The sequence below is a fragment of the Stegostoma tigrinum genome, unplaced genomic scaffold (assembly GCF_030684315.1).
Source record: "Stegostoma tigrinum isolate sSteTig4 unplaced genomic scaffold, sSteTig4.hap1 scaffold_96, whole genome shotgun sequence".
Lineage (NCBI taxonomy): Eukaryota > Metazoa > Chordata > Chondrichthyes > Orectolobiformes > Stegostomatidae > Stegostoma > Stegostoma tigrinum.
In genome coordinates, this window is record NW_026728820.1 from 232103 (window position 1) to 376281 (window position 144179).

Genomic DNA, 144179 nt, shown 5'->3' on the forward strand with positions numbered 1-144179 from the left:
TGAGTAAAATGAGAAGCATTGAATGCACTGTCTGTGAGATACGGGAAACAGTGACTGATGGAAATGGGATGCCGTGACTATGGTGAATGGGATGCAGCGACTGAGTGAAATGGGATGCAGTGACTGCGTGAAATGGGATGCAGTGACAGAGTGAAAGGGGATGCAGTGACTGAGTGAAATGGGATGCAGTGACGGATGCAAATGGGATGCAGTGACTGAGTGAAATGGGATGCAGTGACTGACGGAAATGTGATGCAGTGACTGACGGAAATGTGATGCAGTGACTGACGGAAATGTGATGCAGTGACTGACGGAAATGTGATGCAGTCACTGAACGAAATGGGATGCACTGATTGTGTGAAATGGGATGCAGTGACTGAGGGAAAATGGGTTGCAATGACTGATGGAAATGGGATATAGTGACTGATGGAAATGGGATACAGTGACTGTGGGAAATGCGATGCAGTGACTGAGTGAATTGGAATGCAGTGACACACGGAAATGGGATGCCTTGACTGACGGGAATGGGATGCAGTGATTGACGGAAATGTGATGCAGTGACTGATGGAAATGGGACGCAGTGACTGAGAGAAATGGGATGCAGTGACTGAAGGAAATGAGATGCAGTGTCTGAGTGAAATGGGATGCAGTGATTGTGTGAAATGGGATGCAGTGACTGATGCAAATGGGATACATTGACTGAGGGAAATGGGTTGCAGTGACTGAGGGAAATGGGATGCAGTGACTGATAGAAATGGCATGCAGTGTCTGACGGAAATGGGATGCAGTGTCTGTTTGAAATTGGATCCTGCGACTGAAGTTAATGGGATGCAGTGACTGAGGGTAATGGGATGCAGTGACTGAGTGAAATGGGATGCAGTGACTGAGTGAAATGGGATGTAGTGACTGAGGGAAATGGGATGCAGTGACTGAGGGAAATGGGATGCAGTGACTGAGTGAAATGAGATGCAGTGACTGATGGAAATGGTATGCAGTGACTGAAGGAAATGGGATGCAGTGACTGATGGAAAGGAGATGCAGTGACTCTGTGAAATGGGATGCAGTGACTGAGTGAAATGGGATTGCCGTGACTGTGGAAAGGGGATGCAGTGACTGAGGGAAATGAGATGCCGAGACTGAGTGAACTGGGATGCAGTGACTGATGGAAATGGTATGCAGTGACTGACGGAAATGGGATGCAGTGTCTGTTTGAAATGGGATCCTGCGACTGAAGTTAATGGGATACAGTGACTGAGGGTAATGGGATGCAGTGACTGAGTGAAATGGAATGCAGTGACTGAGTGAAATGGAATGCAGTGACTGAGTGAAATGGAATGCAGTGACTGAGTGAAATGGAATGCAGTGACTGAGTGAAATGGGATGCAGTGACTGAGGGTAATGGGATGCAGTTACTGAGTGAAATAGGATGCAGTGACTGATGGAAATGGGACGCAGTGACTGAGTGAAATGGGACGCAGTGACTGATGGAAAGGAGATGCAGTGACTCTGTGAAATGGGATGCAGTGACTGAGTGAAATGGGATTGCCGTGACTGTGGAAAGGAGATGCAGTGACTGAGGAAATGGGACGCAGTGACTGATGGAAAGGGATGCCTTGACTGTGTGTAAAGTGAAGCATTGAGTGAAATGGGATGCAGTGGCTGTGTGAAATGGGATGCAGTGGCTGTGTGAAATGGGATGCACTGGCTGTGTGAAATGGGATGCACTGGCTGTGTGAAATGGGATGCAGTCACTGTGTGAAATGGGATGCAGTGGCTGTGTGAACTGGGATTCTGAGACTCAAGTGAATGGGATGCCGTGTCTGTGGGGAATGGGATGCTGTGACTGTGGTGAAGGAGATGCAGTGATTGTGTGAAATGGGATGCAGTGACTGAGTGAAATGGGATGCAGTGACTGAGGGACATGGGATGCAGTGACTGAGGGACATGGGATGCAGTGACTGAGGGACATGGGATGAAGTGACTGAGTTAAATGAGATGCAGTGACTTAGGGAAATTGGATGCAGTGACAGAGTGACATGAGCTGCAGTGTCTGATGGAAATGTGATGCAGTACCAGAGGGAAATGGGATGCGGTGACTGAGGTACAGGGAAGGAGTGACTGAGTTCATGGGGATGCAGTGCCCAAGCGGACTTTGGGTGCAGTGAGTGAGGGAAATGGGATACAGTGCCTGAGTGAAATGTGACGCGCTGACTGAGTGAAATCGGATGCAGTGACTGAGTGGAATGGGATGCAGTGACTGAGTGAAATGGGATGCTGTGACTGAGTGAAATGGGAACACAGTGACTGAGTGAAATTGAATTGCCGTGACTGTGCAAAGGAGATGCAGTGACTGAGGAAATGTGATGCAGTGACTGAGGGAAATGTGACGCAGTGACTGAGGGAAATGGGATGCAGTGACTGAGTGGAATGGGATGCAGTGACTGAGTGAAATCGGATGCAGTGACTGAGTGGAATGGGATGCTGTGACTGAGTGAAATGCGATGCAGTGACTGCGTGAAATGAGATCCAGTGGTTAATAAAATGTGATGCAGTGACTGAGGGAAATGTGATGCAGTGACTGAGGGAAATGTGATGCAGTGACTGAGTGAAATGGGATGCAGTGACTGAGTGGAATGGGATGCAGTGACTGAGTGAAATGGAAGCAGTGACTGAGTGGAATGGGATGCAGTGACTGAGTGGAATGGGATGCAGTGACTGAGTGGAATGGGATGCAGTGACTGAGTGGAATGGGATGCAGTGACTGAGTGAAATGGGATGCAGTGACTGAGTGAAATGGGATGCAGTGACTGAGTGAAATGGGATGCAGTGACTGAGTGAAATGGGATGCAGTGAATGAGTGAAATGAGATGCAGTGACTGAGTGAAATGCGCGCAGTGACTGATAGAAATCGGATACAGTGACTGATGGAACTGGGATGCAGTGACTGACGGAACTGGGATGCGGTGACTTTGTGAACTGGGATGTGGTGACTGTGTGAAGTGGGATGCGGTGACTATGTGAACTGGGATGCAGTGGCTGAGTGAAATGGGATGCAGTGGCTGAGTGAAATGGGATGCAGTGGGGAGTGAAATGTGATGCAGTGACTGGTGGAAATGAGATGCAGTGACTCAGGGAAAGGAAATGCAGTGTCTGTTTGAAATGGGATGCTGCGACTGAGGGTAATGGGATGCAGTGACTGAGGGTAATGGGATGCAGTGACTGATGGAAATGGATGCAGTGACTGAGTGAAATGGGATGCAGTGACTGAGTGAAATGCGATGCAGTGTCTTAAGGAAAGGAAATGCAATGTCTGAGCGGTATAGGATGCTGCGACTGAGGGAAATGGGATGGCGTGACTGACGGAAATGGGATGCAGTGTCTGAGCGAATTGGGATGCAGTGACTGAGGGAAATGGGATGCAGTGACTGAGGGAAATGGGATGCAGTGACTGAGGACAATGGGATGCAGTGACTGACGGCAATGGGATGCTGTGACTGATGGAAATTGGACGCAGTGACTGAGTGAAATGGGACGCAGTGACTGAGTGAAATATAATTGCCGTGACTGTGGAAAGGAGATGCAGTGACTGAGGAAATGGCATGCAGTGACTGAGGGAAATGGGATGCAGTGACTGAGGGAAATGGGATGCAGTGACTGGGAAATGGGATGCAGTGACAGTGGGAAATGGGATGCAGTGACAGTGGGAAATGGGATGCAGTGACTGATGGAAATGGGATGCAGTGACTGAGGGAAATGGGATGCAGTGACTGGGAAATGGGACGCAGTGACTGATGGAAATGGGATGCAGTGACTGAGGGAAATGGGACGCAGTGACTGATGGAAATGGGACACAGTGACTGAGTGAAATGGAATTGCCGTGACTGTGGAAAGGAGATGCAGTGACTGAGGAAATGGGATGCAGTGACTGAGTGAAATTGGATGCAGTGACTGCATGAAATGCGATGCAGTGACTGAGTGAAATGTGATTCAGTCACTGAGTGAATTGGGATGCAGTCACTGAGTGAAATGGGATGCATCACTGAGTGAAATGGGATGCAGTGACTGATGGAAATTGGATGCAGTGACAGAGTGACATGAGGTGCAGTGACTGAGTGAAATGAGATGCAGCGTCTGATTGAAATGTGATGCAGTGACTGAGGTACTGGGAAGTAGTGACTGAGTGAAATGCGATGCAGTGACTGAGTGAAATGCGATGCACTGACTGAGTGAAATGAGATGCACTGACTGATGGAAATTGGATGCAGCGACAGAGCGACATGAGGTGCAGAGACTGAGTAAAATGAGAAGCATTGAATGCACTGTCTGTGAGATACGGGAAACAGTGACTGATGGAAATGGGATGCAGTGACAGAGTGAAAGGGGATGCAGTGACAGAGTGAAATGGGATGCAGTGACTGAGTGAAATGGGATGCAGTGACTGAGTGAAATGGGATGCAGTGACTGAGTGAAATGGGATGCAGTGACGGATGCAAATGGGATGCAGTGACTGAGTGAAATGTGATGCAGTGACTGACGGAAATGTGATGCAGTGACTGAGGGAAATGCGATGCAGTGACTGAGTGAAATGTGATGCAGTCACTGAATGAAATGGGATGCACTGATTGTGTGAAATGGGATGCAGTGACTGAGGGAAATGGGATGCAGTGATTGAGTGAAATGGGATGCAGTGATTGAGTGAAATGGGAGGCAGTGACTGCGTGAAATGGGATGCAGTGACTGAGTGAAATGAGATGCACTGTATGATGGAAATGGGATGCAGTGACAGAGTGACATGAGCTGCAGTGACAGAGGTACTGGGAAGGAGTGACTGAGTTAATAGGGAATCAGTGCCCGAGCGGGCTTGGGGCACAGTGACTGAGGGAAATGGGATACATTGCCTGACCGAAAAGGGACGCACTGACTGAATGAAATGGGATGCAGTGACTGAGGGACATGGGATGCAGTGACTGAGGGACATGAGATGCAGTGACTGAGGGACATGAGATGCAGTGACTGAGGGACATGAGATGCAGTGACTGAGAGACATGGGATGCAGTGACACACGGACATGGGATGCAGTGACACACGGACGTAGGATGCAGTGACTGAGGGAAATGGGATGCACTGACTGAGTGAAATGTGATGCACTGACTGAGTGAAATGTGATGCAGTGACTGAGTGAAATGCGATGCAGTGACTGAGGGAAATGGGATGCAGTATTTGTAGGAAGGAGGATGCAATCACTGAATGAAATGCGATGCAGAGTCTGAGGGAAAAGAGATGCTCTGACTATGGGAAAAGGGATGCAGTGAGTGTGGGAAATGGAATGCATCGTCTGTGAGATACGGGAAACAGTGACTGATGGGAATGTGATGCAGTGACTGTGGTGAAGGAGATGCAGTGATTGAGTGAAATGGGATGCAGTGACAGAGTGAAATGTGATGCAGTGACTGCTTGAAATGGGATGCAGTGACTGAGGGAAATGTGATGCAGTGACTGAGTGAAATCGGATGCAGTGACTGACGGAAATGTGATTTCGTCACTGAGTGAAATTGGATGCAGTCGCTCAGTGAAACGGGATGCATCACTGAGTGAAATGGGATGCAGTGTCTGAGTACAATGGGATGCAGTGACTGGGTGAAATGGGATGCAGTGACTGAGTGAAATCGGATGCAGTGACTGAGGGAAATGGGATGCACTGACCGAGTGAAATGAGATGCAGTGACTGACGGAAATGGGATGCAGTGACTGAGGGAAATGGGGTGCATTATTTGTGGGAAGAAGGATGCAATCACTGAGTGAAATGAGATGATGAGACTGAGGGCAAGGAGATGCTGTGACTATGGGAAATGGGATGCACTGAGTGTGGGAAATTGAATGCAGCGCCTGTGAGATACGGGAAACAGTGACTGATGGAAATGGGATGCAGTAACTGTGTTGAAGGAGATGCAGTGACTGAGTGAAATTGGATGCAGTGACTGCGTGAAATGCGATGCAGTGACTGAGTGAAATGTGATGCAGTCACTGAGTGAATTGGGATGCAGTCACTGAGTGAAATGGGATGCATCACTGAGTGAAATGGGATGCAGTGACTGATGGAAATTGGATGCAGTGACAGAGTGACATGAGGTGCAGTGACTGAGTGAAATGAGATGCAGTGTCTGATTGAAATGTGATGCAGTGACTGAGGGAAATGGGATGCAGTGACTGAGGTACTGGGAAGTAGTGACTGAGTGAAATGCGATGCAGTGACTGAGTGAAATGCGATGCAGTGACGGAGTGAAATGCGATGCACTGACTGAGTGAAATGAGATGCACTGACTGATGGAAATTGGATGCAGTGACAGAGCAACATGAGGTGCAGAGACTGAGTGAAATGAGAAGCATTGAATGCACTGTCTGTGAGATACGGGAAACAGTGACTGATGGAAATGGGATGCAGTGACTATGGTGAAGGGGATGCAGCGACTGAGTGAAATGGGATGCAGTGACTGCGTGAAATGGGATGCAGTGACAGAGTGAAAGGGGATGCAGTGACTGAGTGAAATGGGATGCAGTGACGGATGCAAATGGGATGCAGTGACTGAGTGAAATGGGATGCAGTGACTGACGGAAATGTGATGCAGTGACTGACGGAAATGTGATGCAGTCACTGAATGAAATGGGATGCACTGATTGTGTGAAATGGGATGCAGTGACTGAGGGAAAATGGGTTGCAATGACTGATGGAAATGGGATAGAGTGACTGATGGAAATGGGATACAGTGACTGTGGGAAATGCGATGCAGTGACTGAGTGAATTGGAATGCAGTGACACACGGAAATGGGATGCCTTGACTGACGGGAATGTGATGCAGTGATTGACGGAAATGTGATGCAGTGACTGATGGAAATGGGACGCAGTGACTGAGAGAAATGGGATGCAGTGACTGAAGGAAATGAGATGCAGTGTCTGAGTGAAATGGGATGCAGTGATTGTGTGAAATGGGATGCAGTGACTGATGCAAATGGGATACATTGACTGAGGGAAATGGGTTGCAGTGACTGATGGAAATGGGATGCAGTGACTGATGGAAATGGCATGCAGTGTCTGACGGAAATGGGATGCAGTGTCTGTTTGAAATTGGATCCTGCGACTGAAGTTAATGGGATGCAGTGACTGAGGGTAATGGGATGCAGTGACTGAGTGAAATGGGATGTCGTGACTGAGGGAAATGGGATGCAGTGTCTGAGTGAAATGAGATGCAGTGACTGATGTAAATGGCATGCAGTGAATGAGGGAAATGGGATGCAGTGACTGACGGAAATGTGATGCAGTGTCTGTTTGAAATTGGATCCTGCGACTGAAGTTAATGGGATGCAGTGACTGAGGGTAATGGGATGCAGTGACTGAGTGAAATGGGATGCAGTGACTGAGGGCAATGGTATGCAGTGACTGAGGGAAATCGGATGCAGTGACTGGGAAATGGGATGCAGTGACAGTGGGAAATGGGATGCAGTGACTGAGTGAAATGGGATGCAGTGACTGATGGAAAGGAGATGCAGTGACTCTGTGAAATGGGATGCAGTGATTGAGTGAAACGGGATGCAGTGACTGAGTGAAATGGGATTGCCGTGACTGTGGAAAGGAGTTGCAGTGACTGAGGAAATGGGACGCAGTGACTGAGTGAAATGGGACGCAGTGACTGATGGAAAGGAGATGCAGTGACTCTGTGAAATGGGATGCAGTGACTGAGTGAAATGGGATTGCCGTGACTGTGGAAAGGGGATGCAGTGACTGAGGGAAATGAGATGCCGAGACTGAGTGAACTGGGATGCAGTGACTGATGGAAATGGTATGCAGTGACTGACGGAAATGGGATGCAGTGTCTGTTTGAAATGGGATCCTGCGACTGAAGTTAATGGGATACAGTGACTGAGGGTAATGGGATGCAGTGACTGAGTGAAATGGAATGCAGTGACTGAGTGAAATGGAATGCAGTGACTGAGTGAAATGGAATGCAGTGACTGAGTGAAATGGGATGCAGTGACTGAGGGTAATGGGATGCAGTTACTGAGTGAAATAGGATGCAGTGACTGATGGAAATGGGACGCAGTGACTGAGTGAAATGGGACGCAGTGACTGATGGAAAGGAGATGCAGTGACTCTGTGAAATGGGATGCAGTGACTGAGTGAAATGGGATTGCCGTGACTGTGGAAAGGAGATGCAGTGACTGAGGAAATGGGACGCAGTGACTGATGGAAAGGGATGCCTTGACTGTGTGTAAAGTGAAGCATTGAGTGAAATGGGATGCAGTGGCTGTGTGAAATGGGATGCAGTGGCTGTGTGAAATGGGATGCACTGGCTGTGTGAAATGGGATGCAGTCACTGTGTGAAATGGGATGCAGTGGCTGTGTGAACTGGGATTCTGAGACTCAAGTGAATGGGATGCCGTGTCTGTGGGGAATGGGATGCAGTGACTGTGGTGAAGGAGATGCAGTGATTGTGTGAAATGGGATGCAGTGACTGAGTGAAATGGGATGCAGTGACTGAGGGACATGGGATGCAGTGACTGAGGGACATGGGATGCAGTGACTGAGGGACATGGGATGCAGTGACTGAGGGACATGGGATGAAGTGACTGAGTTAAATGAGATGCAGTGACTTAGGGAAATTGGATGCAGTGACAGAGTGACATGAGCTGCAGTGTCTGATGGAAATGTGATGCAGTACCAGAGGGAAATGGGATGCGGTGACTGAGGTACAGGGAAGGAGTGACTGAGTTCATGGGGATGCAGTGCCCAAGCGGACTTGGGGTGCAGTGAGTGAGGGAAATGGGATACAGTGCCTGAGTGAAATGTGACGCGCTGACTGAGTGAAATCGGATGCAGTGACTGAGTGGAATGGGATGCAGTGACTGAGTGAAATGGGATGCTGTGACTGAGTGAAATGGGATGCTGTGACTGATGGAAATTGGATGCAGTGACAGAGTGACATGAGCTGCAGTCACTGAGTGAAATGAGAAGCATTGATTGCACTGTCTGTGAGATACGGGAAACAGTGACTGATGGAAATGGGATGCAGTGACTGTGGTGAAGGGGATGCAGCGACTGAGTGAAATGGGATGCAGTGAATGAGTGAAATGAGATGAACTGACTGATGGAAATTGGATGCAGTGACAGAGTGACATGAGCTGCAGTCACTGAGTGAAATGAGATGCATTGTTTGATGGAAATGGTCTGCAGTAACTGACGGAAATGAGATGCAGTGACTGAGGGAAATTGGATGCAGTGACTGAGGGAAATGGGATGCAGTGACCGAGTGAAATGAGATGCAGTGACTGAGCAAAATGGGATGCACTATTTTTGGGAAGTAGGATGCAATCACTGATTGAAATGAGATGCAGAGACTGTGGGAAAGGAGATGCTGTGTCTATGGGAAATGGGATACATTGAGTGTCGGAAATTGAATGCAGCGTCTGTGAGATACGGGAACCAGTGACTGATGGAAATGGGATGCTGTGACTGTGGTGAAGGAGATGCAGTGATGGAGTGAATTGGGATGCAGTGACTGAGTGAAATGTGATGCAGTGACTGCGTGAATTGCGATGCAGTGACTGCATGAACTGCGATGAAGTGACTGCGTGAAATGGGATGCAGTGACTGCGTGAAATGGGACACAGTGACTCAGTGAAATGTGATTCAGTCACTGAGTGAAATGTGATTCCATCACTGAGTGAAATATGATGCACTCACTGAGTGTACTGTGATTCAGTCACTGAGAAAACTGTGATGCAGTCACCGAGTGAAATGGGATGCAGTGGCTGAGTGAAATGGAATGCAGTGACTGACGGAAATGGGATGCAGTGACTGAGGGAAATGGGATGCAATCACTGAGTGAATTGCAATGCAAAGACTGAGGGAAAGGTGATGCTGTGACGATGGGAAATGGGATGCAGTGAGGGTGTGAAATTGAATGCAGCGTCTGTGAGATACGGGAAACAGTGACTGATGGAAATTGGACGCAGTGACTGTGGTGAAGGAGACGCAGTGATTGAGTGAAATGGGATGCAGTGACTGAGTAAAATACGATGCAGTGACTGAGTGAAATGTGATGCAGTGACTGCGTGAAATGGGATGCAGTGACTGTGGTGAAGGACATGCAGTGACTGAGGGAAATGGGATGCAGTGACAGAGTGACATGAGCTGTAGTGTCTGATGGAAATGTGATGCAGTACCTGATGGAAATGGGATGCAGTGACTGAGGTACTGGGAAGGAGTGACTGAGTTCATGGGGATGCAGTGCCCAAGCGGACTTGGGGTCCAGTGAGTGAGGGAAATGGGATACAGTGCCTGAGTGAAATGAGATGCAGTGACTGAGGGAAATGGGATGCAGTGACTGAGTGAAATGAGATGCAGTGACAGAGAGAAATGGGATGCAGTGACTGTGGGACATGGGAAGCATTGACTGAGTGAAATGCGATGCAGAGACTGAGGGAAAGGAGATACTGTGACTATGGGAAATGGGATGCAGTGAGTGTGGGAAATTGAATGCAGCGCGTGTGGGAAATTGAATGCAGCGCCTGTGAGATACGGGAAACAGTGACTGATGGAAATGGAATGCAGTGACTATGGTGAAGGAGATGCAGTGACTGAGTGAAATGGGATGCAGTGACTATGGGAAATGGGATGCCTTGACTGACGGAAATGGGATGCAGTGATTGACGGAAATTGAATGCAGCCTCAGTGAGAAACGGGATACAGTGACTGATGGAATTGGGGTGCAGTGACCACATCAGTACTGGGTGATGATCCTGGCCAGGTGTTAGATTTCAAAGTCGTTGATCACCTTGGTGATAGCGATCACAATTCTGTTATGTTTACTTCAGTGATGGAAAGGGATAGGTGTACACCACTGTGCAAGAGTTATAGCTGGCGGAAAGGCAATTACGAAGAGATTATGCAAGATTTAGGGAGCATAGGATGGGGAAGGAAACTGCAGTGGATGGGCACAATAGAAATGTGGAGCTTATTCAAGGAAAAGCTCCTGTGTGTCCCAGGTAAGTATGTACCTGTCAGGCAGGGAGGAAGCTGTAGGGTGCGGGAGCCGTGGTTTACGAAGGAAGTGGAATCTCTGGTCAAGAGGAAGAAGAATGCTTCTGTTACTTTCAGATGTGAAGGCTCAGTTAGGGTGATTGAGGGTTACAAGGTAGCCAGGAAAGACCGAAAGAGAGAGCTCAGAAGATCCAGGAGGAGACATGAGAAGTTGTTGGCGGATAGGATCAGGGTAAACCCTCAGGCTTTCTCTCGGTATTTAAGGAATAAAAGAATGACAAAAGTAAGATGAGGCCCAATCAAGGATAGTAGTGGTAAGTTGTGTGTGGAGTCAGATGAGATAGGGGAAGCGCTAAATGAATATTTTTCAACAGTATTCACTCTAGAAAACCACAATGTTGTCGAGGAGAATACAGACAGACAGGCTACTGGACTAAGTGGGATTGAGGTTCACAAGGAAGAGGTTTTTGAAATCCTACAGAGGGTGAAGATAGCTATGTCCCCTGGGCCGGATGGGATTTATCCTCGGATCCTCTGAGAATCCAGGGAGGAGATTGCCGAGCCTTTGGCATTGATCTTTAACTCATCATTGTCTACAGGAATAGTGCCAGATGACTGGAGGATAGCAATTGTGGTTCCCCTGTTCAAGAAGGGGAGTAGAGACAACCCTGGTAATTATCGGCCAGTGAGCCTTACCTCAGTTGTCGGTAAAGTGTTGGAAAAGGTTATATGGGACAGGATTTACAATCATCTAGAAAAGAATAAATTGATTCGGGATAGTCAGCACGGTTTTGTGAAGGGAAGGTCGTGCTTCACAAACCTTATTGAGTTCTTTGAGAAGGTGACCAAACAGGTGGATGAGAGTAAACCGGTTGATGTGGAGTATATGGATTTCAGCAAGGCGTTCGATAAGGTTCCGCATAACAGACTATTGTACAAAATGCAGAGGAATGGAATTGTGGGAGATATAGCAGTTTGGATCGGAAATTAGCTTGCTGAAAGAAGACAGAGGGTGGTAGTTGATGGGAAACGTTCATCCTGGAGACCAGTTACTGGTGGTGTACCGCAAGGGTGGGTGTTGGGTCCACTGCTGTTTGTCATTTTTATAAATGACCTGGATGAGGGCGTAGAAGGATGGGTTAGTAAATTTGCAGACGACACTGAGATAGGTGGAGTTGTGGATAGTGACAAAGGATTGGTTGCAGAGGGACATAGATAAGCTGCAGAGCTGGTCTGAGAGGTGACAAATGGAGTTTAATGCAGACAAGTGTGAGGTGATGCACTTCGGTAGGAGTAACCAGAAGGCAAAGTACAGGGCTAATGGTAAGATGCTTCGTAGTATAGATGAGCAGAGAGATCTTGGTGTCCATGAACACAGATCCTTGAAAGTTGCCACCCAGGGTGACAGGGCTGTTAAGAAGGCATACAGTGTTTTAGCTTTGATTAATAGAGGGATCGAGTTCCAGAACCAAGAGGTTATGGTGAAGCTGTACAAAACTCTGGTGCGGCCGCACTTGGAGTATTGTGTACAGTTCTGGTCACCGCATTATAAGAAGGATGTGGAAGCTTTGAAAAGGGTGCAGAGGAGATTTACTAGGATGTTGCCAGGGAAAGAGGGAAGGTCTGAGAATGAATGGCTGAGGGACTTGAGGCTGTTTTCATTCGAGAGAAGAAGGTTGAGAGGTGACTTAATTGAGACATATAAAATAATCAGAGGGTTAGATAGGGTGGATAGGGAGAGCCTTTTTCCTCGGATGGTGACGGCGAACACGAGGGGGTATAGCTTTAAATTGAGGGGTGAAAGATATAGGACAGATGTCAGAGGTAGTTTCTTTACTCAGAGAGTAGTAAGGGAATGGAACGCTTTGCCTGCAACGGTCGTAGATTTGCCAACTTTAGGTATATTTAAGTCGCCATTGGATAAGCATATGGGCGTACATGGAATAGTGCAGGTTAGATGGGCTTGAGATCGGCATGACAGGTCGGCACAAGATCGAGGGCCGAAGGGCCTGTGCTGTAATGTTCTTTGTTCTATGGCTAGCTCTCCCTGTGCTCCGTGTGATTTAACTTCCCTCTTGGAGTACCGTGAGGAACCTTCTTGAACGCCTTACTGAAGCCCGTATGCGTCCATCTTTCTGCCTTAGTCAATGCTCTTGATTACTACTTTAAAAAACTCAATCAAATTACATGAGTTATGATTTCCTGTGCACATGTGTCCTCGGATCCCATGGACTGTTTCCTGTTCTAACAGTCTTCAAATGGGGGATCTTGTCAAAAGCTTTGCTGATGCCCAAGTAGACTGTATCAAATGCATTGCCCTCATGCACACACCTAGTTAGCTCTTCAATCATAGATTCATAGAGTCATACAGCACAGAATGAGGACCTTCAGTCCCAATCATCTGTACTGATCAGGTGTCCCAAACTTAACCGGTCCCATTTGCCTGTGTTTGGTATCCGTCTAAACCTTTCCTAATTGTGTACCTGTCCAAATGTCTTTTAAATACAGCAATTTTATCTGCCTCGACCAAATCTGTTGGCAGCTCCTTCCATTCACGAACCCCACCCCTTGTGGAAAGTTGGTTGAAAGTCAAAGCTGTGAATGTTAGAGATTCATCAACAAACCTCTTGCTGTCAACTGAAAGAAACCAGAGCTGATAAATCTCATTAGTAAACAAAATCATAGTTCTCCAGATTTAGTAAATTCCTCTTTTAATAGCTCTCACACAGTTGGCTGTCACTGAGGGGACTTCTCCTTGTACATTTCCTGCCATTAACCCAGTGCACTCTACAGGGACAGAAGACAGTAAAACTAAATAAAGAAACTCTAATTGAAAGAAAGAAGAATTATGGAAATGTCCTGCCCTCACCCCTTCTTTCCTCACAACCGCTCCCCACCCCTTTCACAAAGAACGATCAAACGAATGCTGTTGTAACATCTTACTTTGTTCCAATCCCAGTTTATTTGTTGCTGAAACAGACTTTCTTGCTATTGGTCCCTTTGCACTTAATTATTCCAATGCACCCTGCGCACCTCCCGCTTTCTATTCTCGATAAAATCAGGGTCTTCTGCTGTTTATGTTAACCGTTCATAGCATATCCTGTGCCCCTTGACCTGCATCAATTCCAAGTTCAGCAAATCCTCAATTTTAATATTAATTAATAAACTCTAGTTTCGGTTTCAAATCCCTCCACGGTCTTGAATCCCTCCCCTAATCTCTGTAATCCCCTCCAGTCTCCTAGTTTTCAGAGCTATCTACAGTCTTACACTAACTCATTCCTGAACATTTCCAGTTGTAGTTAGCTCACAGGTGGCATTGCTGTGAGCTGCCAAGGTACTAACACTGGAATTTCTTTCCTCAACCACTCTGTCCCTCAACCAGTTATTCCTCATTTCGTACACTGAGCATGAGTGACCTGCAGTGAGGTCTCAAGGAATTGGTGCCAGTTCACCAGAGGATGAAGTCACACTCCATTTCAGCTACAGGGGATTCAGATGAGAACTGCAATGGGGATGGGGTGGCCGACAGAAGAAGGATTGGTGCATTGGCAGGTTAGAAAGCCTGCCATTAATGTCACGGAGCAGGAAAGACTCTGGCTTCATTCTGGCGCAGTGTTTGGAACCCATCCACTCCAGCACTGAGTTGTGGCCAACCTGATGGGAACAGTTACAGATTGAGTCATGATTGGCATCTCTGCTCCAGAAAAAGCAGAAGCTGTTGTGGTACAGTCGTGGGTGGGCCCTTCTGGAGCTAGAGTTACTCAGGATAAACACAATAAAAATCATCAGCTTTCACCTGCAGTGCCACAGTCACAGGGATCGCACTCTGTGGGAGCATTAAGCAAGAAAAAGGCACCTATAATACTGGTATGAAGGAAATAAATGAGGGCAGTTGATATTTGCATGCATTATGGCATAGATTGTTCAACATTATTGTTTTGAAATATCGATATTGTGATGGCATTTACTGTTGTTTGTAGACAAGTGGTGCAGTGGTAGTCAACAGCCAAGGAGAGGGAAGATTCAGCCTTGTTAGTGGAATTTGAGCTTACATTTACCTGTATTACAGTTGGTCGAGTGGATCACAGAAAGTCTGGCAACAAAAAAGCTGCAATGGTTACCTCCTCACTGCTTCCAACTCCTCCTCTTTCTCAGCTGGTGCCCGATCACTGGCAGCGACAGCGTACCCTCATGATGCCAAGGTTGGAGACTATCAAGAATCATGACGACACCGGCCCTTCTCTGTACTGCAGGACTGCCCCAGAGTGCTCCAGGCAGCAGAAGCAACATTGAACTACTCCAGTGGTCTGCACCATTACATTTCCTGTGGTACTTTATGCAGCCCCTCTGAGTGTGTAATACACACTCCCATATGGACCACGTCATCAAACAAAGGCTCTTGTCACCTCCTCATTACTTCAAGTTGTTCAAATGAGGATGGCAGGGCAGAATATTGAAGAATTATTACAAAGTCTTCTGTTCAGTATCCTGCTGCTCTCTGACAAGGAAAACTGAAATGTACTTGATTTTCATGTAATTTTGATTCCCATTACAGGTCCTTATGGGAACAGGAAAAATGACAAGCTGGAAAATTTTGCAAGTAATCTTTGGGCCAGCCTGGAATCTTCCCATCCTCTGGCCATGACCTTGTGACCCTGCTTGGAGGTTGTAGTTACAGTTTCAGAAGTGATCAATTCCAGTGAGGATGTCTGTACTAAGGTGAAAGCTCACGCACAGTTCTTCACGACGGGAAAAATGGCTCCATTCAGACTCTGGAGATTCAGGTATCCCACTGAGAATCGTTGTCTCCTTCATCATTCACCTTATTCCAGTCACCTGTCCTGCTCTGTGTGATTTCTGTCCATTCTCTCAGTCATGCTTGTCTGAGGGGATAGCCACTACTGTAGCCCTGTTGTTGACTTGTGCAGTATCCTCACAGTCAGGGAATGCTTCCCCATTCCTGAGAGATTTCAGCTGGCTTAAACAGCTCTGAAAACCACGAAACACTTTTACAAGAGTCAGCGGAAATCCACTTGCATCTAACCTGTAAGTAGTTGGTGATATCTCTATCCTCACTGCACTGGATTAAGAGAGGATTGTAACTGGAATACTGAGGTCAAAACATATACCATTAGCATCCAAGCAGCATTACGCATCCTTCCATCAGAATGTGAATCAGATGACAGGGATTATACCTAGCACTTGGAGAACTGACAGAAACCCCAGGTTACCGTGTCAGGAAAGTTCCAGTGAATGAAGTGCCAACCGAGCACTTACCATTCGGGGGCAGTCTGTGGCTAAAACCCCACTCACTGAGAGATGCTGGCCAAACAGAGACTAGTGTCTCGCCATTGCAGGTGGTGCCACCAGGAAGGGTGGCTGATGCTGGTACTGCAATTAATCCAATGCTATTAGTGAGTCATGAACAAATTGGGGTCGTGGGAGAGGTTTTCTGGCCAGGGAATCAGGAGGTTGTAAGAAAAGGTAGTCAGGTGCTATCTGTTTGCCATCGCTACTAATATGGCATGGCGGATCAATGGTTAGCACTGCTGCCTCACAGCTCCAGGGACCCAGGTTCAATTCCAACCTCAGGTGACTGTCTGTGTGGAGTTTGCACATTCTGTATATGTCTGCATGGGTTTCCTCTGGGTGCTCCAGTTTCCTCCCACAGTCCAAAGATGTGCAGGTTAGATGGCTTGGCCATGCTAAGTTGCTAAGAGTGTCCAGGTATGTGTGGGTTAGGTGGGTTATAGTGGAATGGGTGTGGGTGGAATGCTGCAAAGGTCAATGTTGGGTCAAAGGGTCTGATTGTACACTGTAGGGATTCTATAATTAAGAGTTTTACTTCTCAAACTTTCTGTGTGATATTTGTTCAGCCTCAGTTATTAATTGCCCACTCAGGGGAGTAAAGACCATTTACCAGCCTTCCCAATCGAGACTGCATCAGGGTAAAACTTGAAAGACAGTCAGGTCCGTACTTACACTCTCCAGCTCAAACCCCGCATAAAGAGAGGGGTGTTAAATTCTACCCGTCATGTACAAAATCCAGCACCTACGTGATTGCCTGCAAAAATGCCATCCATCACTGCCCACAACAGAAGAGTGAACCTGGCAGAAACGCAGAATTGCTACAACGCAGAAGGAAGACATTCAGCCCATCATACTTGCCAAGCTCTCTGAGCACTCTAATTTAAGGCCAATCTTCTACCTTTTTCCAAAAACCCTGCATGTATTTTTTTTTCTGTTTAAGTAACCATCCCTCTTGCGTGCCTTCGCCAAATCTGCCACCACCACATTTCCGGGCAGTGGATTCCAGGCCCAGATCACTCACTGGCTGAATAAAGTATTTTTTCTCACTGCCCATTTGCTTCTTTTGTTAGCATCTTTGAAACTGTGCCCTCTGGTTCTAGATTCATTTTAGGAGTGGGAACATTTTATTCCTAGATAACAAGGTGTAGAACTGGATGAAGAGCTTTCTGAACTTTCGTCAGAAAAATGAAGAAGGGTCTAGGCCTGAAATGTCAGCCTTCCTGCTCCTCTGATGCAGCTGGGCCTGCTGCGTTCATCCAGCTCAGCACCTTGTTATCTCAGATTCCCCAGCATCTGCAGTTCCTACTATCTCTGAAGCATTTTATTCCTATCTGCTTTCTCCTGAGCACTCATGGTTTTGGAAAGTTTCTATCAAGTTTCCAAGGAAAGCAGTCCCAGTACCTTGAAAAAATCCTCATAATTGAGTTTCTCATCCCTGAGAATCATTCTCATAAATGGAGGCGTTGTGACAACATCACTGGACTAGTAATCCGGAGATTCAGGTAATCAGAATCAACTTTCACCATGACGCATGTTTGAATCCAATTTCAATTTAAAAACAACACCCAGGAATGAAAGTCTAATGGCGCCCATGAAATGGACCAACGACTGTGCTGTACATTTCTATGACTCTATGTCTCATAACAGGTCGCAGTACATTGGAGTTTTGTGTCATCTGCACAGTACAATGTTGTCCCCTGCACACCCAAGCCTAGATCATTTATGTCCGTATCAGGAAAGCAAGGGTCTCAATACCAGCCTCAGGGGAACTCCACAACAAACATCCTCTCAATCAGAAAAACACCCATCACACTCTCTTTCTTGTGATCAGAGATAATGGGAACTGCAGATGCTGGAGAATCCAGGATAACAAAGTGTGTAGCTGGATGAACACAGCAGGCTGAGCAGCATCTCAGGAGCACAGCAGCTGACGTCAGCTTTGGTGCTCCTGAGATGCTGCTTGGCCTGCTGTGTTCATCCAGCTACACACTTTGTTATATTACACTCTCTTTCTTATCCCTCAGACAATTTTGGATCCCTTTCATTCTGAGATTTTCTTCAAAAATTGTACAAAATGCTTTTGGATAGCCCATGCACAGCACAACAGCATCTTTGTCCTTTTCAACCTTCTCTGTTACCTGCGACTATCTCAAGCATCCAAATGATGTGGGCAAGTGGATACTGACGTTATTGGATCTTAAGACACGGAAAATAACTCATTGATAATGTGGTATCCCAAATTAGAACCATCAGAGATTTACATGTCGGTGATAATTTACGCACATGAGAGGGGTGCAGACACTTAGAGCCATTCAGCCGCTAGGTGAAAACATTTCCGAGTTAATTGCCACCCTGCGCAGAGTGCACATACAAATCTTGATGACAAGCATGACCCCAAGTCAGACAGCATCATTAGCATTGCTTCCAGATTAAAAATAACCCAGGGAGAACAAGACACTGCCTTTCAGACAGGTGTGGAGATAATTCCCAAATAACTAGCTTGATCCCAGACCATAGATGGGATGTACAATTATGGATTGACCAGATAAGGAACCAGCCAGGGTGCTCAGTGATAACTGGTTAACATGGCGGGGAAGGGAGTGAAAAAATAACGAGACGTGCTAATCGGAATTGAGCTGTATTTGTGTGTTAAGTATAATTGAAGGGGCGTAAGAAGTGGGAGAGGGCTGTGGTGGCGGGTGGAATGATTGATGGAAGCCGCATTTGCTTCTTGTCCAAGTTTAATTCACTTCCGGAGACGCCGGTATTATTTTCAAATTGGCGCTATTTGCAGCGTAAAATTGCAATCGCCAAATGTTATGCTGACTCCTGAGACAGCAGGTTGGCAACCCCCAGTGAAAAGGGACCAGGTACCAACGCTGCATCACCTTGCAGTTCTTAATCCAGGATGATAGAGAGTTTGGAACAGTCCCGGCCAAGTTGAAGTTACAGCATCCATTTCCATCAGTTAATATTGTGACGAGCATAATGTTTAAATGTGCAGTTTCACCTGTTCAATTCTTGTCTATCGACCAATAAATACAGATATTGCAATGGTGGGAAGGATTAGCGGGATGTTAGAAAGCAAAGCGGTGTTATTTTCAGAAAATGGTTACAAACCAGAGATTTTAAAAGGATTAGTTCCACCCCTTTCCCACCCCACCCCACTCCCAACACGCACTCTTTGGTAGGGGTTTCCTTTAAGAGCGCTTCCAGAAATAAACCTGCCTTGGCCCAGGATCTGTCCTATTTGGTATGAGAGGGATGTGATGATTTGGCTCCTGTACAATCTTCCTCCGCCATGCGGCAGGGTCGGAGCATTGAAAGCAGATCTCAGCTCTTGTGGAGAGAGAGAGAGCGTGAGGCAGCGGCTGCGAAACGCGATGGGGGTGAGGACGGACTGAAGAACCATGGCATCGCCGCTGTGTACTTAGTGCAGCCACCAGGCTCTCGGGGGAGGACAGCAAGGAGAATTTTGTGTTGTCCTTTTTATTTGCAATAATCCGGGGTGGGGAAGGGGAGAGAGAGCTGAGATAATGGGAACTGCAGATGCTGGAGAATTCCAAGATAATAAAATGTGAGGCTGGATGAACACAGCAGGCCAAGCAGCATCTCAGGAGCACAAAAGCTGACGTTTCGGGCCTAGACCCTTCATCAGAGAGGGGGATGGGGAGAGGGAACTGGAATAAACAGGGAGAGAGGGGGAGGCGGACCGAAGATGGAGAGTAAAGAAGATAGGTGGGGAGGAGAGTATAGGTGGGGAGGTAGGGAGGGGATAGGTCAGTCCAGGGAAGACGGACAGGTCAAGGAGGTGGGATGAGGTTAGTAGGTCGATGGAGGTGCGGCTTGTCGGGGGGAGGAAGGGATGGGTGAGAGGAAGAACCGGTTAGGGAGGCAGAGACAGGTTGGACTGGTTTTGGGATGCAGTGGGTGGGGGGGAAGAGCTGGGCTGGTTGTGAGGTGCAGTGGGGGGAGGGGACGAACTGGGCTGGTTTAGGGATGCTAAATCTCCCCTTCCCCCACCGCATCCCTAAACCAGCCCAGTTCGTCCCCTCCCCCCACTGCACCACACAACCAGCCCAGCTCTTCCCCTCCACCCACTGCATCCCAAAACCAGTCCAACCTGTCTCTGCCTCCCTAACCTGTTCTTCCTCTCAGCCATCCCTTCCTCCCACCCCAAGCCGCACCCCCAGCTACCTACTAACCTCATCCCACCTCCTTGACCTGTCCGTCTTCCCTGGACTGACCTTTTCTCTCCTCTCCACCTTCGGTCCGCCTCCCCCTCTCTCCCTATTTATTCCAGTTCCCTCTCCCCGTCCCCCTCTCTGATGAAGGGTCTAGGCCCGAAACGTCAGCTTTTGTGCTCCTGAAATGCTGCTTGGCCTGCTGTGCTCATCCAGCCTCACATTTTATTATTTTAGGAGAGAGAGAGCTGTTTTGGTTTGTGATACAAGAGACGAGGCTGTCTATGCCTTTCACCCATCGGTAGCTCTCCTCCTGTCCCTGCCTCTATGCACACACTCTGCCAGGCATAGTCTTCCTCCCTCTGTGTGTGTGTGTGTGTGTCTCTCTCTCGCTTCAGCTCCTAAAACCTAAGATGCATCGGATATAAAAACACGCACATAAACACACACACACACATCAACAAGCCATGGAGAAAGATCAGGAATTACTGCAAGCTGTCAAAACCGAAGATGTAGCTGCAATGCAGAAGCTGTTGCAAAGGCCGAAACAAGGCAAAGCGAGTGAGTACCCTTTACACACCGTTCCATTGGCTGATGTGAATGTGCCTGCGTTTTTTTGTGTGTGTGTGTTTTGCAAATGTCCTGTTATTGTGGAGTAGGAGGGGAGGGAGTTTGGTCTGTTGTTCAATATGGGCTCTCCTATCTTGACCGATGCTGTTAGTGACTCTTGATACAGTGCAATCGGTGGGAATGTAGCATTAGCCTGAATAGTGCGTTCTCTCTCCCTCAGACAGCTCCCCTGCATCCCTTAGCTTCACAAGCCGGCGCTTTCTGCTCCTAACAGCGCAGATTGGACGTTGAGGATAAGGTCAATACTGGGAATCCTAGATTCCCTATCAACCGGGCAAGAGATTGCAGATGGTTTGTAGCGAATCCACGGTTGAGATACAACGCACAGAATCAGTTCGTATAAGGGGAAAGGTGGTTCTGGAGGTTTGCACTGTTCTGTTTCGGCAAAAAAAGTGCCCGACCAGAGAATATCAGGCCAGTGACTAAGATGGTTAAACAGCTAATTCTAGTGGAAAGCTGTCAAGAAGGTAATAGCTCAGAGTCTCGCTTCTGAGGAAGTGCAAACTGGAGATCTTGTTTGACCCACTCTGTGCAGGTTGTTGTTGCTGTGTTGCAAAGAGAGCCTGGAGACGTGAGGGGGGACTTGGATGTGACAAATGCAGTGACTCCACACCCGGGCAGTGGTTTGGCAACATGATTCGGACCCCGTTAGCTTGCAGCCCTCTGACGCTGTTCCCTTACTGCCGGATGCTCGCTGGCTCGCACGCCCCAAACAACCGGGGCTATTTTAAATTTAACCCCTTGATTGATGGGCTGACAAGTGCCTGTTGATGACAAAGCAATAGATGCTGCAGATCTGGTAATTAGAAGCAGTTTTGCTGGGAGACGCTTTAATTGATAGATTTCAATTCTAAAATTAACCAGGATTAAACGGGGGAGACCTCGAGCTGGCTGATCTATGATGTAGTAATAACAGTATTTTCGGAAAGATTGTCTGAGACGCAGGAGTGATGTCTCTCCCAGCTATCCTGGCTGCAAGGAGGAGGAAAAGGCAACCCTTTCCGAACAAGGCACAGTGAGGATTTCTGAAACATTTATGTATCGCTTAACTGGAAACTTGATAATGTACGCCACAATGTGGGAGGGGGAATCTTATTCAGTTCTATATTTGCCTAAAGCTTCACTCCAGATATTTTGTTAAAAATAAAAGAATAATGGGATTTGAAGGGTACACTGTGAGTAAATCGTGGGAAAATGTTAATTTATTTTGATGTGACTTGCTCCTACATGAGTAAAACATATTGTGATTAAGGATGATGGAATAAACTAAAAGCATTATTTGCCAGGATGAGATTCTGTCATAGTCTGGAGATGCGCTGCTCTGCTATCCAGTTATGAAGAGCTGCTGTAGTTGTGTTCTACAAGACTCCAATTGTTGGATGCAGTGGAAGTCTTTCAGGAGAAGACACCATGTCCCTTTTAAAAATAGTTTCTTACTGATTTATCATGTCACACACAGTACTTTGATTTGTAATTTTCTGGCTTATTCTCTGGTGTTGAGAACCTTTGTGGGTTGACTCTCCCTTTGACCTCATGATCCCTGTTGAGTTTAGATTTTGAATGCGTGGCCTGTGCATTTGTTGGATTTCTCTCTATTGGTTCTCTAAGTTCACTGACTGAATGCAACACTGTATCAATGTTTACCAATAATGATCATATCTGTGATGATGATGCTATTTTCCTTGGGACAGATAATGAAACTCTCCATGCTTCACAAAGTCTGTCTTCGTGTCTATTGGTGCTCCATAATTGGTGACCATGCCTTCAGCTGACAATGCCTTAAGCTCTGGAATTTCTTCCATAAACCTCACCACTCCTTTACCACCCCCCCCCCCCCACCCCCGACCATGTTCTCCTTTACATTATTGGTTATAAAATACCAGAGCGGTTACCTGTGTTGATATCGCCAGTGTCACGTTTGATTAGATCATTCCTCCTATGAAATATTGTGAGACATTTTACTTTTAGCAATGCAAGATGCATACATGCTGTTGTTATTAGACAATAAGTCGAGGTGGGAGGGTGCGGTATCATTGGGATTTAAATGGCTGGAGAGGCCTAACGCCAAATACCCAGCAGGTAGCTGTGTTGGGGCTGGGTTTGAGGGTGGGGTGGCAGATGGTGACTGTCTCTTCTAAATTAGCCCATGCTCCCATTAGAGGATCATATGTAATGCCTTGCTTATCACCAGTCTTCAAAATTCTGACAACACCCCAACTCCCCAACATATCCTCACTAGGGCCTACCAATTCTTCTCACTTGGTGAGCTGAATCTGGAACAATTGTCTAAGTCCCAAGTGCAATACCAGTAATGATCACGTCTTCTGGTGGTGCTGCTGGTACAGTGCTGGAATGCTGCCAATCTCTTACTGGCCTGAATCTCTCTGAGGCAGGACATCTTCATGTATAAGCGGAGCAATCAACCCATCAGATGGTTGCAGAGCTTGGCAGACTTCCCCACCTCTGTGCTTTTAGTCAAAGAGGTGGGGAACCCAGAGTCTTGTGTCATTCAGCCCTGAGGCAGTTGACCCTTACTTGCCTTCTGAAGTAGTATAGCAAATAGTTCATAAAAATGGGCAATAAAATGGTGACTTTGCCAGCATAATCCACATAATTAGAACTTTTCTTTATTAAATTGGGAACTCTGTGTGGTGTGTGCAATGCTAATGGAAGTACAGATCCTGGCTAAGCCCAGTGTTCTGTCTCCACCTCCCATGATAATACAAGGTACTGACTGATTGGTTTCTTGGCTGAGACTGTGGTCACTTAGTTGGCAGCCAAAAACACGAAGCAGTGTTTTTAGGAGAGGATGAGACAAAATATTTAGAGTGTCGAGAGGGTCCATAAAGTTTTGCAACTGAAGACATAAAAGCTGCTAGAGTTTAAAAATAACTTGGATCTGTATTTGAACTAACATTAATGTAGAGGGCCAAGAGCTGGAAAACAGGATTCAACTTGATAGTTTTAATTTGGCTGGCAAAGATGCGCTGGGCCAAATGCTCTCCTTCCATTGCTGCAAATTTCCACGATACTCCAAAATCATGTCAAAGATTTCTGAAGAAGGGTTTTGGCTTGAAACATCAGCCTTCCTGCTCCTCTGATGTTGCTTGGCCTGCTGTGTACATCCAGCTGTACACCTTGTTATCGCTATTGTAGAGCATCTATGTGTCCCACTGTTATTTTACTATCGTGCCAGATGTGTAGTACATGATTTCTCTGCGAGTTGGTATGACAAATTAAAATGATGAGACATTTTTATTCTCTTAATGATAAAACTCAAAATTCCAACTGCACCTATGTCAACTCCTGTGCTGTAACATGTCTTTACAGATTGAAAGGTGCATTTTATTTCAGTTGGGATGATTCTTGGATTTCTGCCAGACTTCAGCAGTTTGAGGTTTGCTGTGACAATTCCATGCCTTTTGACCTTCAACACAATCACAATGAAAATGACGTGGAAATTACAATATGGATACTGTGTGTGTGTGTGTGTGTGTGTGTGTGTGTGTGTGTGTGTGTGTGTGTGTGTGTGTGTGTGTGTGTGGACCTTGTGATATTTGATATAATCATTTGATATAATCAGTGGCGTTACTTTGGAGAGGTTTTGGTCTCCCCTTTGAATATTGAAGTAGAATGTAAAGCTCTTCCAGAAGTTTCGCTAATGACATAGAGCATCAGTCTGATGAAAACCTACCTCTTCCCCTTGCTACTATCTACTTGTTATTGCAGTATCAGTTTCTGAGACATGCCTTAGAATCCATTAAAGACGTGAATAAAGGCAAACAGTTGCCACTCACTCTAACCAACGTTTTTGTATAAAGATTTTACCCTCTACGTGGACATGAGTCTTAATCCCATGTGCCCACTCTGTTCCAGTGAATGCTTTATTCATCCTTACTTTGACCACTTGCTTAACCTATTCCTAAATATTGACTTGGCTGCCTGTTCAGTCATTAATTCTGGTTGCACATTTTGAACTCTATGTGTTTGATGCAGCAGTTGGAAACAAGGGCTTGTGCTGCTTTAGTTATACCATCAATAGAGACTTTAAATAGTCATTAAAGAAAGGAAGAACTGGCACTGAATAAATTACCTGGGGTTTTTTTGTATTCATTCTTAGAATGGAGCTGCTGCTGGCTGGCCAGTATTTATTGCCCACTCATAGCTGCCCTTGACAAGGTGTTGGTGAGCTGCCTTCTTGAACCATGGCTTGGAGGGCAACTTGCAGGTGGTGGTATTCCCATAAATTTGCTGCCCTTATCCTTCTAGATGGTAGTATTTATGAAAGTGTTGGTTTCTAAAGAGCCTTGGTGAATTTATGCAGGGGATTTTGTAGATGATGTGCACAGCTGCTACTTCCCATCACTGGTGGAGGGAATGAATTTTTCTCGCTGTTGCTTTGTTAACTGTAGCAGCTTGCTGTGCCTAAATTGACTGCTGCATTTCCTGACATTGCAATAGTGACTACACTTCCAAAATATGAATACTGCTGAGAAAAGGCATATTTTGCTCCAGTTTTTCAACTTGCACTTAACAGGACAATTCACATCAAATACAATGTAAAAGGATCAACTATTATAGTAAATAAGAAGTGAGTCCTGGTGTTTTCCCTGTGGAAACACCTCAGAGTCCACTGTAATTGCTTTATTCATCTTTACTTCAACCATTTGCTGTACCTGTTCCTAAATATTGATGTGGTTCCACTTCCAAATGAATCAGCACTCTCTTTGTGTACAGCTTTTCCCTTCACTTCTTGCAAATTGCCCCAATAAGTGCAAGATGAAAAGGATAAACAAAATGTATATTTTTCAAGTTCTGTATTACCAACTGATGACTGCCAAAATACTTCATTGGCTGTAAAGTGCTTTGGAATGTCCTGAGGCCATGAAAGGGAAGAAAGAGAAGGCTTTCTTTCTTAACATTGTGCATTTCACAGCTTTAGGATATCCCAAACAACTTCTGGCCAAGAGAATAGTTGAGAATTGGAGTCACTGTCGTAATGTGGAAACACGGCAGTCCATTTGTGCACAGTGAGATCTCACAAACGGCAACATCACAGTGACCAGAAAACCCCTTCAGTAATATCAGTTCAGAGCTTAGTATTGACCAAAACACCAGGATAACTCTGCTTGACAACAGAGGCATTACATTACCTGAGAGGGAATACGAGTATTTAACAACTAGACACCTGAAGCCACAATTTCAATGGGTAGAGTGTTGGTTCGAATGGTATCATCCAAAGGTCAGCACCTCCAACAATGGACCACTGGGTATGTTAGCCTAGATTTTCTTCTCAGGTCTATAGATCCTGACTTGAACAATGACATTCTGTCTTAACGGTTGGAGTGAAACCCACTGAGCTGCAGCTAATATAGAACATAGAACATAGAACATAGAACAGTACAGCACAGAACAGGCCCTTCAGCCCACAATGTTGTGCCGACCATTGATCCTCATGTATGCACCCTCAAATTTCTGTGACCATATACATGTCCAGCAGTCTCTTAAATGACCCCAATGACCTTGCTTCCACAACTGCTGCTGGCAACGCATTCCATGCTCTCACAACTCTCTGCGGAAAGAACCTGCCTCTGACATCCCCTCTATACTTTCCACCAACCAGCTTAAAACTATGACCCCTCGTGCTAGCCATTTCTGCCCTGGGAAATAGCCTCTGGCTATCAACTCTATCTATGCCTCTCATTATCTTGTATACCTCAATTAGATCTCCTCTCCTCCTCCTTTTCTCCAATGAAAAGAGACCGAGCTCAGTCAACCTCTCTTCATAAGATAAGCCCTCCAGTCCAGGCAGCATCCTGGTAAACCTCCTCTGAACCCTCTCCAAAGCGTCCACATCTTTCCTATAATAGGGCGCCCAGAACTGGACGCAGAATTCCAAGTGCGGTCTAACCAAAGTTTTATAGAGCTGCAACAAGATCTCACGACTCTTAAACTCAATCCCCCTGTTAATGAAAGCCAAAACACCATATGCTTTCTTCACAACCCTGTCCACTTGGGTGGCCATTTTAAGGGATCTATGTATCTGCTCACCAAGATCCCTCTGTTCCTCCACACTGCCAAGAATCCTATCGTTAATCCTGTACTCAGCTTTCAAATTCGACCTTCCAAAATGCATCACCTCGCATTTATCCAGGTTGAACTCCATCTGCCACCTCTCAGCCCATCTCTGCATCCTGTCAATGTCCCGCTGCAGCCTACAACAGCCCTCTACACTGTCAACGACACCTCCGACCTTTGTGTCATCTGCAAACTTGCTGACCCATCCTTCAATCCCCTCATCCAAGTCATGAATAAAAATTACAAACAGTAGAGGCCCAAGGACAGAGCCCTGTGGAACCCCACTCACCACTGACTTCCAGGCAGAATCTTTTCCTTCTACTACCACTCGCTGTCTTCTGTTGGCCAGCCAATTCTGTATCCAAGCAGCTAAGTTCCCCTGTATCCCATTCCTCCTGACCTTCTGAATGAGCCTACCATGGGGAACCTTATCAAATGCCTTACTGAAATCCATATACACCACATCCACAGCTCGACCCTCATCAACTTTTCTAGTCACATCCTCAAAAAACTCGATAAGGTTTGTAAGGCATGACCTACCCCTCACAAAGCCGTGTTGACTGTATTTGATCAAGCCATGCTCTTCCAGATGGTCATAAATCTTATCCCTCAGAATCCTTTCTAACACCTTGCAGACGACAGACGTGAGACTTACTGGTCTATAATTGCCGGGGATTTCCCTATTTCCTTTCTTGAAGAGAGGAATTACATTTGCCTCTCTCCAGTCCTCAGGTACGACTCCAGTGGAGAGCGAGGATGCAAAGATCTTCACAAGTGGCATTTGTACCATTGACTTTATTCTAGTGGCAATTGCATTTCTCGCTTCCCAAAGCAGCCGAGGACAAATCTGGTCCTGGCCTGGCGACTTGTCAATGTTAATGTTTGACAAAATTTTCAGCACATCAGCTTCCTCTATCTCTATCCATTCCAGCATGCACACCTGCTCTTCAAAGGGTTCATATCCAATGATTGATCTGTATAGTGAGTGAAAGGAAAATGGTGTAAACACCACACTGTGCAGCCTGCTCTCATTCACTCACTCGGAGCAAATTTTCAGAAACTTGCCAGTAGATAGTGAGTGCACCTTCTTATTAAGCTGCTGCTTGTAGCCGCTCCTGCCAGGAGACCTGCTGTCATGGTGTGCCAATTCTGTCTGTCTTATGCCACCCTCATACATCGGTTGTGGTTTGTTGGCAGCCATTCTGTGACACCACTCTGTGACCTGTTCCTGGGAAGATAGGGTTCTCCTGTGAGGAAAGGTTGGATCTGTACCAGTTGGAACTTAGAAGAATGAGAATTGATCCTATGGCAATATATAAAATCCTGAGGGGACTTGATACATTGTGTACAGGGAAAATGTTTCCTCTCGTGAGGGAATCTCAAAAAAGGGGGTACAATTTAAGAACAGGAGGTCTTCTTTCTATGATGGAGACAAGGAGGATTTCCATCAGAGGGGTATGGGTCTGTGGAATTCTCTTCCCCAAAAAGTATTGGCGGCTGTACCATTGACTTTATTCTAGGTTGAGTTAGATGGTTTTTTGATAGATGTGGGAGACGAGGGCTTGGGGAAAAGGGACAGAGGGGCTTGAGTCCACAAGCAGATCAGCCACTGGATGGTGGAGCAGAGTTAAAGGGCTGAATGGCTTTCTGTTGCTCTCAAATGACATGTTCCTATATTCCGTTCTAACATCCATCATCCAACTGCACATAGGTTGACCCCTCTTCCTGCTGCTGTCCAGAATCTCTTAGCTTGTAAGCTCAGATCAAATAGCCAAAATTGTGACTCTTTTTTTCTGGGTGTCACTTATTAAACTTGGAGAGAGGAAAAAGGAGTATATGAGTACCTTTTGTTCTTCTCATTTTAGATTCAATCTTTTTATAATATTTCTGAGAACTGCTTGAGAAACAGAGTCATAGAATCATACAGCATGGAAACAGATTCTTCAGTCAAACCAGCCCGTGCCAAACATATTTTCGAGCTAAACTAGTCCCACCTGCCTGCTCCTGGTCCATAACTCTCCAAATCTTTCCTGTTCATGTACGATTCTAAGTGTCTTTTAAGTGTTCTAGCATCTAACTCAGGAAATGAATAGTTTTTTTGTGGGTGCATGTGGAATGTACTGTATCATGGTGAGGGAAAGTAAAAGGTGTATTCAGATTGAGGAAATGAATGCTGGCCTGAACAGAATTGGTTGCTTTGTATGGCCTTATTGATTTTGCTTGCCTCTCGTACCTTGTCGTAAAACTGCTTATAACTTCAAGGAAGGCGAATAGCAATTGCTGTGGGTTTTGCAGAACACATTGTAAGTACATACAGATTTATTTTTTAAAAAAGCTATTAAACCAAAGAAATGGAATTGCACAATAAATCAGAAAGTAACGTGGCAGCCTAGCTGCTTGTTGAAGCACTTAGACTTTGTATAGATGGCTTTGTGCTTTGCCATCCACTTTCCACAATGGTTAAAATCATAAAATTGTACAGCACAGAATGAGTCCATTCAATCCATTATGCCTGGGTTGACTGGCGGAAAGAGATTTCTGATCTGCCCCACTTGCCAGTCTTTTCTCTGCACCACTGCAAATATTTCCCATTTTAAACTACTTCATTCCTCCTGCCTCAGAGCATCTTGCTTTCATTGTGCTGCTTGGGTTGGCCTAGAAACACAATTGGCAAAGTGGGTGGCAAGAGAGGTGATTCATTCTGAATGCCTCTTTTTAAAATATTATTTATTTATTGAATGTGGGCATCACTGATACGGGGCCAGCATTAATTGCTCATGAGCAGATGCTCCTGAGCTGCCTTCCAAAACCACAGTATTCCCAAAGCGATGATAAGGAGGGAGCTGCAGAATTCTCAATCAGTAAAGATGATGGAATGGCAACATTTTCATGTCAGGATTGTGTGTACATCCGAAGATTGGAGGGAAACTGAGAAGTGATGCCCCCATGTGCCTGCTGTCCTTGCCCTGCTGGTTGGTAGATGTTGTGGGTTCTGGAGAAACCTTTGAAGAAATGTTGTTGCGTTACTGCACTGTATCTTGTAGCTTCCAGTTGGAGCATCCACTTTAAGGCATCTACTTGCATCCTCATTCGAGATTCTCTATTCTGAGTGTAAGGAGCCACTTACTATGCTAGTATTGTATGGTGCTGACTGTTTACAAGCTGCCAATCAAGATGAAGTCATGGAGAAAAGAAATAGCTGTGATGTGAAGGTACATGACAGATTCCATTGTTACTGTATTGGCTTAGTAGAAATATCACCATTGAGTCAAAAGGTTGTGGATTCAAGTCACACAGCTGGAGAGTATCAGAGAGGGTAAGTGAAGAAGGGTGTTCCTCATGACTGGAGATTGCAGAACCAAAGGTCACAGACTAAGGATGCACAGTAGAACGAAGATGAGGAGAAATGTCTTCGCCAAGAGAATGGTGAGCCAGTGGAATTTTCTATCATTGAATATTTTTAAGACAGAGTTAGATATTGTTCTTCGAGCTAAAGAGATCAAAGAATATGGGGAGAAAGCAGGAACAGCAATGAGCAGGCATGCTCATATTTTATGGTGGAGCAGGCTCAAGAACTGAATGGCCTACTCCCAGTCCAATTTTCTCTGTTTCTATGTTAAATTGGGAAAGGGGAATGGATAATCCGGTAGTTAATAATTTTATGCTTAAAGCATAAAATTAAACTGAACATTTATAACTCACTGACCTAGTTCCAAACACACATAAATAGGATTCAGACTTGATTGATATTCCCCAATAAGGACAAACCAAAGTGCTTTGAAACAGACAAAGTGTAGTCACTGCTGTAACATAGAGAATGTATTTACATAAGTTCCTACAAACAGTAAATTTACTTGCATGAGCTCCCACAAACTGTAATGTGATAATGACCTGATAATCACTTTTAGCAATGTTGATTCCAGTGAGATCTCACCTGTTTTTCCTCTAAAGAATACCATGTGATTTTTTTTACTTCCACCTGGGAGAGCAAACAAAGGTACAGATTTATCACCAATGCAGCACAGCAGGACAAGAAATGAGAATTGTTACGATTCCAGCTGCTTCAGCAAGTGGAATAGTCAAACCCCAGAATAAAACCTGCCTCGCTAGATCTTTTTCCCCTTTGTCAAACCTTGTGGTCTTTCACTGAAACATAAGCACATCAGACTACAGATTAGATTTTACCAATAAAACAGAAGTTTATTACATTGAAGAAATAAAATAAACCAAAATATCAAATATAGCAGTTTCAAAAATTTCAGAACACATTGCAAAAGAAAGTTACCCATGAGAACTTTCCCCTTGACTACTCTCAAACTTAAAGCTTAGCCTTCCTCAGTATTTTCATAGTCTGCAGAATTCTAACAAAATACTTTAACTGTTCTAAACAAGAGATAGAAGTTACAGAGACAGAGACTGCATTGTTTTAAATGACAAAGGAAATGCTTTTGTAAAGCGCAAAAAGTGTAGCAATGAGATAAGTACAGGAATAAAAGATGGATCCAGAAAAGGTGTGAATGCTTTCAACAGTTCCATTACCAGCAGCTTTCCAATACAGCCGAAGGCAACATGTTGCTTTATTCTGAAACCTCAGCCAAGATTGCTTCTCCGTGAATCAGTCATGAAACTCTGAGGAATACTACAATATGATCAGTGTTACTGCTGTGGAATGCCGACTGAATGTTTAATGTTTAACCACACATCCATAAGGCAGCCCCACAGTCAGTGCACCATCCCTTTACTACCATACTACATGGGCTAGATATAGCTTTCACCTCAGTGGGCAAGAACTTAAATCCAAAAACCTTACAACTCAAGAAATAAATAGTGTTAAAAACCAAAAGAACTGTGGATGCTGTAAATAAGAGACAAAAAACAGAAGTTGCTGAAAAAGCTCAGCCGGTCTGGGCAGCATTTGTGAAGAGAAATCAAAGTTAAGGCTTCAGGTCCGGTCACCTTTCCTCTGAAATAAATAGTATTAGTCACTGATGTATAGCTGACAGTAAAATTTGGCCTTTTTCTCTCCATAAATTCTGCCAGGCCTGTTGAGTTTCTCCAGCGCTTGCTGTTATTTCAGATTTCCAGCATTCTCAGTATTACGCTTTCAATGTAGGCGTCAGCTGGCATACCCTTGGAGGTGTTTGTGTCCTGTTTAGACCTCCCCAATATGAAAACATGTATATGGACATGTGGTTATCTTAGGAAATGATGTTGAAGCATCCCCTAGGCAGGGATGTAAGATGTAGCAATTTCCCCAGATCTTTAACTCCTGCAGCGAGGCGCCAAGAAGCTTTGCCTAGATTTCGGAATGGGCTACAACACGGAAAATCTCCTATACTGTCTGTAATGAATATAGTATCCATTGTTAATCAATTCTGGAGAGGGATTCAGGAGATGAGATTTTTATGAGTAAGGCCTGTGCTCAATTGAAGTGCAAAATACTGAGTTTAAATTCCTTTCCTTGTACATTATTTTCATGTAACTGCAAAATGAATTTGAGATTTCCCATGTATACGAATGATAAACATGCAGCTCTGAAGATGTTGAAGAAATTCACTTTATTAAATAGTGCTCCCCATCAATATTTGCGAGTGAAAATGGATTCTAAAGTGAAATTTCATATCCTACTAAAACAGTGCTGTGTCCAAGGGCACAATTAACTTGTATTCAATGCTTGTCTTTGGGCAAATAATGTGCACAACAGAATCATTGGTTGTTTCCCTTCCGGATCAGAAGCACCTCTGTTAGTCCTCTTTCTCTTCTACAATGTCGAAAACTATACAGTCTGCTCCCAACAAAGTTTTTTCATTTATTCTTCTTTTGCTGGTGCTATGATTCCAGCTGCTGTTGTTACAAGCCAGGCCACATCCGAGAATGAAATCTGACTTGATTATCAATTTTTCTTCAATTTAGTGTGGCAGCCTTTCACTGAAACATAAGCACACAAAGCTGCACATTTGGTTTTAACAATAAAACAGTTCATTGCACTAAAGAAAGTAAAATACAATAAAGCAAACCAAACTAACTATATAACACAGTTTGAAAGGTTGCAAAACACAACAAAACAGCATCCCATGTACTCCCTAAAACAGTCACTTTACAGTTACTTAACAATCTGGAGCGGTTTTCTTTCTCTATCAAATCTGCATGTTAGATTTAACTGCTTCTGCTCAGTTTCTGTCCCTCAAATTGTGGGGTCTTCCTCCTTCACCATTCACACAACTGAGAGTTTAGACTTCCTCAGTGTTTTACTAATCCACACGGTTCTCCCCAGACATTCCAGCTCTGGAAGTTTCACTAACTACACCCTTTCACAAAAATAGCTTATTTCCTTAGCCCCTCTGAACAGTCTCCATTTCTAGGATAGATTATACTTGGTTCTGACCCCAGTTGAGTTGAGAGTATGACTTGGAGGGGAAACTTGTAGCTGATAGAGTTGCAAACCATGTGCTGCTCATTGCTCCCCCCCAGTATCTGGAAACATACGCTGTGCCTCTAAGCTGATCAGTATTGTATCATTTATTGTGTATCCTATTGACTAGTTTGCCCTCCCCAAATGCCTTACTGCACATTCCGGCAGATTAAATTCTATTTGTCCCTTTCTGTTAACCGATCAGCCCATTGTTACTATATTCCAAGTCTGCAGCTTTCTTCCTCTTTATCAACCATGCACTCATTTTTAGTCTATCATCTGCAAATTTTTAATGGTGCCCCCTGCACTTAAGTTTGCTTCTTTGCTATCTACCATGAAAGGGAAAGGACCCAATACTGAACCCTGTGGAATCCCAATAGAAATGACCTTTCAACTACAACTACAGTGAGCATTACCCTTTGTCTGCAGTCACTGAGTTTATTTTGTTCCATTTGCTACTTTCCCTCAGATTCCATCACCACCTTCTGTTTTGACCAATTCATCATGTGTGAACTAGTCCAAAGCCACCTTGAAACCTCCGTAAGCTGCATCAAATGCTCTACTCTCCTTGACCCTCTTTAACACCAATTCAAATTGGTGCGGCATAGTGACTCTGTGGTTAGAACTGCTGACTCACAGCACCAGGGATCAGGGTTTGATTCCAGCCTCAGGAGACTGTCTGTGCGGAGTTTGCACACTCTCACCATGTCTGTGTGGGCTTCCTCCAGGTGCTCTGGTTTCCTTCCACAGTCCAAAGATGTGGAGGGTAGGTGGATTGGCCATGCTAAATTGCCTATGCGAAATTACCCATAGTGTGCAGGGACGTGTAGATTAGGTGGATTAGCCATTGGAGATGAAGGGTTACAGGGATAGGATAGGGGATGTGTTGGCTGGGACGCTGTTTGGAGGGTTGGTGTTGACTTGATGGGATGAATCGCCTGCTTGCACCCTGTAGGGATTCTATGAATCATGAAATTCAAATATAGAATCAAGTTCATCAGACACAAATGAAATCAGAAAATCCCAGAACTGCTCAGAAGGTCTGGCAGCGTCTGTGGACAGAGAAACAGAATTAATGTTTCATTAACCTGCCATCAGAAGTCCAAAGATAGGTCCATTGTGCTGAATATTTCCAGCGTGTTTTGGTCTTACTTTAGATTGCCAGCATTTGCAGTATTTTGCTGTTGTACTACCCAGACGTGATCACCCGTGAACAAATCCACACTGAGTGTATTTAATTACAAATCGGTAGTTATTAGGACAAGTGACATAAAGTATTGCCAAAAAGGCAGCTTTCAGGAGGAAAGAGTGAAAATGGAGGGGCATGGGAAGGGAATTCCAGAGATTCGGGCCTAGGCAGCTAAAAGTTGGAGGAGGGGTGATGGTCTAGTGATATTATCGCTGGACTGTTAATCCAGAAACCCAAGTAATGTTTTGGGGACCTGGGTTCGAAACCCACCACGGCAGATGGTAGAATTTGAATTCAATAAATATTTGGAATTAACAATCTAATGATGGCCGTGAATCCATTGTCGATTGTTGGAAAAACCTGTCTAGGTTCACTGATGTCCTTTAGGAAAGAAAACTGCATTCCTTACCTGGTCTGCCCTACATGTGACTCCAGACCCACAGCAATGTGGTTGACTCTTAACTGCCCTCCGGGCAATAAGGGATGGGCAATAAATGCTGCCTGACCAGTGACGCCCTCATCTTGTGAATGAATCAAGAAAAATGCAACAATGTAAAATTAGACAGAGATAGAAGTTACAGAGACAGAGACTGCATTGTTTTAAATGACAAAGGAAATGCTTTTGTAAAGCACAAAAAGTGTAGCAATGAGATAAGTACAGGAATAAAAGATGGATCCAGAAAAGGTGTGAATGCTTTCAACAGTTCCATTACCAGCAGCTTTCCAATACAGCCGAAGGCAACATGTTGCTTTATTCTGAATAATATCCACTGAGAAACCTCAGCCAAGATTGCTTCTCAGTGAATCAGTCATGAAACTCTCTGAGGAATACTACAATATGATCAGTGTTACTGCTGTGGAATGCCGACTGAATGTTTAATGGATATTTTAGTCTCCTGATCAATGGATGTAACAGGGATGCTCTTGAACTCTCCTTGTTCATTCCTCAGTGGAAAATGTTGGGGAAAGAGCACAAGTTTTATACTCTTATCAAATCTTCACACCTCGTAATTCTATTATTGGAGCTTCATTCTTGAGACCAGATAGAAGAATGTTTTATTAATATAGATGCTACATAGCCACTAATAAATCTAACAGGAAACTCAGGAGAAGCAACTTTGCCCAGAAAGTGGTTAAAATTTGAACCAGGAAGAGTGGCTGAAATGATAGCACAGATACTTTTAAGAGGAAGCCAGAGGAGCACATGAGGTAAAGGGGATGGTAGGGTTAAAAAGGGGTAGAAAGAGTCTTGTGTGAAACATAGATAACATCATGAGCCTGTTTCTGTACTGCAAGCTCTGTTTGTTAAGCATTGACTTCAGAATTAAGCACAGTCTCTCCAGAAAAGGCGATTGTTTAGAACAGTTAAAGGAATAAGTTGTCTCAGAGTAAGGGTTATTATTTGTGAATCTTTCAGACCCCGAGTATTTTGTTTGAATTCTGCAGACTGTGAAAAAACTGAGGAAGGCTAAGCTGAAGTTTGTGAGTAGTCAAGGGGAAAGTTCTCATGGGTAACTTTCTTTTGCAATGTGTTCTGAAATTTTTGAAACTGTTATATTTGATATTTTGGTTTATTTTATTTCTTCAATGTAATAAACTTCTGTTTTATTGGTAAAATCTAATCTGTAGTCTGATGTGCTTATGTTTCAGTGAAAGACCACAAGGTTTGACAAAGGGGAAAAAGATCGAGCGAGGCAGGTTTTATTCTGGGGTTTGACTATTCCACTTGTTGAAGCAGCTGGAATCGTAACGGTTCTCATTTCTTGTCCTGCTGTGCTGCATTGGTGATAAATCTGTACGTTTCCTGGCTGTAACCGTACCAGGAAGTTCAAGAGTTCAGTGAAATGATGCTTCATTATTAGCATCAACTTCATCAGGAATACACCACACAGAAAACATTTCCCGAATTCGTAGAATGTCTTCGTGGACAAAGTTGGATCAATGGTTGTTTTAAATTTGTTCTCCACTATGGAAAGTGGAGTGTTTCTCATTCGAACTGTGTATTGTGAAATAGTGGTTAGCTGCTGCTAGTTGTAAGTTATTATTTCATTAACATGAGAGTTCAATATTCCAGCCATTGGACCTTGCATTGTTTTCACTATTATTGTGGTTAACTCATGTGTTTCTGTTTAAAGTGGCATTTGATGAATGCTCGTGGACATTGTGCACAGGGAGTAAGCAATTTAAACTCCTTTAAACACTCTACATAGTCACTTAATTCGTTGCATGGGTAAACCTAATGAGAAAATATATCTACTAATTTATATTTGTGTATATAATATTTATACATATAATATTTTATATATTACATATATATAATATTTATATGAATATATTTGTGTTGGTTGCATTACCAGAAACACTACTCGGGTAGTGTCTCCCACCCATCCTCCTCCTCGAAGCAAAAAAAAAGTTTCTGTGCGTCAGAAGGTAACTAGTTTATTTTTTATTCTTTATTTTAAACAGTCTCTTTGGGAATTTAGAATAATGGGAACGGAGGTCAGGGCAGTTGAATGCTCCTCCTGCAGAATGTGGGAGGTAAGGGTCACCACTAGTGTCCCTGCTGACTACATCTGCGGGAAGTGCACCCAACTCCAGCTCCTTGAAAACCGCGTTAGGGAACTGGAGCTGGAGCTCACAGGGACTGGCCCCGCAGCCATGTCCCGCTCACAGCGTACTGCCCCCAGGAGCCCTGACCCGCTGACAGGGACCTGCCCCCGCAGCCCTGACCCGCTGACAGGGACCTGCCCCCGCAGCCATGACCCGCTAGCAGGGACTGGCCCCCGCAGCCCTGACCCGCTCACAGCGACTTGCACCCCGCAGTCCTGTCCCGCTCACCGCGTACTGGCCCCCGCAGACGTGTCCCGCTCACAGGGCCTGGGCCCTGCAGCCCTGTCCCGCACACAGCGTACTGGCCCCCGCAGCCGTGTCCCACTCACAGGGACTGGAGCCCGTAGCCCTGACCCGCTCATCGTGACTTGCCCCCGCAGCCCTGTCCCGCTGACAGGGACTGGCCCCCGCAGCCCTGTCCTAATCACAGCGGATTGGAGCCGCAGCCCTGTCCCGCGCACATGGTATTGCCCCCCGCAGCTGTGTCCCGCTCAGAGGGACGGGCGCCCGCAGCCCTGACCCGCTCACAGCGTACTGCCCCCCGCAGCCGTGTCCTGCTCACAGTGACTTGTCCCCAGCAGTCCTGTCCCGCTCACAGCGTACTGCCCCCGGCAGCCGTGTCCCGCTTACAGGGTCTGGCCCTCGGAGCCCTGACCCGCACACAGCGTACTGACCCTGCAGCCATGTCCCGCTCACAGCGACTGGCGCCCGCAGCCCTGACCCACGAACAGGGACTTGCCCCCGCAGCCCTGACCTGCTCACAGCGTACTGCCCCCCGCAGCCGTGTCCTGCCCACAGAAACTGGCCCCAAAAGCCCTGATCTGCTCACAGCGACTGGCCCCCGCAGCCCTGACCCGCTCACAGGGACTGCCCCCCCGTAGCTGTGGCTCACTAACAGGGACTGGCCCTCAGCAGTCCTGTCCCGCTCACAGCGCACTGGCCCCCTGCAGCCCTGACCCGCTCGCAGGGACTGGGCCCTGCAGCCCTGACCCGCTCGCAGGGACTGGGCCCTGCAGCCCTGACCCGCTCGCAGGGACTGGGCCCTGCAGCCCTGACCCGCTCGCAGGGACTGGGCCCTGCAGCCCTGACCCGCTCGCAGGGACTGGGCCCTGCAGCCCTGACCCGCTCGCAGGGACTGGCCCTTGCAGCCATGACCCGGTCACAGCGACTTGTCCCCCGCAGTCCTGTCCCGCAGCCAGGGACTGGCCCCAGCAGCCTTGTCCCGCAGCCAGGGACTGGCCCCCGCAGCCCTGTCCCGCTGACAGGGACTGGGCCCAGCAGCCCTGTCCTCCTCACAGCGGATTGGAGCCGCAGCCCTGTCCCGCTCACATGGTATTGCCCCCCGCAGCCGTGTCCCGCTCAGAGGGACGGGCGCCCGCAGCCCTGACCCGCTCACAGCGTACTGCCCCCCGCAGCCGTGTCCTGCTGACAGTGACTTGTCCCCAGCAGTCCTGTCCCGCTCACAGCGTACTGCCCCCGGCAGCCGTGTCCCGCTTACAGGGTCTGGCCCTCGGAGCCCTGACCCGCTCACAGCGCACTGCCCCCCTGCAGCCATGTCCCGCTCACAGCGCACTGCCCCCCTGCAGCCCTGTCCCGCTCACAGGGTCTGGCCCCCGCAGCCCTGACCTGCTCACAGCGTACTGCCCCCCGCAGCCGTGTCCTGCTCACAGAAACTGGCCCCAAAAGCCCTGATCTGCTCACAGCGACTGGCCCCCGCAGCCCTGACCCGCTCACAGGGACTGCTCCCCGTAGCTGTGGCTCACTAACAGGGACTGGCCCTCAGCAGTCCTGTCCCGCTCACAGCGCACTGCCCCCCTGCAGCCCTGACCCGCTCGCAGGGACTGGGCCCTGCAGCCCTGACCCGCTCGCAGGGACTGGGCCCCGCAGCCCTGTCCCGCTCACATGGTATTGCCCCCCGCAGCCCTGACCCGCTCACATTGTACTGCCCCCCGCAGCCCTGACCCGCTCACATTGTACTGCCCCCCGCAGCCTTGTCCCGCTTACAGGGTCTGGTCCCCACAGCCCTGACCCCCTCACAGGGACTGTCCCCCGCATCCCTGACCCGCTCCCGGACTGGCCCCCGCAGCCCTGTCGCCCTGACAGGGACCCTGGCCCCGCCGCCCTGACCCGCTCGCAGTGGCCTGGGCCCCGAAGCACTGACCCGCTCACAGCGTATTGCCCCCTGCAGTCCTGACCCGCTCACAGCGTATTGCCCCCTCAGTCCTGACCCCCTCACAGGGACTGTCCCCCGCAGCCCTGACCCGCTCCCGGACTGGCCCCCGCAGCCCTGACCCGCTCGCAGTGGCCTGGGCCCCGCAGCCCTGACCCGCTCACAGCGTACTGCCCCCCGCAGCCGTGTTCCGCTCACAGGGACTGGCCCCCGCAGCCGTGTCGCGCTGACTGCGTAATGCCCCCCGCAGCCCTGTCCCACTCACAGGGACTGTCCCCCGCAGCCCTGACCCGCTCCCGGACTGGCCCCCGCAGCCCCGCCGCCCTGACTTGCTAACAGCGGCCTGGGCCCCGAAGCCCTGACCCGCTCACAGCGGCCTGCCCCCTCAGTCCTGACCCGCTGGCAGGGACTGGGCCCCGGCGCCCTGACCCGCTCGCAGCGGCCTGCCCCCGCCGCCCTGACCCGCTTGCAGCGGCCTGGGCCCCGCCGCCCTGACCCGCTCACAGCGGCTTGCCCCCTGCTCCCTGACCCACTCACCGGGGCCTGGGCCCCGCAGCCCTGTCCCGCTCACAGCGGCCTGACCCCTGCGCCTTGACCCGCTCACAGCTGCCTGCCCCCGCCGCCCTGACCCGCTGACAGGGACTGGCCCACGCAGCCGTGTCCCGCTCACAGCGGACTGGGCCCCGCAGCCCTGTCCCGCTCACATGGTATTGCCTCCCCGCAGCCGTGTCCCGCTCACAGGGACGGGCCCCCGCCGCCCTGACCCGCTCGCAGCGACCTGCCCCCGCCCTCCTCACCCGCTGGAGGGACTGGGCCCCGCCGCCTTGACCCGCTCACAGCGGCCTGGGCCCCGCAGCCCTGTCCCGCGCACAGGACTGGGCCCCGGCACCCTCTCCCGCTCGCAGCGACTTGGCCCCATCAGCGCTGTCCCGCTCACAGCGTATTGCCCCCACCGCCCTAACCCGCTCGAAGCGGCCTGCCCCCACCGCCCTAACCCGCTCGAAGCGGCTTGCCGCCGCTGCCCTGACCCGTTTCCAGGGACCGGGCCCCGCAGGCCTGACCCGCTCACAGCGGCCTGGGCCCCGAAGCCCTGACCCGCTCACAGCGACTTGCCCCTGCAGCCCTGACCCTCTGACAGGGACTGGGTCCCGCAGCCCTGACCCGCGCACCGGGACTGGCCCCCTGCAGCCCTGACCCGCTCACAGGGACTGGCCCCCTGCAGCCCTGACCCGCTCACAGGGACTGGTCCCCGCAGCCCTGACCCGCTCACAGGGACTGGTCCCCGCAGCCCTGACCCGCTCACAGCGACTTGCCCCCCGCAGCCCTGACCCGCTCACAGCGACTTGCCCCCCGCAGCCCTGTCGCGCTCACAACGACTTGCCCCCCGCAGCCCTGACGCGCTCACAGGGACTGTCCCCCGCAGCCCTGACCCGCTCACAGGGACTGTCCCCTGCAGCCCTGAGCCGGTCACAGGGACTGTCCCCCGCACCCCTGACCCGCTCGCAGGGACTGTCCCCCGCACCCCTGACCCGCTGACAGCTAATTGCCACCGCAGCCCTGTCGCCCGCACCACTGACCCGCTGACAGCTATTTGCCACCGCACCCCTGACCCGCTCACAGCGATTTGCCCCCGCAGCCCTGACCCGCTCAAAGGGACTGGCCTCCGCAGCCCTGACCCGCTGACAGCGATTTGCCCCCGCAGCCCTGTCCCGCTCACAGGGACTGTCCCCCGCAGCCCTGAGCCGCTCACAGGGACTGTCCCCCGCATCCCTGAGCCGCTCACAGGGACTGTCCCCCGCATCCCTGAGCCGCTCACAGGGACTGTCCCCCGCATCCCTGAGCCGCTCACAGGGACTGTCCCCCGCCTCCCTGAGCCGCTCACAGGGACTGTCCCCCGCATCCCTGAGCCGCTCACAGGGACTGCCCCCCGCAGCCCAGACCCGCTCACAGGGTCTGGCCCCCGCAGCCCTGACCCGCTCACAGGGACTGTCCCCCGCAGCCCTGACCCCCTGACAGCTATTTGCCACCGCAGCCCTCACCCGCTCACAGGGACTGGCCCCCGCAGCCATGACCCGATCACAGGCACTGTCCCGCGCAGCCCGGTCCCGCTGACATGGACTGGCCCCCGCAGCCCTGTCCCGCCACAGGGAATGACCCCCGCAGCCCTGACCCGCTCACAGGGACTGTCCCCCGCAGCCCTGACCCGCTCACAGGGACTGTCCCCCGCAGCCCTGACCCGCTCACAGGGACTGGCCCCCGCTGCCCTGACCCGCTCACAGGGACTGGCCCCCGCTGCCCTGACCCGCTCACAGGGACTGGCCCCCGCTGCCCTGACCCGCTCACAGGGACTGTCCCCCGCAGCCCGGACCCGCTCACAGGGACTGTCCCCCGCAGCCCGGACCCGCTCACAGGGACTGTCCCCCGCAGCCCGGACCCGCTCACAGGGACTGTCCCCCGCAGCCCGGACCCGCTCACAGGGACTGTCCCCCGCAGCCCTGACCCGCTCACAGGGACTGTCCCCCGCAGCCCTGACCCGCTCACAGGGACTGGCCCCCGCAGCCCTGACCCTCTGTCAACTATTTGCCACCGCAGCCCAGACCCGTTCACAGGGACTGGCCCCCGCAGCCCTGACCCCCTGACAGCTATTTGCCACCGCAGCCCTCACCCGCTCACAGGGAATGGCCCCCGCAGCCCCGTCCTGCTGACAGCTATTTGCCACCGCAGCCCTCGCCCGCTCACAGGGACTGGCCCCCGCAGCCCTCGCCCGCTCACAGGGACTGGCCCCCGCAGCCCTGACCCCCTCACAGGGACTGGCCCCCGCAGCCCTGACCCCCTCACAGGGACTGGCCCCCGCAGCCCTGACCCCCTCACAGGGACTGGCCCCCGCAGCCCTGACCCGCTCACAGGGACTGGCCCCCGCAGCCCTGACCCCCTGACAGGGACTGGTCCCCGCAGCCCTGACCCGCTCAAGGGACTGGCCCCCGCAGCCCTGACAGCTATTTGCCACCGCAGCCCTCACCCGATCACAGGGACTGGCCTCCGCAGACCTGTCCCGCTCACAGGCACTGTCCCCCGCAGCCCTGTCCCGCTGACATGGACTGGCCCCCGCAGCCCTGTTCCGCCACAGGGACTGGCCTCCGCAGCCCTGACCCGCTCACAGCGACTGGCATCCACGGCCCTGACCCGCTCACAGGGACTGGCCCCCGCAGCCCTGTCCCGCTCACAGGGACTGGCCCCCGCAGCCCTGTCCCGCTCACAGGGACTGTCCCCCGCAGCCCTGACCCGCTCACAGGGACTGTCCCCCGCAGCCCTGACCCGCTCACAGGGACTGTCCCCCGCAGCCCTGACCCGCTCACAGGGACTGTCCCCCGCAGCCCTGACCCGCTCACAGGGACTGTCCCCCGCAGCCCTGACCCGCTCACAGGGACTGTCCCCCGCAGCCCTGAGCCGCTCACAGGGACTGTCCCCCGCAGCCCTGACCCGCTCACAGGGACTGTCCCCCGCAGCCCTGACCCGCTCACAGGGACTGTCCCCCGCATCCGTGACCCGCTCACTGGGACTGTCCCCCGCAGCCCAGACCCGCTCACAGGGTCTGGCCCCCGCAGCCCTGACCCGCTCACAGGGACTGGCCCCCGCAGCCCTGACCCCCTGACAGCTATTTGCCACCGCAGCCCTCACCCGCTCACAGGGACTGGCCCCCGCAGCCATGACCCGATCACAGGCACTGTCCCGCGCAGCCCTGTCCCGCTGACATGGACTGGCCCCCGCAGCCCTGTCCCGCCACAAGGAATGACCCCCGCAGCCCTGACCCGCTCACAGGGACTGTCCCCCGCAGCCCTGACCCGCTCACAGGGACTGGCCCCCGCTGCCCTGACCCGCTGACAGGGACTGTCCCCCGCTGCCCTGACCCGCTGACAGGGACTGTCCCCCGCAGCCCTGACCCGCTGACAGGGACTGTCCCCCGCAGCCCTAACCCGCTCACAGGGACTGTCCCCCGCAGCCCTGACCCGCTCACAGGGACTGTCCCCCGCAGCCCTGACCCTCTGTCAGCTATTTGCCACCGCAGCCCAGACCCGTTCACAGGGACTGGCCCCCGCAGCCCTGACCCCCTGACAGCAATTTGCCACCGCAGCCCTCACCCGCTCACAGGGAATGGCCCCCGCAGCCCCGTCCCGCTGACAGCTATTTGCCACCGCAGCCCTCGCCCGCTCACAGGGACTGGCCCCCGCAGCCCTGACCCGCTCACAGGGACTGGCCCCCGCAGCCCTGACCCGCTCACAGGGACTGGCCCCAGCAGCCCTGACCCCCTCACAGGGACTGGCCCCCGCAGCCCTGACCCCCTCACAGGGACTGGCCCCCGCAGCCCTGACCCCCTCACAGGGACTGGCCCCCGCAGCCCTGACCCGCTCACAGGGACTGGCCCCCGCAGCCCTGACCCGCTCACAGGGACTGGCCCCCGCAGCCCTGACCCCCTGACAGGGACTGGTCCCCGCAGCCCTGACCCGCTCACAGGGACTGGCCCCCGCAGCCCTGACCCCCTGACAGCTATTTGCCACCGCAGCCCTCACCCGATCACAGGGACTGGCCTCCGCAGACCTGTCCCGCTCACAGGCACTGTCCCCCGCAGCCCTGTCCCGCTGACATGGACTGGCCCCCGCAGCCCTGTTCCGCCACAGGGACTGGCCTCCGCAGCCCTGACCCGCTCACAGCGACTGGCATCCACGGCCCTGTCCCGCTCACAGGGACTGGCCCCCGCAGCCCTGTCCCGCTCACAGGGACTGGCCCCCGCAGCCCTGTCCCGCTCACAGGGACTGGCCCCCGCAGCCCTGACCCGCTCACAGGGACTGTCCCCCGCAGCCCTGTCCCGCTCACAGGGACTGGCCCCTGCAGCCCTGACCCGCTCACAGGGACTGTCCCCCGCAGCCCTGACCCGCTCACAGGGACTGGCCCCCGCAGCCCTGACTCGCTGACAGGGTCTGTCCCCCGCAGCCCTGTCCCGCTCACAGGGACTGGGCCCCGCAGCCCTGTCCCGCTCACAGGGACTGGCCCCCGCATCCATGTCCCGCACAGGGGACAGGCCCCCGCATCCATGTCCCGCTCAGGGGACAGGCCCCCGCAGCCATGTCCCGCTCACAGGGGACAGGCCCCCGCAGCCCTGTCCCGCTCACAGGGACCTGCCCCCGCAGCCCTGTCCCGCTCACAGGGACTGTCCCCCGCAGCCCTGACCCGCTCACAGGGACTGTCCCCCGCAGCCCTGACCCGCTCACAGGGACTGTCCCCCGCAGCCCTGACCCGCTCACAGGGACTGTCCCCCGCAGCCCTGACCCGCTCACAGGGACTGTCCCCCGCAGCCCTGACCCGCTCACAGGGACTGTCCCCCGCAGCCCTGACCCGCTCACAGGGACTGTCCCCCGCAGCCCTGACCCGCTCACAGGGACTGTCCCCCGCAGCCCTGACCCGCTCACAGGGACTGTCCCCCGCAGCCCTGACCCGCTCACAGGGACTGTCCCCCGCATCCCTGACCCGCTCACAGGGACTGGCCCCCGCAGCCCTGACCCTCTGTCAGCTATTTGCCACCGCAGCCCAGACCCGTTCACAGGGACTGGCCCTCGCAGCCCTGACCCCCTGACAGCTATTTGCCACCGCAGTCCTCACCCGATCACAGGGACTGGCCTCCGCAGACCTGTCCCGCTCACAGGCACTGTCCCCCGCAGCCCTGTCCCGCTGACATGGACTGGCCCCCGCAGCCCTGTCCCGCTCACAGGGACTGGCCCCCGCATCCATGTCCCGTCAGGGGACAGGCCCCCGCAGCCCTGTCCCGCTCACAGGGACTGTCCCCCGCTGCCCTGACCCGCTCACAGGGACTGTCCCCCGCTGCCCTGACCCGCTCACAGGGACTGTCCCCCGCAGCCCTGACCCGCTCACAGGGACTGTCCCCCGCAGCCCTGACCCGCTCACAGGGACTGTCCCCCGCAGCCCAGACCCGTTCACAGGGACTGGCCCCCGCAGCCCTGACCCCCTGACAGCTATTTGCCACCGCAGCCCTCACCCGATCACAGGGACTGGCCTCCGCAGCCCCGTCCCGCTGACAGCTATTTGCCACCGCAGCCCTCGCCCGCTCACAGGGACTGGCCCCCGCAGCCCTGACCCGCTCACAGGGACTGGCCCCCGCAGCCCTGACCCCCTGACAGCTATTTGCCACCGCAGCCCTCACCCGATCACAGGGACTGGCCTCCGCAGACCTGTCCCGCTCACAGGCACTGTCCCCCGCAGCCCTGTCCCGCTGACATGGACTGGCCCCCGCAGCCCTGTTCCGCCACAGGGACTGGCCTCCGCAGCCCTGACCCGCTCACAGCGACTGGCATCCACGGCCCTGACCCGCTCACAGGGACTGTCCCCCGCAGCCCTGTCCCGCTCACAGGGACTGTCCCCCGCAGCCCTGTCCCGCTCACAGGGACTGTCCCCCGCAGCCCTGTCCCGCTCACAGGGACTGTCCCCCGCAGCCCTGTCCCGCTCACAGGGACTGTCCCCCGCAGCCCTGTCCCGCTCACAGGGACTGTCCCCCGCAGCCCTGACCCGCTCACAGGGACTGTCCCCCGCAGCCCTGTCCCGCTGACAGGGTCTGTCCCCCGCAGCCCTGTCCCGCTCACAGGGACTGTCCCCCGCAGCCCTGTCCCGCTCACAGGGACTGGCCCCCGCAGCCCTGACTCGCTCACAGGGACTGGCCCCCGCAGCCCTGACTCGCTCACAGGGACTGTCCCCCGCAGCCCTGACCCGCTCACAGGGACTGTCCCCCGCAGCCCTGACCCGCTCACAGGGACTGTCCCCCGCAGCCCTGACCCGCTCACAGGGACTGGCCCCCGCAGCCCTGACTCGCTCACAGGGACTGGTCCCCGCAGCCCTGACCCGCTCAAGGGACTGTCCCCCGCAGCCCTGTCCCGCTCACAGGGACTGGCCCCCGCAGCCCTGTCCCGCTCACAGGGACTGGCCCCCGCAGCCCTGTCCCGCTCACAGGGACTGGCCCCCGCAGCCCTGTCCCGCTCACAGGGACTGGCCGCCGCAGCCCGACCCGCTCACAGGGACTGGCCCCTGCAGCCCTGTCGTGCTGACAGGGATTTGCCCCCTGCAGCCCTCTCCCGCTCACAGCGACTTGCCCCCCGCAGCCCTTACCCGCTCACAGCGACTTGCCCCCCGCAGGCCTTACCCGCTCACAGCGACTTGCCCCCCGCAGCCCTGACCCGCTCTCAGCTACTTGCCCCCCGCAGCCCTGTCGCGCTCACAGGGACCAGCCCCCGCAGCCCTGACCCGCTCACAGGGACCGGCCCCCGCAGCCCTGACCCGCTCACAGGGACCGGCCCCCGCAGCCCTGACCCGCTCACAGGGACCTGCCCCCGCAGCCCTGACCCGCTCACAGGGACCTGCCCCCGCAGCCCTGACCCGCTCACAGGGACCTGCCCCCGCAGCCCTGACCCGCTCACAGGGACCTGCCCCCGCAGCCCTGACCCGCTCACAGGGACCTGCCCCCGCAGCCCTGACCCGCTCACAGGGACCTGCCCCCGCAGCCCTGACCCGCTCACAGGGACCTGCCCCCGCAGCCCTGACCCGCTCACAGGGACCGGCCCCCGCAGCCCTGACCCGCTCACAGGGACCGGCCCCCGCAGCCCTGACCCGCTCACAGGGACCGGCCCCCGCAGCCCTGACCCGCTCACAGGGACCGGCCCCCGCAGCCCTGACCCGCTCACAGGGACCGGCCCCCGCAGCCCTGACCCGCTCACAGGGACCGGCCCCCGCAGCCCTGACCCGCTCACAGGGACCGGCCCCCGCAGCCCTGACCCGCTCACAGGGACCGGCCCCCGCAGCCCTGACCCGCTCACAGGGACCGGCCCCCGCAGCCCTGACCCGCTCACAGGGACCGGCCCCCGCAGCCCTGACCCGCTCACAGGGACCGGCCTCCGCAGCCCTGACCCGCTCACAGCGTCTTGCCTCCCATCCCTCTTACACAGGCCACCCCTTGCTCAGAAATGGTCCCAATTATCCATGAACCGGCAATCCAGCCCCCTGTGCCAGCTCCTTAACCATGCATTTTCATCTCACCTATCTTTCTCTGACTTAACTCACTAACATGTGGCACTCGTGGTAACCCATAAATTATTACCCTCTCGGTCCTGCCTTTCAGCCTCTTTGCTAACTCCTTGTACACAGTCCGCAGGATGTCATCCCTCTTTCTGCCTATGTCATTGGTACCAACGTGCACAGTGGCCTCTGGCTGCTCACCCTCCCCCTTAAGAATTTCTGGCACCCAATCAGAGATGCCCTTGACCTTGGCAGCAGGGATGCCACACGCAGCCCTGGTGTCTCAAATGTGGCTACAGAATCTATGCCCCCAACGAATGAGTCTCCAACCACGTTCGCTCACTTGGATTTGCCTGACCCTGTCCCACAGCAGGGTGGTTTGTACCATGGACCTGGCTCCTGCTGATTGTATAACTGACCCAGTTTAGTTTTAGATCAGTGTTAACCTTGGTTTCGTGGATAGCCAAGCACCTGAGTCGTCTACAATACAGGAGAAATACATTCTTGAGCTCACGGATTCTGTGACAGTCAAGGACAAGCACTGAATTGTTCTAACCTCATTTCCAACACCTGGCCCATAGCCTTGCATGGCTTGGATAGCACTTGCACGTTTTAAAAAAAAATAAACGTAAGGATGATGTGAGGGTAAGGACATGGAATTTTTTTGATCTGGTCATATTCTCTCTTGTTGGAGCTGATTGCTGCTTAGCACTTGTCTGGTGCAAATGTAACTTAACCTTTATCAGGCCAAGCCTGATCGTTGTCCAAGTCTCACTGTATTTTCTCACCGTTGACTTCACTGTTGGGCCTAACCAACATTTTGTACATACCCTGCCTATTCTGAAACTCTATCACTTAATATTAAGTCTAATAAAGACAAGTATCCAATGTGCCTTCCAAACCACTTCAACGACCTGGTCCATTACATTGGGGGATCAACAGGCATGCACATCAAGATCCTGAGATCCCTCTGATCATTGGTGCTTGTGAGGTCCGTATGATTCATCATGGGCTCCAAAATCTGTTTGTGCTGTGTCACCTGATCCTTATCCCGTTTGTCCTTACATGAAATAATGTTCACAAACGCTTCTCAAAAATTCTTCCCAATCCTACTTTTTGTAATCATGATACAAGTGAGCATAAAACTTGGAACACGACAGCAACAGGAATGTGCCCTTTGGCCCACCATGTTGGGCCAAACATGACAACAAATGAAATAATCCCTTCTGCCTGTCCTTGATCCATAGTCCTCCATTCCTTACCTATTCGCGCACTTAACTAAAAGTCCCTTTTAAATGCTTTCATCGTATCTGCATCCACTACCACCCCGGGCACTGTATTCCACACTTTTAACATGCTCAGTGTGAAATATTTGCCCCTCACATCTCTTTTGAACTTCCCCCCTCTCAGCTTAAATGCATGCCCCCTAATAGTGGACACTTCAACTCCGGGGGAGAAATTTTCTGACCGTTAGCTGTATTTATGTATCTCCTAATTTTATAGACTTCTATCAAGGCTGCCCTCAGCTTCTACTGCTCCAGAGTAATGAAGAGTTTTTCCAGCTTCTCCCTCTCGTTCATACCCTCTATTCCAGTCAGCATGCTGGTAAATCTCTTCTGCACCCTGTCCAAAGCCTGCACGTCCTTAGTGTAATGTGGCGGCCAGAATTGAATGCAATACCCTGTGTGGTCTCACCAAAGTCTTGTAAAGCTGCAATGTGACATCCTGACTCTTGCACTGAGTTCCCCTATGAATAAAGGCAAGCATGCGATATGCCTTCTTGACCACCCTATCTACTTGTGTGGCTACTGTCAGGGAGTTATGGTCTAGGACCCCAAGATCCCTCTGGACATCACTGCTGTTTGGGGTCCTGCCATTAACTGTGTATCCCTTTCCTTAACACTTGGTCTCCTAAAATGCAACACCTCATGCCTGCCCAGATTAAATTCCATCGGCCATTTCTCCGCTCGTGTTTGCAATTGGTCTGTATCTTGCTGTGTCCTTTGACAACCTTCCATGCTGTCCACAAGTCCACTGGTCCTTATATCATCTGCAAACTTAGTGATCCCCCATCTGCATTTGCAACCAAGTCATTTACACATATCACAAACAGCAGAAATCACATCGATGCGGAACACCACTCGTCACTGAGCTGCAGCCAGAAAAACAGCTTTCCACCACTGAGACGGCAAGAACTGCAGATGCTGGAATCAGAGTTAACCAAGTGTGGAGGTGGAGGAACGCAGCAGGTCAGGCAGCATCAGAGGAACAGGAAAGCTGACATTGTTGATGCTGCCTGGCCTGCTGTGTTCCTCCAGCCCTATACTGTGTTATCTTTGTCAGCCTTCCACCGCTACTGTCTGCCTTATATGGGCAGGCCAAGTCACCATGGATCTCATGGATCTTAATCTTCTGGATGAGCATACCATGAGGGACCTTATTGAAAACCTTCGTAAAATCCATGTATATGTTATCAACTGTTCGATCCGAATTGATCACCCTTGTCACCTCCGTGAAAACTTCAACTGACTTGGTAAGACATAACCTGCCTTGCATAATACCATGCTGGCTGTCCCTTATTAGCCCATACTTTTGAGACATGAGACACTCACCAGTCTGTAGTTTCCTGGAAAGTCCCTGTTTTCCTGATTGAACAGAGGAATGACTTTATCCACTCACCAGTCTCCGCAACCCCTCCAGTGCCTGGCAAGGATATCAGATCCTGTTGAAAGTGGGGTGTTGATGCATTTGTGTCATGATTGTGTTTTGTTTCAGCCCTAACATTGAAAGCAGTGTAAGAATGTCTTTGTGCAGCAGGCGAGGTGTGATGAGACTGAGCCTTCATACATTTGCAAGATGTTGAAAATTTGCCATTATTTATGAAAACAGTGATAAATTTCCATGATCAACATTTCTGTTACACTGCAATGATTATCCCGTGGCATGTAAAATCAGAAAGATACGATAAAATGAGACTGGGTCATATGCAGGGAGAATGTTTGCCTTTCATGTCTATAGAAGTAGTGAAATATTTCCGTGAATCTAAAAGTCACTTTTCCGTTCATTGAAGGACACAATCATCGCCTTGGAAGCTTCATCACGATACTACTTTGCATTTCTGAAGAGGGAAGAAGAAATCAACATGAAAATTCAATTCCATGGTTTTGGAAGTCCCATTGAGAACACGATTCATTTGCGCCGGCATAATGCTCTGACCGAGAAAGAATTGAAGGTGAGTTTGTAGTTTGGAAGATCGCAGCAATTTATGCATCAACTTCTTCATCGATAATGTTCCATTGCTTTCAAACTGCATTTTCCACTCTGCAAGATAATAACTGTGAGAACAAGCAACAGCATCGGTAGGTGGTCTATGGGGAATGCAATGTTACAAAACCCGATCCATTCAACAACATATTTCAGATATGTCAACAAATTAAATATTCCAGCACAGGATAAAACAAGGAAGATGAGAGTGAGGAGGCAATAGCTCTGATGACAAAAGAACAGAAATTTACCTTTATCCATTCGAGCAAAAAAGCAGGCACGCAAATAAATAATCATCTAACAATGCACATGTGCAACGGAGGCTACAGGGGGACTAAAAATGCCGAATTGTTGTCATGCGTATTGCTGAAAGGATGATTGAAACAGAATCTGTGGTAAATTTGAAGAAATACAGATGATGCATCTCAGGATGTTGGAGGAAGAACATTTATGGACTGAGGCAAATTGTATTGCCCTTTTCAGGAGTTATTGGGTTCATAATGAATTGAAACACTTCCTTCTGTGCTGAAAGCTTTAGTTTAGTTGCAGCTGGATCACAATTTCTGTTCCTGGTAGTATTTAGCAAACTGTTAAAAGTGAATGTCACTGCACAGAATTCCAAACATGACTCCAATCAGTAGAGAAAATATCCAAGGTGTGTGATGAGTTGTATCCTCTCATGTTGAACAGCGCAGCGACAGATACAATGGAGGCACTGATGATAATGTTCCAAGAATCCTTAGATTGTGGAAAATTCGCAGAGGATTGAAAGATGGTGAACATAACACCATTATTACAAAGATACTTGGACAAAATAGTAAGCAAGTATTGCCAATTTAGGTCAACCTGGGTAGATGTTCATGCCGGCAATGAAAGATGAAATAACAGGGTACTGAGTGTGCTATAACATCCTACAGAGTGAACATCCGTTCATAACGGGGAAATAATACTTGACAAACTTGCTACAGTGCTTTGAGAAGGAAACAAACATTACTGATGAAGGACCACCAGTTGATGTCGTACATTGAGATTTCAACAAAGCATTTGATAAGGTACAGCTCGTAAGGTGTCTCGAAGGAAAAGAGCCCGTGTGTTCAACGGTAGTATGTTCGGATGGACAGAGGACTGCATCGTTAATAGAAGTAGAGTTGTAGCAGCAAGATGGTAACTGACAAGTCATGTACAGCCACAGAGCGAATGCTGCGGAGGCCGTACACCTCATGTTGACTGGGTTGATTTCGGAAATGGCGGAGGGGATTGCTATGCTTAGGAAAGTTGGGCAGGCAGGGACTACGTTCATTGGCGTTTTTAAGATTGAAAACAATCTTATTTTTTCAACATTTAAGATTCTTAAGAGGCTTGATAGTGTATATCCGTAGAGATTACTCCTATTTGTGAAAGATTTTACGACCAGAGGCCACATTTTCAAATTGGTTGCCCATTAATTCAGGGAAGAATTACTTCTTTCAGGTTGCAGCAATTTATTGAACACTTTAGCCAAGAAGGTTTTAGAGGTAATGCCATTAATCATATGCTAGGCTGTAACGGCCAGGTTAATTTTTAAATCAAGAAACAATGATAATGAGAAAAGGGTCTAGGCCTGAAACGTCAGCTTTTGTGCTCCTGAGATGCTGCTTGGCCTGCTGTGTTCATCCAGCGTCACACTTTGTTATCTTGGATTCTCCAGCATCTGCAGTTCCCATTATCAGTGATAATGAGAAAAGGGTACTCTTTACAGTGGAAGATACTTCAAGGATCCCCTTATTACTAAAGAACACAGGGAGGAATTAAACACATCACTACCACACCATCACTACCATGAGAAAAGTAGCAGTAGACAATCTAATGGAGTGAAAGCAGATTGGACTCTTTGCCGTGATGGTTTACTTTCTAAGATTCTAAACAATGAGCTTCAGAGTCGGTGTCTGCTTTGACTGTAATTTCCCAAAATGGTTTAGATTCCAGAGAAGCATCTGAGGGCTGGAAAACTGCTGATGTGACATCCCTGTTGAAAAAGGAGAGAGGCAAAAAGAAGATAACTACAACCGAACCAGCCTAACATCTATTGTTGGAAATATGTGGCAATCAACTATGAAGAAAATAGGAGCAGAACATTTGGAAAATCAGAATCTAATCAAACAGAATCACCATAGCCTGATGAAAGAGAAATTATGTCTGGCTAATTTGTTTGGGTTTTTGGAGGAAGTTTTGGGAGGAGAATTAATAGAGGAAAACCAGTAAATGTGTTGTGTTTGGACTTGGAGAAAGCATTGAGAATGTACTCAAAAGTAATAAGCTAAGAGCTGAGGTTTTGAAGGTAGTATTTTGCTATGGATCAGTATACTTTGCACGTTCTGGAAGGAGAGATCACATCTCGAGTGAAATGCACCTAGTGAATATATATTTTGGGGAACTTGGTGGCAATCCGGTAAGTCAGTGCAGAGGGTAAGAGGTGCCATTTGCTTGCTTTTTTTGCCTGATAGTTCGTAAGCATTTTTTTTGAGACAGGGTGAATTGAAGCCAGAATCAGGGACCGAGAGGGTGAACCAGGTTCATTGGTTGGTGATCGCTACTGGTTTAAGAATCTATTATCGGTAGCTTTCAGATTGAAAGTAAATCGGAGAAATATTTACAGGCTACAAACTAAAAGACCAGAATGTTTTCAAATCAAATTAAGAGCGAAGTAATTGAAATGGAGATGCCAGGCCAGATGATGATTTGTACCTACATGACGGGCGAGTGGTCAGGCCCCATACTCCAGCTTAGGGTTGATGAACTGGAATCTCAGTTTTTACCAATCAACAAATCATGTGGGGGACAGTTACTGGGGAATGCTGTGCTTCAGGAGGCAGTCACACACCTTTGATTAACTGGCTGAAACTTGGTCAGTGGCCAATGACAAAGAACAGGGCAGGTGGAAGGTTTCAGGATGTAGTGCAGAAGGAACCTTGGCCTTTGATCTTATCGAACAGGTTTGAGATTCTTTCTTCCTGTGTGGATGAGAGTGCAGGGTATAGGGAAGATGAGTAAACTGACTGTAGCACTGTGGTACAGGGGGACATTGAAGAGGGAATAAAAAGTGAAATGTAGTTATCATCAGAGGTAGTATAGTTAGGGGAATGAACACTGTTCGTTGTGACCAGGATCGAGAGTCTCGAAAGTAGTGTTGCCTGCCTGGTGCCCAGGTTCAGGAGATTCCATCTCGGCTACAAAGGAACTTGAAGTGGGAGGAGTAGAAATCCAGCTATCGTGGACCACACAGGTACCATTGATATGGAAGAAAGAGGAAAGAGGTTCTGCTGAGGGATTATGAGCGCTGAGGTGAGAAAGCAGAACCAGAATGGTAATAATCTCTGGATTATTATCTGAGCAATTTGGCACGGTGTGAACATAATTATAGATGTACATTGTTCAAATGGTGGCATGGCAGAAATGTGTTTGAATTCATGGGACATTGGCATGGGTATGGGGAAGGAGGGAGTCGTTCTGGTGTTATAGGCTCGACGAGAATCATATTGGGACAAGTATCCTGGCAAAATACAGAGCTAGGTCTGGGGCTAGGGCGTAAAAATAAAAAGTGTGGAGTGGGTGAGCTCAGTTGCATGGAAAATTGTGGAAAAAGTTAGAAGCTGGTAAGTGCTCAGCAAAGTTTCCAGAGCAAGTAATAGGACAAAAAGTTTGGAAATGGTCAGGAGTCTCACTTCAGCTGCAGCAGATAAGAAGGGTGGCTGTAAATGCCAGACTGAAGATCTTGTCTTGAATTGCAGGGAGTGTATGAAACAAAGTGAATGAGTTTGTGGTGCAGATTGAAATTGACAGATACATCACTCTGGGTATCACAGAGAGGTGGTTGTTAGGGGATAAGTGTTGGGAACGAAACAGCCAATGATTCATGTCCGATAGAAAGAACAGGCAAATGAACAGAGATAACAAAGTGTGGAGCTGGATGAGCACAGCAGGCCAAGCAGCATCTCAGGAGCGTAAAAGCTGACGTTTTGTGCCGAGACCCTTCTACTTCTGTGTGTTCATCCTGCTGTGTTCATCCAGATCCACACTTTGTTATCTTGGATTCTGAAGCATCTGCAGTTCCCATTATCTCCGATACAAATGGACAGAGATGCCAGGGTTGGCTTGTCAGTAAGAAATGAAGGAACCAAATGAAGGAACGCGCTGAAGGAACCAAAGCTCTTGTGCTTGTTTATTAATGACTTGGAGGAAAGCGGTGCATGTGCTGTGGCTAAATTTGTAGATGACTGAAAAAATATTTAGAAAGACAAGGCATGGCCCAGAAACAGAGATTTACCAGGATGTTACTTGAATCGGAATGTATTAGCTATAAGGAGGGTTTGGTGGAAATGCTGTGTCATGATACATGTAATGAGATCAACCATGATCTCACCGAATGATGGAGGAATATTCAATGGGCCAAATGACTTTTTTTGTGAGTCTTCTTGTTTGACAATGCATTCACGAAGGTGTTTTTTTTTTTCTCTCTTGGATAAGATGTGGAAATGAAATGTATACGAGATGATGGGAACTGCAGATGCTGGAGAATCCAAGACAACAAAATGTGAGGCTGGATGAACACAGCAGGCCAAGCAGCATCTCAGGAGCACAAAAGTGCTCCTGAGATGCTGCTTGGCCTGCTGTGTTCATCCAGCCTCACATTTTGTTGTCATGAAATGTATACACTTCCTTTTCATCTGGGAATAAATAATTGTTCTGAACGATTTCCATTGACTAATAGCAATCTGACAAGCTTCGCAATGTAAAGAGATTTTTAGCTTCTTTTTAATTGTAAAGGTATTCTTTGGAATTAATTTGGCATATATTATTTGCATCTCAGGAAGTATGTTCATCACTGCATCTCAAAAAGTGCTCTGTTGTATGACAGTAGCTTTTTAAAGATCACTTCAATGGTTGTGATTTTGAGTTGCCATAATACACATTAAATTACACTGTTGGCCAATCTGTCCATGATTATTTCATTATCTTATGCTTCAAACAGACAAGGAAATATTGGTGATGCAATGAAGTGTTTGATTCTCAAATATAATTGCTGTTATAGTTTCCACTTGGAAGAAAGATTCACATCAAATTGACTGGTCAAGGAAATGGGACACTGACTGTGAGTACTTTGAATGTTCGAGTTATTCCTAAAATGAAAGTTATGACCTTGATGATTTCTCTTTCATGCAGATATGAAGAGACTCTTTTAAAATATCCTCTCGGTTAGTGGTTCAGGCATAAAAGTGCAATATGTATATTTATGTATATACATGTACATGCGTCATCTGAAAAGATAATGAGTATAAATCACTTGTGACAAGGTGAGAATGAGTTATCCAGATAGTAAGAACTGCCAATGTTGGTGTCTGAGATAACACATTGTGGAGCTGGAGGAACACAGCAGGGCAGGCAGCATCAGAGGCTGAGGAAAGTTGAGGTTTTGGGTCAGGACCCTTCCTGAGAAATGGAGGGTGGAAGGGAGCTCAGAAACAAATAGTTTTGAGGGGGAGGAGGTGGTAGGGAAGGTAGGTGGGATGGTGATAAGTGAGTACTATCCAGATTGGAACAGATTTTCCCCAGGGGGTATTGAGTACGAATTCCAAATCACTCTCAAAATCTTAGTGACTGTTAACATTGATGTTTTTTGTCTGTGTGTTTCAGTAATTGCATGACAGTTGAATGGTTCGTTGAGAGTGCGGAACCTATGGATTCTCAGACACCAAGATGGAATTTAGTTCGAAGAATGACTTCAAAATAGTTGCTTGCTTTTAAAATCTTGACCATTTTTGCTGTCCAGTTGAATGAATTTAGCTTCATACTGCTTCAATAGGAATTAGTGTTTAATAGGAACATATTTGTGAAACTTACAGTTCCGTAAGTTTTAGCATAAACTGGTCCAGCCTTTCGGTGCTTGCAAAAAGGCTCACCTCTCCATTAATACCGAAGGAAAATTGGAGTTTAAAAGTAAGTTCACCCGTTGTCAGGGAATGAAATGTTAATGTTGACTCGAAAATAATTTTTAAAAAAGTCAGATATTTGTGTAACACTGAACTCAAATTAAAATTTGGATATGCTAGTTTTACAGATGGTTGGATATTGAATTCATTTTAAATGAGGGTGAAGATCACTTTAAATCCAGCATATTTGTGAAGAAAAGAAATAGCATATCAAATAAAATTAACTGCATGACTCTTCATAGCCCTATATGTAGAATTTCATTCTGAACTATGAGACAGTTGTGACCCCATACTACCTCAGTGCTCATGGCAAGAGTAAGACTCCTGTTTGACGTGCTGTGCACTGCATGGAATGGCGGCAACATCAGATTCATTGATGCTTGAGAATCAAAAGAATATGACGATAAGATTTAAAATCAAAATCTCATTGAACACTTCAAGGAATGTATCACAGGAAGAGGGGGAAAGCATGTATGACTAATAGAAGGTGGTGGCGCAGATCACATAGACCTGTGTGCTAAAACTTATGACAAATTTCACATTGAATGGAACAGTTTAAACAGGCTGGAGGAAGCAGACATGCCAGCCCAAACTTTTTGAATTTGAGCATTCTGTTCATAAACATCAGCAAAATTGTTGGAAACATGTTTATTCTTTCTCTTTTATTGCACAGAACCATACGATTAGACTGTTTTGATGAGAAATTTAAAGATTACGTGTCCCGTCCGTTTGACTCACAGTTTGGTACCATAGGTTGGTACGATCTTCGTTGGAGAAGGAAAAGGGATGTTCCAGATACAGAAAACCGTCAAACCATTTACAACAAAGTCCGTTTCTGGTTAGTATTAATTAATGCAGTTAACATTTTTCGCTCGACATGATTGCACAATGGAGTCGATAAGAAAATTCCATCTGATATTCCACATAAATTTTAAGTGGATATTAAAGCAGCTCATTTCTTTTTCACACTGTCTGCTGCTTTTAAGAATGGTTGTCTTATTGTCAAAACGTTTAGCTTTGACTCCATGGCTTCTTCCATTAGCTCACATTGAAACACATGTTTCTTCAGCCAAAAATGCACATTTACCCGGTGTAGCTTGACCAACCTTCCCCTGTGGTCGTTCCCCTGAAATCCCCTGCGGTAGCTCCCCTGAAAAACAACTATACCATTTTGGATACTGTTCCGGGGACGACTTCGCAGGGGTATGCAGTAGGGTGCAGGTCTCTGGCACAGAGTCTGTCCCTCTTGCACAGAAGGGGAGCGGGGATAGGAAGAGAGTGATAGTCATTGGGGACTCAATAGTTAGAGGGACTGATAGAAGATTTGCCGGGAACGAAAGAGACTCACGATTGGTGTGTTGCCGACCAGGTGCCAGGGTCTGTGATGTCTCGGATCGTGTGTTTAGGGTCCTGACAGGAGAGGCTGACCAGCCCCAAGTCGTGATATACATAGGCACCAACGGCATAGGTAGAAAGAGGGATAGGGATGTCAGGCAGGATTTGAGGGAGCTAGGGTGGAAGCCGAGAGCTAGAACAAGCAGAGTGGTCATCTCTGGTTTGTCACCCGTACCACGTGATAGCGAGGCAAAGAACAGGGAGAGATTTCAGCTGAAGACGTGGCTGCAGGGATGGTGCAGGTGGGAGGGCTTCAGGTACATGGACAATTGGGGCTCGTTCTGGGGAAGGTGGGACCTGTACAAACAGGACGGTCTCCACTTGAATGAGAGGGGCACGAATATCCTGGGTGGGAAATTGGCGAGTGCCATTCGGTTGGATTTAAACTAGCTCAGAAGGGGGATGGGAAACTGAGGTGTAGTCCCAGTGCACAGGAGGATGAGCGTAGGGAGGACATGGTCAGGACCTCACTGTCACAGAAGTGTGCTGGCAGACAGCAAGCTGGATTGAAGTGTGACGACTTTAATGCCGGGAGTATCCGGAATAATGTAGGTGAGGTTGCAGCTTGGATAGGTACCTGGGACTTCGATGTTGTGGCCATTTCGGAGGCATGGATAGAGGAGGGTCAGGAATGGATGTTGCAGGTTCTCGTGTTTAGATCTTTCATTAAGGTCTGGGAAGGTGGTAAAAGAGGGGGAGGTGTGGCTTTGTTGGTCAAGGACAGTATAACGGCGGCTGAAAGAACCTTTGAGGACTTGTCTACTGTGGTGGTATGGGCTGAGGTTGCCAAGGAAGGTTTGTCGACTGAGCCAGTGTGGGTGGACGTTCGGAACAGCAAGGCAGCAGTCACTTCACTGGGGGTTTTCTACGGACCCCAAATAGCGGTTGGGAGATCGAAGAACTCATTGGCCGGCAGATTGTTGAAAAGTGCAAACGTAGCAGGGTTGTTGTTATGGGTGACTTCAACTTTCCCAATATAGATTGAAACCTCCTGAGTGCAGATGGTTTGGATGGAGCCGTTTTTGTCAGGTGTGTTCAGGAGGGTTTCCTGACTCAGTATGTGGACAGGCCGAGGGGGGAGGCCATTTTGGATTTGGTGCTCGGCGATGAGCCAGGACAGGTGTCAGATCTCGTGGTGGGAGAACACTTTGGCAACAGTGACCGCAAGAGCCTCACATTTACCATAGCCATGGAAAGTGAAAGGAGCAGTTAACAGGGGAAGATATTTCACTGGGGTCAAGGAAACTATGATGCTATCAAACAGGAGTTGGGAAGTACAGATTGGGAGCAATTGTTCCACAGAAAAGGCGCAGCAGACATGTGGAGGCTGTTCAAGGAGCAGTTGTTGCGAGTGATGTATAAATTTGTTCCTCTGAGACAGGGTAGAAGGGGTAAGATTCAGGAGCCTTGGATGACGGGTACAGAGGTGCTTCTTGTCAAAAAGAAAAGGCAGCGTACGTAAGGTGGAGGAAGTGAGGGTCTGGCACAGCTTTAGAGTATTCCAGGCCTGCTCGGAAGGAGCTCAAAAGATATTGCCTGTACAATTGTTACCTGTTACAACCTTTGCGTCCACGCTTGCTCATTCAATGGTGTCAAGATGCCAGCAGTGCATGTACCTTCTCCATCCCCTAATGCCGTCAGCTCACACAAGACATAGTCCTTACTTAAAATCTTCTGATCAACCAACGTTCATTGTAATGGACATTTTAGTTGTCTGTCATGAAACGAAAACTGATTCTGACTGGCATGACCTGCAGTGCAAATGAATATAATCTGCGAAACGAGATTCCTTATGGGCTTGCAGCCGCTACAAATAATTGCTTTTCAAAGACGTTGCATACATACATTTTTTTCTCCTGTCACCTTAGATTATTTTTTTGTTTATGCATGTTGTGTGGGTTTCCAGTCAGGCCCATAAACTCAGGTTGATGCAGTCACTCTTGATTGATGCAATCAACACGGTATTGAAGGAGAATTTGTGATGTTTGGAGTTTCATTCCAGTGTCTGAAGGAGTGCATCATCAAGCCACTTCAGAGCACTACTGGCGACGAATTGTTGCAAGTTTTCAAGTGTTGCCGATCGTCACATAAAATATGGCCTTTTTGTTGTTGCGCTATTCATCTTAACTGCACCATATCTAGTATTTCGGCTTGGAAACTATTTCAATTTTTTTGATTTACTTATTCAAAATCATTTATGATTGTTGTCATGATATCTACAATATGTTATTTTGATTGGAAATAGAGGATTGGATCTGTCTTAATGGAAATAATGTATGCGCTTATAAAACCCCTTCTGGGCAAGGTAGTTGCTCAGTGGTTAGAGCTGCTCATGCACTGGGGAGCCAATTGAGATTCCAGTCTTGGGTAACGATCTGTGTGGAATTGACACGTCCTCCCCGCGTCTGCGAGGGGCTTAGAACATAGAACATAGAACATAGAACAGTACAGCACAGAACAGGCCCTTCAGCCCACAATGTTGTGCCGACCATTGATCCTCATGTATGCACCCTCAAATTTCTGTGACCATATACATGTCCAGCAGTCTCTTAAATGACCCCAATGACCTTGCTTCCACAACTGCTGCTGGCAACGCATTCCATGCTCTCACAACTCTCTGCGTAAAGAACCTGCCTCTGACATCCCCTCTATACTTTCCACCAACCAGCTTAAAACTATGACCCCTCGTGCTAGCCATTTCTGCCCTGGGAAATAGTCTCTGGCTATCAACTCTATCCATGCCTCTCATTATCTTGTATACCTCAATTAGGTCACCTCTCCTCCTCCTTTTCTCCAATGAAAAGAGACCGAGCTCAGTCAACCTCTCTTCATAAGATAAGCCCTCCAGTCCAGGCAGCATCCTGGTAAACCTCCTCTGAACCCTCTCCAAAGCATCCACATCTTTCCTATAATAGGGCGCCCAGAACTGGACGCAGTATTCCAAGTGCGGTCGAACCAAAGTTTTATAGAGCTGCAACAAGATCTCACGACTCTTAAACTCAATCCCCCTGTTAATGAAAGCCAAAACACCATATGCTTTCTTAACAACCCTGTCCACTTGGGTGGCCATTTTAAGGGATCTATGTATCTGCACACCAAGATCCCTCTGTTCCTCCACGCTGCCAAGAATCCTATCCTTAATCCTGTACTCAGCTTTCAAATTCGACCTTCCAAAATGCATCACCTCGCATTTATCCAGGTTGAACTTCATCTGCCACCTCTCAGCCCATCTCTGCATCCTGTCAATGTCCCGCTGCAGCCTACAACAGCCCTCTACACTGTCAACGACACCTCCGACCTTTGTGTCGTCTGCAAACTTGCTGACCCATCCTTCAATTCCCTCGTCCAAGTCATTAATAAAAATTACAAACAGTAGAGGCCCAAGGACAGAGCCCTGTGGAACCCCACTCACCACTGACTTCCAGGCAGAATATTTTCCTTCTACTACCACTCGCTGTCTTCTGTTGGCCAGCCAATTCTGTATCCAAGCAGCTAAGTTCCCCTGTATCCCATTCCTCCTGATCTTCTGAATGAGCCTTCCATGGGGAACCTTATCAAATGCCTTAGTGAAGTCCATATACACCACATCCACAGCTCGACCCTCATCAACCTTTCTAGTCACATCCTCAAAAAACTCGAAAAAAACCTGACTTCTGCCAGGTGCTGCAGTTTCCTCCCATTGTTCAAAGATGTGCAGGTCCTTATATGTGATTTGTGAAGCATTTCTTAAATGTTTCAATCCTGCCAGCATCCAGTGCCTTGGACAAAATAACTGGAGATGAATAAAAGATACTGTGCCTTTTGACACCATTTCCTGCTGGATTTTCATCAATCCTGCTTTATATCGGTGACAACTTCCATGACCTTTTTTGATGCTCTGTCTGAATTGACAGTCTAGTTCCAAATATTTGTTGTGCAGTATTTCAAGGTCTCTGTTACAGCATACCCATGAATGTCCACTTCAAAAGATACTTCCATATCATAGAATCCCTACGGTGTGGAAACAAGCCCCTTTTGACCCAAGAAGTCCACGGCCACGCTCCAAAGAGCATCTCACCCTGACTCATCCCCCGACCCTTTCCTCAGTAACCGTACGTTTCCCATGACTAACACACCTAATCTACACATCCCTAAACACAATGGGCAAGTTTGGCATGGCCCATACACCGAGCCTGCACATCTTTGGACTGTGGGAGGAAACCAGAGCACCCAGCAGGAACCCATGCAGGCATGGGCAGAATGTACAAACTCCGCACAGAAAATCGTCCAACGGTGGGATCGAACCTGGGTCCCTGGCGCTGTGAGTCAGCAGTGCTAACCACTGAGCCACCGTGCTGCCCTTGGAGTTAGACAGAGCTTGCTTGTTCCTGGGTGGCCTCAAACTGCCAACCTCCACTTAGTGGCAAAAGTGCTGACCAACTGCACTCATCTTCACTGGTTTTTGCTTTGTATCATTGAATTCAATCCTTCAAACTCTATGATAAATATTTAAATTTCCATTGATATGTGAGGGTTGTTTTTAGTACACAGTATTGGTTTATTATGTTTCATTGGTACATAATGAATATTGTATGTGTATGCAAATGGGCAAGTTGGTAACGATGCAGTCCGCAGACCTGGAGGATAATAACACTGTCCTTCAATCGCCCACGATGCCCTCTGCAAATTGGTAGAAAACAAAAATTTCTATAAAATTCATCTCTCCTCCCGTCAGTCGATCAAAATTAATTCAGGATTTTGTACAGGCCAATAAGCGTAAGATTGCACGAGCCTAAACAAAACTACTGGCTCATATTAGTTCAGTAAAGTGAAAGGGCAACAATAGAGGTAGTAGGAACTGCAGATGCTGGAGAATCTGAGATAAGAAGGTGTAAAGCTGGATGAACACAGCAGGCCAAGCAGTATCATCCGGCTCTACACCTTGTTGTCTCAGATTCTCCAGCGCCAATTTTCTGAAGTAGGGTCTCGTTCCGAAACATCAGCTTTCTTGCTTCTCTGGTGCTGCTTGACCTGCTGTGTTCATCCAGCTCTCCACCTTGGGCAACAATAGAGTATGTTTTAAGTCACTAGATATGTTACGTGGGTTTGTCTTCCTTAGGGTGGACAATGGGATGCAGTGACTGAGGACAATGGGATGCAGTGACTGAGGACAATGGGATGCAGTGACTGACGGCAATGGGATGCAGTGACTGAGGGCAATGGGATGCAGTGACTGACGGCAATGGGATGCAGTGACTGAGGGCAATGGGATGCAGTGACTGAGGACAATGGGAAGCAGTGACTGAGGGCAATGGGATGCAGTGATTGAGGACAATGGGATGCAGTGACTGAGGGGAATGTGATGCAGTGACTGAGGGAAATGGGATGCAGTGAGTGTGGGAAACTGAATACAGCGTCTGAGAGATACGGGAAACAGTGACTGAGGGAAATGTGATGCAGTGACTGAGGGAAATGTGATGCAGTGACTGAGGAAAATGTGATGCAGTGACTGAGGGAAATGGGATGCAGTGACTGAGGGGAATGGGATGCAGTGAGTCTGGGAAATTGAATGCAGCGTCTGAGAGATACGGGAAACAGTGACTGATGAAAATGGGATGCAATGATTGAGTGAAATGTGATGCAGTGATTGAGTGAAATGTGATGCAGTGACTGAGTGAAATGTGATGCAGTGACTGTTGGAAATGGGCTGCAGTGACTGTTGGAAATGGGATGCAGTGATTGAGTGAAATGGGATGCAGTGACTGAGTGAAATGAGATGCAGTGACTGAGGAAAATGGGATGCAGTCTGTGAGTGAAATGTGTTGCAGTCACTGAGTGAAAGGGGATGCAGTGACTGAGTGAAATGCGATGCAGTGACTGAGTGTAATGCGATGCAGTGACTGTTGGAAATGGGATGCAGTGGCTGAGGGAAATGGGATGCAGTGACTGACGGAAATGGGATGCAGTCAGTGAGTGAAATGAGATGCAGTGACTGAATGAAGTGGGATGCAGTGACTGAGGACAATGGGATGCAGTGACTGAGTGACATGGGATGCAGTGACTGAGTGACATGGGATGCACTGACTGTGGGAAATGGCATACTGTGACTCATGGTAATGGGATGCAGTGACTGAGGGGAATGGGATGCAGTGAGTGTGGGAAATTGAATACAGCGTCTGAGAGATACGGGAAACAGTGACTGATGGAAATGGGATGCAGTGAATGTGGGACATGGGATGCAGTGATTGAGTGAAATGTGATGCAGTGACTGAGTGAAATGTGATGCAGTGACTGAGTGAAATGCGATGCAGTGACTGAGGGAAATGGGATGCAGTGACTGAGGGAAATGGGATGCAGTGACTGAGGGAAATGGGATGCAGTGACTGAGGGAAATGGGATGCGGTGACTGACGGAAATGGGATGCAGTGACTGAGGGACATGGGATGCACTGACTGAGGCACATGGGATGCAGTGACAGAGGTACTGGGAAGGAGTGACTGAGTTAATAGGGAATCAGTGCCCGAGCGGGCTTGGGGTGCAGTGACTGAGGGAAATGGGAGACAGTGCCTGACCGAAAAGGGACGCACTGACTGAGTGAAATGACATGCAGTGACTGTGGGACATGGGATGCACTGACTGAGGGACATGGGATGCACTGACTGAGGGAAATGGGATGCAGTGACTGAGTGAAATGGGATGCAGTGACTGAGGGACGTGGGATGCAGTGAATGAGGGACGTGGGATGCAGTGACTGAGGGACATGGGATGCAGTGACTGAGGGAAATGGGATGCAGTGACTGAGGGAAATGAGATGCCGAGACTGAGTGAACTGGGATGCAGTGACTGAAGGAAATGCGATGCAGTGACTGAGGGAAATGGGATGCAGTGTCTGTTGGAATTGGGATCCTGCGACTGAAGGTACTGGGATGCAGTGACTGAGTGAAATGGGATGCAGTGACTGAGTGAAATGGGATGCAGTGACTGAGGACAATGGGATGCAGTAACTGAGGGTAATGGGATGCAGTGACTGAGGGAAATGGGACGCAGTGACTGAGGGAAATGGGACGCAGTGACTGGGAATTGGGACGCAGTGACTGATGGAAAGGAGATGCAGTGACTGATTGAAATGGGATGCAGTGACTGAGTGAAATGGGATTGCCGTGACTGTGGAAAGGAGATGCAGTGACTGAGGAAATGGGACGCGGTGACGGATGGAAATGGGATGCTCTGACTGAGTGTAAAGTGAAGCATTGAGTGAAATGGGATGCAGTGGCTGTGTGAAATGGGATGCAGTGGCTGTGTGAAATGGGATGCAGTGACTGGTGGAAATGAGATGCACTGACTTAGGGAAAGGAAATGCAGTGTCTGTGGGAAATGGGATGCTGCGACTGAGGGTGATGGGATGCAGTGACTGACGGAAATGGATGCAGTGACTGAGTGAAATGGGATGCAGTGACTGAGTGAAATGCGATGCAGTGACTGAGGTACTGGGAAGGAGTGACTGAGTTAATAGTGAGGCAGTGCCCGTGCGGGCTTGGGGTGCAGTGACTTAGGGAAATGGGATACAGTGCCTGAGTGAAATGTGACGCACTGACTGAGTGAAATCGGATGCAGTGACTGAGTGGAATGGGATGCAGTGACTGCGTGAAATGGGATGCAGTGAATGAGTGAAATGAGATGCAGTGTCTGAGGGACATGGGATGCAGTGACTGAGGGACATGGGATGCAGTGACTGAGGGAAATGGGATGCAGTGACTGAGGGACGTTGGGTGCAGTGACAGAGGGAAAGGAGATGCAGTGACTGTGGGAAATGGCATACTGTGACTCAGGGTAATGGGATGCAGTGACTGAGGGGAATGGGACGCAGTGAGTGTGGGACATGGGATGCAGTGATTGAGTGAAATGTGATGCAGTGACTGAGTGAAATGTGTTGCAGTGACTGAGTGAAATGTGATGCAGTGACTGAGTGAAATGCGATGCAGTGACTGAGTGAAATGGGATGCAGTAACTGAGGGTAATGGGATGCAGTGAATGAGGACAATGGGATGCAGTGACTGAGGGACATGGGATGCAGTGACTGAGGGAAATGGGATGCAGTGACTGAGGGAAATGGGATGCAGTGACTGAGTGAAATGGGATGCAGTGAATGAGGACAATGGGATGCAGTGACTGAGGGACATGGGATGCAGTGACTGAGGGAAATGGGATGCAGTGACTGAGGGAAATGGGATGCAGTGACTGAGGGGAATGCATGCAGTGAGTGTGGGAAATTGAATACAGTGTCTGAGAGATAGGGGAAACAGTGACTGATGGAAATGGGATGCAGTGAATGTGGGACATGGGATGCAGTGATTGAGTGAAATGTGATGCAGTGACTGAGTGAAATGGGATGCAGCGACTGAGGGACGTTGGGTGCAGTGACAGAGGGAAAGGAGATGCAGTGACTGTGGGAAATGGCATACTGTGACTCAGGGTAATGGGATGCAGTGACTGAGGGGAATGGGACGCAGTGAGTGTGGGACATGGGATGCAGTGATTGAGTGAAATGTGATGCAGTGACTGAGTGAAATGTGATGCAGTGACTGAGTGAAATGAGATGCAGTGACTGAGGGAAATGGGATGCAGTCACTGAGTGAAATGTGTTGCAGTGACTGAGGGAAATGGGATGCAGTGACTGAGGGAAATGAGATGCCAAGACTGATGGAAATGGGATGCAGTGACTGATGGAAATGGGATGCAGTGACTGATGGAAATGGGATGCAGTGACTGAGGGAAATGGGATGCAGTGACTGAGGGTAATGGGTTGCAGTCACTGAGTGAAATGGGATGCTGTGACACTGTGGAATGGGATGCAGTGACTCAGTGGAATGTGAAGCATTGACTGAGGGAAAGGAGATGCAGTGAATGTGGGAAATGGGATGCTCTGGCTGAGGGTAATGTGATGCAGTGACTGAGGGTAACGCGATGCAGTGACTGTGGTTAATGGAATGCAGTGAATGAGGGATAGGAGATGCAATGACTGTGGGAAATGGGATGCAATGACTGAGGGAAATGGGATGCAGTGACTGATGGAAATCAGATGCAGTGTCTGAGGGAAATGGGATGCAGTGTCTGAGGGAAATGGGATGCAGTGACTGAGCGTACTGGGATGCAGTGACTGAGCGTACTGGGATGCAGTGACTGAGCGTACTGGGATGCAGTGACTGAGCGTACTGGGATGCAGTGACTGAGGGTAATGGGATGTAGTGACTGATGGTAATGGGATGCAGTGACTGAGGTGAAATGGGCTGCAGAGACTGAGTGAAATGACATGCAGTGATTGAGGAACGGAGATTCAGTGACTGTGGGAAATGGGATGCACTGACTGATGGAAATGGGAAGCAGTGACTGAGGACAATGGGATGCAGTGACTGAGTGAACTGTGATTCAGTCACTGAGTGAACTGTGATGCAGTGGCTGAGTGAAATGAGACGCAGTGACTGAGTGAAATGAGACGCAGTGACTGAGTGAAATGAGACGCAGTGACTGAGTGAAATGAGACGCAGTGACTGAGTGAAATGAGACGCAGTGACTGAGTGAAATGAGATGCAGTGACTGAGGGAAATGAGATGCAGTGACTGAGGGAAATGGGATGCAGTGACTGAGGGACATGGGATGCAGTGACTGAGGGGAATGCATGCAGTGAGTGTGGGAAATTGAATACAGCGTCTGAGAGATAGGGGAAACAGTGGCTGATGGAAATGGGATGCAGTGAATGTGGGACATGGGATGCAGTGATTGAGTGAAATGCGATGCAGTGACTGAGTGAAATGCGATGCAGTGACTGAGTGAAATGCGATGCAGTGACTGAGGGAAATGGGCTGCAGTGACTGAGGGAAATGGGATGCAGTGACTGAGGGAAATGGGATGCAGTGACTGAGGGAAATGGGATGCAGTGACTGAGGGAAATGAGATGCCAAGACTGATGGAAATGGGATGCAGTGACTGATGGAAATGGGATGCAGTGACTGAGGGAAATGGGATGCAGTGTCTGTTTGAAATGGGATCCTGCGACTGAAGTTAATGGGATGCAGTGACTGAGGGTAATGGGTTGCAGTCACTGAGTGAAATGGGATGCTGTGACACTGTGGAATGGGATGCAGTGACTCAGTGGAATGTGAAGCATTGACTGAGGGAAAGGAGATGCAGTGAATGTGGGTAATGTGATGCAGTGACTGAGGGTAACGCGATGCAGTGACTGTGTTTAATGGAATGCAGTGAATGAGGGATAGGAGATGCAATGACTGTGGGAAATGGGATGCAATGACTGAGGGAAATGGGATGCAGTGACTGATGGAAATCAGATGCAGTGTCTGAGGGAAATGGGATGCAGTGTCTGAGCGTACTGGGATGCTGTGACTGAGCGTACTGGGATGCTGTGACTGAGCGTACTGGGATGCAGTGACTGAGCGTACTGGGATGCAGTGACTGAGCGTACTGGGATGCAGTGACTGATGGTAATGGGATGCAGTGACTGAGGTGAAATGGGCTGCAGAGACTGAGTGAAATGACATGCAGTGATTGAGGAACAGAGATGCAGTGACTGTGGGAAATGGGATGCACTGACTGATGGAAATGGGATGCAGTGACTGAGGACAATGGGATGCAGTGACTGAGTGAACTGTGATTCAGTCACTGAGTGAACTATGATTCAGTCACTGAGTGAACTGTGATGCAGTGGATGAGTGGAATGGGATGCAGTGACTGAGTGGAATGGGATGCAGTGACTGAGTGAAATGAGATGCAGTGACTGAGGGACATGGGATGCAGTGACTGAGGGACATGGGATGCAGTGACAGAGGTACTGGGAAGGAGTGACTGAGTTAATAGGGAATCAGTGCCCGAGCGGGCTTGGGGTGCAGTGACTGAGGGAAATGCGAGACAGTGCCTGACCGAAAAGGGACGCACTGACTGAGTGAAATGGGATGCAGTGATTGAGTGAAATGACATGCAGTGACTGTGGGACATGGGATCCAGTGACTGAGGGACATGGGATGCACTGGCTGAGGGAAATGGGATGCACTGACTGAGGGAAATGGGATGCAGTGACTGAGGGACGTGGGATGCAGTGACTGAGGGACGTGGGATGCAGTGACTGAGGGACATGGGATGCAGTGACTGAGGGAAATGGGATGCAGTGACTGAGGGAAATGAGATGCCGAGACTGAGTGAACTGGGATGCAGTGACTGAAGGAAATGGTATGCAGTGTCTGTTGGAAATGGGATCCTGCGACTGAAGGTAATGGGATGCAGTGACTGAGGGTAATGGGATGCAGTGACTGATTGAAATGTGATGCAGTGACTGAGGGTAATGGGATGCAGTGACTGAGTGAAATGGGATGCAGCGAATGAGGACAATGGGATGCAGTGACTGAGTGAAATGGGATGCAGTGACTGAGTGAAATGGGATGCAGTGACTGAGGACAATGGGATGCAGTGACTGAGGGGAATGTGATGCAGTGACTGAGGGAAATGGGATGCAGTGACTGGGAATTGGGACGCAGTGACTGAGTGAAATGGGATGCAGTGACTGAGTGAAATGGGATTGCCGTGACTGTGGAAAGGAGAAGCAGTGACTGAGGAAATGGGACGCGGTGACGGATGGAAATGGGATGCTCTGACTGAGTGTAAAGTGAAGCTTTGTGTGAAATGGGATGCCGTGGCTGTGTGAAATGGGATGCAGTGGCTGTGTGAAATGGGATGCAGTGACTGGTGGAAATGAGATGCACTGACTTAGGGAAAGGAAATGCAGTGTCTGTGGGAAATGGGATGCTGCGACTGAGGGTGATGGGATGTAGTGACTGAGAGAAATGCGATGCAGTGACTGAGGTACTGGGAAGGAGTGACTGAGTTAATAGGGATGCAGTGCCCGTGCGGGCTTGGGATGCAGTGAGTTAGGGAAATGGGATATAGTGCCTGAGTGAAATGTGACGCACTGACTGAGTGAAATCGGATGCAGTGACTGAGTGGAATGGGATGCAGTGACTGTGGGACGTGGGATGCAGTGACTGTGGGACGTTGGATGCAGTGACTGTGGGACGTGGGATGCAGTGACTGAGGGAAATGGGATGCAGTGACCGAGTGAAATGAGATGCAGTGACTGAGCGAAATGGGATGCACTATTTTTGGGAAGTAGGATGCAATCACTGATTGAAATGAGATGCAGAGACTGTGGGAAAGGAGATGCTGTGACGATGGGAAATGGGATGCAGTGACTGTGTGAAATGGGATGCAGTGACTCAGTGAAATGTGATTCACTCACTGAGTGAAATATGAATCACTCACTGAGTGTACTGTGATTCAGTCACTGACTGAACTGTGATGCAGTCACTGAGTGAACTGTGATGCAGTCACTGAGTGAACTGTGATGCAGTCACTGAGTGAAATGGGATGCAGTGACTGAGGGAAATGGGATGCAGTGACTGAGGGAAATGGGATGCAGTGACAGAGTGACATGAGCTGCAGTGTCTGATGGAAATGTGATGCAGTACCTGAGGGAAATGGGATGCAGTGACTGAGTGAAATGGGACGCTTTGACTGAGGGAAATGGGACGCTTTGTGGGAATGAGTGACTGAGTTCATGGGGATGCAGTGCCCGAGCGGACTTGCGGTGCAGTGAGTGAGGGAGATGGAATACAGTGCCTTAGTGAAATGAGATGCAGTGACTGAGGGAAATGGGATGCAGTGACTGAGTGAAATGGGATGCAGTGACTGAGTGACATGGGATGCAGTGACTGAGTGACATGGGAAGCACTGACTGAGTGAAATGTGATGCAGAGACTGAAGGAAAGGAGATGCTCTGACTATGGGAAATGGGATGCAGTGAGTGTGGGAAATTGAATGCAGCGCCTGTGAGATACGGGAAACAGTGACTGATGGAAATGGAATGCAGTGACTATGGTGAAGGTGATGCAGTGACTGAGTGAAATGGGATGCAGTGACTGTGTGAAATGTGATGCAGTGTCTGAGTGAAATGTGATGCAGTGACTGAGTCAAATGGGATGCAGTGACTGAGGGACATGAGATGCAGTGACTGAGTGAAATGGGACGCTTTGACTGAGGGAAATGGGACGCTTTGACTGAGGGAATTGGGACGCTTTGACTGAGGGAAATGGGATGCAGTGCCTGAGTGAAATGGGATGCAGTGCCTGAGTGAAATGGGATGCAATCACTGAGTGAAATGTGTTGCAGTCACTGAGTGAAATGGGATGCATTGCTGATTGAAATGGGCTGCAGTGACTGAGAGAAATGGGCTGCAGTGACTGAGAGAAATGGGCTGCAGTGACTGAGAGAAATGGGCTGCAGTCACTGAGTGAAATGTGTTGCAGTCACTGAGTGAAATGTGTTGCAGTCACTGAGTGAAATGGGATGCAATCACTGAGTGAAATGTGTTGCAGTCACTGAGTGAAATGGGATGCATTACTGATTGAAATGGGCTGCAGTGACTGAGAGAAATGGGCTGCAGTCACTGAGTGAAATCTGTTGTAGTCACTGAGTGAAATGTGATGCATCACTGAGTTGAATGGGATGCAGTGACTGAGGGATATGAGATGCAGGGACTGAGTGAAATGAGATGCAGTCACTGAGTGAAATGAGATGCAGTCACTGAGTGAAATGTGTTGCAGTCACTGAGTGAAATGTGTTGCAGTCACTGAGTGAAATGTGTTGCAGTCACTGAGTGAAATGTGATGCATCACTGAGTGGAATGGGATGCAGTGACTGAGGGATATGAGATGCAGGGACTGAGTGAAATGAGATGCAGTGACTGAGGGAAAAGGGATTCAGTATTTTTGGGAAGTAGGATGCAATCACTGAGTGAAATGCGATCCAGAGACTGTGGGAAAGGAGATGCTGTGACTGTGGGAAATGGGATGCAGTGAGTGTGGGAAATTGAATGCAGCGTGTGTGAGATACGGGGAACAGTGAGTGATGAAAATGGGATGCAGTGACGATGGTGAAGGAGATGCAGTGATTGAGTGAAATGGGATGCAGTGACAGAGTGAAATGGGATGCAGTGTCTGCGTGAAATGCGGTGCAGTGACTGCGTGAAATGCGGTGCAGTGACTGCGTGAAATGGGATGCAGTGACTGCTTCAAATGGGATGCATCACTGAGTGGAATGGGATGCAGTGACTGAGGGATATGAGATGCAGGGACTGAGTGAAATGAGATGCAGTGACTGAGGGAAAAGGGATTCAGTATTTTTGGGAAGTAGGATGCAATCACTGAGTGAAATGCGATCCAGAGACTGTGGGAAAGGAGATGCTGTGACTGTGGGAAATGGTATGCAGTGAGTGTGGGAAATTGAATGCAGCGTGTGTGAGATACGGGGAACAGTGAGTGATGAAAATGGGATGCAGTGACTATGGTGAAGGAGATGCAGTGATTGAGTGAAATGGGATGCAGTGACAGAGTGAAATGGGATGCAGTGTCTGCGTGAAATGCGGTGCAGTGACTGCGTGAAATGGGATGCAGTGACTGCTTCAAATGGGATGCATCACTGAGTGAAATGGGATGCAGTGACTGAGTGAAATGGGATGCAGTGTCTGCGGGAAATGGGATGTAGTGACTGAGTGAAATGGGATGCATCACTGAGTGAAATGGGATGCATCACCTGAGTGTAATGGGATGCAGTCTCTGAGTGAAATGGGATGCATCACTGAGTGAAATGGGATGCAGTGACTTAGGGAAATGGGATGAAGTGTCTGAGTGAAATGTGATGCAGTGACTGAGTGAAATGGGATGCAGTCTCTGAGTGAAATGGGATGCAGTCTCTGAGTGAAATGGGATGCAGTGGCTGAGGGAAATGGGATGCAGTGACTGAGTGAAATGGGATGCAGTGACTGAGTGAAATGGGATGCAGTGACTGAGGGAAATGTGATGCAGTGACTGAGGGAAATGGGATGCAGTGACTGAGGGAAATGGGATGCAGTGACTGACGGAAATGAGATGCCGAGACTGAGGGAAATGGGATGCAGTGACTGACGGAAATAGGATGCAGTGTCTGTTGGAAATGGGATGCAGTGACTGAGGGTAATGGGATGCAGTGACTGAGGGTAATGGGATGCAGTGACTGAGTGAAATGGGATGCAGTGACTGAGTGAAATGGGATGCAGTGACTGAGGACAATGGGATGCAGTGACTGAGGACAATGGGATGCAGTGACTGAGGACAATGGGATGCAGTGACTGAGAGGAATGTGATGCAGTGACTGAGAGGAATGTGATGCAGTGACTGAGAGGAATGTGATGCAGTGACTGAGGGAAATGTGATGCAGTGACTGAGGGAAAGGGGATGCAGTGACTGGTAATTGGGATGCAGTGACTATGGAAAATGGGACGCAGTGACTGAGTGAAATGGGACGCAGTGACTGATGGAAAGGAGATGCAGTGACTGAGTGAAATGGGATGCAGTGACTGTGTGAAATGGGATGCAGTGACTGTGGAAAGGAGATGCAGTGATGAGGAAATGGGACGCGGTGACGGATGGTAATGGGATGCTCTGACTGAGTGTAAAGTGAAGCATTGGGTGAAATGGGATGCAGTGTCTGAGTGAGATGGGATGCAGTGTCTGAGTGAGATGGGATGCAGTGTCTGAGTGAGATGGGATGCAGTGTCTGAGTGAGATGGGATGCAGTGTCTGAATGAAATGGGATGCAGTTCATGAGTGAAATGAGATGCAGTGACTGATGGAAATTGAATGCAGTGACAGAGTGACATGAGCTGCAGTGCCTGATGGAATTGCGATGCAGTTACTGTGGGACATGGGATGCAGTGGCTGAGGTCCTGGGAAGGAGTGACTGAGTTAATAGGGATTCAGTGCCCGAACGGGCTTGGGGTACAGTGACTGAGGGAAATGGGATACAGTGGCTGAGAGAAATGAGACGCACTGTCTTAGTGAAATGGGATGCAGTGAGTGAGGGACATGGGATGCAGTGAGTGAGGGACATGGGATGCACTGACTGAGGGAAGTGGGATGCAGTGACTGAAGGAAATCGGATGCAGTGACTGTTGTAAATGGGTTGCAGTGACCGATTGAAATGAGATGCAGTGACTGAGAGAAATGGGCTGCAGTGATTGAGAGAAATGGGCTGCAGTCACTGAGTGAAATCTGTTGTAGTCACTGACTGAAATGTGATGCATCACTGAGTTGAATGGGATGCAGTGACTGATGGATATGAGATGCAGGGACTGAGTGAAATGAAATGCAGTCACTGAGTGAAATGTGTTGCAGTCACTGAGTGAAATGTGATGCATCACTGAGTGGAATGGGATGCAGGGACTGAGTGAAATGAGATGCAGTGACTGAGGGAAAAGGGATTCAGTATTTTTGGGAAGTAGGATGCAATCACTGAGTGAAATGCGATCCAGAGACTGTGGGAAAGGAGATGCTGTGACTGTGGGAAATGGGATGCAGTGAGTGTGGGAAATTGAATGCAGCGTGTGTGAGATACGGGGAACAGTGAGTGATGAAAATGGGATGCAGTGACTATGGTGAAGGAGATGCAGTGATTGAGTGAAATGGGATGCAGTGTCTGCGTGAAATGCGGTGCAGTGACTGCGTGAAATGCGGTGCAGTGACTGCGTGAAGTGGGATGCAGTGACTGCTTCAAATGGGATGCATCACTGAGTGAAATGGGATGCAGTGACTGAGTGAAATGGGATTCAGTGACTGATTGAAATGTGATGCAGTGACTGAGTGAAATGCAATGCAGTGACTGAGTGAAATGCAATGCAGTGACTGAGTGAAATGCGATGCAGTGAATGAGTGAAATGAGATGCACTGACTGATGGAAATTGGATGCAGTGACAGAGTGACATGAGCTGCAGTGACTGAGTGAAATGAGATGCATTGTTTGATGGAAATATGATGCAGTAACTGACGGAAATGAGATGCCGTGACTGAGGGAAATGGGATGCAGTGACCAAGGGAAATGGGATGCAGTGACCGAGTGAAATGAGATGCAGTGACTGAGCGAAATGGGATGCAGTATTTTTGGGAAGTAGGATGCAATCACTGATTGAAATGAGATGCAGAGACTGTGGGAAAGGAGTTGCTGAGTCTATGGGAAATGGGATACAGTGAGTGTCGGAAATTGAATGCAGCGTCTGTGTGATACGGGAACCAGTGACTGATGGAAATGGGATGCAGTGACTGCGTGAAATGCGATGCAGTGACTGCGTGAAATGGGATGCAGTGACTGCTTCAAATGGGATGCAGTGACTGAGTGAAATGGGATGCAGTGACCGAGTGAACTGGGATGCAGTGACTGAGTGAAATGTGATGCAGTGACTGAGTGAAATGGGATGCAGTGACTGCGTGAAATGCGATGCAGTGACTGCTTCAAATGGGATGCAGTGACTGAGTGAAATGGGATGCAGTGTCTGCGGGAACAGGGATGCAGTCACTGAGTGAAATGGGATGCATTACTGATTGAAATGGGCTGCAGTGACTGAGAGAAATGGGCTGCAGTGACTGAGAGAAATGGGCTGCAGTCACTGAGTGAAATCTGTTGTAGTCACTGAGTGAAATGTGATGCATCACTGAGTTGAATGGGATGCAGTGACTGAGGGATATGAGATGCAGGGACTGAGTGAAATGAGATGCAGTGACTGAGGGAAAAGGGATTCAGTATTTTTGGGAAGTAGGATGCAATCACTGAGTGAAATGCGATCCAGAGACTGTGGGAAAGGAGATGCTGTGACTGTGGGAAATGGGATGCAGTGAGTGTGGGAAATTGAATGCAGCGTGTGTGAGATACGGGGAACAGTGAGTGATGAAAAAGGGATGCAGTGACTATGGTGAAGGAGATGCAGTGATTGAGTGAAATGGGATGCAGTGTCTGCGTGAAATGCAGTGCAGTGACTGCGTGAAATGCGGTGCAGTGACTGCGTGAAATGGGATGCAGTGACTGCTTCAAATGGGATGCATCACTGAGTGAAATGGGATGCATCACTGAGTGAAATGAGATGCAGTGACTGAGTGAAATGGGATGTAGTGACTGATTGAAATTGGATGAAGTGACTGAGTGAAATGTGATGCAGTGACTGAGTGAAATGCAATGCAGTGACTGAGTGAAATGCGATGCACTGACTGATGGAAATTGGATGCAGTGACAGAGTGACATGAGCTGCAGTGACTGAGTGAAATGAGATGCATTGTTTGATGAAAATATGATGCAGTAACTGACGGAAATGAGATGGAGTGACTGAGTGAAATGGGCTGCAGTGACTGCGTGAAATGGGTTGCAGTGACTGAGAGAAATGGGCTGCAGTCACTGTGTGAAATCTGTTGCTGTCTCTGAGTGAAATGTGATGAATCACTGAGTTGAATGGGATTCAGGGACTGAGTGAAATGAGATGCAGTGACTGAGGGAAAGGAGATGCTGAGACTATGGGAAATGGTATGCAGTGAGTGTGGGAAATTGAAAGCAGCGTCTGTGAGATACGGGGAACAGTGAGTGATGAAAATGGGATGCAGTGACTGTGGTGAAGGAGATGCAGTGATTGAGTGAAATGGGATGCAGTGACTGCTTCAAATGGGATGCAGTGACTGAGTGCAATGGGATTCAGTGACTGAGTGCAATGGGATTCAGTGACTGAGTGAAATGGGATGCAGTCAGTGAGTGAAATGTGTTGCAGTCACTGAGTGAAATGTGTTGCAGTCACTGAGTGAAAGGGGATGCAGTGACTGAGTGAAATGCGATGCAGTGACTGAGTGAAATGCGATGCAGTGACTGTTGGAAATGGGATGGCAGTGACTGAGGGAAATGGGATGCAGTGACTGAGGGAAATGAGATGCAGTGACCGAGGGAAATAGGATGCAGTGACCGAGGGAAATGGGATGCAGTGACCGAATGAAATGAGATGCAGTGACTGAGCGAAATGGGATGCAGTATTTTTGGGAAGTAGTATGCAATCACTGATTGAAATGAGATGCAGAGACTGTGGGAAAGGAGATGCTGTGTCTTTGGGAAATGGGATACAGTGAGTGTCGGAAATTGAATGCAGTGTCTGTGAGATACGGGAACCAGTGACTGATGGAAATGGGATGCTGTGACTGTGGAGAAGGAGATGCAGTGATGGAGTGAATTGGGATGCAGTGACTGAGTGAAATGTGATGCAGTGACTGAGTGAAATGTGATGCAGTGACTGAGTGAAAAGTGATGCAGTGACTGAGTGAAATGTGATGCAGTAACTGAGTGAAATGGGATGCAGTGACTGCGTGAAATGGGATGCAGTGACTGCGTGAAATGGGATGCAGTGACTGCGTGAAATGGGACGCAGTGACGAAGTGAAATGTGATTCAGTCACTGAGTGAAATGTGATTCCGTCACTGAGTGAAATATGATGCACTCACTGAGTGTACTGTGATTCAGTCACTGAGTGTACTGTGATTCAGTCACTGAGTGTACTGTGATTCAGTCACTGAGTGAACTGTGATGCAGTCACTGAGTGAAATTGGATGCAATGGCTGAGTGAAATGGGATGCAGTGACTGAGGGAAATGGGATGCCGTGACTGAGGGAAATGGGATGCCGTGACTGAGGGAAATGGGATGCAGTGAATGAGGGACATGGGATGCAGTGACACACGGACATGGGATGCAGTGACCTGAGGGAATTGGGATGCAGTGACTGAGTGAAATGAGATGCATTGTTTGATGGAAATATGATGCAGTAACTGACGGAAATGAGATGCAGTGACTGAGGGAAATGGGATGCAGTGACTAAGGGAAATGGGATGCAGTGACTGAGTGAAATGCAATGCAGTGACTGAGTGAAATGCGATGCAGTGAATGAGTGAAATGAGATGCACTGACTGATGGAAATTGGATGCAGTGACAGAGTGACATGAGCTGCAGTGACTGAGTGAAATGAGATGCATTGTTTGATGAAAATATGATGCAGTAACTGACGGAAATGAGATGGAGTGACTGAGTGTAATGGGCTGCAGTGACTGCGTGAAATGGGTTGCAGTGACTGAGAGAAATGGGCTGCAGTCACTGTGAAATCTGTTGCTGTCTCTGAGTGAAATGTGATGCATCACTGAGTTGAATGGGATTCAGGGACTGAGTGAAATGGGATGCAGTGACTGAGGGAAAGGAGATGCTGAGACTATCGGAAATGGTATGCAGTGAGTGTGGGAAATTGAAAGCAGCGTCTGTGAGATACGGGGAACAGTGAGTGATGAAAATGGGATGCAGTGACTGTGGTGAAGGAGATGCAGTGATTGAGTGAAATGGGATGCAGTGACTGAGTGAAATGGGATGCAGTGACTGCTTCAAATGGGATGCAGTGACTGAGTGCAATGGGATTCAGTGACTGAGTGAAATGGGATGCATCACTGAGTGAAATGGGATGCAGTGACTGACGGAAATGGGATGCAGTGACTGAGTGAAATGGGATGAAGTGACTGAGTGAAATGGGATGCAGTCAGTGAGTGAAATGTGTTGCAGTCACTGAGTGAAATGTGTTGCAGTCACTGAGTGAAAGGGGATGCAGTGACTGAGTGAACTGCGATGCAGTGACTGAGTGAAATGCGATGCAGTGACTGTTGGAAATGGGATGCAGTGACTGAGGGAAATGGGATGCAGTGACTGAGGGAAATGAGATGCAGTGACCGAGGGAAATAGGATGCAGTGACCGAGGGAAATAGGATGCAGTGACCGAGGGAAATGGGATGCAGTGACCGAATGAAATGAGATGCAGTGACTGAGCGAAATGGGATGCAGTATTTTTGGGAAGTAGTATGCAATCACTGATTGAAATGAGATGCAGAGACTGTGGGAAAGGAGATGCTGTGTCTTTGGGAAATGGGATACAGTGAGTGTCGGAAATTGAATGCAGTGTCTGTGAGATACGGGAACCAGTGACTGATGGAAATGGGATGCTGTGACTGTGGAGAAGGAGATGCAGTGATGGAGTGAATTGGGATGCAGTGACTGAGTGAAATGTGATGCAGTGACTGAGTGAAATGTGATGCAGTGACTGAGTGAAATGTGATGCAGTAACTGAGTGAAATGGGATGCAGTGATTGTGTGAAATGGGATGCAGTGACTGCGTGAAATGGGATGCAGTGACTGCGTGAAATGCGATGCAGTGACTGCGTGAAATGGGATGCAGTGACTGAGTGAAATGGGATGCAGTGACTGAGTGAAATGGGATGCAGTGACTGAGGGACATGGGATGCCGTGACTGAGGGACATGGGATGCCGTGACTGAGGGACATGGGATGCCGTGACTGAGGGACATGGGATGCCGTGACTGAGGGACATGGGATGCCGTGACTGAGGGAAATGGGATGCCGTGACTGAGGGAAATGGGATGCAGTGAATGAGGGACATGGGATGCAGTGACACACGGACATGGGATGCAGTGACCTGAGGGAATTGGGATGCAGTGACTGAGTGAAATGAGATGCATTGTTTGATGGAAATATGATGCAGTAACTGACGGAAATGAGATGCAGTGACTGAGGGAAATGGGATGCAGTGACTAAGGGAAATGGGATGCAGTGACTGAGTGAAATGCAATGCAGTGACTGAGTGAAATGCGATGCAGTGAATGAGTGAAATGAGATGCACTGACTGATGGAAATTGGATGCAGTGACAGAGTGACATGAGCTGCAGTGACTGAGTGAAATGAGATGCATTGTTTGATGAAAATATGATGCAGTAACTGACGGAAATGAGATGGAGTGACTGAGTGAAATGGGCTGCAGTGACTGCGTGAAATGGGTTGCAGTGACTGAGAGAAATGGGCTGCAGTCACTGTGAAATCTGTTGCTGTCTCTGAGTGAAATGTGATGCATCACTGAGTTGAATGGGATTCAGGGACTGAGTGAAATGGGATGCAGTGACTGAGGGAAAGGAGATGCTGAGACTATCGGAAATGGTATGCAGTGAGTGTGGGAAATTGAAAGCAGCGTCTGTGAGATACGGGGAACAGTGAGTGATGAAAATGGGAAGCAGTGACTGTGGTGAAGGAGATGCAGTGATTGAGTGAAATGGGATGCAGTGACTGAGTGAAATGGGATGCAGTGACTGCTTCAAATGGGATTCAGTGACTGAGTGCAATGGGATTCAGTGACTGAGTGAAATGGGATGCATCACTGAGTGAAATGGGATGCAGTGACTGACGGAAATGGGATGCAGTGACTGAGTGAAATGGGATGAAGTGACTGAGTGAAATGGGATGAAGTGACTGAGTGAAATGGGATGAAGTGACTGAGTGAAATGGGATGCAGTCAGTGAGTGAAATGTGTTGCAGTCACTGAGTGAAAGGGGATGCAGTGACTGAGTGAACTGCGATGCAGTGACTGAGTGAAATGCGATGCAGTGACTGTTGGAAATGGGATGCAGTGACTGAGGGAAATGGGATGCAGTGACTGAGGGAAATGAGATGCAGTGACCGAGGGAAATGAGATGCAGTGACCGAGGGAAATAGGATGCAGTGACCGAGGGAAATGGGATGCAGTGACCGAATGAAATGAGATGCAGTGACTGAGCGAAATGGGATGCAGTATTTTTGGGAAGTAGTATGCAATCACTGATTGAAATGAGATGCAGAGACTGTGGGAAAGGAGATGCTGTGTCTTTGGGAAATGGGATACAGTGAGTGTCGGAAATTGAATGCAGTGTCTGTGAGATACGGGAACCAGTGACTGATGGAAATGGGATGCTGTGACTGTGGAGAAGGAGATGCAGTGACTGAGTGAATTGGGATGCAGTGACTGAGTGAAATGTGATGCAGTGACTGAGTGAAATGTGATGCAGTGACTGAGTGAAAAGTGATGCAGTAACTGAGTGAAATGGGATGCAGTGATTGTGTGAAATGGGATGCAGTGACTGCGTGAAATGGGATGCAGTGACTGCGTGAAATGGGATGCAGTGACTGCGTGAAATGGGATGCAGTGACTGCGTGAAATGGGATGCAGTGACTGCGTGAAATGGGACGCAGTGACGAAGTGAAATGTGATTCAGTCACTGAGTGAAATGTGATTCCGTCACTGAGTGAAATAGGATGCACTCACTGAGTGTGCTGTGATTCAGTCACTGAGTGTACTGTGATTCAGTCACTGAGTGTACTGTGATTCAGTCACTGAGTGTACTGTGATTCAGTCACTGAGTGTACTGTGATTCAGTCACTGAGTGAACTGTGATGCAGTCGCTGAGTGAAATTGGATGCAATGGCTGAGTGAAATGAGATGCAGTGACTGAGTGAAATGGGATGCAGTGACTGAGTGAAATGGGATGCAGTGACTGAGGGACATGGGATGCAGTGACTGAGGGACATGGGATGCCGTGACTGAGGGACATGGGATGCCGTGACTGAGGGAAATGGGATGCCGTGACTGAGGGAAATGGGATGCAGTGAATGAGGGACATGGGATGCAGTGACACACGGACATGGGATGCAGTGACCTGAGGGAATTGGGATGCAGTGACTGAGTGAAATGAGATGCATTGTTTGATGGAAATATGATGCAGTAACTGACGGAAATGAGATGCAGTGACTGAGGGAAATGGGATGCAGTGACTAAGGGAAATGGGATGCAGTGACCGAGTGAAATGAGATGCAGTGACTGAGCAAAATGGGATGCACTATTTTTGCGAAGGAGGATGCAATCACTGATTGAAATGAGATGCAGAGACTGTGGGAAAGGAGATGCTGTGACGGTGGGAAATGGGATGCAGTGACTGTGTGAAATGGGCTGCAGTGACTCAGTGAAATGTGATTCAGTCACTGAGTGAAATGTGATTCCGTCACTGAGTGAAATATGATGCACTCACTGAGTGTACTGTGATTCAGTCACTGAGTGAACTGTGATGCAGTCACTGAGTGAAATGGGATGCAGTGGCTGAGGGAAATGGGATGCAGTGACTGAGGGAAATGCGATGCAGTGACTGAGTGAAATGGGATGCAGTGACTGAGGGAAATGGGATGCAGTGACAGAGTGACATGAGCTGCAGTGTCTGATGGAAATGTGATGCAGTACCTGAGGGAAATGGGATGCAGTTACTGAGGAAGTGGGAATGAGTGACTGAGTTCATGGGGATGCAGTGCCCGAGCGGACTTGGGGTGCAGTGAGTGAGGGAGATGGGATACAGTGCCTTAGTGAAATGGGATGCAGTGACTGAGGGAAATGGGATGCAGTGACTGAGTGAAATGGGATGCAGTGACTGAGTGACATGGGAAGCACTGACTGAGTGAAATGGGATGCAGTGACTGAGTGAAATGGGATGCAGTGACTGAGTGAAATGGGATGCAGTCTCTGAGCGAAATGTGTTGCAGTCACAGAGTGAAATGGGATGCAGTCTCTGAGCGAAATGTGTTGCAGTCACTGAGTGAAATTGGACGCATCACTGAGTGAAATGGGACGCAGTGACTGAGGGAAATGGGATGCAGTGACTGAGTGAAATGACATGCAGTGACTGAGTGAAATGAGATGCCTTGCTTGATGGAAATATGATGCAGTAATTGGACGGAAATGGGATGCAGTGACTGAGGGACATGGGATGCAGTGACTGAGGGACATGGGATGCAGTGACTGAGGGACATGTGATGCAGTGACTGAGGGACATGGGATGCAGTGACACACGGACATGGGATGCACTGTCACACGGACATGGGATGCAGTGACTGAGGGAAATGGGTGCAGTGACTGAGTGAAATGAGATGCAGTGACTGAGGGAAAGGAGATGCTGTGACGATGGGAAATGGGATGCTGTGAGTGTGGGAAATTGAATGCAGCGTCTGTGAGATAATGGAAACAGTGACTGATGGAAATGGGATGCAGTGACTATGGTGAAGGAGATGCAGTGACTGAGTGAAATGGGATGCAGTGACTAAGTGAAATGAGATGCCTTGATTTGATGGAAATATGATGCAGTAACTGATGGAAATGAGATGCAGTGACAGAGTGAAAAGCGACGCAGTGACTGAGTGAAATGGGATGCACTGACTGAGTTAATATGGATACAGTGCCCGAGCCGGCTTGGAGTACAGTGACTGAGGGAAATGTGATACAGTGGCTGAGAGAAATGGGATGCACTGTCTTAGTGAAATGGGATGCCGTGACTGAGGGAAATGGGATGCAGTGACTGAGTGAAAGGAGATGCACTGTCTGATGGAAATGTGATGCAGTGACAGAGGTACTGGGAAGGAGTGACTGAGTTAATAGGCAATCCATGCCCGAGCGGGCTTGGGGTGCAGTGACTGAGGGAAATGGGATGCAGTGACCGAGTGAAATGAGATGCAGTGACTGAGCAAAATGGGATGCACTATTTTTGGGAAGTAGGATGCAATCACTGATTGAAATGAGATGCAGAGACTGTGGGAAAGAAGATGCTGTGATGGTGGGAAATGGGATGCAGTGACTGTGTGAAATGGGATGCAGTGACTCAGTGAAATGTGATTCCGTCTCTGAGTGAAATGTGATTCCGTCTCTGAGTGAAATATGATGCACTCACTGAGTGTACTGTGATTCAGTCACTGGGTGAAGTGTGATGCAGTCACTGGGTGAAGTGTGATGCAGTCACTGGGTGAAGTGTGATGCAGTCACTGGGTGAAGTGTGATGCAGTGCCTGAGGGAAATGGGATGCAGTGACTGAGTGAAATGGGATGCAGTGACTGAGGGAAATGGGATGCAGTGACTGAGGGAAATGGGATGCAGTGACAGAGTGACATGAGCTGCAGTGTCTGATGGAAATGTGATGCAGTACCTGAGCGAAATGTGATGCAGTGACTGAGGTAGTGGGAATGAGTGACTGAGTTCATGGGGATGCAGTGCCCGAGCGGACTTGCGGTGCAGTGAGTGAGGGAGATGGGATACAGTGCCTTAGTGAAATGAGATGCAGTGACTGAGGGAAATGGGATGCAGTGACTGAGTGAAATGGGATGCAGTGACTGAGTGAAATGGGATGCAGTCTCTGAGTGAAATGGGATGCAGTCTCTGAGTGAAATGGGATGCAGTCTCTGAGCGAAATGGGATGCAGTCTCTGAGCGAAATGTGTTGCATTCACTGAGTGAAATTGGACGCATCACTGAGTGAAATGGGACGCAGTGACTGAGGGAAATGGGATGCAGTGACTGAGTGAAATGGGAAGCACTGACTGAGTGAAATGCGATGCAGTGACTGCGTGAAATGAGATGCCTTGTTTGATGGAAATATGATGCAGTAACTGACGGAAATGAGATGCAGTGACAGAGTGAAATGGGATGCAGTGACTGAGGGACATGGGATGCAGTGACTGAGGGACATGGGATGCGGTGACTGAAGGACATGGGATGCAGTGACTGAGGGTAATGGGATGCAGTGACTGAGTGAAATGACATGCAGTGACTGAGTGAAATGAGATGCCTTGTTTGATGGAAATATGATGCAGTAATTGGACGGAAATGAGATGCAGTGACAGAGTGAAATGGGATGCAGTGACTGAGGGACATGGGATGCAGTGACTGAGGGACATGGGATGCAGTGACTGAGGGAAATGGGATGCAGTGACTGAGTGAAATGAGATGCAGTGACTGAGGGACATGTGATGCAGTGACTGAGGGACATGGGATGCAGTGACACACGGACATGGGATGCACTGTCACACGGACATGGGATGCAGTGACTGAGAGAATTGGGATGCAATGACTGAGGAAAATGGGATGCAGTGACTGAGTGAAATGGGAAGCACTGACTGAGTGAAATGAGATGCCTTGTTTGATGGAAATATGATGCAGTAACTGACGGAAATGAGATGCAGTGACAGAGTGAAATGGGATGCAGTGACTGAGGGACATGGGATGCAGTGACTGAGGGACATGGGATGCAGTGACTGAGGGACATGGGATGCAGTGACTGAAGGACATGGGATGCAGTGACTGAAGGACATGGGATGCAGTGACTGAGTGAAATGAGATGCAGTGTCTGAGGGACATGTGATGCAGTGACTGAGGGACATGGGATGCAGTGACACACGGACATGGGATGCACTGTCACACGGACATGGGATGCAGTGACTGAGAGAATTGGGATGCAATGACTGAGGGAAATGGGATGCAGTGACCGAGTGAAATGTGATGCAGTGACCGAGTGAAATGTGATGCAGTGACTGAGGGACATGTGATGCAGTGACTGAGGGACATGGGTTGCAGTGACACACGGACATGGGATGCACTGTCACAGGGACATGGGATGCAGTGACTGAGAGAATTGGGATGCAATGACTGAGGGAAATGGGATGCAGTGACCGAGTGAAATGAGATGCTGTGACTGAGGGAAATGGGATGCAGTGACTGCGTAAAATGGGATGCAGTGAATTAGTGAAATGAGATGTAGTGACTGATGGAAATGTGATGCAGTTACTGTGGGACATGGGATGCAGTGACTGAGTGAATAGTGATGCAGTACCCGAGCGGGCTTGGGGTGCAGTGACTGAGGGAAATGGGATACAGTGCCTGAGTGCAATGTGATGCAGTAATTGAGGGAAATAGGATGCAGTGACTGAGGTACTGGGAAGGAGTGACTGAGGGAAATGGGATGCAGTGACTGACGGAAATGGGATGCAGTGACTGAGGGAAATGGGATGCAACCACTGAGTGAAATGCGATGCAGAGACTGAGGGAAAGGAGATGCTGTCACGATGGGAAATGTGGATGCAGTGAGTGTGGGAAATTGAATGCAGCGTCTGTGAGATACGGGAAACAGTGACTGATCGAAATTGGACGCAGTGACTGTGGGGAAGGAGATGCAGTCATTGAGTGAAATGGGATGCAGTGACTGAGTAAAATACGATGCAGTGACTGAGTGAAATGTGATGCAGTGACTGCTTGAAGTGGATGCTGTGACTGTGGCGAAGGAGATGCAGTGACTGAGTGAAATGGGATGCAGTGACTGAGTTAAATGGGATGCAGTGACTGAGGGAAATGGGATGCAGTGACTGAGGGAAATGGGATGCAGTGACAGAGTGACATGAGCTGCAGTATCTGATGGAAATGTGATGCAGAACCTGAGGGAAATGGGATTCAGTGACTGAGGTAACAGGAAGGAGTGACTGAGTTCATCGGGGTGCAATGCCCGAGCGGACTCGGGGTGCGGTGAGTGACGGAAATGGGATACAGTACCTGAGCGAAATGGGACGCACTGACTGAGTGAAATGGGATGCAGTGACTGAGGGACATGGGATGCATTGACTGAGGGAAATGGGATGCAGTGACTGTGGGAAATGGGATGCAGTGACTGAGGGAAAGGAGTCGCTGTGATTCTGGGAAATGGGATGCAGTGAGTGTCGGAAATTGAATGCAGCGCCTGTGAGATACGGGAAACTGTGACTGATGGAAATGGGATGCAGTGACTATGGTGAAGGAGATCCAGTGACTGAGTGAAATGGGATGCAGTGACTGAGTAAAATGTGATGCACTGACCGAGTGAAATGAGATGCAGTGACTGAGGGAAATGGGATGGAGTGACTGACGGAAATGGGATGGAGTGACTGACGGAAATGGGATGCAGTGACTGAGCGAAATGGGTTGCAGTGACTGAGTGAAATGGGATGCAGTGACTGAGTGAAATGGGATGCAGTGACTGAGTGAAACGGGATGCAGTGACTGAGTGAAATGGGATGCACTGACTGAGGGAAATGGGATGCACTGACTGAGTGAAATGAGATGCATTGTTTGATGGAAATATGATGCAGTAACTGACGGAAATGAGATGCAGTGACTGAGGGAAATGGGATGCAGTGACTGAGGGAAATGGGATGCAGTGACCAAGTGAAATGAGATGCAGTGACTGAGCGAAATCGGATGCAGTATTTGTGGGAAGTAGGATGCAATCACTGATTGAAGTGAGATGCAGAGTCTGAGGGAAGGGAGATGCTGTGTCTATGGGAAATGGGATACAGTGAGTGTCGGAAATTGAATGCAGCGCCTGTGAGATACGGGAACCAGTGACGAATGGAAATGGGATGCAGTGACTGAGGGAAATGTGATGCAGTGACTGAGTGAAATGGGATGCAGTGACTGAGGGAAAGGAGATGCTGTCACGATGGAAAATGGGATGCAGTGACTGAGTTAATAGGGATGCAGTGTCCGAGCCGGCTTGGAGTACAGTGACTGAGGGAAATGGGATACAGTGGCTGAGAGAAATGGGATGCACTGTCTTAGTGAAATGGGATGCAGTGGCTGAGTGAAATGGGATGCAGTAACTGGTGGAAATGGGATGCAGTGACTGATCGAAATGGGATGCGGTGAGTGAGGTGAGGGAGGTGCAGTGATGGAGTGAATTGGGATGCAGTGACTGAGTGAAATGTGATGCAGTGACTGAGTGAAATGTGATGCAGTGACTGAGTGTAATGGGATGCAGTGACTGAGTGTAATGGGATGCAGTGACTGAGTGCAATGGGATGCAGTGACTGCGTGCAATGGGATGCAGTGACTGCGTGAAATGGGATGCAGTGACTGCGTGACATGGGATGCAGTGACTGCGTGAAATGGGATGCAGTGACTGCGTGAAATGGGATGCAGTGACTGCGTGAAATGGGATGCAGTGACTGCGTGAAATGGGATGCAGTGACTGCGTGAAATGGGATGCAGTGACTGCGTGAAATGGGATGCAGTGACTGCGTGAAATGGGACGCAGTGACTCAGTGAAATGTGATTCACTCACTGAGTGAAAGGTGATTTCGTCACTGAGTGAAATATGATGCACTCACTGAGTGTACTGTGATTCAGTCACTGAGTGAACTGTGATTCAGTCACTGTGTGAACTGTGATGCAGTCACTGAGTGAAATGGGATGCAGTGGCTGAGTGAAATGGGATGCAGTGGCTGAGTGAAATGGGATGCAGTGACTGAGTGAAATGAGATGCAGTGACTGAGTGAAATGAGATGCAGTGACTGACTGAAATGCGATGCAGTGACTGAGTGAAATGAGATGCAGTGACTGACTGAAATGCGATGCAGTGACTGAGGTACTGGGAAGGAGTGACTGAGTTAATCGGGATGCAGTGCCCGAGCGGGCTTGGGGTGCAGGGACTGAGTGAAATGGGATGCAGTGACTGAAGGAAAGGAAATGCAGTGTCTGTGGGAAATGGAATGCTGCGACTGAGGGAAATGGGATGGAGTGACTGACGGAAATGGGATGCAGTGACTGAGCGAAATGGGTGGCAGTGACGAGTGAAATGGGTTGCAGTGACTGAGTGAAATGGGATGCACTGACTGAGGGAAGTGCGATGCAGTGACTGAGGAAAATGGGATGCAGTGACTGAGGGAAATGGGATGCAGTGACTGAGTGAAATGAGATGCAGTGACTGAGCGAAATGGGATGCATTATTTTTGGGAAGTAGGATGCAATCACTGATTGAAATGAGATGCAGAGACTGAGGGAAAGCAGATGCTGTGACGATGGGAAATGGGATGCAGTGAGTGTGGGAAATTGAATGCAGCGTCTGTGAGATAAGGGAAACAGTGAGTGATGGAAATGGGATGCAGTGACTATGGTGAAGGAGATGCAGTGATTGAGTGAATTGGGATGCAGTGACTGAGTAAAATACAATGCAGTGACTGAGTGAAATGTGCTGCAGTGGCTGCGTGAAATGGGATGCAGTGACTGTGGTGAAGGAGATGCAGTGACTGAGGGAAATGGGATACAGTGACTGAGTGAAATGGGATGCAGTGACTGAGTGAAATGGGATGCAGTGACTGAGTGAAATGGGATGCAGTGACTGAGGGACATGGGATGCAGTGACTGAGTGAAATGGGATGCAGTGACTGAGTGAAATGGGATGCAGTCTCTGAGCGAAATGTGTTGCAGTCACTGAGTGAAATGTGATGCAGTGACTGAGTGAAATGGGATGCAGTCTCTGAGCGAAATGTGTTGCAGTCACTGACTGAAATTGGACGCATCACTGAGTGAAATGGGACGCAGTGACTGAGGGAAATGGGATGCAGTGACTCAGTGAAATGAGATGCCTTGTTTGATGGAAATATGATGCAGTAACTGACGGAAATGAGATGCAGTGACAGAGTGAAATGGGATGCAGTGACTGAGGGACATGGGATGCAGGGACTGAGGGACATGGGATGCAGTTACTGAGGGAAATGGGATGCAGTGACTGAGTGAAATGAGATGCAGTGTCTGAGGGACATGTGATGCAGTGTCTGAGGGACATGGGATGCAGTGACACACGGACATGGGATGCACTGTCACACGGACATGGGATGCAGTGACTGAGAGAAATGGGATGCAATGACTGAGGGAAATGGGATGCAGTGACCGAGTGAAATGAGATGCTGTGACTGAGGGAAATGGGATGCAGTGACTGCGTGAAATGGGATGCAGTGACCTGAGGGAAATGCGATGCAGTGACTGAGTGAAATGAGATGCCTTGTTTGATGGAAATATGATGCAGTAACTGACAAAAATGAGATGCAGTGACAGAGTGAAATGGGATGCAGTGACTGAGGGACATGGGATGCAGTGACTGAGGGACATGGGATGCAGTGATTGAGGGAAATGGGATGCAGTGACTGAGGGAAATGAGATGCAGTGTCTGAGGGACATGTGATGCAGTGACTGAGGGACATGGGATGCAGTGACACACGGACATGGGATGCAGTGACACACGGACATGGGATGCAGTGACACACGGACATGGGATGCAGTGACTGATGGAATTGGGTTGCAGTGACTGCGTGAAATGGGATGCAGTGACTGAGTGAAATGCGATGCAGTCACTGAGTGCAATGTGATGCAGTGACTGAGTGAAATGTGATGCAGTGACTGAGTGAAATGTGATGCAGTGACTGCGTGAAATGGGATGCAGTGACTGTGGTGAAGGAGATGCAGTGACTGAAGGAAATGGGATACAGTGACTGAGTGAAATGGGATGCAGTGACTGAGTGAAATGGGAAGCAGTGACTGAGGGACATGGGAAGCAGTGACTGAGGGACATGGGATGCAGTGACTGAGGGAAATGGGATGCCGTGACTGAGGGAAATGGGATGCAGTGACTGACTGAAAGGAGATGCACTGTCTGATGGAAATGTGATGCAGTGACAGAGTGACATGAGCTGCAGTGACAGAGGTACTGGGAAGGAGTGACTGAGTTAATCGGGAATCAGTGCCCGAGCGGGCTTGGGGTGCAGTGACTGAGGGAAATGGGATACAGTCCCTGAGCGAAAAGGGACGCACTGACTGAGGGACATGGGATGCAGTGACTGAGGGACATGGGATGCAGTGACTGAGGGACATGAGATGCAGTGACTGAGAGACATGGGATGCAGTGACGCACGGACATGGGATGCAGTGACTGAGGGAATTGGGATGCAGTGACTGAGGGAAATGGGATGCAGTGACTGCGTGAAATGCGATGCAGTGACTGAGTGAAATGTGATTCAGTCACTGAGTGAATTGGGATGCAGTCACTGAGTGAAATGGGATGCAGTGACTGATGGAAATTGGATGCAGTGACAGAGTGACATGAGGTGCACTGACTGAGTGAAATGAGATGCAGTGCCTGATTGAAATGTGATGCAGTGAGTGAGGGAAATGCGATGCAGTGACTGAGTGAAATGAGATGCACTGACTGATGGAAATTGGATGCAGTGACAGAGCGACATGAGCTGCAGTGACTGAGTGAAATGAGAAGCTGAGAATGCACTGTCTGTGAGATACGAAAACAGTGACTGATGGAAATGGGATGCAGTGACTGTGGTGAAGGGGATGCAGCGACTGACTGAAATGGGATACAGTGACTGACTGAAATGCGATGCAGTGACTGTGTGAAATGGGATGCAGTGACTGATGGAAATGGGATGCAGTGACTGCGTGAAATGTGATGTAGTGGCAGAGTGAAATGGGATGCAGTGACTGAGTGAAAAGGGATGCAGTGACTGCGTGAAATGGGACGCGGTGACTCACTGAAATGTGATTCCGTCACTGAGTGAAATGTGATTCCGTCACTGAGTGAAATGTGATTACGTCACTGAGTGAAATGTGATTACGTCACTGAGTGAACTGTGATGCAGTCACTGAGTCAAATAGGATGCAGTGGCTGAGTGAAATGGGATGCAGTGGCTGAGTGAAATGGGATGCAGTGACTGAGGGACATGGGATGCTGTGACTTAGGGACATGGGATGCTGTGACTGAGGGACATGGGATGCAGTGACACACGGACATGGGATGCAGTGACTGGGTGAAATGGGATGCAGTGTCTGATGGAAATGTGATGCAGTGACTGAGGGAAATGTGACGCAGTGACTGAGGGAAATGGGATGCAGTGAGTGTGGAAAATTGAATTCATCGTCTGTGAGATACGGGAAACAGTGACTGATGGAAATGTGATGCAGTGACTGTGGTGAAGGAGATGCAGTGATTTAGTAAATGGGATGCTTTGACCGAGTGAAATGTGATGCAGTGACTGAGTGAAATGTGATGCAGTGACTGAGGGACATGGGATGCAGTGACTGAGGGACATGAGCTGCAGTGACAGAGGTACTGGGAAGGAGTTTCTGAGTTATTAGGGAATCAGTGCCCGAGCGGGCTTGGGGTGCAGTGACTGAGGGAAATGGGATACAGTGCCTGACCGAAAAGGGACGCACTGACTGAGTGAAATGGGATGCAGTGACTGACGGACATGGGATGCAGTGACTGAGGGACATGAGATGCAGTGACTGAGAGCCATGGGATGCAGTGACACACAGACATGGGATGCAGTGACTGAGGGAAATGGGATGCAGTATTTGTCGGAAGGAGGATGCAATCACTGAGTGAAATGCGATGCAGAGACTGAGGGAAAGGAGATGCTGTGAATATGGGAAATGGGATGCAGTGAGTGTGGGAAATTGAATGCATCGTCTGTGAGATAAGGGAAATAGTGACTGATGGAAGTGTGATGCAGTGACTGTGGTGAAGGAGATGCAGTGACTGCTTGAAATGTGATGCAGTGACTGCTTGAAATGGGATGCAGTGACTGCTTGAAATGGGATGCAGTGACTGAGGGAAATGGGATGCAGTGACTGAGTGAAATCGGATGCAGTGACTGAGTGAAATGTGATTTAGTCACTGAGTGAAATGGGATGCAGCCGCTGAGTGAAATGGGATGCATTACTGAGTACAATGGGATGCAGTGACTGGATGAAATGGGATGCAGTGACTGAGTGAAATCGGATGCAGTGACTGAGGGAAATGGGATGCACTGACCGAGTGAAATGAGATGCAGTGACTGACGGAAATGGGATGCAGTGACTGAGGGAAATGGGGTGCAGTATTTGTGGGAAGAAGGATGCAATCACTGAGTGAAATGAGATGATGAGACTGAGGGCAAGGTGATGCTGTGACTATGGGAAATGGGATGCACTGAGTATGGGAAATTGAATGCAGCGTCTGTGAGATACGGGAAACAGTGACTGATGGAAATGGGATGCAGTAACTGTGTTGAAGGAGATGCAGTGACTGAGTGAAATGGGATGCAGTGACTGAGTGAAATAGGATGCAGTGACTGCGTGAAATGCGATGCAGTGACTGAGTGAAATGTGATTCAGTCACTGAGTGAATTGGGATGCAGTCACTGAGTGAAATGGGATGCATCACTGAGTGAAATGGGATGCAGTGACTGATGGAAATTGGATGCAGTGACAGTGACATGTGATGCAGTGACTGAGTGAAATGCGATGCAGTGGCGGAGTGAAATGCGATGCAGTGGCGGAGTGAAATGCGATGCAGTGGCGGAGTGAAATGCGATGCAGTGGCGGAGTGAAATGCGATGCAGTGGCGGAGTGAAATGCGATGCAGTGGCGGAGTGAAATGCGATGCACTGGCGGAGTGAAATGCGATGCACTGGCGGAGTGAAATGCGATGCACTGACTGAGTGAAATGAGATGCACTGACTGAGTGAAATGAGATGCACTGACTGATGGAAATGAGATGCACTGACTGATGGAAATTGGATGCAGTGACTGATGGAAATTGGATGCAGTGACAGAGCGACATGAGCTGCAGTGACTGAGTGAAATGAGAAGCATAGAATGCACTGTCTGTGAGATACGAAAACAGTGACTGATGGAAATGGGATGCAGTGACTGTGGTGAAGGGGATGCAGTGACTGACTGAAATGCGATGCCGTGACTGTGTGAAATGGGATGCAGTGACTGTGTGAAATGGGACGCAGTGACTCAGTGAAATGTGATTCCGTCACTGAGTGAAATGTGATTACGTCACTGAGTGAAATATGATGCACTCACTGAGTGTACTGTGATTCAGTCACTGAGTGTACTGTGATTCAGTCACTGAGTGAACTGTGATTCAGTCACTGAGTGAACTGTGATGCAGTCACTGAGTGAACTGTGATGCAGTCACTGAGTGAAATAGGATGCAGTCACTGAGTGAAATAGGATGCAGTGGCTGAGTGACATGGGATGCATTGACTGAGGGACATGGGATGCATTGACTGAGGGACATGGGATGCATTGACTGAGGGACATGGGATGCAGTGACTGAGGGACATGGGATGCAGTGACTGAGGGACATGGGATGCAGTGACTGAGGGACATGGGATGCAGTGACTTAGGGACATGGGATGCAGTGACTGAGGGACATGGGATGCAGTGACACACGGACATGGGATGCAGTGACTGAGGGAATTGGGATGCAGTGATTGCGTGTAATGGAATGCAGTGACTGAGCGAAATGCGATGCAGTCACTGAGTGCAATGTGATGCAGTGACTGAGTGAAATGCGATGCAGTGACTGCTTGAAATGGGATGCAGTGACTGATGGAAATTGGATTCAGTGACAGAGTGACATGAGATGCAGTGTCTGATTGAAATGTGATGCAGTGACTGGGGGAAATGGGTTGCTGTGACTGGGGGAAATGGGCTGCAGTGCCTGAGTGAAATGGGATGCAGTGACTGAGGGAAATGGGATGCAGTGACTGTGGGAATTGGGTTGCAGTGACTATAGGAAAAGGTTGCAGTGACTGAGGGAAATGGGATGCAGTGACTGATTGAAATGGGATGCAGTGACTGAGGGAAATGGGATACAGTGCCTGACCGAAAAGGGACGCACTGACTGAGTGAAATGGGATGCAGTGACTGAGGGACATGGGATGCAGTGACTGAGGGACATGGGATGCAGTGACTGAGGGACATGAGATGCAGTGACTGAGGGTAATGGGACGCAGTGACTGAGGGCAATGGGATGCAGTGACTGAGGGACAGGAGGTGCCGTTACTGAGGGAATGGAGATACAGTGACTGTGGAAAGGAGATGCAGTGACTGTGGGAAATGGAATGCTGTGACTGAGGGTAATGGGATGCACTGTCTCAGTTCAATGAGATTCACTGTCTCAGTTAAATGGGCTGCAGTGACTGAGTGAAATGGGATGCTGTGACTGAGTGAAATGGGATGCTGTGACTGAGTGAAATGGGATGCAGTGACTGAGGGAAATGGGATGCAGTGACTGTGGGAATTGGGTTGCAGTGACTATAGGAAAAGGTTGCAGTGACTGAGGGAAATGGGATGCAGTGACTGAGGGAAATGGGAGGCAGTGACTGAGGGAAATGTGATGCAGTGACTGAGGGAAAGGAGATGCAGTGACTGACTGAAATGGGAGGTAGTGACTGACTGAAATGGGATGCAGTGTCTGAGGGAAATGGGATGCAGTGACTGTGGGAATTGGGTTGCAGTGACTATAGGAAAAGGTTGCAGTGACTGAGGGTAATGGGATGCAGTGACTGATGGTAATGGGATGCAGTGACTGAGGGTAATGGGATGCAGTGACTGAGTGAAATGGGATGCAGTGACTGAGTGAAATGGGATGCAGTCACTGAGTGAAATGTGATGCAGTCACTGAGTGAAATGTGATGCATTCACTGAGGGAAATGAGATGCAGTGACTGAGGGTAATGTGATGCAGTGGCTGAGTGAAATGCGATGCTGTGACTGAGTGAAATGGGATGCAGTCACTGAGTGAAATGGGATGCAGTCACTGAGTGAAATGGGATGCAGTCACTGAGTGAAATGGGAAGCAGTCACTGAGGGAAATGAAATGCAGGGACTGAGGGTGATGAGACGCAGTGACTGAATGAAATGCGATGCAGTGACTGTGGGAAATGGGATGCAGTGACTTAGTGAAATGAAATGCAGTGACTGAGGGAAAGGAGATGCAGTGACTGTGGGAAATGGGCCGCAGTGCCTGAGTGAAATGGGCCGCAGTGCCTGAGTGAAATGGGCCGCAGTGCCTGAGTGAAATGGGCCGCAGTGCCTGAGTGAAATGGGCCGCAGTGCCTGAGTGAAATGGGCCGCAGTGCCTGAGTGAAATGGGATGCAGTGCCTGAGTGAAATGGGACGCAGTGCCTGAGGGTAATGGGGTGCACTGACTGAATGAAATGCGATGCAGTGACAAAGGAAAGGACATGCAGTGACTATGGGAAATGGGATGCACTGACTGAGTGAGATGGGGTGCCGGGACTGTGGGGAGTAGGGTGTGGTGACTGATGGAAATTGATTTACTGTCTCAGTTGAACAGGATTCACTGTCTCCCTTAAATGGGATGCAGTGACTGAGTGAAATGTTATGTAGTGACTGATTGAAATGGGATGCAGTGACTGATCGAAATGAGTTGCAGTGACAGAGGGAAATGAGATGCAGTGAATGAGGGACAGAAGGTGCCGTGAATGAATGAAATGAGGTGCCATGACTGAGGGAAAGTAGATGCAGTGACTGAGAGAAAGGAGATGCAGTGACCGTGGGAAATGGATTGCAGTGACTGAGGGAAATGGGATGCAGTGCCTGAGTGAAATGGGCTGCAGTGCCTGAGTGAAATGGGCTGCAGTGCCTGAGTGAAATGGGCTGCAGTGCCTGAGTCAAATGGGCTGCAGTGCCTGAGGGATAATGGGATGCATTGACTGATGGAAATGGGATGCAGTGACTGAGGGAATTGAGATGCAGTGACTGAACGAAATGAGATGCAGTGACTGAGGGAAATGAGATGCAGTGACTGAGGGACAGGTGGTGCCGTGACTGAGGGACAGGTGGTGCCGTGACTGAGGGACAGGACGTGCTGTGACTGAGGGACAGGAGATGCCATGACTGTGGGAAATGAGATGCAGTGACTGTGGGAAAGGAGATGCAGTGACTGTGGGAAAGGAGATGCAGTGACATTGGGAAATGGGTTGCAGTGACTGTGAGAAATGTTTGCAGTGACTGTGGGAAAAGGGAGGCAGTGTCTGAGTGAAATGGGATGCAGTGACTGAGTGAAAAGGGATGCAGTGACTGAGGGTAATGGGACGCAGTGACTGAGGGTAATGGGACGCAGTGACTGAGGGAAATGAGATGCAGTGACTGCGGGAAAGGAGATGCAGTGACTGAGGGAAATGAGATGCAGTGCCTGTGTGAAATGGGATGCAGTGCCTGAGTGAAATGGGATGCAGTGACTGAGTGAAATGGGACGCAGTGACTGAGGGAAATGGGAGGCAGTGACTGAGGGACAGGAGGTGCCGTTACTGAGGGAAATGGATTGCTCTGACTGAGGGTAATGGGATGCACTGTCTCAGTTCAATGAGATTCACTGTCTCAGTTAAATGGGATGCAGTGACTGAGTGAAATTGGAGGCAGTGACTGAGTGAAATGGGAGGCAGTGACTGAGTGAAATGGGAGGCAGTGACTGAGTGAAATGGGAGGCAGTGACTGAGGGAAATGGGAAGCAGTGACTGAGGGAAATGGGAGGCAGTGACTCTGGGAAATGGGATGCACTGACTGAATGAGATGGGGTGCTCAGACTGAGTGAAATGTGATGCAGTGACTGAGGGAAAGGAGATGCAGTGACTGACTGAAATGGGAGGTAGTGACTGAGTGAAATGAGAGGGAGTGACTGAGTGAAGTGGGAGGCAGTGACTGAGTGAAGTGGGAGGCAGTGACTGAGGGTAATGGGATGCAGTGACAGAGGGGAATGGGATGCAGTGACTGAGCGTAATGGGATGCAGTGACTGAGCGTAATGGAATGCAGTGACTGAGTGAAATGGGATGCAGTGACTGAGTGAAATGGGATGCAGTGACTGAGTGAAATGGGATGCAGTGACTGAGTGAAATGGGATGCAGTGACTGAGTGAAATGGGATGCAGTGACTGAGGGAAATGAGATGCAGTGACTGAGGATAATGTGATGCAGTGACTGAGTGAAATGCGATGCTGTGACTGAGGAAGGGACATGGAGTGACTGAGTGAAATGGGGTGCTGAGACTGAGTGAAATGGGATGCAGTGACTGAGTGAATTGGGATGCAGTGTCTGAGTGAAATAGGTGGCTGAGACTGACGGTAATGGGATGCAGTCACTGAGTGAAATGGCATGCAGTGACTGAGTGAAATGGGATGCAGTGATTGAGGGAAATAAGATGCAGTGACTGAGGGAAATGAGATGCAGTGACTGAGCGAAAAGAGATGCAGTGACTTGGAAATGGAATGCTGTGACTGAGGGCAATGGGATGCTGTGGCTGAGTGAAGTGGGAGGCAGTGACTGAGTGAAGTGGGAGGCAGTGACTGAGTGAAATGGGTGGCAGCGACTGTGTGAAGTGGGAGGCAGTGACTGAGTGAAATGGGTGGCAGCGACTGTGTGAAGTGGCAGGCAGTGACTGTGTGAAGTGGCAGGCAGTGACTGTGTTGAATTGGGAGGCAGTGACTCGGTGAAATGGGATGCAGTGACTGAGTGAAGTGGGATGCAGTGACTGAGTGAAATGGGAAGCAGTGACTGAGTGAAATGGGAAGCAGTGAGTGAGGGTCATGTGATGCAGTGAGCGAGGGTCATGGGATGCAGTGACTGAAGGAAATGGGATGCAATGACTGAGTGAATATGATGAAGTGGCTGAGTGAAATGGGATGCAGTGGCTGAGTGAAATGGGATGCAGTGGCTGAGTGAAATGGGATACAGTGGCTGAGTGAAATGGGATGCAGTGGCTGAGTGAAATGGGATGCAGTGACTGAGGAAAATGAGTTGCAGTGACTGAGCGAAAAGAGATGCATCGTCTCAGTTCAATGATATTCACTGTCTCAGTGAAATGGGACGCAGAGACTGAGGGAAATGTGATGCCGTGACTGGGGAATAGGGTGCGGTGACTGATGGAAATGGATTCACTGTCTCACTTGGATAGGATTCACTGTCTCCTGCTCAGACGGACTGGCCCCCGCAGCCCTGACTCGCTCAGAGGGACTGGCCCCCGCAGCCCTGACCCGCTCAGAGGGACTGGCCCCCGCAGCCAGAGCCGCTCAGAGGGACTAGCCCCCGCTGCCCTGACCCGCTCAGTGCGACTTGCCCCCTGCAGTCCTGACCCGCTCACTGCGACTTGCCCCCCCGCAGACCTGACCCGCTCACTGCGACTTGCCCCCCGCAGCCCTGACCCGCTCACTGCAACACTGCCCCCCGCAGCCCTGACCCGCTCACTGCGACTTGCCCCCCGCAGCCCTGACCCGCTCACTGCGACATGGCCCCCGGAAGCCCTGACCCGCTCACTGCGATTTGCCCCCCGCAGTCCTGACCCGCTCACAGGGACTGGCCCCCCGCAGACCTCACCGGCTCACAGGGACTGGCCCCCGCAGCCCTGACCCGCTCAGAGGGACTGTCCCCCGCAGCCCTGACCCGCTCACTGCGACTTGGCCCCCGCAGACCTGACCCGCTCACAGGGACTGGCCCCCGCAGCCCATACCCGCTCAGAGGGACTGTCCCCCGCAGCCCTGACCCGCTCACTGCGACTTGCCCCCCGCAGCCCTGACCCGCTGACAGGGACTGGCCCCCCGCAGACCTCACCCGCTCACAGGGACTGGCCCCAGCAGCCCTGACCCGCTCACTGCGACTTGCCCCCCGCAGCCCTGACCCGCTGACAGGGACTGGCCCCCCGCAGCCCTGACCCGCTGACAGGGACTGGCCCCCCGCAGCCCTGACCCGCTCACAGGGACTGGCCCCCGCAGCCCAGACCCGCTCACAGGGACTGGCCCCCGCAGACCTGACCCGCTCACTGCGACTTGCCCCCCGCAGTCCTGTCCCGCTGACAGGGACTTGCCGCCCGCAGTCCTCTCCCGCTCACAGGGACTGGCCCCCGCAGCCCTGACCCGCTCACTGCGACTTTCCCCCCGCAGTCCTTTCCTGCTGACAGGGACATGCCCCCGCAGGTCTGACCCGCTCAGAGGGACTGGCCGCCGCAGCCCTGACCCGCTCAGAGGGACTGTCCCCCGCCGCCCTGACCCGCTCAGAGGGACTGTCCCCCGCCGCCCTGACCCGCTCAGAGGGACTGTCCCCCGCAGCCCTGACCCGCTCAGAGGGACTGGCCCCCGCAGCCCTGACCCGCTCAGAGGGACTGGCCCCCGCAGCCCTGACCCGCTCAGAGGGCTGGGCCCCCGCAGCCCTGACTCCGCTCACTGCGACTTGACCCCCGCAGTCCTGTCCCGCTCACTGCGACTTGCCCCCCGCAGCCCTGACCCGCTCACTGCGACACTGCCCCCCGCAGCCCTGACCCACTCACGCGCACTTTTCCCCCGCTGCCCTGTCCCGCTGACAGGGACTGGCCCCCGCAGCCCTGACCCGCTCACAGGAACTGGCCCCCGCAGCCCTGACCCTCTGACAGCGACTGGCCCCCGCAGCCCTGACCCGCTCAGAGGGACTGGCCCCCGCAGCCCTGACCCGCTGACAGGGACTTGCCCCCGCAGCCCTGACCACTGACAGGGACTTGCCCCCGCAGCCCTGACCAGCTCAGAGGGACTGCCTCCCTGACCCGCTCCCGGGGATTGGCCCCCGCAGCCCTCGCCCGCTCAGAGGGACTGGCCCCCGCAGCCCTGACACGCTCCCGGGGACTGGCCCCCGCAGCCCTGACCCGCTCAGTACGACCTGCCCCCCGCAGACCTGACCCGCTCACTGCGACCTGCCCCCCGCAGCCCTGACCCGCTCAGGGGGACCGTTCCCCTGCAGCCCTGACCCGCTCACGGGGACCGGCCCCCCGCAGCCCTGACCCGCTCACGGGGACCGGCCACCCGCAGCCCTGACCCGCTCAGAGGGACTGTCCCCCGCAGCCCTGACCCGCTCAGAGGGCTTGGCCCCCGCAGCCCTGACCCGCTCACAGGGACTGTCCCCCGCAGCCCTGACCTGCTCACAGGGACTCACCGCCGCAGCCCTGACGCGCTCACAGGGACTGGCCACCCGCAGCCCTGACCCGCTCGCTGCGACACTGCACCCCGCAGCCCTGACCCCCTCACTGCGACTTGACCCCCGCAGTCCTGTCCCGCTGACAGGGACTTGCCCCCGCAGCCCTGACCCGCTGACTGCGACTTGCACCCCGCAGCCCTGACCCCTCACTGCGACTTGCGCCCCGCAGACCTGACCCACTCAGGGGGACTGGCCCCCGCAGCCCTGACCCGCTCACTGCGACTTGCCCCCCGCAGCCCTGACCCGCTCACAGGGACTGGCCCGCGCAGCTGTGACCCGCTCACAGGGACTGGCCCCCGCAGCCCTGACCTGCTCACAGGGACTGACCCCCGCCTCCCTGACCCGCTTACCGGGACTTGCCCCCCGCAGCCCTGACCCGCTCAGACGGCCTGCCCCTCGCAGCCCTGACCCGCTCACAGGGATTGGCCCTCCGCAGCCCTGACCCAGTGACAGGGACTGGCCCCCACAGCCCTGACCCGCTCACTGCCGCTTGCCCCCCGCAGTCCTGTCCCGCTGACAGGGACTTGCACCCGCTGCCCTGACCCGCTCTCTGCGACTGGCCCCCCGCAGCCCTGACCCGCTCACTGCGACTTGCCCCCCGCAGCCCTGACCCGCTCACTGCGACTTGCCGCCCGCAGCCCTGACCCGCTCACTGCGACTTGCCCCCAGCAGTCCTGACGCGCTCACTGCGAGTTGCCCCCCCGCAGTCCTGTCCCGCTGTCAGCAACTTGCCCCCCGCAGTCCTGTCCCGCTGACAGGGACTGGCCCCCGCTGCCCTGACCCGCTCACAGGGACTGGCCCCCGCAGCCCTGACCCGCTCACAGGGAATGGCCCCCCTCTGCCCTGACCCGCTCACAGCGACTAGCCCCCCGCAGTCCTGTCCCGCTGACAGCCCTGACCCGCTCACAGGGACTGGGCCCCCGCAGCACTGACCCGCTCACTGCAACTTGCCCCCCCGCAGCCCTGACCAACTCACGGGGACTTGCCCCCGCAGCCCTGTCCCGCTGACAGGGACTGGCCCCCGCTGCCCTGACCCGCTCTCTGCGACTTGCCCCCCGCAGACCTGACCCGCTCACTGCGACAAGCCCCCTGCAGCCCTGACCCGCTCTTGGGGACCGGCCCCCCGCAGCCCTGACCCACTCACGGGGACCGACCCCCCCGCAGCCCTAACCCGCTCACTGCGACTTGCCCCCCGCAGCCCTGACCCGCTGACGGGGAATTGCCCCCGCAGCCCTAACCCGCTCACTGCGACTTGCCCCACGCAGTCGTCACCCGCTCAAGGGGACCGGCCCCCCGCAGCCCTGACCCGCTCACTGCAACTTGCCCCCCGCAGCCCTGTCCCGCTGACAATGACTTGACCCCGCAGCCCTGACCCGCTCACAGCGACTGGCCCCCCACTGCCCTGACCCGCTCACTGCGACTTGCCCCCCGCAGACCTGACCCGCTCACTGCGACTTGCCCCCCCGCAGCCCTGACCCGCTCAGGGGTCCCGGCGCCCCACAGCCCTGACCCGCTCACTGCGACCTGCCCCCCCGCAGCCCTGACCCGCTCTGGGGTCCCGGCGCCCCACAGCCCTGACCCGCTCACTGCGACTTGCCCCCCGCAGCCCTGACCTGCTCACTGCGACTTGCCCCCCGCAGTCCTGACCCGCTCACTGCGACTTGCCCCCCGCAGCCCTGACCCGCTCACTGCGACTTGCCCCCCGCAGCCCTGACCCGCTCACTGCGACTTGCGTCCGCAGCCCTGACCTGCTGACTGCGACACTGCCCGCCTCAGCCCTGTCCCGCTCTCTGCGACTTGCCCCCCGCAGCCCTGTTCCGCTCACTGCGACTGACCCCCGCAGCCCTGACCCGCTGACAGGGACTTGCCCCCCGCAGCCCTGTCCCGCTCAGGGGGACCGGCCCCCCGCAGCCCTGACCCACTGACGTGGACCGGCCCCCACGCAGCCCTGACTCGCTCACTGCGACACTGCCCCCCGCAGCCCTGACCCGCTCACGTTGACTTGCCCCCCGCAGCCCTGACCCGCTCAATGCGACATTGCCCCCCGCACCCCAGACCTGCTCACTGCGACTTGCCTCCCGCAGCCCTGACCCGCTATGAGGGCCTGCCCCTGCAGCCCTGACCCGCTCGCAGGGAATGGCCCCCGCAGCCCTGACCCGCTCTCTGCAACTTGACCCCCGCGGACCTGACCCGCTCACAGGGACTTGCCCCTTGCAGTCCTGACCCTCGCACTGCGACCTGCTCCCCGCAGTCCTGACCCGCTCACAGTGACCTGCCCCTTGCAGTCCTGTCCCGCTGACAGGGACTTGCCCCGGCAGCCCTGACCCGCTCAGAGGTACTGGCCCCCGCAGCCCTGACCCACTCACAGGGACTGGCCCCCGCAGCCCTGAACCGCTCTCTGCGACTTGCCCCACGCATCCCTGAGCTGCTGACTGCGACTTGCCCCCCAAAGCCCTGACCCGCTCACAGGGACTTGCCCCTTGCAGTCCTGACCCGCTCACTGCCACCTGCCCCCGCAGTCCTGTCCCGCTGAAAGGGACATGCCCATTGCAGTCCTGACCCGCTCACTGCGACCTGCCCCCCCCGCAGTCCTGACCCGCTCACTGCAACACTGCCCCCCTCACCCCTGACCCGCTCACTGCGAATGGCCCCCCGCAGCCCTGACCCGCTCACTGCGACCTGCCCCCCGCAGCCCTGACCCGCTCACTGCGACACTGACCCCCGCAGTCCTCACCCGCTCAGGGGGACCGGCCCCTCGCAGCCCTCACCCGCTCACGCAAACCGGCACCCCGCAGCACTGACCCGCTCACTGCCACCTGCCCCTTGCAGTCCTGTCCCGGTGACAGGGACTGGCCCCTGCAGCCCTGACCCGCTCACTGCGACTTGCTCCCTGCAGTCCTGTCCCGCTGACAGGGACTTGCCCCCGCAGCCCTGACCCGCTCATTGCGTCTGGCCCCCCGCAGCCCTGACCCGCTCACTGCGGCTTGCCCCCGGCAGCCCTGACCCGCTCAGGGCGACCGGTCCCCCGCAGCCCTGACACGCTCACTGCGACACTACCCCCCGCAGCCCTGACCCGCTCACTGTGACTTGCCCCCCGCAGACCTGACCCGCTCACTGCGATTTGCCCCCCGCAGTCCTGACCCGCTCACTGCGACTTGCCCCCGCAGTCCTGTCCCGCTCACTGCGAATGGCCCCCTGCAGCCCTGACCCGCTCACTGCGAACTACCCCCCGCAGCCCTGACCCGCTCACTGCGACACTGCCCCCGACAGCCCTGATCCGCTCACTGCGACTTGGCCCCGCAGCTCTGACCCGCTCAGAGGGACTGGCCCCCACCGCGCCGACCCGCTCACATGGACTGGCCCCCGCAGCCGTGACCCGCTCACTGCGACTTGTTGCCCACAGACCTGACCCGCTCACTGCGACCTGCCCCCCGCAGCCCTGACCCGCTCACTGCGACACTGCCCCCCCCAGCCCTGACCCGCTCGCAGGGACTGGCCGCCGCAGCCCTGACTCGCTCACAGGTACTGACCCCCCGCAGCCCTGACCCGCTCAATGCTACCCAGCCTCCCGCAGCCCTGACCCGCTCACTGCGACTTGCCCCCCGCAGCCCTGACCCGCTCACTGCGACTTGCCCCCTGCAGTCCTGTCCTGCTGACAGGGACTGGTACCCGCACCCCTGACCCGCTCACTGCGACTGGCCCCCCGCCGAGCTGACCCGCTCACTGCGACCCTGCCTCCCGCAGCCCTGACCCGCTCACTGCGACTTGCCCCCTGCAGTCCTGTCCTGCTGACAGGGACTGGTACCCGCAGCCCTGACCCGCTCACTGTGACACTGCCCCCCACAGCCCTGATCCGCTCAGGGGGACCGGCCCCCCACACCCCTGACCCGCTCACTGCGACTTGCCCCCCGCAGAGCTGACCCGCTCACTGCGACACTGCCCTCCTCAGCCCTGACCCGCTCACTGCGACTTGCCCCCTCAGCCCTGACCCGCTCACTGCGACACTGCCCCCCACAGCCCTGATCCGCTCAGGGGGACCGGCCCCCCGCAGCCCTGACCCGCTCACTGCGACTTGCCCCCCGCAGCCCTGACCCGGTGATAGGGACTGGCCCCCGCAGCACTGACCCGCTCACTGCGACACTGCCCACCGCAGTCCTGTCCCGCTGACAGGGACTGGCCCCCGCAGCCCTGACCCGCTCACAGGGACTGGCCCCCCGCAGCCCTGACCCGCTCACTGCGATGGGTCCCCGCAGCCCTGACGCGCTCACTGCGACTTGCTCCCCTGCAGTCCTGTCCCGCTGACAGGGACCTGCCCCCCTGCAGTCCTGTCCCGCTGACAGGGACCGGCCCCCCTGCAGTCCTGTCCCGCTGACAAGGACATGCCCCCGCAGCCCTGACCCGCTCACAGGCACTGGCCCCCCGCAGCCCTGAACCGCTCAGTGCGACATTGCCCCCCGCTCCCCAGACCCGCTCACTGCGACTTGCCCCACGCAGCCCTGACCCGCTCAGAGAGCCTGCCCCTGCAGCCCTGACCCGCTCAGAGAGCCTGCCCCTGCAGCCCTGACCCGCTCACTGCGACTTGCCCCCCGCAGAGCTGACCCGCTCACTGCGACCAGCCTCCCGCAGCCCTGACCCCTCACTGCGACTTGCCCCCCGCAGACCTGACCCGCTCACTGCGACCAGCCTCCCGCAGCCCTGACCCCTCACTGCGACTTGCCCCCCGCAGACCTGACCCGCTCACTGCGACCTGCCCCCCTGCAGTGCTCTCCCGCTGACAGGGACCTGCCCCCTTGCAGTCCTGTCCCGCTGACTGGGACATGCCGCCGCAGCCCTGACACGCTCACAGGGACTGGCCCCCGCAGCCCTTACCCACTCACAGGGACTGGCCCCTGCATCCCTGACCCTCACACCGCGACAATGCCCCCCGCACCCCAGACCCGCTCACTGCGACTTGCCCCCCGCAGCCCTGACCCGCTCAGAGGGCCTGCCCCCGCAGCCCTGACCCGCTCGCTGCGACACTGCACCCCGCAGCCCTGACCCCCTCACTGCGACTTGACCCCCTCACTGCGGCTTGCCCCCCGCAGTCCTGTCCCGCTGACAGGGACTTGCCCCTGCAGCCCTGACCCGCTTACTGCGACTTGCCCCCCCGCAGTCCTGTCCCGCTTACTGCGACTATCCCCCCGCAGCCCTGACCCGCTGACTGCGACTTGCACCCCGCAGCCCTGACCCCTCACTGCGACTTGCCCCCCACAGACCTGACCCGCTCAGGGGGACTGGCCCCCGCAGCTGTGACCCGCTCACAGGGACTGGCCCCCGCAGCCCTGACGCGCTCACAGGGACTGGCCCGCCGCAGCCCTGACGCGCTCACAGGGACTGGCCACCCGCAGCCCTGACCCGCTCACTGCGACTTGCCCCCCGCAGTCCTGTTCCGCTGACAGGGACTTGCCCCCGCAGCCCTGACCCACTCACTGCGAGTTGCCGCCCGCAGCCCTGACCCGCTCACAGGGACTGACCCCCGCATCCCTGACCCGCTTACCGGGACTGGCCCCCCGCAGCCCTGACCCGCTCACTGAGACTTGCCCCCCGCAGCCCTGACCCGCTCAGACGGCCTGCCCCTCGCAGCCCTGACCCGCTCACAGGGATTGGCCCTCCGCAGCCCTGACCCGGTGACAGGGACTGGCCCCCACAGCCCTGAGCCGCTCACTGCGACTTGCCCCCCGCAGCCCTGACCCGCTCACTGCGACTTGCCCCCCGCAGACCTGACCCGCTCAGGGGGACTGGCCCCCCGCAGCCCTGACCCGCTCACTGCGACTTGCCCCCCGCAGACCTGACCCGCTCACTGCGACCTGCCTCCCTGCACTGCTGTCCCGCTGACCGGGACCTGCCCCCTTGCCGTCCTGTCCCGCTGACTGGGATATGCCGCCGCAGCCCTGACCCGCTCACAGGGACTGGCCCCTGCATCCCTGACCCTCACACCGCGACAATGCCCCCGGCACCCTAGACCCGCTCACTGCGACTTGCCCCCCGCAGCCCTGACCCGCTCAGAGGGCCTGCCCCCGCAGCCCTGACCTGCTCGCTGCGACACTGCACCCCGCAGCCCTGACCCCCTCACTGCGACTTGCCCCCCGCAGTCCTGTCCCGCTGACAGGGACTTGCCCCTGCAGCCCTGTCCCGCTTACTGCGACTTTCCCCCCGCAGCCCTGACCCGCTGACTGCGACTTGCACCCCGCAGCCCTGACCCCTCACTGCGACTTGCCCCCCGCAGACCTGACCCGCTCAGGGGCACTGGCCCCCGCAGCCCTGACCCGCTCACTGCGACTTGCCCCCCACAGCCCTGACCCGCTCACAGGGACTGGCCCGCGCAGCTGTTACCCGCTCACAGGGACTGGCCCCCGCAGCCCTAACCCGCTCACAGGGACTGGCCCCCCGCAGTCCTGTTCCGCTGACAGGGACTTGCCCCCGCAGCCCTGACCCATTCACTGTGAGTTGCCCCCCGCTGCCCTGACCCGCTCACAGGGACTGACCCCCGCATCCCTGACCCGCTTACCGGGACTGGCCCCCCGCAGCCCTGACCCGCTCACTGCGACTTGCCCCCCGCAGCCCTGACCCGCTCAGACGGCCTGCCCCTCGCAGCCCTGACCCGCTCACAGGGCTTGGCCCTCCGCAGCCCTGACCCGGTGACAGGGACTGGCCCCCACAGCCCTGACCCGCTCACTGCCGCTTGCCCCCCACAGTCCTGTCCCGCTGACAGGGACCTGCCCCTTGCAGTCCTGTCCCGCTGACAGGGACTTGCACCCGCTGCCCTGACCCGCTCTCTGCGACTGGCCCCCCGCAGCCCTGACCCGCTCACTGCGACTTGCCCCCCGCAGCCCTGACCCGCTCAGTGTGACTTGCCCCCCGCAGACCTGACCCGCTCACTGCGACTTGCCCCCCGCAGTCCTGTCCCGCTGACAGGGACCTGCCCCTTGCAGTCCTGTCCCGCTGACAGGGACTTGCACCCGCTGCCCTGACCCGCTCACTGCGACTTGTCCCCCGCAGCCCTGACCCGCTCACTGCGACACTGCCCCCGCAGCCCTGACCCACTCACTGCCACTGGCCCCCCACAGCCCTGACCCGCTCACTCCGACTTGCCCCCGCAGCCCTGACCCGCACACTGCGACTTGCCCCCCGCAGCCCTGACCCGCTCACTGCGACACTGCCCCCGCAGCCCTGACCCGCTCACTGCGACACTGCCCCTTGCACCCCTGACCCGCTCACTGCGACTTGCCCCCCGCACCCCTGACCCGCTGACAGGGACTTGTCCCCGCAGCCCTGACCCGCTCACTGCGACTGGCCCACGCTGATCGAAGTAATTGAAATGGAGATGCCAGGCCAGATGATGATTTGTACCTACATGACGGGCGAGTGGTCAGCCCCCAGACTCCAGCTTACGGTTGATGAACTGGAATCTCAGTTTTGACCAATCAACAAATCATGTGGGGCAGAGTTACCAGGGAATGCTGTGCTTCAGGAGGCAGTCACACACCTTAGATTAACTAGCTGAAACTCGGTCAGTGCCCAATGACAAAGATCAGGGCAGGTGGAAGGATCCAGGATGTAGTGCAGAAGGAACCTTGGCCTTTGATCTTATCTAACAGGTTTGAGATTCTTTCTTCGTGTGTGGATGAGAGTGCAGGGTATAGGGAAGATGAGTAAACTGACTGTAGCACTGTGGTACAGGGGGGACATTCAGGAGGGGATAAAAAGTGAAATGTAGTTATAATCAGAGGTAGTATATTTAGGAGAATGAACACTGTTCGTTGTGACCAGGATCGGGAGTCTCGAAAGTAGTGTTGCCTGCCTGGTGCCCAGGTTCAGAATATTCCATCTCGGCTACAAAGGAACTTGAAGTGGGAGGAGTAGAAATCCAGCTATCGTGGTCCACACAGGTACCATTGATATGGAAGAAAGAGGAAAGAGGTTCTGCTGAGGGATTATGAGCACCGAGGTGCTGAGGTGAGAAAGCAGAACCAGAATGGTAATAATCTCTGGATTATTATCTGAGCAATTTGGCACGGTGTGAACATAATTATAGATGTACATTGTTCAAATGGTGGCATGGCAGAAATGTGTTTGAATTCATGGGACATTGGCATCGGTATGGGGAAGGAGGGAGTCGTTCTGGTGTTATAGGCTCGACGAGAATCATATTGGGACAAGTATCCTCGCAAAATACAGAGCTAGGTCTGGGGCTAGGGCGTAAAAATAAAAAGTGTGGAGTGGGTGAGCTCAGTTGCATGGAAAATTGTGGAAAAAGTTAGAAGCTGGTAAGTGCTCAGCAAAGTTTCCAGAGCAAGTAATAGGACAAAAAGTATGGAAATGGTCAGGAGTCTCACTTCAGCTGCAGCAGATAAGAAGGGTGGCTGTAAATGCCAGACTGAAGATCTTGTATTGAATTGCAGGGAGTGTATGAAACAAAGTGAATGAGTTTGTGGTGCAGATTGAAATTGACAGATACATCACTCTGGGTATCACAGAGAGGTGGTTGTTAGGGGATAAGTGTTGGGAACGAAATATCCAATGATTCATGTCCGATAGAAAGAACAGGCAAATGAACAGAGATAACAAAGTGTGGAGCTGGATGAGCACAGCAGGCCAAGCAGCATCTCAGGAGCGTAAAAGCTGACGTTTTGTCAGGCAGCATCAGAGGCTGAGGAAAGTTGAGGTTTTGGGTCAGGACCCTTCCTGAGAAATGGAGGGTGGAAGGGAGCTCAGAAACAAATAGCGTGGAGGGGGAGGAGGTGCTGGGGAAGGTAGGTTGGATGGTAATAAGTGAGTACTATCCAGATTGGAACAGATTTTCCCCAGGGGGGAATTAGTACGAATTCCAAATCACTCTCAAAATCTTAGTGACTGTTAACGTTGATGTTTTTTGTCTGTGTGTTTCAGTAATTGCATGACAGTTGAATGGTTCGTTGAGAGTGAGGAACCTATGGACTCTCACACACCAAGATGGAATTTAGTTCGAAGAGTGACTTCAAAATAGTTGCTTGCTTTTAAAATCTTGACCGTTTTTGCTGTCCAGTTGAATGAATTTGGCTTCATACTGCTTCAATAGGAATTAGTGTTTAATAGGAACATATTTGTGAAACTTACAGTTCCGCAAGTTTTAGCATAAACTGGTGCAGCCTTTCGGTGCTTGCAAAAAGGCTCACTTGTCCGTTAATACCGAAGGAAAATTCGAATTTAAAAGTAAGTTCACCCGGTGTCAGGGAATTAAATGTTAATGTTGACTCGAATATAATTTTTAAAAAAGTCATATATTTGTGTAACACTGAACTCAAATTAAAATTTCGATTTGCTGGTTTTACGTTGGATTCATTTTAAATGAGGGTGAAGATCACTTTAAATCCAGCATATTTGTTAAGAAAAGAAATAGCATGTCAAATAAAATTAACTGCATGACTCTTCATAGCCCTATATGTAGAATTTCGTTCCGAACTATGAGACAGTTGTGACCCCATACTACCTCAGTGCTCATGGCAAGAGCAAGACTCCTGTTTGACGTGCTGTGCACTGCATGGAATGGCGGCAACATCAGATTCATTGATGCTTGAGAATCAAAAGAATATGACGATAAGATTTAAAATCAAAATCTCATTGAACACTTCAAGGAACGTATTACAGGAAGAGGGGGAAAGCATGTATGACTAATAGAAGGTGGTGGCGCAGATCAAATAGACCTGTGTGCTAAAACTTAGCACAAATTTCACATTGAATGGAACAGTTCAAACAGGCTGGAGGAAGCAGACATGCCAGCCCAAACTTTTTGAATTTGAGCATTCTGTTCGTAAACATCAGCAAAATTGTGGGAAACATGTTTATTCTTTCTCTTTTATTGCACAGAACCATACGATGAGACTGTTTTGATGAGGAATTGAAAGATTATGTGTCCCATCCATTTGACTCACAGTTTGGTACCATAGGTTGGTACGATCTTCGTTGGAGAAGGAAAAGGGATGTTCCAGATACAGAAAATCGTCAAACCATTTACGACAAAGTCCGTTTCTGGTTAGTTTTAATTAATGCAGTTAACATTTTTAGCTCGACATGATTGCACAATGGAGTCAATAAGAAAATTCCATCTGATATTCCACATAAATTTTAAGTGGATATTAAAGCAGCTCATTTCTTTTTCACACTGTCTGCTGCTTTTAAGAATGGTTGTCTTATTGTCAAAACGTTTAGCTTTGACTCCATGGCTTCTTCCATTAGCTCACATTGAAACATATGTTTCTTCAGCCAAAAATGCACGTTTACCCGGTGTAGCTTGACTAACCTCCCCCTGTGGTCGTTCCCCTGAAATCCCCTGCGGTCGCTCCCCTGAAAAACAACTATACCATTTTGGATACTGTTCCGGGGGACGAGTTGGCAGTGGGTATGCAGTAGGGTGCAGGTCTCTGGCACAGAGTCTGTCCCTCTTGCATAGAAGGGAAGCGGGGATAGGAAGAGAGTGATAGTCATTGGGGACTCAATAGTTAGAGGGACTGATAGAAGATTTGCCGGGAACGAAAGAGACTCACGATTGGTGTGTTGCCTACCAGGTGCCAGGGTCTGTGATGTCTCGGATCATGTGTTTAGGGTCCTGAGGGGAGAGGTTGACCAGCCCCAAGTCGTGGGACACGTAGGCACCAACGACATAGGTAGAAAGAGGGATAGGGATGTCAGGCAGGATTTCAGGGAGCGAGGGTGGAAGTTGAGAGCGAGAACAAACAGAGTGGTCGTCACTAGTTTGTCACCGTACCACGTGATAGCGAGGCAAAGAACAGGGAGAGATTTCAGCTGAAGACGTGGCTGCAGGGATGGTGCAGGTGGGAGGGCTTCAGGTACATGGACAATTGGGGTTCATTCTGGGGAAGGTGGGACCTGTACAAACAGGACGATATCCACTTGAACCAGAGGGGCACTAATATCCTGGGTGGGAAATTGGCCAGTGCCATTCGGTTGGATTTAAACGAGCTCAGAAGGGGGATGGGAAACTGAGGTGTAGTCCCAGTACACAGGAGGATGAGCGTAGGGAGGACATGGTCAGGACCTCACTGTCACAGAAGTGTGCTGGCAGACAGCAAGCTGGATTGAAGTGTGACGACTTTAATGCCGGGAGTATCCGGAATAATGTAGGTGAGGTTGCAGCTTGGATAGGTACCACGGACTTCGATGTTGTGGCCATTTCGGAGACATGGATAGAGCAGGGTCAGGAATGGATGTTGCAGGTTCTCGGGTTTAGATCTTTCATTAAGGTCTGGGAAGGTGGTAAAAGAGGGGGAGGTGTGGCTTTGTTGGTCAAGGACAGTATAACGGCGGCTGAAAGAACCTTTGAGGACTCGTCTACTGAGGCGGTATGGGCTGATGTTGCCAAGGAACGTTTGTCGACTGAGTCAGTGTGGGTGGAAGTTCGGAACAACAAGGCAGCAGTCACCTCACTGGGGGTTTTCTACGGACCCCAAATAGCAGTTGGGAGATCGAAGAACTCATTGGCCGGCAGATTGTTGGAAATTGCAAACGTAGCAGGGTTGTTGTTATGGGTGACTTCAACTTTCCCAATATAGATTGAAACCTCCTGAGTGCAGATGGTTTGGATGGAGCCGTTTTTGTCAGGTGTGTTCAGGAGGGTTTCCTGACTCAGTATGTGGACAGGCCGAGGGGGGAGGCCATTTTGGATTTGGTGCTCGGCGATGAGCCAGGACAGGTGTCAGATCTCGTGGTGGGAGAACACTTTGGCGACAGTGACCGCAAGAGCCTCACATTTACCATAGCCATGGAAAGGGAAAGGAGCAGTTACCAGGGGAAGATATTTCACTGGGGTCAAGGAAATTATGATACTATCAGACAGGAGTTGGGAAGTACAGATTGGGAGCAATTGTTCCACAGAAAGGGCGCGGCAGACATGTGGAGGCTGTTCAAGGAGCAGTTGTTGCGAGTGATGTATAAATTTGTTCCTCTGAGACAGGTAAGAAAGGGTAAGATTAAGGAGCCTTGGATGACGGGTACAGAGGTGCTTCTTGTCAAAAAGAAAAGGCAGCGTACGTAAGGTGGAGGAAGTGAGGGTCTAGCACAGCTTTAGAGTATTACAGGCCTGCTGGGAAGGAGCTCAAAAGATATTGCCTGTACAATTGTGACCTGTTACAACCTTTGCGTCCACGCTTGCTCATTCAATGGTGTCAAGATGCCAGCAGTGAGTGTACCTTCTCCATCCCCGAATGCTGTCAGCTCACATAAGACATAGTCCTTACTTAAAATCTTCTGATCAACCAAAGTTCATTGTAATGGACATTTTAGTTATCTGTCATGAAACGAAAACTGATTCTGACTGGCATGACCTGCAGTGCAAATGAATATCATCTGCGAAACGAGATTCCTTATGGGCTTGCAGCCGCTACAAATAATTGCTTTTCAAAGACGTTGCACACATACATTTTTTTCTCCTATTACCTTCGATTTTTTTTTGTTTTTGCATGTTGTGTGGGTTTCCAGTCAGGCCCATAAACACAGGTTGATGCAGTCACTGTTACAACAGGGTATTGAAGGAGAATTTGTGATCTTTGGAGTTTCATTCCAGTGTATGAAGGAGTGCATCATCAAGCCACTTCAGAGCACTACTGGCGACAAATTGTTGCAAGTTTTCAAGTGTTACCGATGGTCACATAAAATATGGCCTTTTTGTTGTTGCGCTATTCATCTTAACTGCACCATATCTAGTATTTCGGCTTGGAAACTATTTCAAGTTTTTTGATTGACTTATTCAAAATCATTTCTGATTGTTGTCATGATATCTACAATATGTTATTTTGATTGGAAATAGAGGATTGGATCTGTCTTAATGGAAATAATGTATGCGCTTATAAAACCCCTTCTGGGCAAGGTAGTTGCTCACTGGTTAGAGCTGCTCATGCACTGGGGAGCCAGTTGAGATTCCAGTCTTGGGTAACTATCTGTGTGGAATTGACACGTCCTCCCCGCGTCTGCGAGAGGCTTCTGCCAGGTGCTGCAGTTTCCTCCCATTGTTCAAAGATGTGCAGGTCCTTATATGTGATTTGTGAAGCATTTCTTAAATGTTTCAATCCTGCCAGCATCCAGTGCCTTGGACAAAATAACTGGAGATGAATAAAAGATACTGTGCCTTTTGACACCATTTCCTGCTGGATTTTCATCAATCCTGCTTTATATCGGTGACAACTTCCATGACCTCTTTTGATGCTATGTCTGAATTGACAGTCTAGTTCCAAATATTTGTTGTGCAGTATTTCAAGGTCTCTGTTACAGCATACCCATGAATGTCCACTTCAAAAGATACTTCCATATCATAGAATCCCTCCAGTGTGGAAACAAGCCCCTTTTGACCCAAGAAGTCCACAGCCACCCTCCAAAGAGCATCTCACCCTGACTCATCCCCCGACCCTTTCCTCAGTAACCCTACATTTCCCATGACTAACACACCTAATCTGCACATCCCTAAACACAATGGGCAAGTTTGGCATGGCCCATACACCTAGCCTGCACATCTTTGGACTGTGGGAGGAAACCAGAGCACCCAGCAGGAACCCATGCAGGCATGGGCAGAATGTACAAACTCCGCACAGAAGATCGCCCAACGGTGGGATCGAACCTGGGTCCCTGGCGCTGTGAGTCAGCAGTGCTAACCACTGAGCCACCGTGCTGCCCTTGGAGTTAGACAGAGCTTGCTTGTTCCTGGGTGGCCTCAAACTGCCAACCTCCAGTGAGTGGCAAAAGTGCTGACCAACTGCACTCATCTTCACTGGTTTTTGCTTTGTATCATTGAATTCAATTCTTCAAACTCTATGATAAATATTTAAATTTCCATTGATATGTGAGCGTTGTTTTTAGTACGCAGTATTGGTTTATTATGTTTCATTGGTACATCATGAATATTGTATGTATATGCAAATGGGCAAGTTGGTAACGATGCAGTCCACAGACCTGGAGGATAATAACACTGTCCTTCAATCGCCCACGATGCCCTCTGCAAATTGGTAGAAAACAAAAATTTCTATAAAATTCATCTCCTCCCGTCAGTCGATCAAAATTAATTCAGGATTTTGTACAGACCAATAACCGTAAGATTACACGAGCCTAAACAAAACTACTGGCTCATATTAGTTCAGTAAAGTGAAAGGGCAACAATAGAGGCAGTAGGAACTGCAGATGCTGGAGAATCTGAGATAAGAAGGTGTAAAGCTGGATGAACACAGCAGGTCAAGCAGTATCATCTGGCTCGACACCTTGTTATCTCAGATTCTCCAGCGCCAATTTTCTGAAGTAGGGTCTCGTCCCGAAACATCAGCTTTCTTGCTTCTCTGATGCTGCTTGACCTGCTGTGTTCATCCAGCTCTTCACCTTGGGCAACAATAGAGTATGCTTTAAGTCACTAGATATGTTACGTGGGTTTGTCTTCCTTAGGGTGGAGTTAGTGGAACCGAAAAAGATGTCTCCCTCACAGCGTTTGTGACAAAAGAATTGCATCGTTCCTTGGCGACCTTTCAACAGAAGAATATTCAGAGATTTCCCGAGTGGTAAGAATGTAACTTCTTTTACTTTATCTCACTTTTTCCAACAATTGGAAAATATATTTTAGAAATAACGTCGAGCTGATGAAGTGTGAAAAGAAGAATAATTCCAAGCAGTGGTGGGAGTTGGTCAGTGAGGTGGGAGGAGTGGATTGGTGGGAGAGAAGGCGGACAGGTCATGGATGCGGGAATGAGGGGAGGAAATAGTCTTGGGATGAGGCTGGCGGGTGGGGAGATTTTGAGGGTTGCAAAGTCCACATTGAGGCTATTGAGTTGGAAGCTCCCGAGGCGGAATATGAGGTGCTGCTCCTCCAGTTTCTGGGTGGTTTGGTTGTGACACTGGAAGAGGCCCAGGATGGACATGTCGTTCAGGGAGTGGGAGGGGGAGTTGAAGTGATGCAATGATTTGGATATGAAAATAGAAGGTGTGGTTAGTAAGTTTCCCAATGATTGAAGGTGTAGTAGCCAGCCAAGAAGGTCACCTCAGAATGCAGTGGGACATTGACAAGGGCCAATAAACTGAGGAATGGCAGATGGTGTTGAGGTCAGATAAATGTGAGGTGCTACATTTTGGAAAGGCAAATCAGGGCAGCACGTATACACTGAAGGTTGTGGGGAGTGTTGCTTAATAAAGAGACACTGGAGTGCAGTTTCGTAGTTCCATCAAAGTACAGCCACCGGGAGAAAGGATATGAAGGAGACATTTGGTGTGCTCGCCTTTATCGGTCAGTGCATTGAGGATAGGAGTTGGGAGATCACTTAGCAGCCATATAGGACATTGATTCGGCTGCTTTTGGAATACTGCAATCGATTTTGGTCTCCTTGCGAGAGGAAGGATGTCGGCGCAACATTGAGGGCCGAAGGGCCTGTTCTGTGCTGTATTGTTGTATGTTGTAAACTTGAAAGGGTTCGGAGAAGATCTACAAGGATGTTACGAGCATCGGAGGTTGGAGGTATACCGTGGGCTTGAACAGGCAGCTCTTTCTTGGAACTTTGGAGTTCAGGGCTGACCATATAGAAGTTTATACAATTACGAGGGACGTGGATAGAGCGAACAGCCAAGATCTTTTCCCTGGGTTGCTGGAATCCAAAACTGGAGGGAATAGGTTAAAACTGAGAGAGGGAAGATTTAAAATGGACCGGATTTTTTACATAGTGGTGCATGTATGGAATGAGCTGCCAGAGGAAGTGGTGGAGGCTTGTACGTTTAAAAGGCATGTGGATGGGTATATGAATAGGATGGGTTGAGAGGAATATGGGCCAAATGCTGGCAAATGGGACTAAATTAATTTAGGATATCTGGTCAACATAGACAAATTGGGCCAAAGGATCACTTTCCCTCCAGTACATCTCTCTGACTCTAAGTGTCTTTTTTCTGAACCATGTGGCCCATAATTAGAAAAACTTGAATCAGGATTTGGGAATGTGACAATTCTAATTGGATCTGTTTGATGAAATTAACTCTGTAGGTAATGGTGGTTGAATTATGATTTGTCAAATTTGAGTTTATTGCAGCATCTTATAGAATAGAGGAAACACATGTAATCAAAATTGAAAATCAAAACTTGGTAAAATTTTGCATTGGGAATACATGACAAGGCATTGGAGGAGATTCATGACCATTGCATTCAAGTGAGAACAACAAATGCGATTCAGTGACTCAGTGAAACGGGATGCAGTGACTCAGTGAAATTGGATGCAGTGACTGTGTGAACTGGGATGCAGTGACTGACGAAAGGAGATGCAGTGACTTATGGAAATGGGATGCAGTGACTTATGGAAACGGGATGCAGTGACTGACGAAAGGAGATGCAGTGACGGTGGGAAGTGGGACGCAGTGACTGAGGACAATGGAACGCAGTGATTGAGGGAAATGGGACGCTCTCAGTGAGTGTAATGTGAAGCATTGAATGATTGAAATGAGATGCAGTGACTGTGAACTGGGATGCAGTGGCCGAGTGAAATGGGATGCAGTGGCCGAGTGAAATGGGATGCAGTGACTGAGGGGAATGAGATGCAGTGACTGCGCGAAATGGGATGCAGTGACTGATGGAAAACGGATGCAGTGACTGATGAAAATGGGATGCAGTGACTGAGATAAATGGGTTGAGGTGACTTTGTGAAATGGGATGCAGTGACTGATGGAAATGGGATGCAGTGAGTGATGGAAATGGGATGCAGTGAGTGATGGAAATGGGATGCAGTGAGTGATGGAAATTGGATGCAGTGACTGATGGAAATGGGATGCAGTGACTGATGGAAATGGGATGCAGTGACTGATGGAAATAGTGTGCTGTGACTGACGGAAATGGAATGCAGTGACTGAGGGTAATGGGTTGCAGTGGCTGAGTGAAATGGAATGCCGTGTCTCTGTGAATTGGGATGCACTGAGTGTGGGGAATGGGATGCAGTGACTGAATGAAATGGGCTGCAGTGACTGAGGGAATGCAGATGAAGTGACTGTTGGAAATGTGATGCTGTGACTGAGGGTAATGGGTTGCAGTGGGTGAGGGGAATGGGATGCAGTGACTGATGGAAATAGGATGCAGTGACTGTGGGAAATGGGATGCAGTGGCTGAGTGAAATGGGATGCAGTGACTGGTAGAAATGGGATGCTGTGACTGACTGAAATGGGATGCAGTGACTGATGGTAAGGGATGCAGTGACTGAGGGAAAGGAGATGCAGTGACTGATTGAAATGGGATGCAGTGACTCAGTGAAATGGGATGCAGTGACTGTGTGAAATGGGAGGCAGTGACTGTGTGAAATGGGATGCAGTGACTGAGGCATAGCAAATGCAGTGACTGTGGATAATGGGATGCAGTGACTGAGGGTAATGGGATGCAGTGACTGAGTGACATGGGAGGCAGTGACTGTTGGAAATGGGATGCTGTGACTGATGTAAAGGGGATGCTGTGACTGTTGGAATGGAATGCAGTGACTGAAGGAAATCTGATGCAGTGACGGGGAAAGGAGATGCAGTGAATATGAATGTGGGATGCTGTGACTGAGGGAAATTGGATGCAGTCCCTGAGTGAAATGGAATTCAGTCACTGCGTGAAATGGGATGCAGTGACAGCGTGAAATGGGTTGCAGTGACTGAGGGAAAGGAAGTGCAGTGCCTGTGGAAATGGGATGCTGCGACTGAGGGTAATGGGTATGCAGTGACTGTGGGAAATGGGATGCAGTGACTGAGTGAAATGGGAGGCAGTGACTGAGGGTAATGGGATGCAAAGCTGATGGAAATGGGATGCAGTGACTGAGGGAAATGAGATGCAGTGACTGAGGGGAAGGAGATGCAGTGACTGTGGAAAATGGAATGCTGTGTCTGAGTGTAATGGGATGCACTGTCTCAGTTCAATGAGATTCACTGTCTCAGTTAAATGGGATGCAGTGACTGAGTGAAATGGGATGCTGTGACTTAGGGACATGGGATGCTGTGACCGAGGATAATGCGATGCAGTGACTGAGGGAATGGAGATGCAGTGACAGTGGGAAATGGTTTGCAGTGACTGAGTGAAATGGGACGCACTGACTGAGTGAAATGGGATGCTGTGACAGAGGGAAAGGAGACGCACTGAATGTGGGAAATGGGATGCAGTGACTGCGTGAAATGGGATGCAGTGACTGCGTGAAATGGGATGCAGTGACTGACTGAAATGGGAGTGACTGACTGAAATGGGATGGAGTGACTGACTGAAATGGGAAGCAGTGACTGAGTGAACTGGGAGGCAGTGACTGAGTGAACTGGGAGTCAGTGACTGAGTGAACTGGGAGTCAGTGACTGAGTGAACTGGGAGTCAGTGACTGAGTGAATTGGGAGGCAGTGACTGAGTGAAATGGGATGCTGTTACTGAGTGAAATGGGAAGCAGTGACTGAGGGTAATGGGATGCAGTGATTGAGGGAAATGGAATGCGGTGACTGTGGGGAATAGGGTGCGGTGACTGATGGAAACGGATGCACTGTCTCAGCTGAATAGTATTCACTGTCTCCGTTAAATGGGATGCAGTGACTGAGGGACAGGAGATGCAGTGACTGAGTGAAATGGGATGCAGTGACTGAGTGAAATGGGAAGCAGTGACTGAGTGAAATGGGATGCAGTGAGTGAGGGTCATGGGATGCAGTGAGCGAGGGTCATGGGATGCAATTACTGAAGGAAATGGGATGCGGTGACTGAGGGAAATGGAATGCGGTGACTGTGGGGAATATGGTGCGGTGACTGAGGGAAATGGATGCACTGTCTCAGTTGAATAGGATTCACTGTCTCCGTTAAATAGGATGTAGTGACTGAGTCAAATGCAATGCTGTTACTGAGTGAAATGGGATGCAATGACTGAGTGAATATGATGAAGTGGCTCAGGGCAATGGGATGCAGTGGCTGAGTGAAATGGGATGCAGTGGCTGAGTGAAATGGGATGCTGTGACTGAGGGAAATGAGATGCTGTGACTGAGGGAAATGAGATGCACCGTCTCAGTTCAATGAGATTCACTGTCTCAGTTAAATGGGATGCAGTGACTGAGTGAAATGCGATGCAGTGACTGAGTGAAATGCGATGCAGTGACTGAGTGAAATGGGAGGTAGTGACTGACTGAAATGGGATGGAGTGACTGTGTGAAGTGGGAGGCAGTGACTGTGCGAAGTGGGAGGCCGTGACTGAGTGAAGTGGGAGGCCGTGACTGAGTGAAGTGGGAGGCCGTGACTGAGTGAAGTGGGAGGCCGTGACTGAGTGAAGTGGGAGGCCGTGACTGAGTGAAGTTGGAGGCCGTGACTGAGTGAAGGGGGAGGCAGTGACTGAGTGAAGTGAGAGGCAGTGACTGAGTGAAATGGGAGTGACTGACTGAAATGGGAGGCAGTGACTGACTGAAATAGGAGCCAGTGACTGAGTGAAGTGGGAGGCAGTGACTGAGTGAAATGGGATGCCGTGACTGAGTGAAATGGGATGCCGTGACTGAGTGAAATGGGATGCAGTGAGTGAGGGTCATGGGATGCAGTGAGCGAGGGTCATGGGATGCAATTACTGAAGGAAATGGGATGCGGTGACTGAGGGAAATGGAATGCGGTGACTGTGGGGAATATGGTGCGGTGACTGAGGGAAATGGATGCACTGTCTCAGTTGAATAGGATTCACTGTCTCCGTTAAATAGGATGTAGTGACTGAGTCAAATGCAATGCTGTTACTGAGTGAAATGGGATGCAATGACTGAGTGAATATGATGAAGTGGCTCAGGGCAATGGGATGCAATGACTGAGTGAAATGGGATGCAGTGGCTGAGTGAAATGGGATGCTGTGACTGAGGGAAATGAGATGCTGTGACTGAGGGAAATGAGATGCACCGTCTCAGTTCAATGAGATTCACTGTCTCAGTTAAATGGGATGCAGTGACTGAGTGAAATGCGATGCAGTGACTGAGTGAAATGCGATGCAGTGACTGAGTGAAATGGGAGGTAGTGACTGACTGAAATGGGATGGAGTGACTGTGTGAAGTGGGAGGCAGTGACTGAGTGAAGTGGGAGGCCGTGACTGAGTGAAGTGGGAGGCCGTGACTGAGTGAAGTTGGAGGCCGTGACTGAGTGAAGTTGGAGGCCGTGACTGAGTGAAGTTGGAGGCCGTGACTGAGTGAAGTTGGAGGCCGTGACTGAGTGAAGGGGGAGGCAGTGACTGAGTGAAGTGAGAGGCAGTGACTGAGTGAAATGGGAGTGACTGACTGAAATGGGAGGGAGTGACTGACTGAAATAGGAGCCAGTGACTGAGTGAAGTGGGAGGCAGTGACTGAGTGAAATCGGATGCCGTGACTGAGTGAAATGGGATGCCGTGACTGAGTGAAATGGGATGCAGTGACTGAGTGAAATGGGATGCAGTGACTGAGGGTCATGGGATTCAGTGACTGAGGTTCATGGGATGCAGTGAGTGAGGGTCATGGGATGCGGTGACTGATGGAAATAGCATGCGGTGACTGAGTGAAATGGGATGCGGTGTCTGTGTGGAATAGGGTGCGGTGACTGATGGAAATGAATGCACTGTCTCAGTTGAATCGGATTCACTCTCTCCATTCAATGGGATGCAGTGACTGAGTGAAATGGGATGCAGTGACTGTGGGAAATGGGAGAAAGTGACTGAGAGAAATGGCATGCAGTTTACTGTGGGAAATGACATGCAGTGTCTGAGTGAAATGGGATACAGTGACTGAGGGAAATGGGATGCAGTGACTGAGTGAAATGGGATTCAGTGATTGTGGGAAATGGGATGCAGTGACTGAGTGAAATGGGATGCAGTGACTGAGTGAAATGGGATGCAGTGACTGAGTCAATTGGGATGCAGTGACTGAGTGAAATGGGATGCAGTGACTGATGGAAATGGGATGCAGTGACTGAGTCAATTGGGATGCAGTGACTGAGTGAAATGGGATGCAGTGACTGCTGGAAATGGGATGCAGTGACTGATGGAAATGGGATGCTTGACTGATGGAAATGGGATGCAGTGGCTGAGTGAAATGGGATGCAGTGGCTGAGTCAATTGGGATGCAGTGACTGAGTGAAATGGGATGCAGTGACTGAGTGAAATGGGATGCAGTGACTGATTGAAATGGGATGCTGTGAGTGAGTGAAATGGGATGCTGTGTCTGAGCGTAATGGGATGCAGTGACTGATGGTAATGGGATGCAGTGACTGAGGGAAATGGGATGCAGTGACCGATGTAAATGGGTGCAATGACTGATGGAAATGGGATGCTTTGACTCAGGGAAAGGGGATGCAGTGACTGTGGAAATGGGATGCAGTGACTGTGTGAAATGGGATGCAGTGACTGAGTGAAATGGGATGCAGTGAGTCAGTGAAATGGGATGCAGTGACTGATGGAAATGGGATGCAGTGACTGTGGGAAATGGGATGCAGTGACTCAGTGAAATGGGATGCAGTGGCTGAGAGAAATGGGATGCAGTGACTGAGGGTAATTCGATGCAGTGACTGAGGGAAATGCGATGCAGTGCCTGAGTGAACTGGGATTCACTGACTGTGGGAAATGGGATGCAGTGACTGTGGGAAATGGGATGCAGTGACTGTGGGAAATGGGATGCAGTGACTGAGTGACATGGGAGGCAGTGACTGTTGGAAATGGGATGCTGTGACTGATGTAAAGGGGATGCTGTGACTGTTGGAATGGAATGCAGTGACTGAAGGGAATCTGATGCAGTGACAGGGAAAGGAGATGCAGTGACTATGAATGTGGGATGCTGTGACTGAAGGAAATGGATGCACTGTCTCAGTTGAATAGGATTCACTGTATCCGTTAAATGGGATGCAGTGCCGGAGTGAAATTGGATGCAGTCCCTGAGTGAAATGGAATTCAGTCACTGCGTGAAATGGGATGCAGTGACAGCGTGAAATGGGTTGCAGTGACTGAGGGAAAGGAAGTGCAGTGCCTGTGGAAATGGGATGCTGCGACTGAGGGTAATGGGTATGCAGTGACTGTGGGAAATGGGATGCAGTGACTGAGTGAAATGGGATGGAGAAGCTGAATGGAATGGGATGCAGGGACTGAGGGAAATGGGATACTGTTACTGAGCGTAATGGGTTGCAGTGACTGATGGTAATGGGATGCAGTGACTGAGACAAATGGGATGCAGTGACTGATGTTAATGGGATGCAGTGACCGATGTAAATGGGTGCAATGACTGATGGGAATGGGATGCTTTGACTCAGGGAAAGGGGATGCAGTGACTGTGGAAATGGGACGCAGAGACTGAGTGAAATGGGATGCAGTGACTGAGGGAAATGGGATGCAGTGACTGAGGGAAATGGGATGCAGTGACTGATGGAAATGGGATGCAGTGACTGATGGAAATGGGATGCTGTGAGTGAGTGAAATGGGATGCAGTGGCTGAGTGAAATGGGATGCAGTGGCTGTGGGAAATGTGATGCAGTGACTGAGTGAAATGGGATGCAGTGGCTGAGAGAAATGGGATTCAGTGACTGAGGGAAATGCGATGCAGTGCCTGAGTGAACTGGCATTCAGTGACTGAGTGAACTGGGATTCACTGACTGAGGGTAATGGGATGCAGTGACTGAGGGAATTGGGATGCAGTGACTGTGGGAAATGGGATGCAGTGACTGTGGGAAATGGGATGCAGTGACTGAGTGAAATGGGATGCAGTGACTGAGTGAACTCTGATGCAGTGACTGATGGAAATGGGACGCAGTGACTGAGGGAAAGGAGAGGCAGTGACTGTGGGAAATGGGACACAGTGACTGAGTGAAATGGGATGCAGTGGCTGAATGGAATGGGATGCAGGGACTGAGGGAAATGGGATACTGTTACTGAGCATAATGGGTTGCAGTGACTAAGTGAAATGGGACGCAGTGACTGAGTGAAATGGGACGCAGTGGCTGAGGGAAATGGGACGCAGTGACAGAGGGAAATGGGATGCAGTGACTGATGGAAATGGGATGCCGTGGCTGAGTCAAATGGGATGCAGTGACTGAGGGATAGGAAATGCAGTGACGGTGGGAAATGGGATGCAGTGACTGTGGGAAATGGGATGCAGTGACTGAGGGAAAGGAAATCCAGTGACTGTGGGAAATGGGATGCTGTGACTTAGGGTAATGGGTATGCAGTGACTTTGGGAAATGGGATGCAGTGACTGAGTGAAATGGGATGGAGTGGCTGAATGGAATGGGATGCAGGGACTGAGGGAAATGGGATACTGTTACTGAGCGTAATGGGTTGCAGTGACTGAGTGAAATGGGACGCAGTGACTGAGTGAAATGGGACGCAGTGACTGAGTGAAATGGGACGCAGTGACTGAGTGAAATGGGATGCAGTGACTGAGGGAAATGGGATGCAGTGACTGATGGAAATGGGATGCAGTGTCTGAGGGAAATGGGATACAGTGACTGAGGGGAATGGGATACAATGACTGACTGTAATGTGATGCAGTGAATGAGTGAAATGGGATGCAGTGACTGAGTGAAATGGGATGCAGTGACTGAGTGAAATGGGATGCAGTGACTGAGTGAAACGGGGTGCAGTGACTGAGTGAAATGGGATGCAGTGTCTGAGGGAAACGGGATGCAGTGACTGATGGAAATGGGATGTAGTGTCTGAGGGAAAGGAGATGCAGTGACTGAGGGAAATGGGTTGCAGTGACTGACGGAAATCGGATGCAGTGACAGGGAAAGGAGATGCAGTGACTGTGGATGTGGGAGGCTGTGACTGAGGGAAATGGAAAGCATTGGCTGAGTGAAATGGGATGTAGTGGCTGAGTGAAATGTGATGCAGTGGCTGAGTGAAATGTGATGCAGTGGCTGAGTGAAATGGGATGCAGTGGCTGAGTGAAATGGGATGCAGTGGCTGAGTGAAATGGGATGCAGTCACTGTGGGCAATGGGATGTAGGGTCTGCGTGAAATGGGATGCAGTCACTGTGGGAAATGGGATGTAGGGACTGAGTGAATTGGGATTCAGTGATTGATTGAAATGGGATTCAGTGTCTGTCAGAAATGGGATACTGTGACTCAGGGAAATGCGATGCCGTTAGTGTGGGAAATTGGATGCAGTGACTGAGGGTAAAGGGATGCAGTGACTGAGGGAAATGGGATGCAGTGGCTGCGAGAAATGGAATACAGTGGCTGAGGGAAAGGAGATGCAGTGACTGAGTGAGATGGGTTGCAATGAATGAGTGAAATGGTGTGCAGTGACTGAGTGAAATGGTGTGCAGTGACTGAGGGAAATCGGATGCTGTGAGTGAGGGATTTTGGATGCAATGACTGTGTGAAATGGGATGCAGTGACTGAAGGAAATGGGATGCAGTGATTGACTGAAATATGATACAGTGACTGTGTGAACTGGGATGTAGTGACTGTGGGAAATGGGATGCAGTGACTGAGTGAAATGTGAAGCAGTGGACTGAGTGAAATGTGATGCAGTGATGAGTGAAATGGGATGCAGTGTCTGATGGAAATGGGATGCAGTGTCTGATGGAAATGCGATGCAGTGACTGAGGAAATGCGATGCAGTGACTGATGGAAATGGGATGCAGTGGCTGAGTGATATGGGATGTAGTGGCTGAGTGAAATGGGATGCTGTGCCTCAGTGGAATGGGATGCAGTGACTGAGGAAAAGGTGATTCAGTGACTGTGGGAAACGGGATGCAGTGTCTGAGGGAAAGGAGATGCAGTGACTGAGGGAAATGGGTTGCAGTGACTGACGGAAATCGGATGCAGTGACAGGGAAAGGAGATGTAGTGTCTGTGGATGTGGGATGCTGTGACTGAGGGAAATGGAAAGCATTGGCTGATGGAAATGGGATGTCGTGGATGAGTGAAATGGGATGCAGTTGCTGAGTGAAATGGGATGCAGTGACTGAGGGAAATGGGATGCTGTGAGTGAGGGTAATGGGATGCAGTGACTGAGTGAAATGGGAGGCAGTGACTGAATGAAATGGGAGGCAGTGACTGAGGGTAATGGGATGCAAAGCTGATGGAAATGGGATGCAGTGACTGAGGGAAATGAGATGCAGTGACTGAGGGGAAGGAGATGCAGTGACTGTGGGAAATGGAATGCTGTGTCTGAGTGTAATGGGATGCACTGTCTCAGTTCAATGAGATTCACTGTCTCAGTTAAATGGGATGCAGTGACTGAGTGAAATGGGATGCAGTGACTTAGGGACATGGGATGCTGTGACTGAGGATAATGCGATGCAGTGACTGAGGGAATGGAGATGCAGTGACAGTGGGAAATGGTTTGCAGTGACTGAGTGAAATGGGACGCACTGACTGAGTGAAATGGGATGCTGTGACAGAGGGAAAGGAGACGCACTGAATGTGGGAAATGGGATGCAGTGACTGCGTGGAATGGGATGCAGTGACTGACTGAAATGGGAGTGACTGACTGAAATGGGATGGAGTGACTGACTGAAATGGGAGGCAGTGACTGACTGAAATGGGAGGCAGTGACTGAGTGAACTGGGAGGCAGTGACTGAGTGAACTGGGATGCAGTGACTGAGTGAAATGGGATGCCGTGACTGAGTGAAATGGGATGCCGTGACTGAGTGAAATGGGATGCTGTGACTGAGGGAAATGGGACGCAGTGACTGAGAGAAATGGGATGCTGTGACAGAGGGAAAGGAGACGCACTGAATGTGGGAAATGGGATGCAGTGACTGCGTGAAATGGGATGCAGTGACTGACTGAAATGGGAGTGACTGACTGAAATGGGATGGAGTGACTGACTGAAATGGGATGGAGTGACTGACTGAAATGGGATGGAGTGACTGACTGAAATGGGGGGCAGTGACTGAGTGAACTGGGAGGCAGTGACTGAGTGAACTGGGATGCCGTGACTGAGTGAAATGGGATGCAGTGACTGAGAGAAATGGGACGCAGTGACTGAGGGAAATGGGACGTAGTGACTGAGAGAAATGGGACGCAGTGAATGGGGGAAATGGAACGCACTGACTGACTGAAATGGGACGCAGTGACTGACTGAAATGGGACGCAGTGACTGACTGAAATGGGACGGAGTGACTGACGGAATTGGGAGTCAGTGACTGAGTGAATTGGGAGTCAGTGACTGAGTGAATTGGGAGGCAGTGACTGAGTGAATTGGGAGGCAGTGACTGAGTGAATTGGGAGGCAGTGACTGAGTGAATTGGGAGGCAGTGACTGAGTGAATTGGGAGGCAGTGACTGAGTGAATTGGGAGGCAGTGACTGAGTGATTTGGGAGGCTGTGACTGAGTGAAATGGGATGCTGTTACTGAGTGAAATGGGAAGCAGTGACTGAGGGTAATGGGATGCAGTGATTGAGGGAAATGGAATGCGGTGACTGTGGGGAGCAGGGTGCGGTGACTGATGGAAACGGATGCACTGTCTCAGCTGAATAGTATTCACTGTCTCCGTTAAATGGGATGCAGTGACTGAGAGACAGGAGATGCAGTGAGTGAGGGTCATGGGATGCAGTGAGCGAGGGTCATGGGATGCAATTACTGAAGGAAATGGGATGCGGTGACTGAGGGAAATGGAATGCGGTGACTGTGGGGAATAGGGTGCGGTGACTGAGGGAAATGGATGCACTGTCTCAGTTGAATAGGATTCACTGTCTCCGTTAAATAGGATGTAGTGACTGAGTCAAATGCAATGCTGTTACTGAGTGAAATGGGATGCAATGACTGAGTGAATATGATGAAGTGGCTCAGGGAAATAGGATGCAATGACTGAGTGAAATGGGATGCAGTGGCTGAGTGAAATGGGATGCAGTGGCTGAGTGAAATGGGATGCTGTGACTGAGGGAAATGAGATGCTGTGACTGAAGGAAATGAGATGCACCGTCTCAGTTCAATGAGATTCACTGTCTCAGTTAAATGGGATGCAGTGACTGAGTGAAATGCGATGCAGTGACTGAGTGAAATGCGATGCAGTGACTGAGTGAAATGGGAGGTAGTGACTGACTGAAATGGGATGGAATGACTGTGTGAAGTGGGAGGCAGTGACTGTGCGAAGTGGGAGGCCGTGACTGAGTGAAATGGGAGGCCGTGACTGAGTGAAGTTGGAGGCCGTGACTGAGTGAAGGGGGAGGCAGTGACTGAGTGAAGTGAGAGGCAGTGACTGAGTGAAATCGAGGCAGTGACTGACTGAAATGGGAGGGAGTGACTGACTGAAATGGGATGCAGTGACTGAGTGAAATGGGATGCAGTGACTGAGGGTCATGGGATGCAGTGAGTGAGGGTCATGGGATGCGGTGACTGATGGAAATAGCTTGCGGTGACTGAGTGAAATGGGATGCGGTGTCTGTGTGGAATAGGGTGCGGTGACTGATGGAAATGAATGCACTGCCTCAGTTGAATCGGATTCACTCTCTCCATTAAATGGGATGCAGTGACTGAGTGAAATGGGATGCAGTGACTGTGGGAAATGGGATATCGTGACTGAGAGAAATGGCATGCAGTTTACTGTGGGAAATGGGATGCAGTGTCTGAGTGAAATGGGATACAGTGACTGAGGGAAATGGGATGCAGTGACTGAGGGAAATGGGATGCAGTGACCGATGTAAATGGGTGCAATGACTGATGGAAATGGGATGCATTGACTCAGGGAAAGGGGATGCAGTGACTGTGGAAATGGGACGCAGTGACTGAGTGAAATGGGATGCAGTGACTGAGTGAAATGGGATGCAGTGACTGAGGGAAATGGGATGCAGTGACTGATGGAAATGTGATGCAGTGACTGATGGAAATGGGATGCAGTGACTGATGAAAATGGGATGCAGTGACTGATGGAAATGGGATGCTGTGAGTGAGTGAAATGGGATGCAGTGGCTGAGTGAAATGGGATGCAGTGGCTGAGTCAATTGGGATGCAGTGACTGAGTGAAATAGGATGCAGTGACTGAGCGTAATGGGATGCAGTGACTGAGCGTAATGGGATGCAGTGACTGAGCGTAATGGGATGCAGTGACTGATGGTAATGGGATGCAGTGACTGAGCGTAATGGGATGCAGTGACTAATGTTAATGGGATGCAGTGACCGATGTAAATGGGTGCAATGACTGATGGAAATGTGATGCTTTGACTCAGGGAAAGGGGATGCAGTGACTGTGGAAATGGGATGCAGTGACTGTGTGAAATGGGATGCAGTGAGTCAGTGAAATGGGATGCAGTGACTGATGGAAATGGGATACTGTTACTGAGCGTAATGGGATGCAGTGACTGAGTGAAATGGGATGCAGTGACTGAGGGAAAGGAGACGCACTGAATGTGGGAAATGGGATGCAGTGACTGCGTGAAATGGGATGCAGTGACTGACTGAAATGGGAGTGACTGACTGAAATGGGATGGAGTGACTGACTGAAATGGGAAGCAGTGACTGAGTGAACTGGGATGCCGTGACTGAGTGAAATGGGATGCCGTGACTGAGTGAAATGGGATGCCGTGACTGAGTGAAATGGGATGCAGTGACTGAGTGAAATGGGATGCAGTGACTGAGGGAAATGGGACGCAGTGACTGAGGGAAATGGGACGCAGTGACTGAGAGAAATGGGACGCAGTGACTGAGGGAAATGGGACGTAGTGACTGAGAGAAATGGGACGCAGTGACTGGGGGAAATGGAACGCACTGACTTACTGAAATGCGACGCAGTGACTGACTGAAATGGGACGCAGTGACTGACTGAAATGGAAGATAGTGACTGACTGAAATGGGACGGAGTGACTGACGGAATTGGGAGGCAGTGACTGAGTGAATTGGGAGTCAGTGACTGAGTGAATTGGGAGTCAGTGACTGAGTGAATTGGGAGTCAGTGACTGAGTGAATTGGGAGTCAGTGACTGAGTGAATTGGGAGGCAGTGACTGAGTGAAATGGGATGCTGTTACTGAGTGAAATGGGAAGCAGTGACTGAGGGTAATGGGATGCAGTGATTGAGGGAAATGGAATGCGGTGACTGTGGGGAATAGGGTGCGGTGACTGATGGAAACGGATGCACTGTCTCAGCTGAATAGTATTCACTGTCTCCGTTAAATGGGATGCAGTGACTGAGGGACAGGAGATGCAGTGACTGAGTGAAATGGGATGCAGTGACTGAGTGAAATGGGAAGCAGTGACTGAGTGAAATGGGATGCAGTGAGTGAGGGTCATGGGATGCAGTGAGCGAGGGTCATGGGATGCAATTACTGAAGGAAATGGGATGCGGTGACTGAGGGAAATGGAATGCGGTGACTGTGGGGAATATGGTGCGGTGACTGAGGGAAATGGATGCACTGTCTCAGTTGAATAGGATTCACTGTCTCCGTTAAATAGGATGTAGTGACTGAGTCAAATGCAATGCTGTTACTGAGTGAAATGGGATGCAATGACTGAGTGAATATGATGAAGTGGCTCAGGGCAATGGGATGCAATGACTGAGTGAAATGGGATGCAGTGGCTGAGTGAAATGGGATGCTGTGACTGAGGGAAATGAGATGCTGTGACTGAGGGAAATGAGATGCACCGTCTCAGTTCAATGAGATTCACTGTCTCAGTTAAATGGGATGCAGTGACTGAGTGAAATGCGATGCAGTGACTGAGTGAAATGCGATGCAGTGACTGAGTGAAATGGGAGGTAGTGACTGACTGAAATGGGAGGCAGTGACTGTGTGAAGTGGGAGGCAGTGACTGTGCGAAGTGGGAGGCCGTGACTGAGTGAAGTTGGAGGCCGTGACTGAGTGAAGTGGGAGGCCGTGACTGAGTGAAGTTGGAGGCCGTGACTGAGTGAAGGGGGAGGCAGTGACTGAGTGAAGTGAGAGGCAGTGACTGAGTGAAATGGGAGTGACTGACTGAAATGGGAGGGAGTGACTGACTGAAATAGGAGCCAGTGACTGAGTGAAGTGGGAGGCAGTGACTGAGTGAAATCGGATGCCGTGACTGAGTGAAATGGGATGCCGTGACTGAGTGAAATGGGATGCAGTGACTGAGTGAAATGGGATGCAGTGACTGAGGGTCATGGGATTCAGTGACTGAGGTTCATGGGATGCAGTGAGTGAGGGTCATGGGATGCGGTGACTGATGGAAATAGCATGCGGTGACTGAGTGAAATGGGATGCGGTGTCTGTGTGGAATAGGGTGCGGTGACTGATGGAAATGAATGCACTGTCTCAGTTGAATCGGATTCACTCTCTCCATTCAATGGGATGCAGTGACTGAGTGAAATGGGATGCAGTGACTGTGGGAAATGGGATATAGTGACTGAGAGAAATGGCATGCAGTTTACTGTGGGAAATGGCATGCAGTGTCTGAGTGAAATGGGATACAGTGACTGAGGGAAATGGGATGCAGTGACTGAGTGAAATGGGATTCAGTGACTGTGGGAAATGGGATGCAGTGACTGAGTGAAATGGGATGCAGTGACTGAGTGAAATGGGATGCAGTGACTGAGTCAATTGGGATGCAGTGACTGAGTGAAATGGGATGCAGTGACTGATGGAAATGGGATGCAGTGACTGAGTCAATTGGGATGCAGTGACTGAGTGAAATGGGATGCAGTGACTGCTGGAAATGGGATGCAGTGACTGATGGAAATGGGATGCTTGACTGATGGAAATGAGATGCAGTGGCTGAGTGAAATGGGATGCAGTGGCTGAGTTAATTGGGATGCAGTGACTGAGTGAAATGGGATGCAGTGACTGAGTGAAATGGGATGCAGTGACTGATGGAAATGGGATGCTGTGAGTGAGTGAAATGGGATGCTGTGTCTGAGCGTAATGGGATGCAGTGACTGATGGTAATGGGATGCAGTGACTGAGGGAAATGGGATGCAGTGACCGATGTAAATGGGTGCAATGACTGATGGAAATGGGATGCTTTGACTCAGGGAAAGGGGATGCAGTGACTGTGGAAATGGGATGCAGTGACTGTGTGAAATGGGATGCAGTGACTGAGTGAAATGGGATGCAGTGAGTCAGTGAAATGGGATGCAGTGACTGATGGAAATGGGATGCAGTGACTGTGGGAAATGGGATGCAGTGACTGAGTGAAATGGGATGCATTTGCTGAGAGAAATGGGATGCAGTGACTGAGGGTAATTCGATGCAGTGACTGAGGGAAATGCGATGCAGTGCCTGAGTGAACTGGGATTCACTGACTGTGGGAAATGGGATGCAGTGACTGTGGGAAATGGGATGCAGTGACTGTGGGAAATGGGATGCAGTGACTGAGTGACATGGGAGGCAGTGACTGTTGGAAATGGGATGCTGTGACTGATGTAAAGGGGATGCTGTGACTGTTGGAATGGAATGCAGTGACTGAAGGGAATCTGATGCAGTGACAGGGAAAGGAGATGCAGTGACTATGAATGTGGGATGCTGTGACTGAAGGAAATGGATGCACTGTCTCAGTTGAATAGGATTCACTGTATCCGTTAAATGGGATGCAGTGCCGGAGTGAAATTGGATGCAGTCCCTGAGTGAAATGGAATTCAGTCACTGCGTGAAATGGGATGCAGTGACAGCGTGAAATGGGTTGCAGTGACTGAGGGAAAGGAAGTGCAGTGCCTGTGGAAATGGGATGCTGCGACTGAGGGTAATGGGTATGCAGTGACTGTGGGAAATGGGATGCAGTGACTGAGTGAAATGGGATGGAGAAGCTGAATGGAATGGGATGCAGGGACTGAGGGAAATGGGATACTGTTACTGAGCGTAATGGGTTGCAGTGACTGATGGTAATGGGATGCAGTGACTGAGACAAATGGGATGCAGTGACTGATGTTAATGGGATGCAGTGACCGATGTAAATGGGTGCAATGACTGATGGGAATGGGATGCTTTGACTCAGGGAAAGGGGATGCAGTGACTGTGGAAATGGGACGCAGAGACTGAGTGAAATGGGATGCAGTGACTGAGGGAAATGGGATGCAGTGACTGAGGGAAATGGGATGCAGTGACTGATGGAAATGGGATGCAGTGACTGATGGAAATGGGATGCTGTGAGTGAGTGAAATGGGATGCAGTGGCTGAGTGAAATGGGATGCAGTGGCTGTGGGAAATGTGATGCAGTGACTGAGTGAAATGGGATGCAGTGACTGAGGGAAATGGGACGCAGTGACTGAGAGAAATGGGACGCAGTGACTGAGGGAAATGGGACGTAGTGACTGAGAGAAATGGGACGCAGTGACTGGGGGAAATGGAACGCACTGACTTACTGAAATGCGACGCAGTGACTGACTGAAATGGGACGCAGTGACTGACTGAAATGGAAGATAGTGACTGACTGAAATGGGACGGAGTGACTGACGGAATTGGGAGTCAGTGACTGAGTGAATTGGGAGTCAGTGACTGAGTGAATTGGGAGTCAGTGACTGAGTGAATTGGGAGGCAGTGACTGAGTGAAATGGGATGCTGTTACTGAGTGAAATGGGAAGCAGTGACTGAGGGTAATGGGATGCAGTGATTGAGGGAAATGGAATGCGGTGACTGTGGGGAATAGGGTGCGGTGACTGATGGAAACGGATGCACTGTCTCAGCTGAATAGTATTCACTGTCTCCGTTAAATGGGATGCAGTGACTGAGGGACAGGAGATGCAGTGACTGAGTGAAATGGGATGCAGTGACTGAGTGAAATGGGAAGCAGTGACTGAGTGAAATGGGATGCAGTGAGTGAGGGTCATGGGATGCAGTGAGCGAGGGTCATGGGATGCAATTACTGAAGGAAATGGGATGCGGTGACTGAGGGAAATGGAATGCGGTGACTGTGGGGAATATGGTGCGGTGACTGAGGGAAATGGATGCACTGTCTCAGTTGAATAGGATTCACTGTCTCCGTTAAATAGGATGTAGTGACTGAGTCAAATGCAATGCTGTTACTGAGTGAAATGGGATGCAATGACTGAGTGAATATGATGAAGTGGCTCAGGGCAATGGGATGCAATGACTGAGTGAAATGGGATGCAGTGGCTGAGTGAAATGGGATGCTGTGACTGAGGGAAATGAGATGCTGTGACTGAGGGAAATGAGATGCACCGTCTCAGTTCAATGAGATTCACTGTCTCAGTTAAATGGGATGCAGTGACTGAGTGAAATGCGATGCAGTGACTGAGTGAAATGCGATGCAGTGACTGAGTGAAATGGGAGGTAGTGACTGACTGAAATGGGATGGAGTGACTGTGTGAAGTGGGAGGCAGTGACTGTGCGAAGTGGGAGGCCGTGACTGAGTGAAGTGGGAGGCCGTGACTGAGTGAAGTGGGAGGCCGTGACTGAGTGAAGTTGGAGGCCGTGACTGAGTGAAGTGGGAGGCCGTGACTGAGTGAAGGGGGAGGCAGTGACTGAGTGAAATGGGAGTGACTGACTGAAATGGGAGGGAGTGACTGACTGAAATAGGAGCCAGTGACTGAGTGAAGTGGGAGGCCGTGACTGAGTGAAATCGGATGCCGTGACTGAGTGAAATGGGATGCCGTGACTGAGTGAAATGGGATGCAGTGACTGAGTGAAATGGGATGCAGTGACTGAGGGTCATGGGATTCAGTGACTGAGGTTCATGGGATGCAGTGAGTGAGGGTCATGGGATGCGGTGACTGATGGAAATAGCATGCGGTGACTGAGTGAAATGGGATGCGGTGTCTGTGTGGAATAGGGTGCGGTGACTGATGGAAATGAATGCACTGTCTCAGTTGAATCGGATTCACTCTCTCCATTCAATGGGATGCAGTGACTGAGTGAAATGGGATGCAGTGACTGTGGGAAATGGGATATAGTGACTGAGAGAAATGGCATGCAGTTTACAGTGGGAAATGGCATGCAGTGTCTGAGTGAAATGGGATACAGTGACTGAGGGAAATGGGATGCAGTGACTGAGTGAAATGGGATTCAGTGACTGTGGGAAATGGGATGCAGTGACTGAGTGAAATGGGATGCAGTGACTGAGTGAAATGGGATGCAGTGACTGAGTCAATTGGGATGCAGTGACTGAGTGAAATGGGATGCAGTGACTGATGGAAATGGGATGCAGTGACTGAGTCAATTGGGATGCAGTGACTGAGTGAAATGGGATGCAGTGACTGCTGGAAATGGGATGCAGTGACTGATGGAAATGGGATGCTTGACTGATGGAAATGGGATGCAGTGGCTGAGTGAAATGGGATGCAGTGGCTGAGTCAATTGGGATGCAGTGACTGAGTGAAATGGGATGCAGTGACTGAGGGAAATGGGATGCAGTGACTGAGGGAAATGGGATGCAGTGACTGATGGAAATGGGATGCAGTGACTGATGGAAACGGATGCACTATCTCAGCTGAATAGTATTCACTGTCTCCGTTAAATGGGATGCAGTGACTGAGGGACAGGAGATGCAGTGACTGAGTGAAATGGGATGCAGTGACTGAGTGAAATGGGAAGCAGTGACTGAGTGAAATGGGAAGCAGTGACTGAGTGAAATGGGATGCAGTGAGTGAGGGTCATGGGATGCAGTGAGCGAGGGTCATGGGATGCAATTACTGAAGGAAATGGGATGCGGTGACTGAGGGAAATGGAATGCGGTGACTGTGGGGAATATGGTGCGGTGACTGAGGGAAATGGATGCACTGTCTCAGTTGAATAGGATTCACTGTCTCCGTTAAATAGGATGTAGTGACTGAGTCAAATGCAATGCTGTTACTGAGTGAAATGGGATGCAATGACTGAGTGAATATGATGAAGTGGCTCAGGGCAATGGGATGCAATGACTGAGTGAAATGGGATGCAGTGGCTGAGTGAAATGGGATGCTGTGACTGAGGGAAATGAGATGCTGTGACTGAGGGAAATGAGATGCACCGTCTCAGTTCAATGAGATTCACTGTCTCAGTTAAATGGGATGCAGTGACTGAGTGAAATGCGATGCAGTGACTGAGTGAAATGCGATGCAGTGACTGAGTGAAATGGGAGGTAGTGACTGTGTGAAGTGGGAGGTAGTGACTGAGTGAAATGGGATGGAGTGACTGTGTGAAGTGGGAGGCAGTGACTGTGCGAAGTGGGAGGCCGTGACTGAGTGAAGTGGGAGGCCGTGACTGAGTGAAGTGGGAGGCCGTGACTGAGTGAAGTTGGAGGCCGTGACTGAGTGAAGGGGGAGGCAGTGACTGAGTGAAATGGGAGTGACTGACTGAAATGGGAGGGAGTGACTGACTGAAATAGGAGCCAGTGACTGAGTGAAGTGGGAGGCAGTGACTGAGTGAAATCGGATGCCGTGACTGAGTGAAATCGGATGCCGTGACTGAGTGAAATGGGATGCAGTGACTGAGTGAAATGGGATGCAGTGACTGAGGGTCATGGGATTCAGTGACTGAGGTTCATGGGATGCAGTGAGTGAGGGTCATGGGATGCGGTGACTGATGGAAATAGCATGCGGTGACTGAGTGAAATGGGATGCGGTGTCTGTGTGGAATAGGGTGCGGTGACTGATGGAAATGAATGCACTGTCTCAGTTGAATCGGATTCACTCTCTCCATTCAATGGGATGCAGTGACTGAGTGAAATGGGATGCAGTGACTGTGGGAAATGGGATATAGTGACTGAGAGAAATGGCATGCCGATTACTGTGGGAAATGGCATGCAGTGTCTGAGTGAAATGGAATACAGTGACTGAGGGAAATGGGATGCAGTGACTGAGTGAAATGGGATTCAGTGACTGTGGGAAATGGGATGCAGTGACTGAGTGAAATGGGATGCAGTGACTGAGTGAAATGGGATGCAGTGACTGAGTCAATTGGGATGCAGTGACTGAGTGAAATGGGATGCAGTGACTGATGGAAATGGGATGCAGTGACTGAGTCAATTGGGATGCAGTGACTGAGTGAAATGGGATGCAGTGACTGCTGGAAATGGGATGCAGTGACTGATGGAAATGGGATGCTTGACTGATGGAAATGGGATGCAGTGGCTGAGTGAAATGGGATGCAGTGGCTGAGTCAATTGGGATGCAGTGACTGAGTGAAATGGGATGCAGTGACTGAGTGAAATGGGATGCAGTGACTGATGGAAATGGGATGCTGTGAGTGAGTGAAATGGGATGCTGTGTCTGAGCGTAATGGGATGCAGTGACTGATGGTAATGGGATGCAGTGACTGAGGGAAATGGGATGCAGTGACCGATGTAAATGGGTGCAATGACTGATGGAAATGGGATGCTTTGACTCAGGGAAAGGGGATGCAGTGACTGTGGAAATGGGATGCAGTGACTGTGTGAAATGGGATGCAGTGACTGAGTGAAATGGGATGCAGTGAGTCAGTGAAATGGGATGCAGTGACTGATGGAAATGGGATGCAGTGACTGTGGGAAATGGGATGCAGTGACTCAGTGAAATGGGATGCAGTGGCTGAGAGAAATTCGATGCAGTGACTGAGGGTAATTCGATGCAGTGACTGAGGGTAATTCGATGCAGTGACTGAGGGAAATGCGATGCAGTGCCTGAGTGAACTGGGATTCACTGACTGTGGGAAATGGGATGCAGTGACTGTGGGAAATGGGATGCAGTGACTGTGGGAAATGGGATGCAGTGACTGAGTGACATGGGAGGCAGTGACTGTTGGAAATGGGATGCTGTGACTGATGTAAAGGGGATGCTGTGACTGTTGGAATGGAATGCAGTGACTGAAGGGAATCTGATGCAGTGACAGGGAAAGGAGATGCAGTGACTATGAATGTGGGATGCTGTGACTGAAGGAAATGGATGCACTGTCTCAGTTGAATAGGATTCACTGTATCCGTTAAATGGGATGCAGTGCCTGAGTGAAATTGGATGCAGTCCCTGAGTGAAATGGAATTCAGTCACTGCGTGAAATGGGATGCAGTGACAGCGTGAAATGGGTTGCAGTGACTGAGGGAAAGGAAGTGCAGTGCCTGTGGAAATGGGATGCTGCGACTGAGGGTAATGGGTATGCAGTGACTGTGGGAAATGGGATGCAGTGACTGAGTGAAATGGGATGGAGAAGCTGAATGGAATGGGATGCAGGGACTGAGGGAAATGGGATACTGTTACTGAGCGTAATGGGTTGCAGTGACTGATGGTAATGGGATGCAGTGACTGAGACAAATGGGATGCAGTGACTGATGTTAATGGGATGCAGTGACCGATGTAAATGGGTGCAATGACTGATGGAAATGGGATGCTTTGACTCAGGGAAAGGGGATGCAGTGACTGTGGAAATGGGACGCAGTGACTGAGTGAAATGGGACGCAGTGACTGAGGGAAATGGGATGCAGTGACTGATGGAAATGGGATGCAGTGACTGATGGAAATGGGATGCAGTGACTGATGGAAATGGGATGCAGTGACTGATGGAAATGGGATGCTGTGAGTGAGTGAAATGGGATGCAGTGGCTGAGTGAAATGGGATGCAGTGACTGAGGGAAATGGGATGCAGTGACTGAGGGAAATGGGATGCAGTGACTGATGGAAATGGGATGCAGTGACTGATGGAAATGGGATGCTGTGAGTGAGTGAAATGGGATGCAGTGGCTGAGTGAAATGGGATGCAGTGGCTGAGTCAATTGGGATGCAGTGACTGAGTGAAATGGGATGCAGTGACTGAGTGAAATGGGATGCAGTGACTGAGCGTAATGGGATGCAGTGACTGATGGTAATGGGATGCAGTGACTGAGACAAATGGGATGCAGTGACTAATGTTAATGGGATGCAGTGACCGATGTAAATGGCTGCAATGACTGATGGAAATGGGATGCTTTGACTCAGGGAAAGGGGATGCAGTGACTGTGGAAATGGGATGCAGTGACTGTGTGAAATGGGATGCAGTGACTGTGGAAATGGGATGCAGTGAGTCAGTGAAATGGGATGCAGTGACTGATGGAAATGGGATGCAGTGACTGTGGGAAATGTGATGCAGTGACTGAGTGAAATGGGATGCAGTGGCTGAGAGAAATGGGATGCAGTGACTGAGGGAAATGCGATGCAGTGCCTGAGTGAACTGGCATTCAGTGACTGAGTGAACTGGGATTCACTGACTGAGGGTAATGGGATGCAGTGACTGAGGGAAATGGGATGCAGTGACTGTGGGAAATGGGATGCAGTGACTGTGGGAAATGGGATGCAGTGACTGAGTGAAATGGGATGCAGTGACTGAGTGAACTCAGATGCAGTGACTGATGGAAATGGGACGCAGTGACTGAGGGAAAGGAGAGGCAGTGACTGTGGGAAATGGGACACAGTGACTGAGTGAAATGGGATGCAGTGGCTGAATGGAATGGGATGCAGGGACTGAGGGAAATGGGATACTGTTACTGAGCGTAATGGGTTGCAGTGACTAAGTGAAATGGGACGCAGTGACTGAGTGAAATGGGACGCAGTGGCTGAGGGAAATGGGACGCAGTGACAGAGGGAAATGGGATGCAGTGACTGATGGAAATGGGATGCCGTGGCTGAGTCAAATGGGATGCAGTGACTGAGGGATAGGAAATGCAGTGACGGGGGGAAATGGGATGCAGTGACTGTGGGAAATGGGATGCAGTGACTGAGGGAAAGGAAATCCAGTGACTGTGGGAAATGGGATGCTGTGACTTAGGGTAATGGGTATGCAGTGACTGTGGGAAATGGGATGCAGTGACTGAGTGAAATGGGATGGAGTGGCTGAATGGAATGGGATGCAGGGACTGAGGGAAATGGGATACTGTTACTGAGCGTAATGGGTTGCAGTGACTGAGTGAAATGGGACGCAGTGACTGAGTGAAATGGGACGCAGTGACTGAGTGAAATGGGACGCAGTGACTGAGTGAAATGGGATGCAGTGACTGAGGGAAATGGGATGCAGTGACTGATGGAAATGGGATGCAGTGTCTGAGGGAAATGGGATACAGTGACTGAGTGGAATGGGATACAATGACTGACTGTAATGTGATGCAGTGACTGAGTGAAATGGGATGCAGTGACTGAGTGAAACGGGGTGCAGTGACTGAGTGAAATGGGATGCAGTGTCTGAGGGAAACGGGATGCAGTGACTGATGGAAATGGGATGTAGTGTCTGAGGGAAAGGAGATGCAGTGACTGAGGGAAATGGGTTGCAGTGACTGACGGAAATCGGATGCAGTGACAGGGAAAGGAGATGCAGTGACTCTGGATGTGGGAGGCTGTGACTGAGGGAAATGGAAAGCATTGGCTGAGTGAAATGGGATGTAGTGGCTGAGTGAAATGTGATGCAGTGGCTGAGTGAAATGTGATGCAGTGGCTGAGTGAAATGGGATGCAGTGGCTGAGTGAAATGGGATGCAGTGGCTGAGTGAAATGGGATGCAGTCACTGTGGGCAATGGGATGTAGGGTCTGCGTGAAATGGGATGCAGTCACTGTGGGAAATGGGATGTAGGGACTGAGTGAATTGGGATTCAGTGATTGATTGAAATGGGATTCAGTGTCTGTCAGAAATGGGATACTGTGACTCAGGGAAATGCGATGCCGTTAGTGTGGGAAATTGGATGCGGTGACTGAGGGTAAAGGGATGCAGTGACTGAGGGAAATGGGATGCAGTGGCTGCGAGAAATGGAATACAGTGGCTGAGGGAAAGGAGATGCAGTGACTGAGTGAGATGGGGTGCAATGAATGAGTGAAATGGTGTGCAGTGACTGAGTGAAATGGTGTGCAGTGACTGAGGGAAATCGGATGCTGTGAGTGAGGGATTTTGGATGCAATGACTGTGTGAAATGGGATGCAGTGACTGAAGGAAATGGGATGCAGTGATTGACTGAAATATGATACAGTGACTGTGTGAACTGGGATGTAGTGACTGTGGGAAATGGGATGCAGTGACTGAGTGAAATGTGAAGCAGTGGACTGAGTGAAATGTGATGCAGTGATGAGTGAAATGGGATGCAGTGTCTGATGGAAATGGGATGCAGTGTCTGATGGAAATGCGATGCAGTGACTGAGGAAATGCGATGCAGTGACTGATGGAAATGGGATGCAGTGGCTGAGTGAAATGGGATGCTGTGCCTCAGTGGAATGGGATGCAGTGACTGAGGGAAAGGTGATTCAGTGACTGTGGGAAACGGGATGCAGTGTCTGAGGGAAAGGAGATGCAGTGACTGAGGGAAATGGGTTGCAGTGACTGACAGAAATCGGATGCAGTGACAGGGAAAGGAGATGTAGTGCCTGTGGATGTGGGATGCTGTGACTGAGGGAAATGGAAAGCATTGGCTGATGGAAATGGGATGTCGTGGATGAGTGAAATGGGATGCAGTTGCTGAGTGAAATGGGATGCAGTGACTGAGAGAAATGGGATGCTGTGAGTGAGGGTAATGGGATGCAGTGACTGAGTGAAATGGGAGGCAGTGACTGAATGAAATGGGAGGCAGTGACTGAGGGTAATGGGATGCAAAGCTGATGGAAATGGGATGCAGTGACTGAGGGAAATGAGATGCAGTGACTGAGGGGAAGGAGATGCAGTGACTGTGGGAAATGGAATGCTGTGTCTGAGTGTAATGGGATGCACTGTCTCAGTTCAATGAGATTCACTGTCTCAGTTAAATGGGATGCAGTGACTGAGTGAAATGGGATGCAGTGACTTAGGGACATGGGATGCTGTGACTGAGGATAATGCGATGCAGTGACTGAGGGAATGGAGATGCAGTGACAGTGGGAAATGGTTTGCAGTGACTGAGTGAAATGGGACGCACTGACTGAGTGAAATGGGATGCTGTGACAGAGGGAAAGGAGACGCACTGAATGTGGGAAATGGGATGCAGTGACTGCGTGGAATGGGATGCAGTGACTGACTGAAATGGGAGTGACTGACTGAAATGGGATGGAGTGACTGACTGAAATGGGATGGAGTGACTGACTGAAATGGGAGGCAGTGACTGAGTGAACTGGGAGGCAGTGACTGAGTGAACTGGGATGCAGTGACTGAGTGAAATGGGATGCCGTGACTGAGTGAAATGGGATGCCGTGACTGAGTGAAATGGGATGCCGTGACTGAGTGAAATGGGATGCTGTGACTGCGGGAAATGGGACGCAGTGACTGAGAGAAATGGGATGCTGTGACAGAGGGAAAGGAGACGCACTGAATGTGGGAAATGGGATGCAGTGACTGCGTGAAATGGGATGCAGTGACTGACTGAAATGGGAGTGACTGACTGAAATGGGATGGAGTGACTGACTGAAATGGGATGGAGTGACTGACTGAAATGGGGGGCAGTGACTGAGTGAACTGGGAGGCAGTGACTGAGTGAACTGGGAGGCAGTGACTGAGTGAAATGGGATGCCGTGACTGAGTGAAATGGGATGCCGTGACTGAGTGAAATGGGATGCAGTGACTGAGTGAAATGGGATGCAGTGACTGAGGGAAATGGGACGCAGTGACTGAGAGAAATGGGACGCAGTGACTGAGGGAAATGGGACGTAGTGACTGAGAGAAATGGGACGCAGTGAATGGGGGAAATGGAACGCACTGACTGACTGAAATGGGACGCAGTGACTGACTGAAATGGGACGCAGTGACTGACTGAAATGGGAGGTAGCGACTGACTGAAATGGGACGGAGTGACTGACGGAATTGGGAGTCAGTGACTGAGTGAATTGGGAGGCAGTGACTGAGTGAATTGGGAGGCAGTGACTGAGTGAATTGGGAGGCAGTGACTGAGTGAATTGGGAGGCAGTGACTGAGTGAATTGGGAGGCAGTGACTGAGTGAATTGGGAGGCAGTGACTGAGTGATTTGGGAGGCTGTGACTGAGTGAAATGGGATGCTGTTACTGAGTGAAATGGGAAGCAGTGACTGAGGGTAATGGGATGCAGTGATTGAGGGAAATGGAATGCGGTGACTGTGGGGAATAGGGTGCGGTGACTGATGGAAACGGATGCACTGTCTCAGCTGAATAGTATTCACTGTCTCCGTTAAATGGGATGCAGTGACTGAGAGACAGGAGATGCAGTGAGTGAGGGTCATGGGATGCAGTGAGCGAGGGTCATGGGATGCAATTACTGAAGGAAATGGGATGCGGTGACTGAGGGAAATGGAATGCGGTGACTGTGGGGAATAGGGTGCGGTGACTGAGGGAAATGGATGCACTGTCTCAGTTGAATAGGATTCACTGTCTCCGTTAAATAGGATGTAGTGACTGAGTCAAATGCAATGCTGTTACTGAGTGAAATGGGATGCAATGACTGAGTGAATATGATGAAGTGGCTCAGGGAAATAGGATGCAATGACTGAGTGAAATGGGATGCAGTGGCTGAGTGAAATGGGATGCAGTGGCTGAGTGAAATGGGATGCTGTGACTGAGGGAAATGAGATGCTGTGACTGAAGGAAATGAGATGCACCGTCTCAGTTCAATGAGATTCACTGTCTCAGTTAAATGGGATGCAGTGACTGAGTGAAATGCGATGCAGTGACTGAGTGAAATGCGATGCAGTGACTGAGTGCAATGCGATGCAGTGACTGAGTGAAATGGGAGGTAGTGACTGACTGAAATGGGATGGAATGACTGTGTGAAGTGGGAGGCAGTGACTGTGCGAAGTGGGAGGCCGTGACTGAGTGAAGTGGGAGGCCGTGACTGAGTGAAGTTGGAGGCCGTGACTGAGTGAAGGGGGAGGCAGTGACTGAGTGAAGTGAGAGGCAGTGACTGAGTGAAATGGGAGTGACTGACTGAAATGGGAGGGAGTGACTGACTGAAATAGGAGCCAGTGACTGAGTGAATTGGGAGGCAGTGACTGAGTGAAATCGAGGCAGTGACTGAGTGAAATGGGATGCCGTGACTGAGTGAAATGGGATGCAGTGACTGAGTGAAATGGGATGCAGTGACTGAGGGTCATGGGATGCAGTGAGTGAGGGTCATGGGATGCGGTGACTGATGGAAATAGCTTGCGGTGACTGAGTGAAATGGGATGCGGTGTCTGTGTGGAATAGGGTGCGGTGACTGATGGAAATGAATGCACTGTCTCAGTTGAATCGGATTCACTCTCTCCATTAAATGGGATGCAGTGACTGAGTGAAATGGGATGCAGTGACTGTGGGAAATGGGATATAGTGACTGAGAGAAATGGCATGCAGTTTACTGTGGGAAATGGGATGCAGTGTCTGAGTGAAATGGGATACAGTGACTGAGGGAAATGGGATGCAGTGACTGAGTGAAATGGGATTTAGTGACTGTGGGAAATGGGATGCAGTGACTGAGTGAAATGGGGTGCAGTGACTGATTGAAATGGGATGCAGTGACTGATGGAAATGGGATGCTTGACTGATGGAAATGGGATGCAGTGGCTGAGTGAAATGGGATGCAGTGGCTGAGTCAATTGGGATGCAGTGACTGAGAGAAATGGGATGCAGTGACTGAGAGAAATGGGATGCAGTGACTGAGTGAAATGGGATGCAGTGACTGACTGAAATGGGATGCAGTGACTGATGGAAATGGGATGCTGTGAGTGAGTGAAATGGGTTGCTGTGTCTGAGCGTAATGGGATGCAGTGACTGATGGTAATGGGATGCAGTGACTGAGGGAAATGGGATGCAGTGACCGATGTAAATGGGTGCAATGACTGATGGAAATGGGACGCTTTGACTCAGGGAAAGGGGATGCAGTGACTGTGGAAATGGGATGCAGTGACAGTGTGAAATGGGATGCAGTGACTGAGTGAAATGGGATGCAGTGAGTCAGTGAAATGGGATGCAGTGACTGA

The 144179-nt window shown here is 50.4% G+C and overlaps 1 long non-coding RNA gene across 1 annotated transcript; it reads left to right on the plus strand.

Moving 5' to 3' along the window:
- Nucleotides 1-20441: 20441 nt before the first annotated feature.
- On the plus strand, nt 20442-115044 carry LOC132209461 (uncharacterized). The gene is made up of 4 exons (XR_009445544.1): nt 20442-21090; nt 57595-57759; nt 110396-110560; nt 114968-115044. It is a non-coding gene; the product is annotated as an uncharacterized LOC132209461 (long non-coding RNA).
- Nucleotides 115045-144179: the final 29135 nt, after the last annotated feature.